Source organism: Anopheles arabiensis, chromosome 2 (genome assembly GCF_016920715.1).
Source record: "Anopheles arabiensis isolate DONGOLA chromosome 2, AaraD3, whole genome shotgun sequence".
In the NCBI taxonomy this organism is placed as follows: domain Eukaryota; kingdom Metazoa; phylum Arthropoda; class Insecta; order Diptera; family Culicidae; genus Anopheles; species Anopheles arabiensis.
Window position 1 is genome coordinate 68161574 of NC_053517.1, and position 144179 is coordinate 68305752.

The 144179-nt window shown below is 41.0% G+C and overlaps 2 protein-coding genes, 2 long non-coding RNA genes and 1 pseudogene across 4 annotated transcripts; 3 read left to right on the forward strand and 2 right to left on the reverse strand.

Annotated features, from left to right (window-relative positions):
• Positions 1-10427: 10427 nt before the first annotated feature.
• LOC120895519 lies at positions 10428-89478 on the reverse strand (annotated as a pseudogene).
• On the forward strand, positions 67847-69197 carry LOC120893764 (putative nuclease HARBI1). The gene is made up of 4 exons (XM_040295855.1): positions 67847-67968; positions 68040-68475; positions 68543-68687; positions 68750-69197. The coding sequence occupies exons 1-4, from the start codon at positions 67847-67849 to the stop codon at positions 69022-69024; spliced, it is 978 nt and encodes a 325-aa protein (XP_040151789.1). The 3' UTR covers positions 69025-69197.
• Positions 89479-92275: 2797 nt separating the features above from the next.
• LOC120895485 lies at positions 92276-92707 on the reverse strand. Its single transcript, XR_005738329.1, has 2 exons — positions 92591-92707; positions 92276-92530 (listed from the first exon to the last, which is right to left on the reverse strand). It is a non-coding gene; the product is annotated as an uncharacterized LOC120895485 (long non-coding RNA).
• A 4472-nt stretch (positions 92708-97179) lies between these two features.
• LOC120893785 (uncharacterized protein K02A2.6-like) lies at positions 97180-101150 on the forward strand. The gene has a single exon (XM_040295891.1). The coding sequence runs from the start codon at positions 97377-97379 to the stop codon at positions 101148-101150; it is 3774 nt and encodes a 1257-aa protein (XP_040151825.1). The 5' UTR covers positions 97180-97376.
• A 28574-nt stretch (positions 101151-129724) lies between these two features.
• Positions 129725-130156, forward strand: LOC120895603. Its single transcript, XR_005738343.1, has 2 exons — positions 129725-129841; positions 129902-130156. It is a non-coding gene; the product is annotated as an uncharacterized LOC120895603 (long non-coding RNA).
• Positions 130157-144179: the final 14023 nt, after the last annotated feature.

Sequence of the window (144179 nt, forward strand, 5' to 3'; positions counted from 1 at the left end):
AAACATTTACAAATCAAATTGGAAACTTGCTGCCGAAATGCTTGAGCAATATGTTCTAGACTTCGAGAAGATTTATGGTGTAAAGTATATGACCAGCAATGTTCACAATTTACAACATATTTACAAGGACGTAGATAAATTTGGAAAAATATGCTCAGATCAGGATACAAAAATTTGCAACAGATAGCTAATAGAAAAATTGAATTAATGAATTTTAAACCTTTAAATATGACTAGAGCACAATTTCCTTTCCTTGAAATTCAAAAAAATGGTAGCATGCAGTTACATTTACGAAGTGGTTGTCTACTGAGAAATTATTTTCCTGATTCTTGGTTTTTGACAACTGATAATTGTATTGTGAAGTACCATTCTGTTACTAAAGCACATGGATCAATTGTTATTCAGGGTTTCAAATTACTTGATTATTATGATGCATTTGATAGTCCATTTTCTTCACAAATATTGCATGCGTTTGAAGGTGATATAAAGAAAATTACTCGTTCAGCGTCCGAATACAGATGTGAAGATGTAAAATGTAAGCTGGGAGCAATTAATAGTGTCGAACCTGATGGATCCAATTTTTTTTTTTCATTCCGCTACTACACACTTTTATAGAATAGAAATTAGTTATGTAGTTAACAACTAAACAAACATGTCAAATTGAATCAAATTTAACTAATATATAGAGCGTATAGTAAGCCTTAGTTAAATGGTTTTACGAGAATTCATTTTTTTATGGCAATTCACGTTTCTGTTATTTTTAAACACATTCTGTAGAAACATAATGCGACCTAGTTTTTAATCTTTTTATTATTAATTAATAAACGTATTCAAAAACTTCTTAACATCAACATCTTTTGTTGTGAGAAGTAGGTTTTCGTAACCCTTGAATCATGCATCTTTCCTGGCTATGCTTTAATTTTTTATGAAAAAATCTTTCAAGCATTGATCTGTTACCAAAGTCAAATGGGTTGTACCTATCTCTCTAAAAACTTCTAAGAAATTAGGAAACATTTTTATCGGTATTTTCGAGTTTTCTTTGCCTTGTCCTGACCAACTAATTTGCGTACAAAATGAACGATTCAGTAACATATCCAAAGAATCTAACACTCTATTATTACTGTTTGTTTCACATATGTTATGGGTAAGCCAATCAATAACAGATGTTTTAAAATCGTCTTCCTCAAGACTTTTGTCAAAATCCTTTAAATCTTTATGGTTATCGATCGGATCCATTGAAAATGATGGTTTTTTTCTTTTTCTGTTTTCTTGCTCCAAACTGTTAATGAACAGATCCATTTGAACCGTATTAAAATTAACTTTTTTTTAACTCTTTAAATTCCTCTACAAGACCACCTAACGTTGGTACGATCTGCTGCTCTAGTACTTTTGTTAAATTATCAATTTTATCTAATCCTATCAGTTTGTTGGAATTTATGTCGCTGATTTGTTGAATTAAACCACCTACAACAGCGATCAAACTTGTGATTGCGTTTTCCATCTGATTTGTAGGAGAAAAGCTATTATTCTGCTCTAATTGAGAAGGAACTGAAGGAAAATCCTTTCTAGTGGTTTCTGGTGCAACACTCGGCTGTGCTGATTCCATGAATTCATTCGTAGTGTCTGTCTCTAACTGTGAACAACCTTTGGGTGAAGTATTTGTATCTAATTGTGCACAACCATAAGGTAAAATGTCTCTCTCTAACTGTGAACCACCTTTAGCTAAAGTGTCTGTCTTGAATTGTGAGCAACCTGTAGCTAAAGTACCTGTTTCTAACTGTATACAACTTTCAGACAAGGCGTTAACTTTGTTAGCATTTTTTAATGCTCTCTGGCCAAATCGCTGCCTATACATAGTTTTTACGGATTGTATGATACAAGAATCATCACTCGATTCTCCTGACATATCGCTAAGTATAGCTATACCTTGTTGTAAAGATAAAATATTTGATTTTTGAACTACACACGCTTGTCTCGTCCATCCAGATGAAGGAGTACTTGTTTCAACTTTGATCAGCTTAGCTATGTCTCCTTTGGGCCAATACACATAACTTTTCCCAGCACTGTTACTCTGGATCCAACCATCTGGCACTAGTGTAAGTTCAGAAAAGCCTTTTGGGCCATGCGTCGTTATAATCGAAAAAGGCATAATATCTGCAACAACAAAAAAAAAGTTTAATTTCATTTGGTTTCTTTGAATTTGATGATAAAAATACCTTCCAATGATTCAGGTAACCCCTTACAAAACACTATGCTGACAAAGCTGGATCATCAAAATATAAAAAGCTATATTGAACGCTGTTGAAGCACGCAATGTTGAAGTCTGAAAATACAAAAAAAAATAAAAAATTAAAAAAAACTTCGTTATCAATTTTACGACGTTTCTATTGACAACAAAACAGATGAAAATATATTTTAAAATACTCAATACGGAAATAATATAATTTTTATACGTTAGGTTGGTTCATTCACACCGATATAATGATAAAGTTTACATGTCCATCACATGAAGATAATTAATCACAACACAAAGCAAAGCCAATATAAATACAGCAATAGCATTGAGCTTTTAAATGCAGTTAGATGTAATAACTTTTAAACGATTATAAAAAAAAAAAAAACAAATTGTGACTGCCTGTTTCCCGACACAACAAAATGATCTTTGTGCACCGTTTTTTGTTTTTTTTTCGGAAGGAACGGCTTCGGCCTTATTGTTGTTTGTGCACCGTTGTTATTGGAGAGGTAAAAAAGTTTTCTAAATTATTAACACGCAAATAACATATGTTTCACACGTTAAGTTGGTTCTTTCTCACCGATATAATGGTAAAAACACAACACAAAGCAAAGCCAATATAAATACAACTAACATTGTTTCTGAATAAACACACATACATGTAACAACTTTTGCACGATTATGAAAAGAACACGGGCATTGAATCAAGATCTGGAACATGCATCTATTTATTTTACGCACGATATTAAATATATGGAAACACTTAAACGGTTTGTATCCCGCACGACAAAATCGAGCAGTTTTGTAGCTCGGATTTTCGATCGCTTTCCGCAAAAAGCGATCGAAAAAGCGAGCAGAAATGTCAGGGAAAACGCTTGGATTCTGATCGAAGGAATATTTCAATCCTAAAATTTCAGCACTGAAAATTTCGAAATATTTCATTTATAAATTTGCAACAACACTAGCAGCATATGAACAGCTGGTGTGATCGCCACAACCAACAAGCAAGGAGGGAGTAAGGGGGGGAGGGCAAGAATCATCTTTTTCTAGCCATCTATAAAATTTATTTTTTGTGGCTGCTATTCTATACAACAACCCAAAATCAGCAAAACCACCCATAATTTTGATGTTTTTCGCCGTGAAATCTATTTCAAAAATTCGCTTGGTCGAGTAAACTATTTAACTCGACGTAAACTCGACGTCCTGTCGACGTTCACTCGACGTCTACTCGACGTCGTAGATTTTATAGCAACGGCGGATTTTGCGGGTTGGGAAGTTTGAATGCGAAATATTTCACAGCCATACCCAACCCGCAAAATCCGCCGTTGCTATAAAATCTACGACGTCGAGTAGACGTCGAGTGAACGTCGACAGGACGTCGAGTTTACGTCGAGTTAAATAGTTCCACGCAAACAATGAGACCCCAAATTTTGAGTGATTTAGGCCGAGGGGTATGAGGAAGCTTGAGGAAGCATGGAGAAACGCGCTGCGATGAGAGTTCGCATTCTGTTTTACACGCGCGCTTCACTAACACCAATGCAAATACCGTGCTTTGACGAGCCGTCTGTGAATGTGTGTGTGTCTTCTTTCAGCAAGCTCAACTTGGAACTGCTCGTCACATCGTGTTGTCTCGCTTACACTACAGCATCGAACCATCGCTCCGTATGTCCCCCCCTCCTACGCGTACAAAACCACCAGTACAGCGCGACGCTTTGCCGGAGATGGTTGTGCGCGTTTCGTTCTAAGTCCCGCGCGCAGTGTTTGTGCGTTGATGCGCATTTCGTTATAAGTCTCGTGCGCCGGTGTGGTTTGGTGAAGTGTGCAGTGAATAAACAGTGTGCACAGACGCACATGCAGTGCGTGGATCGACAGGTAAGAATTTACTGAACAGAGTCAACGCAGATTTTCGACAAGTTTCCCGCAGCCTGGCTCGACCCGGTATGACGTCATTCGTGAGTATGAAGGATTCTAAATGTGTACTTTAGTGTGTAATTTATGTTTCAATAAAGTGTTTAATGTAATAAAAAATGACAGTGTTTGTGTTTAGTTTTAGAATAAGTGCATGAAAGAAAACGAAAAACGAAAGAAACAACTATCTTTACATGTGTTGGTAACATGGCTCGAAAGAACACAAACACATTGAGAACTGCAGAGCGCACCGTGCGTTACGGGTGGGGAGGGGGAGGGCTCGCGCGAGGGTGTAACTCATTCGTCGAAGAGACACTGTATTTCGACAGCGTCACTCAAATCACTCAAAAAATACACTCATTTTGCCGGACGGGTTTACTCGACCAAGCGAATTTTTGAAATAGATTTCACGGCGAAAAACATCAAAATTATGGGTGGTTTTGCTGATTTTGGGTTGTTGTATAGAATAGCAGCCACAAAAAATAAATTTTATAGATGGCTAGAAAAAGATGATTCTTGCCCTCCCCCCCTTACTCCCTCCTTGCTTGTTGGTTGTGGCGATCACACCAGCTGTTCATATGCTGCTAGTGGTGGGAGTGATAACGCTTGTCTGCTGTCTTCTTTATCCGTTCTACCAGATCACAGTCGCTTTGTGTGAGACGTCGCTTCCCATCACCTCCTTCATTCCCCTCATTCTCCCAGCGGCTATTGGCGAATGCTTGACCTTGTGTGAGCGCGCTTGGCTTGGGGTTATTGTTTTTTCCTTCCCGTTTTTTTTGGCTGCTGATGCATTGCGCGTTGGCTCGCGCCGTCGTTCGAATCTGGATTTGATCAACGCGCAAGTTGTCGTGTGGATGGAATCGATTTACCGATCGAGCTATTTGCCGGATCGATTGAATGCATGCTTCGTAGTGGTTTTATATTGTTTGTTAGTGTAGTTAGTTGCGCTTGTGCAAAAAAAAAGAAGAAGCAATCAAAGGACAATTATCAATGCACTAGTACGCACATGTGAAGCCAACCAATGCTTAGTTAAACTCAACGGAAAGTAAAATGTTCAAATGAGGAATGTTATCATTGAACACATGTTGTCTTTCCATTTATTACTTTTTTATCAATAATGCACAAACCCATCCAATCCTTCCCTACCCCTCTCCCTCCCTCCTTCCCTCCCAATGGGGATTACCAGTAAGGATGCATGTTGTACTGTCTTCTTCCTTATTACCGGGGTCTACTCTTCGGAAGAGAGAAAGGAACGTCTCCCCCGCCTCTCACTCGATGCTGTAAGCAAGGAAGACTCCGCCTCGACATGGCTGGCGCACGCATCGCTCGCTCGCGTTGCCTGGCTTGCTCCTTCTCTCGCCTTTTTTGGAGACGCATCATCGTTGCGGATGGCGCGGCGCGGTCATGTTGCTGCCTGGCGGGTGGCATAGAGAGTTGTGTTCTAGCCCGTCGCTGAACACGCCATTGACACAGCATGCGTAAGTAACGTTTATGCTGCATGTATTGTCGATAGCGCTGCGGCTGCGCTCGGGGATTGGCTGTGGCGACCGGCCCCCGGGAGCCTCAAATGCCGGCGATGCAGCCGGACCTTTCACGCACCAAGATGCTCCACGCGTCCCCACATTCTATGGATTGCTTGGTTGGTTTCGGCTTCCCCTCATTGTCGTGATACCCGAACACAATACCACAACATAACCGTCCTAGCTTCAAGCCCCGTATGGTCCAGCTCAGGACTGGCTATCCCGCTATGGGTAAATCAATTAGTAACGTCAACTCGTACAACTTAACAACATACTCGTCTTCGGTTCAATCCTCGTATGGGCTGACTATCCGGCTGCCGGCATGATCGCGCAGGGCGTTACGCCAAGATGAAGAAAAACTGGAGATCCGCTCTCAAGAGTGGTTGAGGCAGGAAGAAAAACAAAGATTGTTGTGTAAAATAAGAAAAAGATAAATAAACCTTCTACGATCCTCCGCTCATAAGATTGATGTAGACAATATTTTTGATTTCATTTTTAACAGAAATTTCTTTTCAAAGTGTGGCTGGAAGGAAGAACATTTACTTACAAAAAATGCATGTTGCTCCCTTCCTGTATGTCCTTCCCGCTCCCCCTCCAGCTCGCTTCGCTCTCGTCCCCCATTGTTTAGAGCCCATCGTCGCTCCGGAACAATGTGCGCTGCTGCACACAACCCACGCTTTCATCTTTTCATCTCACCTCTTCGACTATCACCCTTCCCGCTCCTCCTTCCCTTCTTGTTTGCCCACCATTTCCATACTCCCTTCCCTTTTTTTTTCCTTTTTGATTCATGTTGCTGTTCGATAAGGCTAGCATAGTTTAGTATACAAGGTACGGACAGGGCGGATTAACCAGTACGCAGTGGCGGATAAAGGGTATTGGGGTGGGGGGGGGGGCTCTAGGCGATAAGACGAGTTGAGGCCCCCTGTAAATGGTGTTCTAAGGGTGGGGGGGGGGTTTCGGCACTGCTTGCTGTAGGGATATTTAACAGTAAACGTGAAAAAAAAAATTGGCGGGGGGGGGGGTATATCTTTAATTAACCAACGGATCAGGAGGATGATGATCGTTCGCAGCCAATGCCACACATGGGAATAACAAGGAAAAAGAAAACTCCCTCACTTGCGAGAAAGAGCAGCAACAACCACAGCTTTGCGCCTATAACATGGTGAGAATGGGACGGGACACCATCGTCTGTGAGCAAGAGCGAAACAAAAGTCAGAACCATAATCTTCCCATCCATAATCAGCCACCATAATTTGTGTGTGTGTGTTCGCCCCATACAAATGGTGTAATTTTTATTTTCGCTCGGTCGAGAATCGCGGCGAAAACCGAATTTTGCGGTTAGGGTGGGCTGTGAATTATCTTTGCAGTTTGAATTTGAGAAGTTTTCGATCGCTTTGCGCAGCGGGCGTTGTAGACATTTACCCCAAGTTGCATTAAAGAGATCACGTGGTGGAATCTAGAATCAAAGTGTATGTAGTCCAGGTGGTCTCATAGCATTTTTTGTAACCAATTTTGAACATCACTTTTTGACAGAACGAGTGAAAACTTTTGCTCCAACGAGCTTTTTGGAGGCTTGACGAATACTCAAAGTACTGTTAAAACCTTCATTCAGAAGCAGAAGCGATAAAAATCAGCCTTCTAAATTCATACACCTTGAGATAAGCCCACCTATATTTTACACTCACTTAGATAGCTGCTCGAAAACTGCTATACAATGCAAACAGCTGACAGGCTGAAATTTCAGCCTGCGAACTTCAAACGGAAAGGGCTCCAATGATGGATTGCTATCGGATGGAATGGTGCTTAATGGATTGTCACAGATATCGGGAGTGAAAAATACTTTTGATCGCCAACTTGGAAAAACAAAACACCCCGAAAGAAATCATAAGGTGGATAGGTGCTTTTCTAAACAATCGAACAGTAGATATAAATACTGAAGGTAGTACGGTTAGAAAACTTGTATCAGATGGACTTCCTCAAGGAGATATATTATCTCTAAGTTTGTTTAATATCTATACTAATCATCATCATATCTATACTAATCATCGAGATCATCAAAAACTGAAACATAGCATGCAAAAGATGTTAAATAATTTTATCGAAATAACTGATCGACTACAACTACCGATAAACCCGTACAGATCAACGTACAGATCAGGATAAGAAACAGAAACATAGAAAAGGTAAACATACATAAGTATCTAGAGATTTGGCTTGACTCAAACTTAACATATAGGAAACACATAGAAGACATAAAAAAAAACCCAAAAAAGATGACAACTAATGAGAAGGATATGCCACTATCGAAATAAACTGAGTCCAAAAAAAACGGTACTAATACACAGAAGCTTTATGAGGAGCAAATTAGAACAAGGATGCACATTTATTAGAAATTCAAGAAAAGGACTACTGAAAGGACTAAATACTATTGAAAATCAGTCATTAAGAAAGTTGACTGTACAAAACTGTCATTAAGGACAGACTCTATAAAAACAACGCCAATACCAACGCTGATGGCAATAGCAGCAGAAGTACCGCTACATATTAGAGCAGATTATCTGGCAAGTAATGAAATTATCAAAGAAATAAAATTCATAAACATTTGTTAAAATACATAAAAAATCAAAAACAACTACAGTCTAACAATAAAAAAATAACTTACTGGGGAAATATATAAGAGAAAAATAAAGAAATCATAAAGGAAATGGACAAAATAGTTATAAAAGATCAAATAAACGAAACAAATATTCAGATGCAAGCAACTAGAAAACATATCCAAGAATTCACTGTCAGGAAGAGTTTTTTTTGCAACAATTATACCGACAGGAAATAGAAAAACTACAAGAAAAAAACACACTTCTATACACCGACGGAAGTCAAACTAAGGATAATTGTGGTATTGGAATTTATATACAATCTCATAATCATGATACTAGAAACTGCTCTATAAGTTTTAAACTGAAAAACAATACAGGTATAACTTCGGTTGAGCTAAAAGCAATAGAAAAGGCGCTAGAAATAGCAGAACAAAAACACATTTCAAGTCCAATCATATACACAGGCAGTCAAGCAGCCTGCAATATTATTAAAAGAGAACAATATAGCAACAAAATAGAAAAAAAAACAATATACAATATAATAAAAAGATGCCACACACTCAATGCAGCAATAAAATGGATACCGGGACATATAGATATAAACGGAAATGAAAGGTCAGATGAGTTAGCTAAGAGGGGAATATCATCGAACATCGTGACAAACAACAAATTACGCATAGCAGATATAAAAAACATACTAAAACAAAAAAATGATAACACAAACAAAGGAGTGGTACAGACTAGAAGAGAGGACAAAATTTTTTGAGTATCACAAGGAATTTGAGGAAAACCACACTAAAACTAACACTGGCACACTAACATAGCAATCACGGCCATTAAAACAAAAATCATAAACAGAATATTAGCCAAGCATGATCTATCCAAACATTGGTTGAGTGTTATGAGAATAGTGGAAGACGGCAACTGTGAAGAGTGTGGAGTGCCTGAAACCGAGAAACATCAATTATTCTACAGCAAAAAACTAACAAAAGAAAGAGAAGAACAATCAAAAATCACAGAAGAAATATTTAAAGCACAGTGGAAAGACAAAACGGGAAAAATGATCAAAGAAATAACAAAATTTATACAAAAGACAAAAATAATATTTTAATTTTGTAGCTGTGATATCAAAAAAGTAGGCATTGTAACAATTATAAGAGTCAAGTAAGAAAACGGGTATATGAATCTAGGAGTCGAAAACCCTCATAGAGTGGTATATCTTTGAATATGCGTTGGCCTCAACCATAGAAGATTGTAACCCACTCGCCAAAATATTGAAGAAGAATAAGAACCTCCAGATGCTTGCAGCGCACTTGTTAGTGCAAGTTGAACTTTCCGTTCAGCCGCTTGTCACAGTGAGGAGCCAAACTTCTCGATCGTATAGATATCGTGGTTCTGTTTGATGTGCCGTACCATGCTGCTGGAAAAGTTATTGCCACACAGATCGCAAATGTAGTATTTGCGTACTGTGTCGTGTATCTGTGCGAAATGGTGCTGCAGGAACCAGACGTTTACCGTCTTGCCACAAATCCTCGTTTCGTGTACGGGTCGTGTATAACGTCGTTTCCTGTACGGGCAGGTGCCGATTCGTGAACGAAAGGTGCTGCTGCTGTGTGTGAAACGTTCGGTCACAGTTCTGGCAGGATAATGTTGGCTCCTCATCAACGTGCTGATGGGCATTGCTGCGCATTATGGCGTTAATTGCAAATCTCGCACTAGATCGTCCTGCGTCTGTTTCCGTGTTCCTCCCCACTCCCGCCGCCACTGATGCGCTTTTCACCAACTTCCGCCCAAACGAACTGGAACGATTCTGGATAGGAACTGAATACGAGGGCCTAAATTATCACTCCGGATTCTAATCCATTGCAGAGATTGATCGATAAGACCTCGAAGTGCCTTCATTCTCACTGAAAATATTGATGTCATTAATCTCAGTGTTAACGAGTCCACGCCAATGCAACTAAGTTATCCAATCATCTTTCCCTACTTTTTCCACCCACGAAGCTTGTATAAGAAACGTTCTGACACGTGTTGTAAAAAAAAGATACACATCTCCATCTATTTTTGCAAATTCAAATATTTATTTGAAACTAAAGTAACAGAGTAATAGCACCGCGATGTACTTTATATTCTATGCGCATCGAAATATGTTTTGAAATATTCCCTGATCCCTATAGCTGCTTGTGACGTTGCATTATTATGTCGGCCAATAATTTGATGACAAGGGCACTAATTAGTTAAAGATGAATTAACTGGATCTTGGAAATGAATGCACATATTGTGGAGGATACAGGCGGCTCTTACTATACTTGAAATATGGTCTGGTGCAACTTGAAGTTCATTTTTCAAACACCGCCATTTGCTAACCAATATTCTAAACGCGCATTCCACACAACGCCTTGCCCTGCTTGATCTGTAGTTAAAGTATCCTTTTTCATTGTCAAGGTTGGTGGTAGGATATGGACTTAGTAAATATGGCTTAAGGAGATAGCCTTGATCTCCTAAAAACACATGTGGCATATTTTCTTCGGTACCGGGAAGAGGTTTTGGAGGTGGAATATTCAGTTTGATTGAATTAATTAACGGAAATAACGACGATGATTTGAAAACACCTGCATCACTGCATCTTCCGAATTCTCCTATATCAATTGCAATAAATTAGCAATCTACAACTGCCACAGCTTGTAAGAGTACGGAGAAAATGTTTGTAGTTGAAATATTGTGATCCTGTATTGGAAGGAGCTTTTATCTTTCTATGCTTCCCATCTATTGTACCAATACAGTTAGGAAAATTCCATTTTTCTTTGAATTGTGTTTCAATATTCTCCCATAATTTTGTTGTTGGGTACGGCATATACTCATCCTTGAGCTGCTCCCATATGGCGTTACACGTTTCATGAACTATCATTGCAACCGTATTGTGTGCCATGCGAAAATTGAATGTTAACGCTCCAAAGCTCATACCATTCGAAAGAAACCTGAAAAAAGAGTAATTTATTTTTTGTTATACACCAATTTATGTTCGTTCTTTTTTACAAGGTATCATAGCGAAGAACAAATGGCGCAATTTACGCGACACATTTGACAAAATTACAGCGCAATGAACCAGCCATCCGTATCCGGATATAAGTATATGGGTTGGAAGTATTTCAACCAAATGTCCTTCCTAAGAGTACAGAAATCTCGTCCAAGAATAGGAAATTTGCCAACATGTGAAGAATTATTGGTTATATATTTGGTGAGTCAATTTACCAAATTTGTTTCTTTTCCATTGTATTTCTACAGACACATTCGAAGCGGAGTATCTCGACGATGATAATGTCCAGGTAGACACAGATCATACTGACGGAGATGGACTTGTGTCGACCAACAACGATGTAGCTATTGCTCCTACAAGAAAGCGTTCCAAGGAAAAGCCTGTTGGTAATGCTTTGGAAGCATGATTAGAAATAGAACGCGAAAAACATCAGCTGTAATGGGTTAGGCGATAGCTACGGTCGCCATATGATGAGCGTACAGCTGTACCTCAAGTACCGTCGCGGTAGGTCAGTGTTTCGCTGACAAGTATCGAGGTTGAATAACACTTTGTTCGAAGCGGACTTTTCGACACTTGATCGTCCAGGCGATCATAGAAACCTTTATGAGGTTTCCCTTACTGGAAACGTTGGAGTTTAGAGGCCTTACCTTGGGTAGGGGGACATAACTAAACTCTTTAAATGAGAAGTCGATAGATGTTGAATGGGCATAGTCCTATCCTGACAGTCCGAACGATTCTGACTTGCCATGGTCGGAATTGGTTTTATTTATACTCAATGGGTTTCATACATTTTGGTTTAAAGGTTATTGATATGAGGTGCAATTCATACATTGTATTGGAGTGAGGTGTCTGTCAATTTGTGCCTATGCTGCGCTTTCAGTGTTTTTACAAAGGTTCTGGAAAGTTTCAACTGTTCTAGCCAAGGAACGGGTGCGTTCGTCGATCTTTGCCTACACTGCGCTTTTAGCAATAAGTTGCTATGCGTTCTATGTTTGTCCACTTTACCGCAGTAACGCTTGAATTGCTTATGTTGCGCGTTTCGGTTGTTTTCGATAAATGTGTCTCGATTGTTTTTTCTATGAACGGTATGGTCTGGGTGTGTTGCTATGGTGTGGATTGATTTGCTGATGTGTTATAATGAATGTGTTGCAATGGTGTGGTTTGGCTTTCCGAGGTGTGTTACAATGTGTCTATAGCTGATAGTGTGGTTTACAATAAGTTCTGTATAGCAAATATGCTACACAGCTATTGCGAGACATTGAAATGCGTAAAAGCGAAAAGAATAAATCTACTAACTATTATTTTCTGAACAGTTTGGTAGAACCGCTAAATTCACTTCCGCAATTCCGCATTGCGCAATTGAATATAAAAAAGCAGTTCTCTGCAATTTTGCACGCGGCATTGAGATAAAATGCACAAAACACTGAAAAGCAGATGTAAAATAAAGTTTTTTTCCTTTAAAAAAGTCCCGGAGTCGTTCGGGTCGACTCGAAAGGTACAAGTAGGTACAGTAGGTGCAACAACTCCGATAGGTGCAAGAAAGCATAAGTGACTCCGACCCGTTGGTGCAACGAGTTCGGGTTGGGTCGGGCCAAGGTGGGTTCATTCCGGATGTCTTCAATCCGGTTGGTGCGGGGGGTCGAGCAGGACATCACTACTTCACAAACCACACTATCAATCGTCGATATCGGTTGAGTGTGTTTAAATGTATTGTACTAACGAATGAGTAAAATCGGTTATGTGTGAAGTGTAGATCGCGCGGGAAAATATTGCTTCGTATGTAGTTGAATGTTTTGATGAACAAAGTGGTGTACAGATTAAAGATTCTCTCTTTTTGAAAGTTTTATTTTCAGGACAAACCATTTACCATGGATATATTTGCAGCAGTCAAAAATTCCAGTGACCTGAAGAAGCTAACCGCGGATGAGGAAGGGTTGGTTCGTCTTTTGCAGGAAACGGAACTCTTGCCGCCAACGCAACAATGCAGCAAGTGCAAGAGACAAATGAAGCTGAAGGTAACCAAGCGCTCCAATGCTTGCAAATGGATTTGCAAGCCTACATCGAGCTGCACCGGCTGGGACTGTACTGTCCGCACGGATAGTATTTTCAAAACTTCGAGGCTGTCTCTATCCCAGTTGATGGAGATAACCTTCGAGAGGTCTCGAAATACGACGCGGATGGTTGCGGAAGCTGAATGTGCAGCCGGTAATTTATTTTTAGTATTTTTTTTCTAATATTCGGTTTGATTAACTTTTTTGTTGTTTTTTTTATCTCATTGTAGGTAAGACAGCCATTCTAAAATGGTTCAAAATACTACGCGAAATAAGCGCTGAATATGTGGAAACCCACCGACAACAGATTGGAGGCGGAGGGCTCACTGTGGAGATCGACGAGTCCGTCATTACCAAACGGAAGTACCACAGAGGACGGATCGCGGATAGCAACCAGGTTTGGCTGGTCGGTGGTATTTGTCGGGAGACAAAGGAAATTTTTCTGGAGCTGGTTCGGAAACGCAACGCTGGAAACTTGCAGGGCATTATAATGAACAATGTGGCCCCCGGAACGACAATTGTGACGGATAGTTGGCGTGCCTACATCGGATTAGACGGAAAAGGGTATGAGCACGAGATAATAAACCATTCCGAAAATTTTGTCGACCCAAGCGATCCATTAGTACACACACAGACCATCGAGAATTTATGGCGCTGGGTCAAGCCCTTTTTAAGATCTAAAGGCACAAACCGGGGAGCATTGATTGAATATATGCGCGAGTACCAGCTTAAGCGAGCCCAGCCCAACAATTTCATTACCATCTTGCGTGCCATCCAATCAGTTCAGGAGTTTGAGTAAGTATTAACATATTGTTCTTCGTATTTTTAAACACTTTAAATTCATCGAGCTTTTTCCAGCTGGCTAGCTAATGCCAGGAAGCGGATGTATTATTATGCAACCGCTATCTTGGAACTCCGAATCCTACCTCCTTGTGGAACTAGCTGGAATGCGACGTCAATTGCTGACGATCTTATACTAACAGGATCGGGGGACTTTGTTTTATTTTTATTTATTTTTTTGTTTTCTCTGAACATACTTAGCCTTGATCTTTTATTATCATTGACAAACATACGTATTTTACTCCACCGTATTTTAAACAATAATTATTTGACTAAAGGAAAAAAAACTCTTCAAACTATCATCAGGACGATCACATGTTGGTACTAACCACTCCCCTTCGAACAGTCCTTTCCTATTCAGTTCAGGCTCTTGTTCGTAAAACACTGACCTTCCGCAACAGTGCTTAATGCCCGCTGTGGCCTGCGAGCGTTAAAATCTTCAATCGGTTTCTTTGGCTTCTCTGTTCTTCAATGAAGGAAAATAAGTTGATTGTTATGCACTAAACTAGTTTTCCAAACAACATGCTCGTCATCCAAACAACATGCTCAAGCCCCTCATACATAGGACTGACTATCCTGATCTGGGTAATCAATAGCTTAATTACACTGATAAATCCATTAGTGGTACAGGCATGCCATCAATGACAACAGTTATATCCAAAGACGAATAAGTGAAGTAAAAACACCTGACTACATTGATTGTTTTTCCATGAAGCAGACTGACCAAACCTTTTCGCAAGCTAGTTCCATTTCTCACACAACGGTTTGGTTTGGTTCTGTTAAGACGGAAGCACTTTTATCGTATCCATCTCGATAACGCAGCACATTCTTTCTATTTGGCTTAATGACATACGCGTCGACCTATACAGGATTTCGAAACTGATTTAGTACCACGCAGCCGGATAGTTAATCCTTGCTACGGGGGGACGGTCCGTATGAGGTTTGAACCCATGACAGGCATGTTATTAGGTCGTAAGAATTGATGACTGTATCACGGGACCGCACAGCGTTCCACTTTCTTCCTATTTATTGCGTAACAAATAAATAATTGTTATGCTTTATTTTCGCTATAACTGACATACGTGGTCATGCAGACGTTATTTTTAAATGCTTACAAGACTTATTCGTATCACCTAACCGGACAGTTAATCACTGGTTGGTGTGTGTTCCTGGAGAGAAAAGAACTACGTATAGCCTATGTAGAGACCAGCTTTCTGTCATTAGGGCATACGGAATGATTAAAATTTTATTCCTATTCCAAGTGACACCGTCATGAGGCTAGTTGAATAGGTCATCTAAAGAAATAGCCTAACAAATTATCCTACAATAACATATCATCAAAAACAAAACACAAGCTCTATCTTATCGTTGCAACGAAAGGTGCATGGCGGCGCCGAAATGAATGTAGCCACACCCTTCCACGCTCTCCTTAATATATAACTGAAGCACTAAAGGTACCACGAGAGGCTGGTCACGCTCTTGTTCATCAGAATGCAAAACCCATAAATTGCCATTCAAATACCACTACATGTTATAAGAGAAAGGGTTTAAAAAACAAAAGGGTACAGATACAGTATCGGACAATAAGATAGGGCCTCTTTTTATCATCGCACCGTGCACTTGTTTTTCGTGAGTGTGAGTGTGTGAGTGTGTGTGTGTGTGTGTGTGTGTGTGTGTGTGTGTGTGTGTGTGTGTGTGTGTGTGTGTGTGTGTGTGTGTGTGTGTGTGTGTGTGTGTGTTTGTGTGTGTGTGTGTGTGTGTGTGTGTGTGTGTGTGTGTGTGTGTGTGTGTGTGTGTGTGTGTGTGTGTGTGTGTGTGTCTGTGTGTCTGTGTGTGTAGTAGAAATAGAGTCTGCTTTTTTATATGTATTTGCGAGTGCGCGGGTTTGTGTCTGAAAAACGTAGCTTGCCATGATGTCATATTGCGTTGAAAGTATTCTGATGATGTGTGTTATCATGTGAAACAGCGTGCGTTCACACTTGGATAAAAGCTAAAGTTTGCATTGACAGCAGCGCTTGTTCCTCGGACGAAAACGCAGGTGTGCTGTTTCATGAATGTGAATACGACACCGGTGCGAAATGGACACGCGCTCAATTGCAATGAACTCGGCATTCCCTCACAGGTGTTTCTCCAGTGCACGCAATTCAAAGGCCTTCGTGCATCTCTGCGTTGAACGTTGTGTGCGCATGGAAAACTTGGTGCGTGCACAGAGCTGGCGCGCAGTTGTTCTTTTCAATGGGCGTTTTGTTTCATGAGCGCGGCAGTATTCTGTTCTCGATTTAAATGGGTAGACGCTCACTCGCTTACCCATTCGTTTAGTTAGTTCGCTTTAGTTCGTATCCTCCATCATTCACAATCCAACCAGTACGCAGTGCAGTTTAAGTAGTAGGAGATTCAGTTCCTTTTTTGAAGCTACAATGTCTTCAAGGGCCGGATTCAAGGAGCGAGCAACGGAAACCGGCAGTGATAGTGGTACCAATGCGTCAACTTGGTCAGCAACTGAGTTCGATATACCACTACAGCCAGGCATCCGCGGCTTACTCTCATCAATAGAACTGCCATCAACATCAGCAGTGCCAGCAAAAGCATCATGGGCACAACAGCATGCATCAGCATCAGCTGGAATGGTGTCGACGATGAATGAGGCAATGCTCTGAAAACCATCATCATCAGCTAGACTAGCTAGCTAGCTGCACTGCCAAAACCGCCATCATCATCAACAGGGCCGCCAAAACTTCCATCATCATCAGCTGGGTCGCTAAAGCTAGCACCTAGGCCGCTAAAGCTAGCATCATCATCAGTTGCACCGCCAAAACCACCATCATCATCAACAGAGCCGCTAATGCTATCATCATCAACAGGGCCGCCAAAACCGCCATCATCGTCAGCTGGGCCGCTAAAGCTATCAGCTAGGCCGCTTAAGCTAATATCATCATCAGTTGCACCGCCAAAACCACCATCATCATCAACAGAGCCGCTAATGCTATCATCATCAACAGGGCCGCCAAAACCGCCATCATTGTCAGCTGGGCCGTTGAAGCTTTCAGCTGGGCCGCTAAAGCTGTCATCATCATCAGTTGCACCGCCAAATCCACCGTCAGCATCAACAGGGCCGCCAAACACATCATCATCATCGACAGGGCCGCTAAAGCTATCAGCTAGACCGCCAAAACCATCATCATCATCAGCTGCACCGTCCCAACCATCATCATCTTCAGCTGGACCGTCAAAATCACCGTCGTCATCAGCTTCAGCCACGTGTCGAGCTGCACCTTCTACTGTTTCAGGATTTACCGTGGTTGGCCTTGAAGCAGCACCGACTTTGGAGCCAGCGTCACTATCAAATCATATTCTGGCCGAATTTTCCAAAACCGAACCAATGAATTGGACACCCAACCTCGTCACATTGCTGTTCCAGAAGGTCGATCAGCTACAGTCATCCGTGGACAAATTGGAAAAGCGGTTAACTCGGCAAGACAAAGATATCGCACTGCTCCAGGTGACTTTGGATGACGTCAAAAACAGCGTGTGCGGACGCCCGAGGACAACAGATGACGAAAATTTCCAATTCAACATGTTAGACACCGTAGAAGAGTTGGTGAAATTTGATACTAAGCTGGCAGATCGAGCATATTTCGAAAGTGTGTTGAGATGGGCGAACAATCGCATTACCACGGAGGAATTCAAACGCCAGACTCTTTGAAGCAAAGGATTTGATCTTCAGCAGACAGCTCCAAGCACAGTGTTCCTGGCAAGGGTAAGAAGCATAAACATCCACTACGAGAGCGAAGAAAGGTGGTGAAGTTTTTCCAAGCATTGTGTAGCAACCGGTATGTGTCCGTGAACGAGGCATTGGCGGCTAATTTTTTTAAAGACAAACTTCGATATGCTCATAGTCGTCTCAATCAGCAAGGCTTGCGCCGTAGTAGACCGCGCAACAGAGAATTTTTCGAACACGAATAACATAACTTTTAAATTTTGAACTTAATGAAATACAACATACTCTTACTCAAGTCATATAAATGAAACTTTTATTCAAAAAAAAACCATTAGCAAGTACAAAATTAAGGACAAAAACCCTATACTTTGCTGTGCGGTACTGGGACAAACTGAAACACATCAGCTTCATTTGTATGCACCGCGACTATTTTACACTTTATCTCCTCGACAGGTATTTTTTTTAAAGAGAAATCTAAATCCATCATGCTGGCAGACCGGATATTCATTATGAAGGACGAACATGGAACATTAAAACTTTCGAAGGTTTTCCTAAAAATATTACAATCGACAAACATGCTACCTTCCTCCTGGAATGTTGTTTTGTACATCGCAACATTATTATCTTTCAGCAAAAACCAACAATTTCTATCGTCCGCTTTCAAAGTACAATCTGGCATCGCATGAAGATTAACAGTTTGTCCATTGGCTTTAATATATGGGAATGATTTTGAGTTTCCTGCTTTGGCATATTGGATATGCTGTAATTCAAACATCCTATTAACAGCCTATTCCAAGCAGTTTTTTCCAGATATTAATAATTTTTTAATTTTTTGAAGGAACACTTCGAAAGGATATGCCGACAAAGTGTGCAGTGGACCAAACCTGTCTACATCGTCAAACACATGTATTAGGTTGTGAACGTTGGCTGACACTAGTGTGAGGTCATATACGCTCGGGAAATCTATGACCTATTGTCGCAATAATTCCCTTGCGTAAGGCCAATGTTCCACATACTCTTGGGAGTTAAACAGTGTCATGGCACAGAAGTAGTGTATTCCTTATCTGTTAACCTGCCCTTTAAAATGACCGAACTGGCATTATGTAGGAAGTAATTATACTCCATTCCTTTCCAGAATTTAATATGTTTTAAGCTTCGAACCTTTCGAGCGAATTCTAAAGGTAACTTTAGCTGCTCCAGGTCCTTGGAAATTGCCTTACGCACCTGTGGAGACCATTTCGTTGCGGCAGAAAACTTTCTCTCCGACCATCCCCTCATACACTTCCGAGATATCCCATAATCCCGGAAATGCAGAGGTTCGAAATAATATCTGCAATTGTATCGCAGCCATCAAGGTCTGTTAAAGGGGTTGCATTGTTGTAGTGACCCACGTATACACCCCTCTTGAAATCGTCGTGATTCCGTGGCTCATCATCAATCTGCCCATAATAGGTGCGGATGTGTTGGGGGATCTTTGGTTGTCACCGTTTGACACTTTTGGCACCCACTATGAGCGTTGAAGTTTTTAACACCTGAAAAAAATGCAATCATAAATTATTGATGAGCATGTTATATAAATTGTTGTGTTTTTTTCCTTTAATATATGCCCGAGTAGGCAAATCGGCAATAATGGCCTTTTGCTTAATTTTAAATTGGCGACCATTTATTGGGATGCCATATTTTTCAAAATAATTTAACTCCGTCACAAACGATCGCAAATAATCCTCAACCGATTCCGGTTTGCATTCGCCCGCAAAAATGGCCACTGTCATCAACGGCACCTCTGGCATCTCAGGGAGCCGCATTAGAATCGGCCAGAATTGGGTCAATTCACTTTTATGAAGAGGTAACCCGTTCATTAAAAAATCCAATTCTATTGTCCCTAAATTTGGAGTCACCAGCCTATAGTGCAACCGAAAATGTATTAATTCAAAACAATCTTTCCAACCCCCCCCCCAACCACGTTAAAAACAAGAAAACACGACATAAAAGCACAAATACAGCTGCCCCCCTCCTCCCACCCATGACACACACACACAGAATCACCCCACCCCTCTGCTCCTAACACAGACACACACATCCCCCCCCCTGCCCTAACAAACACACACAAGATACAGCATAAAACCATTCTTACCCCCCACCTCTCACACTCTCACACACTCTCACACTCACACACACACACACACACACACACACACACACACACACACACACACACACACACACACACACACACACACACACACACACACACACACACACACACACACACACACACACACACACACACACACACACACACACACACACACACACACACACACACACACACACACACACACACACACACACACACACACACACACACACACACACACACACACACACACACACACACACACACACACACACACACACACACACACACACACACACACACACACACACACACACACACACACACACACACACACACACACACACACACACACACACACACACACACACACACACACACACACACACACACACACACACACACACACACACACACACACACACACACACACACACACACACACACACACACACACACACACACACACACACACACACACACACACACACACACACACACACACACACACACACACACACACACACACACACACACACACACACACACACACACACACACACACACACACACACACACACACACACGTAGGCGTGGCGTGCAGATAGGTGAACGCACTTTTGAAGTCGTCCCACAATTCACCTATCTGGGGTCAAAGGTCAGCAACAACAAAAGTATGGAAGCTGAGTTGCGCGCAAGGATGCTGGCTGCCAACCGCTCATTCTACAGCCTGAAAAAGCAGTTCACCTCAAAGAACCTGTCGCGACGGACGAAGCTGGGACTATATAGTACCTATATAGTACCAGTACTCACATACGCCTCTGAGACATGGACACTGTCCAAATCTGACGAAACCCTCTTAGCCGCGTTCGAGAGAAAGATACTCAGAAGGATACTTGGCCCCTTATGTGTGGAAGGACAATGGAGGAGCCGCTATAATGACGAGCTATACGAGATGTACGGCGACCTCACTGTCGTACAGCGTATAAAGCTCGCCAGGCTCCGGTGGGCTGGCCATGTTATACGCATGGAAACGGACGACCCAGCCCGTAAAGTCTTTTTAGGCCGTCCACAAGGACAGAGAAGGCGTGGTAGGCCCAAATTGAGGTGGCAAGATGGCGTGGAGGCGTCCGCCATTAAGGCCGGGATAACGGACTGGCAGACGAAGGCGCGAGACCGTGAGCGGTTTCGGACACTTCTGAGGTAGGCCAAGACCGCAAAGCGGTTGTAGCGCCGGATAAGTAAGTAAGTAAGTTATACTCTACGTCTTGGAATCCTGCAAAAAAAAAAGCTAATGTTATATTATGTTATGAAAATTTTACTGTTAAGAACCAGACCTTTGGGGTCAGTAAAATTTCCTATTCTAGGCCTTGTTTCATCAGTTTCTTTCAAGAAACTTAGATGCTACTTATTATTCCTGTGTCCTATTCCTGATCTCTACACGGAGTACATCAACTATAAAAAAATCCCGGTTCATTTGCAAGGTGTGTGCGATGCGAATAGTGATGAGTCAAGTAGCACTGTGCCACCACGCACACACAGCACAGTAAAATGTGCGAGCACAATTGCACATTTTATAAAATTGTGGTGCCACACTTCGCACATTTGTTGTGTTCCGCACGATTTTTGTGCTCCGCACAGTTTGTGTGCTCCGCACAGTTATTGTGTGCTCCGCACAGTTTCTGTGCTCCGCACAGTTATTGTGTGCTCCGCACAGTTATTGTATGCAACTGTGCGGAGCACACAAACTGTGCAAACTGTGTGGTAGCTGTGCGGAGCACAAAAAGTGTGCAAAGCACACTAATTGTGCGATAACACAGTAACTGTGCGGTCGCACATTAGCTGTGTGCGTCCACAAAAACTGTGCAGGAACACAGCTACTGTGCGACCACACATTAAGTGTGCTACCACGCACACACAGCACAGTAGATTGTGCGTGGTACCACAGCACCACACAGTGAAAAGTGGTACTTGACTCATCACTCAGCGAATTAAAAATTCATAATAATTGTTGTTGGAGAATATGGAAGACGCAGTAACAGTGGAATTTTCAACAGCTCAGCAATGTTCAACATGCTGGAAACTGGGAAGTTGAAGCTGCCGCAAGCCAAACCATTGGCAGGGACAGATGAAAACATTTAACACGTTTTTCTAGGAGACCAAGGGTACCTGTTGCGAAGCAACCGATTCTTTCTACCCAGAGATCAATCAAAACGTTTTTTAGCCGAAATTAGAAACGTGTATAATTTATTTATATTTCGCAAGGTGGCGCTAAAAATCACGTGCGTATGCTCGGGTGCGCGAAGGAATCTGCTCGTCATCCTGCTGCGCCGGTCATTCCCCCTTAGGGCTTCGGTTCGTGCCGTCGCTGGTCGGTTTTAGATAAACCGATTGATTTCGAAGCGACCGGCAGCGCCCTCTATCGTGTGACCCGTGCAAGGAGGCTTTTGCATCCGAATTGACGGTTGACGGCGTCAACAGTACCCTTTGTTGTTTGTCAAACGTATTTGTTGCGTCCATATGCAGCACACAACATAACACAAGAGGAAATCTATTTTAACTATAGATTAAGCAGGACCAGACGATGCATCGCATGTGCTTTTGGCATTGCCACAAGCAAATGGCGATGCCTTAGCCTTAAGACAGAATTACAGTAAACAACGGATTACGTTGGTATTTTTTTTTTATAAAAGTTATTTGCTATTTTTTTGGCACGCTGGTATTTTTTTTATAAAAGTTTATATTTTATAAAATAATCGTAAACACATACCTTAACGTAATTATTAACCGTTCCTCTTGTATATATATACACGGGCTATATATACGGCTTATTGGTGGGAATCGTCGGGATCAACCCCTCCCCCCTATCGTCACTTTCGATTTCCTGCCGCTCAGTGCGCGCGTCAAATACATTGCGATCGAATTTATCAGCAGATCGGCCGCCGCTGAAGCGCAAACTGTTGGGTAAATATGAAATTCATACCATATCATGTTGGTGATTAAAGTGAAGTAAAGATCAATAAATTAATTGGTTGTACAAACTGTTGTTTTTTTACAGACACCTCTGCAGAACAGATTGAAGCTGCACCATCAATGAGCTGCCACATACCATATGGGACCGTACAAACGGTATCAAACGCGGAGATTATGTCTTTGTTAATTAAAATTAACAAAAGAATCGACGACGTGTTTGTAGCACTGGGTGAATTAAAACATGTACATAAGATTCACCAAGAGAAAAAACAGAAAAGAACAGAACTTACAGAAAAACAGGAAAAGAAGCTGGCCATAATCGACACAATTGTGTCAAGCATAAAAAAAATGATGTCCACCAATGCGTAACCCGCCACGAAAAAGATGACAACGATTTCGTCTTTGAAAAAAATTCATCGGCCGAGCAGCTAGCTGTCGTGGAACACAATTTAGAGAATAAGGATTATTTTCAAAATGTTTTAGATTTCATTCGCTCCTCGGTCCATAGGAATGATGTTCTCAATCGCCTACACGATACGCTCGATATAGTGTTCGACAGAAACTTTCTTCCCGAGTGTGCTAGGAAATGGTTGCGTCGACTAGTTATTCAGAAAATTGCCATGATATCACACAGACACATTTTGCGGATATTTAAAGCATTTGGTACCACCGAATTTGGTATGTGTACATATAAGAAGGTGGGAGATTTTTTTCCAAAAAAAAAAAACGCTAAAATCGGAAAAATCTGCAGAGCTACCGACAAACTAGTTGCCAATACAGACAGTCCATCACATTCCCCTTAATAGCCCGCACGACAAAATCGAGCAGTTTTGTAGCTCGCTTTTTCGATCACTTTCCGCCAAAAGCAAAAAAAATGGATTTGATGAATCTTCTGGTTGAACTTTTCCGCCGCCAATTCGACCATCTCGCCGCGGTGACTATGAGCTCGCATGATGCTAACATATTTGCATTTGTCAACCCTTTCAGATCATGAATCGAAATCTTACCATCGATAGTGATGAGATGGATATCATATACTTGGATCCAAGCATTTTAGATAATGAGCGGCCGCCCCTATAATCAATATTCGGGAGCACCAGCACGGCCACTGACACCGATGCGCCAACCGCCACATCGAAGCGATCTATCGTACCGCACAAGCGACACAGCATGCCAAACTCCATAGCACCCAAGCACATGAAGATGGAATCCGCGGGTCACATTTATAGGGCGGCAGAGCAAAACATGCATACCAAACGTTTTGATTCGCCGTCTACATCTGATGCCGCCGTGGATCCAGATTCCATCTTTCCACCTTTGCCGACGTGGATCCAGATTCCATCTGTTGCGCTGTCCACACAACGCCGCAACGTCCAGACGCTGACTGCCTCGTTGTCCTTAACGGTCGCCACTGTACCTGGGCCGACGCGGAGTCAAATACCAGCTGCAGCGCCGAACACACAGCGCCGCAACGCCCAACCGCTGACTGCCGCGTCGTCCTTAACGGCCGTCGCTGTACCTGGGCCGTCGCAGAGCCAGGTATTATCTGTTGCGCTGTCCACACAGCGCCGCAACGCCCCGCCACTGACTGTCGCGTCGTCTTTAACGGCCACCGCTGTACCTGGGCCGTCGCGGAGCCAAATTGCATCTGCAGCACTATCGTCGCCTGTCGGTCCAACGAACGTCGCACAGGATGTCTGGGGCACATTCACCACCTCTCCCTCCGTCGCTCCATCAGGGGTTCCTCCACTGAACGATGTGCCGCAGCTTACAGGGTTTTCAATGATATTATTGACGTGTTCAGCGAGTTGTTGATTCGATCGGGCATATAATTGACACTTTCAGCGAGATATTGAATTGTTCGGAAGCAGGCGTTCAGATTCAAAGGAGGGGCAAAGGAACAAACACATACTCTCCCGGATTTTCAGTTTCCACTGCAGCCAGCTTACACAGCAATGTGCTGCTGGGAAAATGCTGCAGTGTGACGGTGTCCAAATCGTCCATACTGGCTGCATAATTGTTCAGGTCTGCTGAGGAGCAGGGTTCGGTGAAAGCGGGCACTTGGTTTGAAAACGTATACTCATGCACGATCACGTTTGGTCCAGATTTTGTGGCCGTTTCGTACATGACCACATCACCCAAGTTAGTCATGCACCATTGGTCGCGGAAGTTTTTCCGCAGCATGAAACCATGCCGGACAGTAGCAACTGTATCGCTACCAACCGGGCGCACCGATTGCTCTTCTCGACCTGCCGAACTGCATCCTGGCCTGGCATATTCCACTTGCCACAGTTCTTGCAGGCAATTGGTCGCTTGAACCAAGCTGTTCCTCCCTGAATGCACCAGCTGCTTTATATCGTGCAACTTTGCTTCCTACTTTTCCGCAGATATTGTGCGCAGCTCGCCAAATCAGTGGACATCTTCGTACTCGTGAACCAAATTATGCGCGTTGCTGTTTAACAGCACTGGACTATACACTGTTCCATAGTCTTGAACAAAACGATGCAACAGTGAATTGGCCAGTTCCCATTTTGCACGATGGTAGGAGGTGTAAAGTAAGGTGTAATGAGTTCGGACGATAGTCACAGTCGCCATGTAATGTGTTCGGGATTGTCACGGTCGCCATGTAATGCGATGATCGTACAACTGTACTTCGAGTACCGTCGCGGTAGGTCAGTGTTTCGCTGACATGAGCCGAGGTGGAATAATACTTTGTCCGAAGCGGACTTTACAACACTTGATCGTCCAGACGATCATAGAAACCCAAAAGGGGTTTCCCTTACTGGAAACGTTGGAGTTTAGAAGCCTTACGTTGGGAAGGGGGACATAACTAAACTCTTGAAATAAGTTGTAAGGCGAAGGTTTGAGGCAGCGTAATGTCCTATCTTGGCAGTCTGCACGAATCTGACTTGCCATGATCGGAGTTAGTTTTATTTATACTCGAATGAAGTTAAGGGTTTCGCACATTTGGTTCCGGGTTTTATGTTGGAAAATTATTGTTTTCACTCAGCTAGTTACGTTTGTCTTATGTTGACAAGAACGATGGTTCTTGTCACTATGTTCCTGTTTTGGGTTCAATGCATATACAATGGTGTGGTTTGGCTTTCCAAAGTGCGTTAACAGGTTGCCTGATAAGTCCCCGGTCTGACACATAGATGGCGCCGCTAGTATAAAATAATATTATTTTTATGTAGTACCAACCTTCAAATGATTCGTGTCAAAATTTGACGTCTGTATGTCAATTAGTTTGTGAGACAGAGCGTCTTTTGTCAAGCAACTTTTGTGTTGTGTTGTTCCACCAAGACAACGCACCGTGCCACAAGTCATTGAGAACGATGGCAAAAATTCATGAATTGGGCTTCGAATTGCTTCCCCACCCACCGTATTCTCCAGATCTGGCCCCCAGCGACTTTTTCTTGTTCTCAGACCTCAAAAGGATGCTCGCAGGGAAAAAATTTGGCTGCAATGAAGAGGTGGTCGCCGAAACTGAGGCCTATTTTGAAGCAAAAGGAAGGAGTACTACCAAAATGGTATCAAAAAATTGGAAGGTCGTTATAATCGTTGTATCGCTCTTGAAGGGAACTATGTTGAATAATAAAAACGAATTTTGGCAAAAAAATGTGTTTTTCTTTGTTAGACCGGGGACTTATCAGCCAACCTGTTACAATGTTTTTATAGCTGATAGTGTGTATTACAATATATTCTGTATAGCAGATATGCTACAAAGGTAACGGCGACGAACAGCAACATGAAGTGTTGATACGCCGCATTATTAATTCTACCCTTCAGTACCATAAAACCGGCGACATGCAATAACATCTTAATCTCGAGAGCTTTCCAAAGTTTGACGTATTGCAGGTCGCGCAGTTTTCGTTGGAAATCTGAGGGCAGTTTTAATGAACGCAGGTGGCCACAATTCACGTTGCTGCCGTCGCGTCATCTTACAGCCCAGGTCATCGAACCATTCCGTCCACAATATCAGAAATTTGCACATGACACTCTTGTAAAAAAGATGCATGGCCTCAGCAACCACAATGTCACATATTATGTCACATTTGTCGAGCCTTACAAGGGGTGTTATGTGAATCTTATCGTCCGGATATTTGTCTTCACAAAACAGACCTTGTAAGCGCGATTCGCAAGGCGCCCCATACAGAGAGTATACGCGACTACCGTCCCTTTCCGTGATGTACTTCATACAAGCGTTGCATGCGTTGTGCGATTTAACACCTAAAAGAATATAATAAATATATATTTTCTTCTTCGTTTCTTCTGAAAGGTCTTCTAATCTAATGCTATAAATATTCAAAATGGCCGAGTTACACGGTTGCATAAATTATGACCTTTGTCGAAGAAAGTATTGACTCTCTACTGTCACATTTCTATTCGATTCTGCTGCGTTTTTAAATTTCATAATCATATTATTTTTCAACAAGTACCATTCATCACGCTGGCCTTGTCTTAACAAAAAAATCTTTCATACATGCAGCGTGGTTCGATTTTGCTTCATCGCTATTACTGGGTAATTGAGCAAATCCTGATCTGCTCTGCTGCCTGTGATGTTCGTATTATCAAACTCTCTTACACGGTTAGTAACTTGTGGCATGATGTTGTTCCCAGTTCGGATAAAATATGTAATGCTTTGCAGCATACTTTCAAATGGGTATGTGGAATAATCATCCAGCACCCCAAAGCGGCACGCGTTATCGTACAAATGCTTCAAGTTATGCACATTGCTGGTGATAGTACTTTCACCGTACAAAGTAGCGTAGTCTTGAACGAATTCACCTAGCATTTGGTGTGCCATAGTATTGCTCATGAGCTGGTGACAAAAAAAATCTTTATCGCACAAAAGAATTCAGTACTTATCCAAAAATTCAGGTGCTGAATTCCACGCAGCTTTCGAGGCACTTCCAATGGTAGTTTAACGCTTTCCATGACGCTGGTCATGAATTCAACATCCGCCATGTTCCACTTATACTGTTCTCCGAATGCTCCGCTTCTCCACTAGTGTTGGGAGATTCAGGATTCGGAAGATTCGAAGATTCAATCCCTACAAAGATTCGATTTCGTTTGTAGGATTTGAATCCCTAAAAGATTCCTTTGCGATTCGATTGAGATTGGGAATCGCTTGGGATTCTGATTGGAATTGGGATTGCGATTCTGATTGGGATTCGTTGAGGATTCGATTGGGATTCGGATTGCAATTGAGATTCTGATTGCGAATGGGATTCTGATTGCGATTGCGATTCGTTTGGGATAAGGATTTGATTGGGATTCTCATTAGGATTGGAATTGAGATATAGAGATAGGGATTCTGATTGGGATTGCGATTCGTTTAGGATTGGAATTTGTTTGGGATTGGGATTGCGTTTCTGATTGGGATTGCGATTAGGATTGCGATTGAAATTAGAGGCTTTCCCCGAGATACGCTATTCATGGGGGTCGAGAGAAACCACGTATCTCTAATTTCGGAAGTCGAATCACGCAGCTTTCAGTCAAAATATAGTAAATGTTCTTGTAATGAGAAGTTATAGTCACTAAATAAATAATTTGATTTGTTATTGAATAAAGAGCCGGTCTCGTAGTACAGTCGTCAACTCGTACGACTTAACAACATGCCCGTCATTTGTTCAATCCCCAAATAGACCGCGCCGCCATACGTAGGACTGACTATCCTGCTATGGGGGGAAATCTATTAGTCACTGAAAGCCAAGCCCACAAGTGGGTACAGGCAGGCCTTGACCGACATCGGTTGTTGAGCCAAAGAAGAAGAAGAAGATTGAATAAAGATTCGCGTATCTACTAATTATGATTGAATAAAGAATTGAATAAAGATTCGTGTTGACGCTTTGCTTGGATGTCAAATGATAACTTGACGAAAGTGAGTTTCGTCAAGTGAGAATGAGCACGGTAGGAAATGATGAGTAGCGGGTGAGTAGCCACTCGCGTGAGTGGCAATTTTAGAAAAAATATAAATAGGGCAACATAATGAATACACTTTCTCTTGCACTTTGGAAATTCAAACACATCGGTAAACATTCAGCCCACGCAAAATCATATCCGAAACGTTCGCGATTGTTCAATACGCGTATATACTAATTATGATGTAAATACTGCAAAGTGAAATAATTTGGAGTAAAATCGAATAACCTCTTATTCCACCTTTAACTATTTCCCCCCCCCTCCCAACCCCGCTGCAAATTAGAATAAAACGCTATACGAGATTGGGATTGGATTCGAAGATTCAAATCCCTTCCGATATTCATTTTTCCCACAACCTCATTAGGTGCCGCATTACGCCCAGGTCAACCAAGTGTAGTCGATCCGTTGTAGGCATGTCCATAATTATATCGAAATTGGCGAGGTCTACGAGAGGAGTGGAGTTTCTAATATGAGCCCGGCACGTTCCATCCTGGAACAGTGCATCTGTGCGGTTCGGTGCGTCAATGCCTACGAAATATATCCAGCGCGCCAAATGATCGTACCTGGTACGCTCTGCGCACTTGAGGCAAGATTCGTGCCCGGTATGTTCTATATTTCCTATGGATAAAAATAACAGCTTAAAAATAGCAAAACGCTATTTCGTGCTGCCGTAATATACATTTGACGAACGTTCGCGCAGGGATGTCTGCCAAGATGGTATTGATGCGAACTTTAAACACTCCATCCACTCAATTCTATGTCATCCGACTGCAGTTCGTTCAGCTCCGTGATCATCTGTCGAAGGAATTCTTCCACCGTGGATGGTTTGGTTTTTTCCGCAGAAGATGGCCACGACGAAGATAGGAGCTTGGGCAGATCACACACCCTCATCAAAATTGGCCACAATTGCCCGACACAATTGTGTCTGGTCGAAGGGCACACGCTTTCCTCGCGCAGCTGGTTTTCCTCGCGCCGTTCATTTTCCCACTCCGCATCCATCATGCGCATCCTTTTATTGCGGATGTGATACAATCCGCCAGTACTTCTCCATCGTTTGTTGCCATCGTCAACAATAAAATTGCCCTTGTAATTTGCACTCAATTATCACTCGGTACACTTTGAACTCCTTCTTGCTACTAAAGATTTTTCCAGTCAAATGAAGGGGCCATGAGGATAACGATCGTACACAGCCAATGCCAATAGAATTTCAATAAAAAATAATGGGTACAGTGTACGTGGGAAATCCTAAAATGCGTATTTCGCCTCTACCAAGCTTGCTCTGTTTTTAACATGTTCTTGTTTTTTATTCTCTACAGAAAACGGTAATAAAATGTGAGAGTATTTAAGTAAAAATCACGTAAAATCTGTTACACATTGCACAGAAGACGACGGGCAAATATGAATAAGGTGATTTTCGATCAGTTTTGGAGTATCGACACTGTACTGAGGGTTAACATTGAGTAACTACAACATTGAGTACAGTATAAAAAGGAAGTATACATACAGAATGAGACAATGCAAATATCCGTTGGCAAAACGGAAGAATGCGAAGAGGGAGAATTCGCATAACATACCCATACCCATATACGCATTCCGTATCGTTGAGCGGAGCGAGGGTTAGCAAACACATATAAATCTTGCTTTAGTCTGTATCCTCAATCTTTCTCAATACAACCAGTACGCAGTGCACTTCAAGTATTAAAAATAGTATTATTCAAATATTAGGTTCTGATCATTTGAAGCATTTGAACATGTCGTCAATGATCGGCTTCAAGGTACCAAAAGCGGAAACTGGCTGTGATAATGGTACCAATTCGTCCACTTGGTCAGCAACTGAGTTCGATATACCTCTATAGCCAGGCATCCGCGTTTTACTCCCACCCATAAAACGGCCATCAACGTCAGCAGTGCCAGCAAAACCGTTATTGGCACAACAGCACGCATCACCATCAGCTAGAATGGTGTCAACGATGAATGAGGCAATGCTCGGAAAAAGGTGGCTTAGCGGACATATTCTCATGTCGAATCCCATGTCCCAATCGAACAAATCCGTCTCGCCAAAACCGTCATCATCACCTAGATCACTAAAGCTATCATCAACAGTTTTTTTTTTTTTTTTTTTTTTTATAGAGACTTTGAGCCTTTCGGCTTCAATCGCCTCTTCGTAAACTACTTAAACCTAACAATCTTCTTACCCAGGGCATTTCCTCCCTGTGTAAACCTTAATCCGAGTTTGCTCGGTTACCTTAAAACTAAGCTTAAAACTAAAAGGAAGATCAATTTATTAAATTTTCAATTTAAGATCAATATTAATTTACGACACATATTATTCTGATAAACTAAATTTCTTCATAAAGGTTTGTCATACGGAGGAATTTGAGGAGTTTTCGCTGACATTTGGGGTCGGGTGATAGGATGATGTCTATGCTGGTATCAAGATGGCATAAGGCGCGTTCGGTGGTGTATCCATGGCAATCGGTGAGAATATGACGAACAGTAATGTTTACGCCACAAAAGCTGCATAACGGTGGACTGGACTTTTCTAGGAGATAGGAATGTGTAAGCCGGGTGTGTCCAATTCTGAGGCGTGATAGCACTCGTTGGTTCTGGCTGGAGTGTGTGTCTTTCCAGGCTGTTGTTGATGGTTTGATGGTTCGAAGAATAGAATTTTGTTTCCGGTGCCAGGTGAGGTTCCATTTTTCGTCAACTATTGTTTTGCTCCATTTGTTGAAGTCTCTGCGAGCTATGGTTGTGTAGTTTTCTGGAGGACGGAGCCGACCCTGGTTTGCAAGTTGGTCAGCTTTCTCGTTTCCGCTGATACTCGAGTGACCAGGTATCCAGCAGAATGTTATAACCGGGGAGTTATCTAGTTGATCTAATAGTTGGATGTGCGGATCTCGGATGTTACCATGTTCTAGGGCGGCTAAAACACTGGCACTGTCGGTGAAAATAATATTTGGTTTATTAAGGCAAATACCTTCTTGCGCGGCGACTATCATGGCTATTGCTTCAGCTGAGAATATAGAGGTATGGTCTGGTAGTTTGATGGCACAACTGTTGTTGGAGGAGAAAATACCGAAACCGGCGGATTCATTAAGGACAGAGCCGTCGGTAAAGATATGATGGTGATTCTGGCATTTGCTTTGGATGAGACTGGTAAAATGATGGCCGGCGATATGGCTGCAATTTCCTGCACGTAGTTTATCTTTTAAAGACCAGTCTATTGTAGGCGGTTGACGATACCAAGGGCGTCCTCCGCGTCCGGTAAGCTTGCTGATATGGGGAAGCTGGTTGTTGGTAAGGGCATGAAATTGTGCATTGACTCTGTTGATAAATGATTCGGCTTTGATGTCCTTCTCTAGGATGCGTCCTGCTGCTGCTGTTAATCTGTTGGTGATAATGTAATCAAAAGGAAGAAGTCCGCTCTCACAAAGTAAAGAGTGGATTGGACTGGTGCAGAAGGCTCCAGTTGAAAGGCGGATGGCTGTATGGTATATGGGAGCAATACGCTTCTCAAAGTTTTCTCGTTGGCGAGAGACAATCTCAATACCGTAGAGAATTTTGGGAAGCATCCAGCTATTGAGGATCTGCAGAAGTGTTAGACGTGATGCACGATGTTGTCCAGCTCCTAACATCCTAAAGAGGTTCAGTCTGGTTTTTGCTTCTTTTCTTATCCGGTTGGAGTGGGGAATTAAAGTAAGTTTTGTGTCAAATGTGTCAAAAATGTGTCATTTGGTATGATGTGGTTGTGAAGTTTGATTGGTAGTTTGCGATGAAAGCCCATTTTGCAGATATGGAGGATTTGAGATTTGGAATGGGATATTTCATGACCTGTCCACCGAGACCATTGCCTTATCTTGTCAACTCCTTTTTGGAGAAGCTGACGAGACGTGCTAACAGATCTCGATGAAGAGACCAGAATGATATCATCGGCATAGACAAAAGGTTTGATTTCATATGGAATGGAGCAAAACAGAGATTCTATACTGATAAGGAAAAGTGTAGGAGAAAGGATGGCGCCCTGAGGGACACCGTTTTCTAGAGGATATGGATAAGAAACACTATTACCGATTAGGACTCTAAATGATCTGTCTGTAAAAAAATTGTCTATGAAATTAGTGAGCCGGCCACCAAAGCCCCAAAAAGCTAGTTGAGAAAGAATGGAGTGGCGCCAAGTGCGATCAAAAGCTTTGGAAATATCTATGATGGCAAAGTCTATGTGATGATCCTGGTCTATTGATTTTTGAATAGTATCATCTAATTTGGCAAAATATGTTTTCCGTGCCCAACCCGCTCCGAAAAGCGTGTTGGTCAGAGCTAAGCAGGTTTCTGTCTTCTAATTCTTGCGAGAGGCGGCGATTAACCATGCGTTCTAAAACTTTACCCATGCAGCTAAGGAGGGAGATTGGACGGTAGCTATCAACGTTGTTGTTAGGTTTGTTAGGTTTAGGTATGGGGATAGTTAAACTACTTTTCCAATCATTAGGAATATTACCAGAAGACCAAATACTATTGTAAATGTTAAGAAGGGTGGATTTAGATTCTACAGGGAGGTTTTGCAGTAAGGGATATCCTATGTTATCGGGACCAGCAGATCTACCTTTACATTTCCTTAGTGCCCAATGGAGTTCAGTTAATGTGAAAAGACTATTGTATCTCTAACTAACAGATTCAGTGTTAAGTTTGTGGGTTTGAAAATTACTCGGATAATTGTGTGTGGCAGAAACATCAGAAAAGTGGATGGCAAAGGCTTCAGGTACTTCAGCAGGGGCAATGATAGTGTCCTGGGTTTTGAGAACTATTGTGGAGCTTTGTTGATTTTTACCATTCAAACAACCGACTCGCCTCCACACTTCCTTGCTAGATAACTGAGGATTAATTTCATTAATGAAATTATCCCAGTAATTCTTTGGCAAGACGAACTGCTTCCTTGGCAAGTCGATTGGCTGTACGAAATTCCTCAGCAAAAATTGGTGTGAAAAAATTATCCGGATTTTTGCTAGCTCGGCGGAATTTACGCAAAGCAGCTCTGCGAGCTTTAATAGCTGCAGCAACTGTTGCGTTCCACCATGGCTCACATCTTTTTCCAGGTTTTCCAGTTGTACGGGGAATACTCCGAGAAGCGGCGTATTCAATGCATGCAGTAAAGCGAGAGAGAGGGGGATTTTCATCAAGTGGAAGATTGAATATTATTTCTCTTTGATATGCTGCCCAATTGGCCTCCTCATATTTCCACCTGGGGCGGAGAAGAGGCCGCTGGGGATTTAAACTACTGTGGATTAAAAGTGGAAAATGATCACTACCATGAGTGTCATTAGAAACTGTAACTGTGAACTGCTGTGCCATAGAAGATGACACAGCGCAGTAGTCAAGTATGGAGCCTTTGCCGTTTATGGGAGAAATACGTGTAGCGGATTGGTTTGAAATTACTTCCAGACCAATTGTTTCAAAAACACAAGCAATGCTGTTCCCTCTGTTACATGAGGTTGAGCATCCCCAGGTGGTATGTTGGGCATTAAAATCCCCTAAAACAATTAAATTATTATTAATTTGCTGAAAGGTACTAGTGAGATCGGAAATTATTGTAAAAGGGTTGATTGAATGAGAAAGATATAAACATACTATGGAGCATTGTACGGGAGAAGAAATTTCTACAGCTACTGCGGGAAGATTAGAGGATATAGCTATTCTATTTGATGGAATGTGTTTTAAAATGCCTACAGCTACACTATGATGAGGTATGGTTGGGTGTATGTTAGTGTACCAATTGTATCTATTAAGAGGAGAGCTAAGGAGAGAGGGAACTGTCATTACTTCCTGAAGGGTGATTATTGTTGGATCGTGTCTATTGATTAGTAGTTTTAGTTCTTCTATATTTTGGTTCATGCTTCTGATATTCCAGGATAATGCAAATATGGATGAATAGTTATTCGATTGATATGATGAATTGAATTATGTAGTAAAGGAAAAATGGATAAAAGTTAATGCTTATAATCAGAAGGATATTGTTAATATTGAAATTATAAACTTATCTACAGATTTCGTGTTAGATCTAAGAGTTTTTTTAGAGGCGACAGAGGGAGAAGGATTGGATGTGGGAGGGTTGGGGGATTGGGATGAGGGAGAGATGGGGATGATTTTTCGGGGTTGGGATTCCTCTTCCGAGGAGGGGGTGTTCTTTTGGTGGGAACGTTTCCGTTTGTTAGTGGTGTTATTTTGTTCGTCTGCGTCATTTTGTTTTACATGTTTTACTTTTTCTACTTTTTCGTCTTCATTATCTTCTTCAGTTTCTTCTTCAGTGCTTTCTTCCGTGCTTTCTTCCGTGCTAAAATCGTCTAATTCTTCTTCACTTTCATCCTCTTCAATTTCCATTTGAGATTCTATTTTCTTTTTTTCTAAACTCTTTTCAAAATTCTTGCACATTCTTTTCATAGTTTTATCCTGATCTTCAATTTTTGTTGTTAGATTAGTTACTGTTTGTGTAAGCAAAATTATCATTTTTTCTAGAGATTCATTCTTTTTCTTGAGTTCTTCAATTTGGGTGTCTTTTTCATCTACTGTGTGTGTCTGTTGTGCGTATGTGATGCGGTTTTGAATGGGACTAGAATTAGTGGAATGGGTAGCATTAAGCAGAACTTTACGTGCCTCACCGTAAGAACAGTTGTTGTCGATCTTGTACTTGATGACCTGTTCTTCTTGAATGTAGCGGGGACAGGTACGTGACGTGGTGCTGTGGTTGTCCTTGCAGTTTATGCACACGGGATCTACGGTGCACTCTCCATGCGCAGGGGTACCACAGTTAGTGCAGGTAGGCGACAGTTTACAGTGAATCTGTGTATGTCCAAACTGTCCACACTTAAAACACTGCATTGGTTTCGGGTAATAGGCTCTTGTTTGCACTTGTAAAGCACCAAGGCGAATAAACTCCGGAATGGAGGTAGCATTGATTCGAAGCAGAAAAGTGTTTGTTGGCACAATTTCACCATTCACTTTACGCGTAAAACGCCGAACATTCATTACTTTTTGGTCACTCAAGTTCTCCAAAATATCTTCATCACTTAATCCTTTTAGATCCGGGGCAAAAATTACACACTGAACACTATTGAGGGTCACATGAGGAGCAACTTTCACAAGGGATCCATCGATTAACTTTGTAATTTTTTGAAGCTTCTCGAAGTGGCTTTGGTTCCTAGTTTTCAGCAAAAGCTTCTTTCCACTGTCGATTTTACGGCCAAACTCACTAAGATCACTGCCAACGGCATCCTTGATGGTTTTACCTACGATGAATGGGTTTACGGGCAAGACAGAGTCATTTGCCATTTGAAGCACCAAATACTTTAGTTCACCATTCTCATTGTCTTTGTCCATCCATGGGGGCATAGGTCTCACTCTACGAGTGGTCCCGGGAGGGGGAAAATTCCCCCCTAAAGGGGGGAGGGTCTGACATGGTGCCGGCCCAATGTAAAATTATTTCTTTTAAAACAATTATTTATTTCAATTTCAAATCACTGTTTAAATCACAGAATCACCACACCAACAAACACTTCACTGTGATACAGATATTATCCCTAACCACGTAAAACCAGTCCTGAAAAGGACTGCATTGAACGGCTAAAAGTAACACTTCACAGCAAGGTCGCACACGAAACAAAGAGGAAAAATGCCGGGTAACAAATCACAGACTACAGAGCAGGAGGTATAAGAAATACGTCCGCACACTTCAGCTGTCACAAGTCGAATGATCATCAACAGTTGCACCGCCAAAACCATCATCATTACAGTCGTTGCCACCTAATTTTGGCTCTAAGGCATCAATTTTTGACAGTGCGCATCAATTTTTGCCTGTAAGGCATCAATTTTTGACAGTGCGCATCAATTTTTGACTCTTATAGGAATCATGACAATTTTACAAGGTTTTTAAGCAGATTTTTAACAATTGTTATTCCACATCTCATTAAAAATACAAAAACTGTGTAAATTGATTGTTTCTTGGGAAAAAATGATGAAATTTTAGAAATTTTAAAGCTTTTGTTTACAGCTGAAAATACATGCCAAATATTTTTCACTCCATTAAATCTTCCAAAATTGGCAAAACTTTTGTTTTATTGTAAATTCTATCAATAAAATTATTCACTACTTAACTTTATTTCAACCATTTTAGAACACACAGTTTCAGAAATTGCGTAAAATTTTGTAAATAAAGCGATTGACTCACAGTCAAAAATTGATGCCTTCGAGTCAAAAATTGATGCGCACTGTCAAAAATTGATGCCTTCGAGGCAAAAATCGTGACACGCTGTCAAAAATAGGTGCCTTTGAGACAAAAATAGGTGAGTTACAGTCAAAATTTAGCGGCAACGACTGTATCAACAGGGCCGCTTAAATTATCATCATCATCAGCTGCACTGCCATAACTGCCATCATCATCAACAGGGCTGCCAAAACCACCATCATTATCAGCTGCGCCGCTAAAGCAATCAGCTGGGCCGCTAAAGCTATCAGCTGGGCCGCTATAGCTATCAGCTGGGCAGTTAAAGTTATCATCATTATCAGTTGAACCGCCAAAACCATCATCATCATCAGCTGCACCGCCCAAACCACCATTACCATTATCTGCACCGTCAAAATCGCATCGTCATCGCAGCATCGTCATCAGCTTCAGCCACATGTCAAGCAGCACCTTCCACTGTTTCTGGATTTACCGTTGTGGATCTAGAAACAGCACCTACTCCGGAGCCATTACCAGAGCCAATATCAAATTGTGTTCCGGCCGAATTTTCTACTTTGGATCGTCACATTGCTGTTCCAGAAGGTCGATCAGCTACAGTCATCCGTGGTAGACATGGGCAAAATGATTCTTTGCAACGATTCGAACGAGCTGGCTCTTTTGCTTACTGCGAATCATGAGCGAGCGGTGGATTTTGAACCAACTGGTCGCTCGCGAGCTACCCTGTTCTTCTCGCTTCGTATTCGTTTTTCTGCATGGATTTTGGATAGGCAGGCTGTTTTTCTCTGTGTGTTTTGCACATACGATACGCTCGCGCTCTACGATGTTTTATACGGGTGTTTTGAATAGGCAGTGTGGGTCGACGAAAGCAGCTTGCGATTTTTTTTTAATAAAACGGTAATTCGAGTTTTAATTTTAACCACGATAAAAATATTTGCTGTTTTTACATGCAGCTATTTACATTCTGTTTAAGCCCATCAGTATTAAAGATTATGATTTTTTTTCTCGGTGTTACGAACAGAGTTGAGCGGCACTTACAGTGTAGGATGGCTATAACTATACCATAGGTTTGAGATCGAAAGCGTGGAATATTAGCCAAGGTTAATCGGCCAAAACGATAGGAAAAGGTTAGATGGAAACGGAATGGCGGTAAACCGAAATATTATAAATAGGACCGAATGCGTTGCGAACCTTTTTTTCGGATCGAATCTCGCTTAATCGGCCAAAACGATAGGAAAAGGTCAAATGGAAACGGAATGGCGGTAAACCGAAATATTATAATAGGACCGAATGCGTTGCGAACCTTCTTTTCGGATCGAATCTCTGGGTAAATAGATTATAATTTTGGCGCTCGCCACAAGCTGCCTAAAATCGTCTACGGCTTGCAGAGAATTTGAACCACATGCGTTATAACACTCGGGGCAACTAGTTTCAAACAAGCTTTTTTATATTTTTTTATGCGAGCGGGCGAATCATATTTTTCTGGAATTAAAAGCGGCGAGTGCCCGCTCACTAATGGGAGCGAGCGAACCTTATGATTCCCGCTCTCCTTGCCCATGCGTGGACAAGCTGGAAAAGCGGTGTTGCTACGAATGTAGCTATCTATTTATTTCGAGTAGCTTGATAGACGTTTTTAGAACTGGCTTTGTATGTTTCTATTTATTGCGCAGTTTAAAAATTCGTCTGTCCTTTCTGGCTTAATATTTGCTACTAACTGCGTTTGGCGATGGCGCCCTGTTCCTCGATCAGCTGTGCTATTTGACCCTATTTGACCTGCTCGCGAATTGGCCCTTATTTCGGAGATCTGGTTGTCGCACAATCTAATCGTGTTATCTCTCTTTGTGAATCTTGTACGCCATCTGCCGGGTATTTTGGGTATTTGATCGAGTTGTCAAGTCAGCTTAATGATTGTAAATAATGCTGTTCCCTGTCCGATCACACGCGGTCGATATCGTGCCAACACCCCACCCCGTGAATCTTAAATTCTGCACGATATCTGTCCCCTATGTCTCGACACAATTGTGGAGACATAAAATATTATCAAAGGTCGCCTGATTAAGCGCTGGTTACACCGCTCACCATTGTTTGGCACATCGTGCGCTTGGTGTACCTTCCTCACAGCACCTTTGAGACGGTCGCGCCTGCGCTTCCCTACTATCAAACCTTCAATCAACTGTAGCTGATTTTCTGAAAATATTACGACTTTAGGCTTGTTTACTCTACCGCTATCTAGAGGGGCGTTAATACGCAAATATAGTTGATCCCTAGCACGCAATGCGTAGGGTGTAAACCTAACCTCATTTGTATCAGTATAGGTGAGTGTGTGTGTAGACTGGTTTCTAACTTGCTTATTGTTTTCTTTTAGACAAACCCTATCGACGAATGTAATGCGGTGCATGTTATGCTGCGATCTATCTTTGAACAAGGTAGTGAAAATAGTTTCGGTCCCGCTGAGGTTGCCGGTACCAAATATTGTCCCTCTCAATCGTCTTCGCTCAGCTACAGGGTCACCAATGTTGCCAGTTGGTGCCATCGAATCGGTGTGTTGTGTCCCGATCATTAACCTTGACTCCCCTTTCAGGAACGGCAGAATCGACAGTTCCTGAAAGTGAGTAAAATTAATGATTAGTGGATTGATGTACGGTTCTTCAAGCGGCAAACTTAGCTGTGTTGTGAAACGAGTGTTGGCAAACTCGTGTTGTGTGCCGTTGCCACTCGCCGAAATTGCCAAGCTCCGCCGTCTCCCAAACGAATCGTCCTTCGTTACGCCTACCGCGCAGCTGCTCTCCTGTGATCCTGGCCTTCTGGTTACACCGACGTTTCGTGCCAGTTCTGTTCGCACTTCGCAGTTCAGTACGGTCGCTGGTTCTTGGTCAAATGTGTTGGTATTTTGTTGTCCATGCTCGTAAATCGTGACGGACACTTCGCGGATTGGTACCCTCGGCACCGTGGATCTCGACGCACAAGTTTTTGTCAACGATTCTATTCCTCCAGATTGGACCGTCTCATGGAGAAATGTATTGTGTCGCACATGGCAGTTTAGTAGGGAGTGTACGTGATCTGACGGAAGGTTATGTGATTGCGTCGATCGCTGCGCCATCTCATGATACTTGGAAAAAATTGACGTGTCCACGACTGCTACTGTCGCAGGATTCGCATTTACCATTTCGACGTTAGCGGGCTCACCAATTTCACCATCACTCACTGCTATCGTACACTGTTTCTGCTTGTGCTGTTGCTGTTGCTGATGCTGCTGCTGCTGCTGCTGCTGCTGCTGCTGCTGCTGCTGATGCTTGATCCGTGCATCGGTCGCAGATCGAATTGATGCCTTTTTTTCCTCGAGCTGAAGCCGAATCTTTAAATGTTCGAGCTTGAGGTTAGCCATTTTGAGCTCGTACTCTTTTATGGCCATCTCCCGTTCTTGCTGTTGCACTTCCATAAGCTTTTCGAGTGCCGCTTGCCTAGACCTTTTGTGTTGCGCTGTTGTCGGTAAATTTGTGGTAGGAGGCCTTTTTGCAGCATGGAATGTTGTGGGCTCTTTTTCCTCTGTTGCCAGCTTATTCGCCGAGGCTTCGCCCTCGCTATGTGCTGCTCTTTTGGCTCTTTTGTCGCCTTCGCAGCTTTCAGCAGGCACCCCAGTCATCGCAATGGCTTCCTTAGAGGACTTTAGACGGCCCATCTCCTTAGCTTCGCATTTTGCCACCTTCATCACACACAAATTGCACCAAGATTTTAACATCACAGTGACGCCGACACACCCGTAATGGTACCACTTTCTGCACTTTTCGCAAGGCACCATATCTTCCACGGTGTTATGCCGCTCGCAGCCACCACAATCAAACCGCGCTTGGTCATCGCGAACACTTTTATAAGAAATAACTTGCGTTAGAAAGTTTCGCACGAATTTTTAAATGTTGCTACGGATGTAGCTATCTATTTATTTCGAGTAGCTTGATAGACGTTTTTAGAACTGGCTTTGTATGTTTCTATTTATTGCGCAGTTTAAAAATTCGTCTGTCCTTTCTGGCTTAATATTTGCTACTAACTGCGTTTGGCGATGGCGCCCTGTTCCTCGATCAGCTGTGCTATTTGACCCTATTTGACCTGCTCGCGAATTGGCCCTTATTTCGGAGATCTGGTTGTCGCACAATCTAATCGTGTTATCTCTCTTTGTGAATCTTGTACGCCATCTGCCGGGTATTTTGGGTATTTGATCGAGTTGTCAAGTCAGCTTAATGTTTGTAAATAATGCTGTTCCCTGTCCGATCACACGCGGTCGATATCGTGCCAACAAGCGGTTTACTCGATGAGACAAAGATATCGCACTGCTCCTGGTGACTTTGGATGACGTCAAAAACAGCGTGTGCGGACGCCCGAGGACAACTGATGACAAAAATTTCCATTTCAACATGTTAGACAGCGTAGAAGAGTTGGTGGCATTTGATGGTAAGCTGGTAGAGCGAGCATATTTTGAATGTGGCGTTACATTCCTCCGTGGTAATGCGATTGTTCGCCCATCTCAACACCGACTCTTTGAAGCAAAGGATTTGATCTTCCCCGCCATGCAATTGACAGCAATTTGCGAGGGCGCGCGAGGTCTCGCACGTCATTCAAGTTCCCGGCCCCAGACCCCTCGCATCAAAGAGCTTGCGAGCCTAGGCAGTTTTTTCGCCCCTACCCGCTGCGCAAATTCGAGCAGTTTCCAGCGCAGAAAATGCACCAAAATCTGCGCTGGCCAGCGCTTTCCGCCGCCCGCTGATTGGCTGTTGTGCTGTATGCGTTGATTCATGTATGTGCATTGCGGTTGTGTGTTGTTATTGGTGGGTGTTAGCATTTATTAATTTGTGTGTGACCTTGAGACGCTGTGGGAGAAGCTGGATTGGGAATCAAAGTGTGTTATCGGTGTAGTGATGGATTATTTTATTTCGTGCCGCTGCTGATGAGACCATTCGATGCGCCTGCCAGTTGAGGGTGAAGAAGCCTATTTAAAACAAGCGTAGGAGAACGTCTAACACTAATCTAATATTTTTTAATTTGAACATGTTTGATGCTTCAACGACCTTCTAAGCATCATGTAGCACAGTGTATAGTGGCAATAAAATCTTTTTTTTTAATGTGCCGAAATCTGTCTCGCGTTTTCGGGTCTCGTCACACACACGCACACAGCGCGGGGAAAGTGACCGTTCACTCTATCATGTCGCGATCCCCCACTCCGCCCGGCGCTAAGGATGAGGATGCTACAAGAAAGCTGAACCAACCGTTCTACCGATAAGGTAGCCGTAATCGATCATGCGTGGAGGGGGGGCTAGTGGGGGGGGAGGAGTGCGTGCTTGCGCGACTTCGGGGGTGCGTGCTCGCGAGCGCTCTTTCGTGGGTGCGTGCTGGCGTGCGCGCTTTCATGCTCGCGGGCGCGCGTACGTGCGTGTGTGTGTGTGTGTGTGCGTGCCTGCGTGCTGGCGTGCGCGCGTTCATGCATGTTTGCACGCGCGTGTGTGTGTGTGTATGTGTTTGCGCGTGCGTGTTTGTGTGTGAGTTTGCGCGCGCGTTTTTGTGTGTTTGTGTGTGTGCGTGCGTTTTAAAACCCCAAAACTATTTGATTCTGATGGGTACATTTTCATCCGCTGCGGCTACAAAGTCCATGCAATTTCGATCTCGCTACCTGAGAGACAACACAACCATTGGCATTGGCATCTTTGCGATCGGCTCTGCTGTTGGGGGTATTAAAAAGACACACGATCTAAGCAAACGTGCGTGTGATTTGTTGCACATTTATTTCTAATTCAGCTAGCGGACGCAAGTGGAAACAACATTTTGAATTGAATCCATACAAAAGAGGATTCTGGATTTGTTTATTACGGTGCGCGTATGGTGCTGCACCTGTCCGTCCAGAATCTGGTGGCTTGTTGGTTTGGAGTAGTTATCATGACGCCGATTGACCGGCAATGCTTTGGAATGGGTTCGGATCGGTAGGTTCATGTTTTGGTCGAGTGCATTCCGTGCATTTGTCGCGCCACAGCGGTAGACTCGGCAGCAACAAAGTCAAAACAAAAACCTTCCCCGAGTGTGGACTGCTATGCTAAGTTCTTCTTCTTATTATTATTCTTATTATTGGCGTAATGGCCTACGCGATCATGCCGGTCTTTTCAGGACTTGAGTACCACGTAACCGGATAGTCAGCTCTTGCTACGGCGGACGGTTCATACGCGATTAGAACCCACGACGGGCATGCAGATGTCCGGAATGATGGCGATGCCGCGGACCTGCTCCTATCCAGCGTGCAACTTGCCACACTGTCTCCTGCCCGGTGCATGCGTAGCAGGCAGGGGGAAGGATGCACCTCCACAGTAAAAAAAAAACACCGTCATGAACCAGCGGTGGATCTAACGGTAGGCGGACTAGGCGGTTACCGAAGATCTCTAGTCTGTACAGGGTGGCCACTCGAATCAGGATTTTAAATTCCCGGTTTTTTTCCCGGGTTTTCCCGGATTTTTTTGGAGTTTTCCCGGTTCACTATACTTCGTGTGCCGGTTTTATCGATACTTCAATTCCAAATTATTATATCATACATTTTCAAAAATCGTTATCTAGAGGATGGTAAGTAAACACGGGCATTACGGAAAAGATGGAAACTTGTCATAAAAACTGCATATAAGTTATTAGTAAATTATTCAACAATATAATATTCAATCTAGAAGTGTGACAACACATTTGAGAACCATTTTTGGCATGATTTCTATCAAATTTGTACAAACAAATTTTCAATCGTGAGCTCGTTTGTGGATCTAATTTGGCTACTATGGATCTTAAGCTATTTAAATATGTATTCTTTATATTTTTGGAAGTTTTATATGAGCAAAGAACTGATGAAAAAACGACAAAAAAAGCTTTACAAATATTGCTTTTTGGTGGTTTAGCATCTTAACACTAACGTGTAAAGACTTTACCCCGTGGCAAAGATATTTTTCATCTGCTATCAATTGTTGATTAACAGATGTCATCACACAACCTTAAAAAAGGGTAACCTGAAGTCATGGACCAACCAGCCACTGAAGATAGCACACAAATCTGCGAAGAACGGATTTCCTGTTAAACAGCAGCCATTCCTTAAGCTGTTACTCGCACGACGCTGAAGATAGACCTCACGAATAGATACAGGAGATTTCAGTGGGTTTTTCTTAATTTCGGGACACTTTCTTGAATATGTTTTACGGGAAGTGTACTTTATGTGATAATAAAACAAAGGAACAACGATCGGACTGCAGAAGCGATGCCACCTCAACTATCAGTGTCAGTGTGGGAACCCAGTCACCCGGGAGGAATGAAGGTAGAGGCCCGAAACCAAAATGCAAAATGCCAATGTACAGACGATGTGTGATTGGGTAACCTTTTAATTGCTAAAGGGGACAAAAATTACCAGTTATGTTCAAAAATTGGGATCGCCCACTAAATCCACCGTTAAATTCGACACGACCGCAACTTCACGAGAGCTGAATAACAAAAGACGAGTGCAAGGTAGATCGAATAGGCACACCACACCCTAAATATGCAAGAGCCAATATCGGTGAACGTAAGTATTGCACCAGTGCGAATGAGAAGTATAGTACATATATTGCACATATGGTATTATATAGTACCATATGTGAGAAACGGAAAATATTGTCCTGACACATTGGTGTGATGTTGCTGGCCTGTGGTAAGTTGGAAACAATGTACAAAACATATTTCAACGATAATTGAAAATGCACTTAGTACGATGGTAAACAGTGATAACAAAAGTTTGTGATAATTTCCCGGTTTTTTTGGAGAATTTCCCGGTTTTTCCCGGTTTTTCCCGGAAAAATAAAATTCCCGGCTAATTCCCGGTTTTCCCGGTTTTCCCGGTTGAGTGGCCACCCTGTCTGTAGTATGCCGTATGTCTACAATTGGACAGAGTATTAGCGATAAGGGCCCCCCCGGAAAGATGGTCGTTGGGGCTCCGTGGCTGGAGAACCATTTGCACCTCCCCTCCCCCCATGGCGACTACAATTTTAAGGCCTGTGACCGATGATCGTAGGCGTCCCATGGCCACCCCGCCCCCCCCCCCCCCATCCGCTGGCAATTTAAGTATACTGTTCAATCTTCCAACAGCTGTGTGTCAGTACCCACTCCTCAGGGGCCTCAATTCGTCTTTCCGCCTTTCATGAACACCTTCCTTTCTTTGACCGATGGATCATAACATTCCGGAAGAAATTACATTTGGCGACAGTTTTGCATACACACGCACACTCACAACCATGCGCAGGATGCTTAGCATATCTATTTAATCCACAACAGACGAAAGCAAAAGTTTAGTGTTAGAAACGTGTTAGAGCGAATTAGGGTTCTGCGCGTTGCACAGCAAACCCTCCAGCTTGAGCTGGCGTTTCCTTAGTCATTTTTACATTGCAGCGTTTGAACTCATTGCGCTTTTTTGGTTTGATTTGTGAAAATGCAACTTAATCGCCGCAATGTTTGTTAACGGCTTTTTGAAGCGCCACAACAGCTCGCAGGTATTCACCACACGCGAGAAAGAGATAGCGCTATGGAGGGAAAAAGCACGGACGACGGCTGACAGCGATTGGCCGTCTGACGCACCAACACATCAAAACCTTGGGCAGCGCGATCAGGCGAGGGGTATGAGGCGAAGCCAGGGACGGGTAGCTCGACGAGCTGCTCGACAAATTTGCCGTTGGAGAGAAAAGGAAGGCATGATAAAATTCTCAGAACGCCATAACGCCTTCCGTCGCTTTGCGCAGCGGGTAGTTTTAGTTAGTTATAATTATAGCACTCCGAGATCAGATACAACAGCGCAAATTGTAGCATACTAAACACCTGAATTTTAACATTTTATTTTGAAAAAATCTACAAACATTGAAATAGTGATCTTTTCGACTAATAACACCGCAAAAAGTTAGTTTATGAATAAAAAACAAATATTATTTAAACTACCATAAGATTTCGAGCAGATGATACTACTTGCAACCCTCGCAATGTTTGACGGGCTTGCCCGCGCTTGGTTCACCTTTTCCAAACATGTAAACTAGGAAAAGATGGATCAAGTACGGGCTGAGGTCAATATGCTGAACAGAATTTTAACCTCTCAATTGCTTTAATTCATCCACTTACATCACTGCACAACTTCGGCAATATTATTAATTTATAAACTATGAACTGACTAGCGAAATGAGAGAGTCCATTTGCAAGTAAATAAACACACGCATATACATCTTACACAATTATGTTTCACAATACAGTAGAACGTCGATTATCCGGGCAGCTCGGGACCGGGCGGATGCCGGTTAATCGATTTCCACGGATATTGGTTCAAGAAATGTCAAATTCATAAAAAATTGTAAAATTTACTGGTTTTACTAAAAATTCACCTTAAACCATTCAATTGATTACTGATAGAATAGTTTTTGAATCAATAATAATAGATTTAACAATTGTTTTTCATCAAAAAAGAAATTCAAAAATATCACTAGACTCTAGATAACTCCACAACACATGTTTTTACAAAGCTGATCATCGCAGAAAATGTTCGCCACGAATGGCTAACTGTCAAATTCATGCGCACGGTTAAGCCGCCCGCCGGTTTATCCGTCCCCGGATAATCGACGTTCTACTGTATGTTGTGACAACAGCGTTTGTTATGGTTCTGGGGAACACCACAAATGTAGAGAGGAAACTATTGTAGAGTTCCACTGCTCGACAGGAGAAATCTCCATGGCGGACGGTGGTGAGAGGATACAAGGGCCAGAGGACGGACTCCCAGGCTCTTTTCGCGCGAGTTACTCGAGAGAATAAAAACTAGTTTTGTGATTTTTGGCCACTTAGAAATATCTACATTATTTTCTTTTGAATACCTTTTCGCAAAACAATAAATTAACTTAAACACACAAGTTTCATTACTTCCTTTGCACAAATAAACACATTTTGGGGTGACATATGTCGAGCAAATGAATTACGCGTGCATAAAAAAAACTGACTTCAACAATCATTGATGTGGCCACTTCAGTAGATGTGTGGTGTAACCCACCAAACTGACAGTTTTTTGGCTTTGTTCGATGCAACTGAATTTTTAGTACAGGAAGTTGGTGGCATTTTCGGTATCTTGGTTATTTGGGATATGGCAATATTTCACTTGGCATTTCAATATGGCGAAGGTGGAGGAAAATGCCGTTACTGTTACCAAAAGCTGTCGAACAATCGAGGATCCACGTCGAACATGAAAAGGCATCTTGAACGTAAGCACCCAACAGTTCCATTGTATAGAGATATACCACCATCTACATCCAATACACAACCAGATACGCCAGTTGTTGAAGATAGTATACAAAACAAAAGTGAAGGTACAATAGAATCCTTTTTTCGTCAACTAAACCATTATCATCAGAAGCACAAAAACGAATCGACTGGTTATTGCTATTGATCATTTGCAAGGAATATCAGCCGTTCTCAATAGGCGAAAATGAATATTTTGTGCGTTTTGTAAAATCTTTAAATCCTAAATACGTATTACCTACTCCGAAAACTATAGCAAACGCATAATTGCCAGCATTATACAATGAAACATTTGAAATTTTGCATTCTAATTATAAAAATAAGTCAACAGTTTCGCTTACTGCAGGTTTCTAGACAAATAGTAAACAAATTAGTTTTTGTGCTGTTGCTACCCACTTTATAAACAATAGCAATGAATTATGCTCCAACTTATTAGAATGTTCAGAATGTTCCATCATCCATACAGGAAAAAAAAACCCGCAGAATGGTTAAACACTATCTGTGGTACGTTATTCGTTATTCGTATCTGTGATAAAATATTCGTTTTGGTCACTGATAATGCTTCTAACAGGATGGCAACTGCATCTAAGCATAAGATTATACATTTTTCTTATGGGGCACATATGTACATTGAATTTAATCGTAAAAAATGCTATACAACATTCTACCATCAGCACAGTCCAAAAGCAAATTCACAGTTCAAGTAAAGCTTTGTCCCTCAAGTTAGTGAGTTAATAGAACTACTCATTCAAAAACTTCAACAAAAGTTTGTAGCCAGTCGGTCACAAATAGTATCATGCGCAAATTATTTGGATCTTAGATTAAAATAGATGAGTTTTTAGGAAACATTGAGGAATTCAAAGGGGTTAATGGTGAAATGAAAAAGAATATTTTTCCACTCCAGCCACAGGTAAAAAGCACAGTTGTAGAAGATACAGATATAGGAATAGATAGTGACGATGATATTTGGGAACCTTTCTCGCGAATAGTACTAAGCGAGTAACAAAAATCTAGCCCTAGAATTATTGCTGCTCAGGAACTAGATAGATACACAGCCAATTTGAAATTGAAAGAAGATCGCCCTCATTGGTGGAGCGAGCGTAAATTATGTTATACGTCTTTGTACACTTGTGCTAAACGGTATTAAAGCATTCCAGCGTCGGTAGTTCCATGCGAACGAATGTTTTGAAAAACCGGTTATATATTAACTGAAAAACAGAATTACATCTAAGAAATTGAAAGAAATTCTGTTTGTACAGCATGTAGCTTGACCTTGGCCGCTACGATTCGAATTATACGTATAATTGCAACTAAAGGTGGTGATAATGAAGTGAGAGAGAGATCGGCGGAGATCGATTGGAGAGAGAGATCGTTGAACGGCGGAGAGAGATCGGAGAATCGAAGCAGAAGCGATGGCGGAGAGAAGCGGGACTTCGGTGACGGCTAGCGTGTAGTTTGGATGTGTTTAGAGTGTCGATTAAATAGCGGGAATTTAAATAATAAATTAAGTTAGTTATAATCGTAAAACATTAATTTATAGTCGTTTCAAGCATAACACAAAGTTACAGCCCTTTTAAAATTTATAACATTGTAGTAAATTCCTCTTAAATAAAACATGGATTTATGAGAAAGCAAAGTAATTATTATTTCAATAAAGTTCATTTTATTTTACCTAATCGAAAAAATGACAATTTCACATAAGTGTCAAATAGTATACTTTGCCATCAGTCCATCTATCAGAACTATTAGTTATACCAACTCGACGTTAAGAATTCGCGTTAAGCCTTAACTATTGCTAAACTAAACTAAACTGTTCGACGTCAAGGAGCAATAGAAAGCTATGACGGGAGGTGGGTTTGATAAAACACGAAAACACGATCGCACGGAATCGACTAGAATCGCACGCAATCGCCTGGAATCGCCCGGAATCGCCCGGAATCGCCCGGAATCGTCCAGAATCGTCGTAATTGACCTGAATCGTCTGTAATCGTCGGAATAGTCGGAATTTCATTTCATTTCATTTCATTTATTCATTGCTTAACCTACTACAAATAGATACAAACAGTAACACAAAAAGCTAGCGTGCATGTCGAACGCTATTAAGGAACTCAGTGCGCGACAATCCTGGCTCAAATGAACGACAGACAGCATTGACATATGTGTGGCGGCCGAAACGTGAAAGCGAATCATCTGGAATCGACCGGCTTCGGCTGGAATCGACCGAAATCATCCGGAATCGTCGGTATCGACTAAAATCGACCGGAATCGGGTGGAATCGTCCGGAATCGTGCGGAATCGTAGTCAACCGATAGTAGTGAATGTGAGAAGCCACATTTAATACATATTTCACTTTCTCCGTCATTGCTTTGCATACACCTCTGGCAAGTATGGCTTCCCCAAATTGTTTGAAGCGTTCATGAATCCTCTTAGTATACTGGAAACAAAAGAGCTTACCCGGAACCCGGAACAAAAGAGCTTAGGAATCGAACGTATAAAGGACATATTATTTAAGTACCCGCTTGGCAAAGAGTAACTCATTTTGATTCCTCTCGCTACCCCTGGCCCTAGCTTTGAAGGAATCATGCGACACACTCGCACTCCACTACCCCATCCCATGGAAAAACGCTCCCACCATCGAGGTGTTGACCAAAATTTCGCTGTGTGCATGAGACACACACTCGCACTCCTCCAGTCCTCTATAACCGATCGCTCCCACCGTTGCGAAGATGTGAGAAGTTTTGCTCTGAGCGTGAGACCCTGACGGCCAAGCTACACGTACCGGACGACATCGGACGATGCCATAAAACGTAGGACCGTAGACTAGAGATTCGCGTCGGGCCGGGCCGTATCGGATCACAGCGGGCCGATTTTGTATGGGATTTGACGGCCAAGCTACATGTACCGGACGACATCGGACGATGCCATAAATCCGTTAACGCCAACTGTCAAATCCCATACAAAATCGGCCCGCTGTGATCCGACACGGCCCGGCCCGACGCGAATCTCTTGTCTGCGGTCCTACGTTTTATGGCATCGTCCGATGTCGTCCGGTACGTGTAGCTTGGCCGTGACAGTTGGCGTTAACGGATTTATGGCATCGTCCGATGTCGTCCGGTACATGTAGCTTGGCCGTGAAGCGCACCCGCACGACAAAATCGAGCAGTTTAGTAGCTCGGATTTTCGATCGCTTTCCGCCAAAAGCGATCGAAAAAGCGAGCAGAAATGTCAGGGATTCGCATGGATTCCGATCAAAGAAATGTATCAAACCAAAAATTTCAGCGCTGAAAATTTTGAAATATTTCATTTGCCTTCCGTCGCTTTGCGCAGCGGGTAGTTTTAGTTAGTTATAATTATAGCACTCCGAGATCAGATACAACAGCGCAAATTGTAGCATACTAAACACCTGAATTTTAACATTTTATTTTGAAAAAATCTACAAACATTGAAATAGTGATCTTTTCGACTAATAACACCGCAAAAAGTTAGTTTATGAATAAAAAACAAATATTATTTAAACTACCATAAGATTTCGAGCAGATGATACTACTCGCAACCCTCGCAATGTTTGACGGGCTTGCCCGCGCTTGGTTCACCTTTTCCAAACATGTAAACTAGGAAAAGATGGATCAAGTACGGGCTGAGGTCAATATGCTGAACAGAATTTTAACCTCTCAATTGCTTTAATTCATCCACTTACATCACTGCACAACTTCGGCAATATTATTAATTTATAAACTATGAACTGACTAGCGAAATGAGAGAGTCCATTTGCAAGTAAATAAACACACGCATATACATCTTACACAATTATGTTTCACAATACAGTAGAACGTCGATTATCCGGGCAGCTCGGGACCGGGCGGATGCCGGTTAATCGATTTCCACGGATATTGGTTCAAGAAATGTCAAATTCATAAAAAATTGTAAAATTTACTGGTTTTACTAAAAATTCACCTTAAACCATTCAATTGATTACTGATAGAATAGTTTTTGAATCAATAATAATAGATTTAACAATTGTTTTTCATCAAAAAAGAAATTCAAAAATATCACTAGACTCTAGATAACTCCACAACACATGTTTTTACAAAGCTGATCATCGCAGAAAATGTTCGCCACGAATGGCTAACTGTCAAATTCATGCGCACGGTTAAGCCGCCCGCCGGTTTATCCGTCCCCGGATAATCGACGTTCTACTGTATGTTGTGACAACAGCGTTTGTTATGGTTCTGGGGAACACCACAAATGTAGAGAGGAAACTATTGTAGAGTTCCACTACTCGACAGGAGAAATCTCCATGGCGGACGGTGGTGAGAGGATACAAGGGCCAGAGGACGGACTCCCAGCCTCTTTTCGCGCGAGTTACTCGAGAGAATAAAAACTAGTTTTGTGATTTTTGGCCACTTAGAAATATCTACATTATTTTCTTTTGAATACCTTTTCGCAAAACAATAAATTAACTTAAACACACAAGTTTCATTACTTCCTTTGCACAAATAAACACATTTTGGGGTGACATATGTCGAGCAAATGAATTACGCGTGCATAAAAAAAACTGACTTCAACAATCATTGATGTGGCCACTTCAGTAGATGTGTGGTGTAACCCACCAAACTGACAGTTTTTTGGCTTTGTTCGATGCAACTGAATTTTTAGTACAGGAAGTTGGTGGCATTTTCGGTATCTTGGTTATTTGGGATATGGCAATATTTCACTTGGCATTTCAATATGGCGAAGGTGGAGGAAAATGCCGTTACTGTTACCAAAAGCTGTCGAACAATCGAGGATCCACGTCGAACATGAAAAGGCATCTTGAACGTAAGCACCCAACAGTTCCATTGTATAGAGATATACCACCATCTACATCCAATACTCAACCAGATACGCCAGTTGTTGAAGATAGTATACAAAACAAAAGTGAAGGTACAATAGAATCCTTTTTTCGTCAACTAAACCATTAATTTGTCAGAAGCACAAAAACGAATCGACTGGTTATTGCAATTGATCATTTGCAAGGAATATCAGCCGTTCTCAATAGGCGAAAATGAATATTTTGTGCGTTTTGTAAAATCTTTAAATCCTAAATACGTATTACCTACTCCGAAAACTATAGCAAACGCATAATTGCCAGCATTGTACAATGAAACATTTGAAATTTTGCATTCTAATTATAAAAATAAGTCAACAGTTTCGCTTACTGCAGGTTTCTAGACAAATAGTAAACAAATTAGTTTTTGTGCTGTTGCTACCCACTTTATAAACAATAGCAATGAATTATGCTCCAACTTATTAGAATGTTCAGAATGTTCCATCATCCATACAGGAAAAAAAAAACCCGCAGAATGGTTAAACACTATCTGTGGTACGTTATTCGTTATTCGTATCTGTGATAAAATATTCGTTTTGGTCACTGATAATGCTTCTAACAGGATGGCAACTGCATCTAAGCATAAGATTATACATTTTTCTTATGGGGCACATATGTACATTGAATTTAATCGTAAAAAATGCTATACAACATTCTACCATCAGCACAGTCCAAAAGCAAATTCACAGTTCAAGTAAAGCTTTGTCCCTCAAGTTAGTGAGTTAATAGAACTACTCATTCAAAAACTTCAACAAAAGTTTGTAGCCAGTCGGTCACAAATAGTATCATGCGCAAATTATTTGGATCTTAGATTAAAATAGATGAGTTTTTAGGAAACATTGAGGAATTCAAAGTGGTTAATGGTGAAATGAAAAAGAATATTTTTCCACTCCAGCCACAGGTAAAAAGCACAGTTGTAGAAGATACAGATATAGGAATAGATAGTGACGATGATATTTGGGAACCTTTCTCGCGAATAGTACTAAGCGAGTAACAAAAATCTAGCCCTAGAATTATTGCTGCTCAGGAACTAGATAGATACACAGCCAATTTGAAATTGAAAGAAGATCGCCCTCATTGGTGGAGCGAGCGTAAATTATGTTATACGTCTTTGTACACTTGTGCTAAACGGTATTAAAGCATTCCAGCGTCGGTAGTTCCATGCGAACGAATGTTTTGAAAAACCGGTTATATATTAACTGAAAAAACAGAATTACATCTAAGAAATTGAAAGAAATTCTGTTTGTACAGCATGTAGCTTGACCTTGGCCGCTACGATTCGAATTATACGTATAATTGCAACTAAAGGTGGTGATAATGAAGTGAGAGAGAGATCGGCGGAGATCGATTGGAGAGAGAGATCGTTGAACGGCGGAGAGAGATCGGAGAATCGAAGCAGAAGCGATGGCGGAGAGAAGCGGGACTTCGGTGACGGCTAGCGTGTAGTTTGGATGTGTTTAGAGTGTCGATTTAATAGCGGGAATTTAAATAATAAATTAAGTTAGTTATAATCGTAAAACATTAATTTATAGTCGTTTCAAGCATAACACAAAGTTACAGCCCTTTTAAAATTTATAACATTGTAGTAAATTCCTCTTAAATAAAACATGGATTTATGAGAAAGCAAAGTAATTATTATTTCAATAAAGTTCATTTTATTTTACCTAATCGAAAAAATGACAATTTCACATAAGTGTCAAATAGTATACTTTGCCATCAGTCCATCTATCAGAACTATTAGTTATACCAACTCGACGTTAAGAATTCGCGTTAAGCCTTAACTATTGCTAAACTAAACTAAACTGTTCGACGTCAAGGAGCAATAGAAAGCTATGACGGGAGGTGGGTTTGATAAAACACGAAAACACGATCGCACGGAATCGACTAGAATCGCACGCAATCGCCTGGAATCGCCCGGAATCGCCCGGAATCGCCCGGAATCGTCCAGAATCGTCGTAATTGACCTGAATCGTCTGTAATCGTCGGAATAGTCGGAATTTCATTTCATTTCATTTCATTTATTCATTGCTTAACCTACTACAAATAGATACAAACAGTAACACAAAAAGCTAGCGTGCATGTCGAACGCTATTAAGGAACTCAGTGCGCGACAATCCTGGCTCAAATGAACGACAGACAGCATTGACATATGTGTGGCGGCCGAAACGTGAAAGCGAATCATCTGGAATCGACCGGCTTCGGCTGGAATCGACCGAAATCATCCGGAATCGTCGGTATCGACTAAAATCGACCGGAATCGGGTGGAATCGTCCGGAATCGTGCGGAATCGTAGTCAACCGATAGTAGTGAATGTGAGAAGCCACATTTAATACATATTTCACTTTCTCCGTCATTGCTTTGCATACACCTCTGGCAAGTATGGCTTCCCCAAATTGTTTGAAGCGTTCATGAATCCTCTTAGTATACTGGAAACAAAAGAGCTTACCCGGAACCCGGAACAAAAGAGCTTAGGAATCGAACGTATAAAGGACATATTATTTAAGTACCCGCTTGGCAAAGAGTAACTCATTTTGATTCCTCTCGCTACCCCTGGCCCTAGCTTTGAAGGAATCATGCGACACACTCGCACTCCACTACCCCATCCCATGGAAAAACGCTCCCACCATCGAGGTGTTGACCAAAATTTCGCTGTGTGCATGAGACACACACTCGCACTCCTCCAGTCCTCTATAACCGATCGCTCCCACCGTTGCGAAGATGTGAGAAGTTTTGCTCTGAGCGTGAGACCCTGACGGCCAAGCTACACGTACCGGACGACATCGGACGATGCCATAAAACGTAGGACCGTAGACTAGAGATTCGCGTCGGGCCGGGCCGTATCGGATCACAGCGGGCCGATTTTGTATGGGATTTGACGGCCAAGCTACATGTACCGGACGACATCGGACGATGCCATAAATCCGTTAACGCCAACTGTCAAATCCCATACAAAATCGGCCCGCTGTGATCCGACACGGCCCGGCCCGACGCGAATCTCTTGTCTGCGGTCCTACGTTTTATGGCATCGTCCGATGTCGTCCGGTACGTGTAGCTTGGCCGTGACAGTTGGCGTTAACGGATTTATGGCATCGTCCGATGTCGTCCGGTACATGTAGCTTGGCCGTGAAGCGCACCCGCACGACAAAATCGAGCAGTTTAGTAGCTCGGATTTTCGATCGCTTTCCGCCAAAAGCGATCGAAAAAGCGAGCAGAAATGTCAGGGATTCGCATGGATTCCGATCAAAGAAATGTATCAAACCAAAAATTTCAGCGCTGAAAATTTTGAAATATTTCATTTGCCTTCCGTCGCTTTGCGCAGCGGGTAGTTTTAGTTAGTTATAATTATAGCACTCCGAGATCAGATACAACAGCGCAAATTGTAGCATACTAAACACCTGAATTTTAACATTTTATTTTGAAAAAATCTACAAACATTGAAATAGTGATCTTTTCGACTAATAACACCGCAAAAAGTTAGTTTATGAATAAAAAACAAATATTATTTAAACTACCATAAGATTTCGAGCAGATGATACTACTCGCAACCCTCGCAATGTTTGACGGGCTTGCCCGCGCTTGGTTCACCTTTTCCAAACATGTAAACTAGGAAAAGATGGATCAAGTACGGGCTGAGGTCAATATGCTGAACAGAATTTTAACCTCTCAATTGCTTTAATTCATCCACTTACATCACTGCACAACTTCGGCAATATTATTAATTTATAAACTATGAACTGACTAGCGAAATGAGAGAGTCCATTTGCAAGTAAATAAACACACGCATATACATCTTACACAATTATGTTTCACAATACAGTAGAACGTCGATTATCCGGGCAGCTCGGGACCGGGCGGATGCCGGTTAATCGATTTCCACGGATATTGGTTCAAGAAATGTCAAATTCATAAAAAATTGTAAAATTTACTGGTTTTACTAAAAATTCACCTTAAACCATTCAATTGATTACTGATAGAATAGTTTTTGAATCAATAATAATAGATTTAACAATTGTTTTTCATCAAAAAAGAAATTCAAAAATATCACTAGACTCTAGATAACTCCACAACACATGTTTTTACAAAGCTGATCATCGCAGAAAATGTTCGCCACGAATGGCTAACTGTCAAATTCATGCGCACGGTTAAGCCGCCCGCCGGTTTATCCGTCCCCGGATAATCGACGTTCTACTGTATGTTGTGACAACAGCGTTTGTTATGGTTCTGGGGAACACCACAAATGTAGAGAGGAAACTATTGTAGAGTTCCACTGCTCGACAGGAGAAATCTCCATGGCGGACGGTGGTGAGAGGATACAAGGGCCAGAGGACGGACTCCCAGCCTCTTTTCGCGCGAGTTACTCGAGAGAATAAAAACTAATTTTGTGATTTTTGGCCACTAAGAAATATCTACATTATTTTCTTTTGAATACCTTTTCGCAAAACAATAAATTAACTTAAACACACAAGTTTCATTACTTCCTTTGCACAAATATACACATTTTGGGGTGACATATGTCGAGCAAATTAATTACGCGTGCATAAAAAAACTGACTTCAACAATCATTGATGTGGCCACTTCAGTAGATGTGTGGTGTAACCCACCAAACTGACAGTTTTTTGGCTTTGTTCGATGCAACTGAATTTTTAGTACAGGAAATTGGTGGCATTTTCGGTATCTTGGTTATTTGGGATATGGCAATATTTCACTTGGCATTTCAATATGGCGAAGGTGGAGGAAAATGCCGTTACTGTTACCAAAAGCTGTCGAACAATCGAGGATCTACGTCGAATATGATAAGGTATCTTGAACGTAAGCACCCAACAGTTCCATTGTATAGAGATATACCACCATCTACATCCAATACTCAACCAGATACGCCAGTTGTTGAAGATAGTATACAAAACAAAAGTGAAGGTACAATAGAATCCTTTTTTCGTCAACTAAACCATTAATTTGTCAGAAGCACAAAAACGAATCGACTGGTTATTGCAATTGATCATTTGCAAGGAATATCAGTCGTTCTCAATAGGCGAAAATGAATATTTTGTGCGTTTTGTAAAATCTTTAAATCCTAAATACGTATTACCTACTCCGAAAACTATAGCAAACGCATAATTGCCAGCATTATACAATGAAACATTTGAAATTTTGCATTCTAATTATAAAAATAAGTCAACAGTTTCGCTTACTGCAGGTTTCTAGACAAATAGTAAACAAATTAGTTTTTGTGCTGTTGCTACCCACTTTATAAACAATAGCAATGAATTATGCTCCAACTTATTAGAATGTTCAGAATGTTCCATCATCCATACAGGAAAAAAAACCCGCAGAATGGTTAAACACTATCTGTGGTACGTTATTCGTTATTCGTATCTGTGATAAAATATTCGTTTTGGTCACTGATAATGCTTCTAACAGGATGGCAACTGCATCTAAGCATAAGATTATACATTTTTCTTATGGGGCACATATGTACATTGAATTTAATCGTAAAAAATGCTATACAACATTCTACCATCAGCACAGTCCAAAAGCAAATTCACAGTTCAAGTAAAGCTTTGTCCCTCAAGTTAGTGAGTTAATAGAACTACTCATTCAAAAACTTCAACAAAAGTTTGTAGCCAGTCGGTCACAAATAGTATCATGCGCAAATTATTTGGATCTTAGATTAAAATAGATGAGTTTTTAGGAAACATTGAGGAATTCAAAGGGGTTAATGGTGAAATGAAAAAGAATATTTTTCCACTCCAGCCACAGGTAAAAAGCACAGTTGTAGAAGATACAGATATAGGAATAGATAGTGACGATGATATTTGGGAACCTTTCTCGCGAATAGTACTAAGCGAGTAACAAAAATCTAGCCCTAGAATTATTGCTGCTCAGGAACTAGATAGATACACAGCCAATTTGAAATTGAAAGAAGATCGCCCTCATTGGTGGAGCGAGCGTAAATTATGTTATACGTCTTTGTACACTTGTGCTAAACGGTATTAAAGCATTCCAGCGTCGGTAGTTCCATGCGAACGAATGTTTTGAAAAACCGGTTATATATTAACTGAAAAAACAGAATTACATCTAAGAAATTGAAAGAAATTCTGTTTGTACAGCATGTAGCTTGACCTTGGCCGCTACGATTCGAATTATACGTATAATTGCAACTAAAGGTGGTGATAATGAAGTGAGAGAGAGATCGGCGGAGATCGATTGGAGAGAGAGATCGTTGAACGGCGGAGAGAGATCGGAGAATCGAAGCAGAAGCGATGGCGGAGAGAAGCGGGACTTCGGTGACGGCTAGCGTGTAGTTTGGATGTGTTTAGAGTGTCGATTAAATAGCGGGAATTTAAATAATAAATTAAGTTAGTTATAATCGTAAAACATTAATTTATAGTCGTTTCAAGCATAACACAAAGTTACAGCCCTTTTAAAATTTATAACATTGTAGTAAATTCCTCTTAAATAAAACATGGATTTATGAGAAAGCAAAGTAATTATTATTTCAATAAAGTTCATTTTATTTTACCTAATCGAAAAAATGACGATTTCACATAAGTGTAAAATAGTATACTTTGCCATCAGTCCATCTATCAGAACTATTAGTTATACCAACTCGACGTTAAGAATTCGCGTTAAGCCTTAACTATTGCTAAACTAAACTAAACTGTTCGACGTCAAGGAGCAATAGAAAGCTATGACGGGAGGTGGGTTTGATAAAACACGAAAACACGATCGCACGGAATCGACTAGAATCGCTCGCAATCGCCTGGAATCGCCCGGAATCGCCCGGAATCGCCCGGAATCGTCCGGAATCGTCGTAATTGACCTGAATCGTCTGGAATCGTCGGAATAGTCGGAATTTCATTTCATTTCATTTCATTTATTCATTGCTTAACCTATTACAAATAGATACAAACAGTAACACAAAAAGCTAGCGTGCATGTCGAACGCTATTAAGGAACTCAGTGCGCGACAATCCTGGCTCAAATGAACGACAGACAGCATTGACATATGTGTGGCGGCCGAAACGTGAAAGCGAATCATCTGGAATCGACCGGCTTCGGCTGGAATCGACCGAAATCATCCGGAATCGTCGGTATCGACTAAAATCGACCGGAATCGGGTGGAATCGTCCGGAATCGTGCGGAATCGTAGTCAACCGATAGTAGTGAATGTGAGAAGCCACATTTAATACATATTTCACTTTCTCCGTCATTGCTTTGCATACACCTCTGGCAAGTATGGCTTCCCCAAATTGTTTGAAGCGTTCATGAATCCTCTTAGTATACTGGAAACAAAAGAGCTTACCCGGAACCCGGAACAAAAGAGCTTAGGAATCGAACGTATAAAGGACATAATATTAAAGTACCCGCTTGGCAAAGAGTAACTCATTTTGATTCCTCTCGCTACCCCTGGCCCTAGCTTTGAAGGAATCATGCGACACACTCGCACTCCACTACCCCATCCCATGGAAAAACGCTCCCACCATCGCGGTGTTGACCAAAATTTCGCTGTGTGCATGAGACACACACTCGCACTCCTCCAGCCCTCTATAACCGATCGCTCCCACCGTTGCGAAGATGTGAGAAGTTTTACTCTGAGCGTGAGACCCTGACGGCCAAGCTACACGTACCGGACGACATCGGACGATGCCATGAAACGTAGGACCGTAGACAAGAGATTCGCGTCGGGCCGGGCCGTGTCGGATCACAGCGGGCCGATTTTGTATGGGATTTGACAGTTGGCGTTAACGGATTTATGGCATCGTCCGATGTCGTCCGGTACATGTAGCTTGGCCGTGAAGCGCACCCGCACGACAAAATCGAGCAGTTTTGTACCTCGGATTTTCGATCGCTTTCCGCCAAAAGCGATCGAAAAAGCGAGCAGAAATGTCAGGGATTCGCTTGGATTCCGATCGAAGAAATGTATCAAACCAAAAAAATATTTCATTTATAAATTTGCAACAATTTTGAATGGGAAATATTTCACAGCCATGAGCTGTGAAATATGTTTGCAGTTTGAGTTTGAGAAGTTTTCGATCGCTTTGCGCAGCGGGTAGGCAAACACGGGGGAAAAATTCGAGCAGTATAATTAAAAGACTGTTAATTTGTATCGCATACGCTCTTGACAGTCGTTTGTTTAACGGCGGCATAGGACCAGTCGTTAAAATTAACAAATGAACTCAATGCGTTCGCGATGCCAAATTCTAGCAATTTTTAACGACTCTGGTTAATTTTTAACGACTGTTAATTTTAAATCAATTCTTTCGCAATACCAGCTAGTGTGTATTACAATATATTCTGTATAGCAGATATGCTACACCCGCACTGCAGTCGTGATGCAACAAAAAACACACTTTTTTATCAAAATGTTATCAAAATCAATTCAGGAACCGTAGTTTCTCGTAAGATGGTACATAATGAATCAAAAAAGCTTTTTCGATGTCTACTAATAAGTTTACATTGGCAAAAGTATTGCAATCAGAGAAAAACCTTAAGGTGTCGAAACCACCCCCAGTTCCCCTACTTGTTAATATACTAAAGGCGGTGCTCGATCTAGAGCTAAAAAAAGGCTAAAGGCGACTTGATCTACTGCTATGTTCTGCAATTATGAAAATTGTTGTATATAATGTGTCGGGTATATGTAATAAAATTTATTTAGAGAGAAAATAGAGAGAAGACGGAACAAAAACCCACAAATGTTGTTTTCGGTTATATTGCATTACATTGAAGCTACCTCCTATTATAAAAAATATAAAAATATAAAAATATAAAAATATATAAAACTGACTTAAAACTATATTTACTATATTTTCGTATTCGTATAACTATATTGGACGTTTCAAGTCATTCACATTTTTACCGCTAATGCTATAATCACCTATAAATATATCTACATAAACTGGTTTAGACGTTATTCATATTTTCATATCTTTTAAAAAATTCTATACTTTAAGCTATACGGCCTGTACGGGCTGTTCCTTCTGAATAAAAACTAAAATTCATTTACATTATTGGAGCAACTTTTTTTTAAATACTGAATGCTGGTTCATTACAGTTGTAGGTTATTGAAATTATGTTGGACAAAAAACATTTATTTTATTTTGTTTGACGTCAACCTATTTCTTTTCTCCGTTAAAATGTAACCTGCTTTTGAAAATATGCGTTCACAAGAAACAGAAGACGCAGGATTACTGAGATATTTTTTAGCAAGCGTTTATAATATAGGGTATACTACTTTTCTTTCCTTCCACCAGATACATCGATCACATTTTATTTGTTGATTTGATGTTTACAAGAATTCTAGAAGGACTGATTGAATGTTCTTTATGGCGACCTCTTTTAATGGTTGCCAAATGTCCTCATCACTATCGCTACCGTTATCGCTTTCTTCGAGCGTCTGAGTGCTATTAGTGTTATAATGTGGATCACTTGAATTATTTATTGCGCATTTTTTCCTTAAAATCCTCCTTTTTTAAAACTTGAGTCTAGGAACATCCCGCATGACACTTTTTCTCTTTTTCTCTTCATTTTTGCAATAAGGACCAAGTTAAAAAACCCATTATTGAAATTGTCACTGTGTTTCTGCCATAAATTCGACTGTAACTGTGTTAAAAAGCTTCAAGATTTTGGTAGCCTGTTCTATGATGCACCAATCGTCTTCATCTAGCTTCGATTTGATTTTCAGTGTGGCAACACACGATGCTAGTGGGATCCTATTTTGTTTAATACGATCTAACATGTCGTACGTGGAATTCCATCGAGTGGGACAATCTTGTTTTAGTTTTAGTTCAGGGTGATTTAAACTCGTTTGCATTTCAGAAAGCTTATTGGCAGCTTTTGAGCTTTTTTTGAAGTGCATGACTACATTTTTAACTTTCTCTAATGTAGACGAAATCTTAGGAAGTGCATCTTTAACTACTAAATTTAAGGTATGGGCACCACACGGGAGATGAGAAATATTTAAAAGTGTTGCAGCTGATAGCATATTGCTAGCGTTATCTGTAACCAAAGTGACTAATTTGCTGGTAATATTAAAGGAGTCAGTTATATTCGTGATGAAATCAGCTACATTATTCCCGGTGTGGCTTTTGCGAAACTCAGAGCAATCTAATAACTGTGAACACAGTTCATATTTACAGTTAATATAATGTGCTGTAACTGCACAAAAACTATCATTATTGATACTTGTCCAACAATCAGCAGTTAAATAAATTCTTGATGTTGGTTTGCACGACTTTGAGCGTATCGTTATAAAGCGCTGGTAACGCACCGTTTGAAATACTTTTTCTTGTAGGTAGAACGTATTTAGCGTTTAAAGCCTTAACAAAACGCGCAAAATATTCGTTTTCTACTACAGAAAACTGTTGGTGGATACTCTTTACATATCATTAAATGCACTAACGTATCAATTTTTTCCTCGTTTCTGCGCTGATAACCTTATTGGAAGCGAAATAATTGGCCAGCGTGATGCTCACGTTTCTTTCTGCTGAAGTACATTCCAACGGTGAATCTAATTCAGAATCAGTTGTCGATGGAGGGTTATTTCTATGCAACGGAACAGTAGGATGTTTACGACTGAGATGCCGTTTCAAGTTAGATGTTGAGCCCTTAGTGTACGACACTACCTGTTGGCAGTAACGACATTTACCTCCACCTTCAGATTTCACGTAATGCAGCCATACATCGCTGGTTGGGAGTGCCATAGTGCGAAACTGGAAAACACACAATTCAAATGTATTTCTAGTTTACTAATATTTTTAAAACAGCGATAAATGTTTCCTTACGTATTATTCTATACCCTAGAAATGGTCAGAACGTCACCGCAAAAATTCAGCAATTACCGGTACGCTAAAGCATCGTTCTTACAAACTTCACAGAATTTGTGCTTGTACAGCTGAAACGCGATCACTTTCAGCAATTCAAATAGTGAGAACGTTACTGCAAAAGTTCTTACCCACGCTCTAGGCTTTTGTACTTGTAGTTTCACATTGGTTGTTTACTGATCGACGGTGCACCAAAAGATGTTTCTTACACAGCTTACAACACTGACATGCAATTATTTGTGAGAAAAAAAAACTTACTGGCACTGTATAACTAAGCGGTATTAACTGACCCTGTTCACGCTGTTGTGTGCTGGTGCGATCTCTTGTACTATTTTGGCCATTCTGACGTATTCAGCGATCTTCTGGCCCATCAAATATCAAAAATTCTTAACGTGCAAATCGATCGCACACTATGAAAGAAGTTGGCTCAGGACAGCAAAAGCTAGTCACACTCTGCGCGGATGCAACAGTGATCGGCTTTATCACGAAACCATAAACGAACGAAATCTGGTGAACGTAGGATCGGCGATCCCTTACGAGCTACTCGAGGAATACACGGCGCCAGTCTATAAATACCTTGAGTGGACAATCGACCCGCAGGATTCGAGATAATCTCTAATCTCAAATACGACCTCAAACTGGTAGCTTCTGTTAAGTCGTAGCAGCACGAGTTATATGTGTTTGTTGAAGCATTAGAGTCGCTCCTCAACTAAAACTAAAAGCAATGAGAAATGTGCTTGCCGAAACAACCAGAAAAGAAAGTAGAAGTTCTCACGGAAGAAGAACTTTTAATTGAAATCAGGCATCTAAACATAATTTTAAACAGCTGGCAAGACTAAACGAATGATACAAATAAATAAAAACAAATTCGATGTTTTAGAAAAAAAAGTTTTTCTCTATAACTTAAACGAGAGAAAATTATTTTTCTACTTCGAAAGTTTAAATTGAAACCAAAATTTAAAATATATATCATTCATTTTTACATGACTAAATGGAAAGAAATAGAATATTAGAATTAATTAACAAAACACTGTATCAAAATCAGGGAAAAGTAAGACACTAGCTAATGCACACTAGCAACATACAGAATGCAGGTAGACGAAATATACTTCGTATTTATAAAAGAAGTAGAGACAAACTACGACAAGTACGACAACAAAGAAATTAAATTTTATAACAATATCTTTCAAAACTTGATAACTTACATTATCAAAATAATCAACAATGAAACAATTAACACCAATAACAGCTCGGACAATTTTAACGACATTTAAAACAATAAGAAACTAACATTGAAGACCACAGCTCATGTAATCATATTTCATTATCTTTATCATATCATTATCTGCATATAAAAGACAACAACAAATCGTTTTCACTGCACACGGAACAATAAAATCAAAAGCTCATCATAACAGCAACAGGTGCCATACCAACATTCTGCAATAGAGATGACGAAGCCGGGGCGATTCTAGCTTTGTTATAAATGCTAAAGTAAACCGTCGATGAACAACATCGTCGCATAATGGTGCAAGTTGTTCAGTCGAAAATAAAGGGTAAGCGAATAAAAATCGTAGGTGCAACGGTTAATAGAGTCGACGAAATATTAAACAAAATCAAGGCTCATATTAGAAAAACCGAATCACCAGAAGATATAGCTACATCCATACACAATGTAATTGTAGGTACGGATGTAATTGTCCAGCAAATATTTCACATCATACCAGAACATATCAAAATACCAGTAGAAGGTATACTAGGTAGAGATTATTTCATAGACAATCGATGTTCAGCAATTATCCGCAGTACGCGATACTCGATATACACGAATTCAAAGTACGCGATTCCTCTAAATTTGATTTTTTTGAAATTATTTTAATTCTTTCAAATATTTTATGCTCTATTTTTATTTCCTTAATGTTCTTAAAGCATTTTGCATCTAATTTGTGCAAAAGATACCTTTTTTACAACAAAAAACCTTAATGCAAAATTCTGTGGCGCTATTTTTCAACCCTCGAACCGGGTTTTTAAACTATTTTTCCATAGGAATCTGCTATACGCGAAAACTCGAGATAAGCTATTGTGCTCGGTCCCGTATGATAGCGTATATCGGATAATGACTGTTGGAACCTTACAACAGCAAAATAGGATGGTTCCAACGACCTGTCGACATATGCGTTAGGAATTGGTGAGAGAGGAAAAGAGATGGGAAAAAGAGAGAATATTTTTAATGAAATAGGCTAAAAAGACTTGCAAGATTAGCCAGAGCGTTATTTACAAACGAACTGGCGGAATAAAAAGACATATTTTTTGGCAACAGCTAAAGTACAACCAAAAGGCTTTAACGTGTTCGGCATTGAATTATTTTCCGCTTCGTTTTTTAACAATGACTGTATAATAAATTACAGCACCTGTATTTTCTCTGTAAAGCATGATGGAGAGTTTCTGGAGACGCCAATTGAAGATACCATCAATGGCAAAACACTTATACCTCCCAGATGCGAAGTAATTAGAATCATATCACATGAATTAATTAGTACAAAAAAACCTATTTGTAGCATGCATATGCTATACTCAGTTTATATAACTCTCATTACACTCAAATAACACAAATTGTCAACACACAACACACAATAACAACCCTTAAGTCAGGAAATGTAAATCAGCAGAAAAACTCTTATCCCAAAACATTTACAAAACATGCAAGCCACACACTAACTTTTAAAGGCGAGAAAAACATTAATCAGCACAAAACCCGTTAGATCGCACTTGAAGCGTAAAACTATAACATAGCGTAATAGCAACCATCAAGTCATAAATAATGAAATAGGAGACACCGTACCCTCGTATGTACAAACAGAACCGTTAAACGTAAGCGTAGGAAACAAAACACCGCGTAAGCACAAGAACCCAGAACTGACCTTACAGAATAATTGCAACCATATGTAAACCCAAAACTTGACCTTCAGCATAACTGACATAAAACAGAAAGTGAAAGTAAAACCAAATCTAACTCGTATAAATAAAGATGTAAGATAAGACCGAGTACTGCTCAGTTACGCACAGTACGCACAGTGACACGGTTCAGTGGAGCCGTTTAGGTCTTATCGTAATTCGCACAAACAACACAAATGTGTTAAATTAATTCATTGTGTCCACTCGTTACCTGGAGCCTTGATGGCTCCCAATGATCATCCAAAACTCTGCCTTGTTTTTGACGAATTGACCCCGCGAGTGATGTTTAATCCTTCTGCACCGCAGCTCTAACAATTGCAACCTGATCCGAACATGGCATATTTATTAAGTGACTTTATAGTTATGGTACGACGCTAAATTCGTTTTTGGTAATAATCCGTGTAGTACTGGCTTTAAAAATTTAGAAAAAAAAAAGATGTGAATAAGTGTTTTGCACAATTCAAATATCCACTGTTTTTATGTATCTCTTCCGTCAAATACGGTACATCGAATTATATTTTCAATATGATGAAGTAAAACCTTGCAAACAAAATGATAGGGATGCTCTGCAAAATTTTATGATTGCGACAACTATTGGGGCCCTTTCCGTTGTAAGTTCGTAGGCTGTTTGCATTGTATAGCAGTTTTCGAGCAGCTATCTAAGTGAGGACAATGTACATGTGGGCTTATCCCAAGATGGATGAATTTAGAAGGCTGATTTTTATCGCTTCTGCTTCTGAATGAAGATTTTAAGAATGTTATGAGTATTCAAACGAGCCTCAAGAAAGCTTATTTGAACAAAAGTTTTCATCTATTCTGTTAAAAAGTGATTTTCAAAATTGGTTTTAAAAACCATACTATGAGACCACCTGAACTACATACACTTTGGTCCTAGATTCCACCACCTGATCTCTTTAATGCACCTTGGGGTAAATGTAAACAACACCGTGTTTTCGAGCATGTAGTCGAATCTAATTCTAGCTTTGAGGCTAGAATAATCTAGACTGAAAATTGCAGGCTTAGTTATGTGTGTGGTTTTGTATCGAATGTTTACATGGTTTAAGCCTCCAACTGTCAAACTCCATACAAAAGCTGACTAGAATCGTGAAGGGCTCCAAAGTTAGCTTTTTAGCAGCAAAAGCTCATTTTATTTATGAAACGGACGGCAAATTGACATCTTATTTATTAGATTGTAACAAGTCTGCAAAACGACATACTGCAGAAAATATAGATCAGTGGTTGAGAACTGATATGGATAACTATAATATTTCAAAACAAAGTTTGTTGTGTTGTCACAGATAATGCGGCTAACATGAAGAGTGCAGTGACTACCTTATGAATCCGCCACATTCCATGTTTTGCTCATACGCTTAATTTAATTGTAAAATAACGCAATCAGTAAAACAATATCAGATATGCTTACAAACATACGGAAGATTGTAACACATTAAAAAAAGTATAATTGCTCTGTTGAACCTCCAGGAGATGCAGAACAATAGGCCCGATTATTAAACACAAACGGAAATGACACAAGACAAGTGTGTCAAGACAAACGGAAAATAGGTATGCATTTTGAAACTGTTCTTGTGACAGACAAGTTTCGTTAAGTTTTTTCTTTCGTCAAAACTGTGTCAAAGCATTTGGCGATATGTCAAAAAGTTCAAAATCAAAATAAAAATCGTAAACAAGATACAAACGTTTCTCAAGCTAACAACAATCCGTGATTTAAAAATCGAAATGATTTTCTCCCACTTCGTGAGTGACGATAGCAGCAGTGAAGAAGAACCAATGGTGGATCTGGCAAAACAGCGCCGACTGCTTCGAAGTGTTTTCGACCCGTTACAGCTTTCTAACCAAGCGTAAGTTCATCATTCAGATCATTTGTGCAAACTGTGTTAAACATCTCTCATTTCGTGGTTGTTAATTTCAGATTTAAGAAAAATTTCCGTGTGTCGAAGGAAATTTTTGTTGACATTCTGGCGGAGATCGAGCCCAAGTTCCCACCGGTTAAGGGAAAGGGGCTCAAGCCAAACGAAATGTTGGCTGCTGCTCTGCGGTTTCTAGCTGAAGGCAGCTACCAAAATGGAACAGGAAACGATTATAAAATAGCTATTGCTCAGCCTACTTTCTCGGTAGCCTTTGCAAAGTGCTTAAATATAATCGAAGAAACTTTAGGGAACAAATGGATCTCTTTAGCGATGGAACCAGATGAGCAACAAGATGCACGACGATACTTCTACTCAAAAAGTGGCATCCCTGGTGTTGTGATGTGTGTTGATGGAACACACATAAAAATTATTGCCCCAGTGGACGATTACGATCAGCATTTTAACCGGAAGGGCTATTACAGCTTAAACGCGATGATTGTAAGTAAAGCTTTCAGTGTTTGTCGTATGTTTTGTACTTCAATATTATTTTTCTTCGTACCGGTAGATTTGCGACCATCTCATGAAAATTCGTTATGTGAATGCCAAATTCGGAGGAGCTAATCACGATTCACATATTTGGAATGTAAGTGGAATGGACAACTTTTTCGAAACAAAACATCGACGCGGAGAAACTGCATTCAACCTACTAGGTAATACATTAAACCATCCGATGGGTATTTGTTTATGTAAATAATCTTTTGAATTCTCACAGGTGATGCTGGATACCCGTCAAAACCGTGGTTAATAACACCAAAACGTAATCCTGCTCCAAACACACCAGAAGCTGCCTTTAATAAAAACCATTCTTTAGGTAGAGAAATAGTGGAGCGCACGATCGGGTTGCTCAAAAATAGATTCAGATGTTTGTTAGGTGCTCGACAGTTGCACTACACCCCGGTAAAAGCAACTCAAATAACGAACGTATGTTGTATCTTACACAACATGTGCATTGCGTATGGATTGGAAGAGCCAAGCTCAGATGAATAAAAGGCAACTAGAGGCAGGCTAGAGGTCAAGTTCATTTATTTTTTTAAGTTCATCACATAAGTTTGCATCACAAAAAGAGTTCATTTATCACAGTTCAGTTAATAGAAATTCAATTAATAAAAACATTAAACGCTAACTTACAACTAAAATCTTAAAAATTATGAAAAATAAGAATCACTAATTGGTTTTGCGTTCTACAGCCTCTTTTAACATACCTGTGATATTTTCTAATACCACAATTGCCCTATTCAATGCGGCTGTGGACTCTTTTTGAGCTTCAATGTTTTCTTTCATTAGATTAAGAAGCTGTTGGTTTTGCCGCAACACCGCTTCCGTGTTTTGTCGCTTACGACTCCTTTTTTGACGAGCTTTTGCCGTTATAGGATTTTGCTCTTCATTGTTCGGTGTCTCGCTGCCGTTGTTTGGCGCCCCGCTGCCGCTGTTTGGCTCCTCGTTGTTGCCGATTGGCAACAATTGGCTGCTGTTGTTGCTGCTGTTGTTGTTGTTGCTGTTGTTGTTGTTGTTGTTGTTGTTGTTGTTGTCATAGTTGTTGTTTAAATTGCCCCAAGAGCGGCCTGAATTCCCTTCTATGGTGGCCTTCAAGTTCGTCAAATTGGCCACTCTTTCTTCCACGTCGTTTAATGGCCTTTGCTGAAACGGGCCGCCACCAGTGGCCAACAAAGACGCTTTGTTCACACGGAGTTTTTTTTTTCACCGCACATTTATAATCAAACCAAACCTGTAAAACAAACAGCGAACATTAAAAGCAAAATATAAATATGTTGTGTCGCTCTTTTAATCTTACCCTCTTCCACGTTGCACCCGTTCTTATCGGCGGTCCCAGGGCGTTAAGGTGCTCAGCCATTTCCTCCCAGAAAGCGGTCTGGTCACCTTTATACATCCCTCTGGCGATGTCAGGGACCTTTTCCAACTCATCTACCATTTGTTGGTACTGTGTTCGCGATGTGCGGGCGTCTTTGTTATTCCTAAAAGTGTATGCAGTATTAGGTTAATAACATTTGCATATGCTGTTGGATCTTGAAGAAGTTGCTAACTGAAGAAGTAGCTGGGATCCATTGCTGTTGAACGCAAACCGTGTGCGCGTGCCCTTCATCTTTCGACTATCATCGAACAACAGCAGAGGAAGTAAATACCAGCAGCTTCTTAAGCCGTAACAACAGATTATCAGTATCTCCAGCATATCGCCATTTGTATGGATATGGCGGTAAACATATTTTTGTTTAAAATGATAAAATTTTATTATTAATGAAATAAAATACTTACATTTTGTCGTGAAACCAACAGCTACAACTCTGACCGAAACAACACAACAACAAACAATCTGAGATTGGCGCCTTTCCGTGGCAAAAAGCTGACGGAAAGCTGTTTGACAGTTTTGGATTTCCGTTTGTGTTTCTTATTACATATCTTGGCAGTGTGCTTGTGAGTTTGTGTTTCGTTAAATTTTATTTTCCAACACACAACACAAACGGATGTCATAATACAAATCTTCCGATTTTGACAACTTGTCTTTACAATTTGTGTTTAATAATCGGGCCTAATATGAAATATCCAAAGCTGAAACTTTTGTTAGACGTAGCCACACGGTGGAATTCTACGTACTATATGCTGGAGCGACTTTACCCAAATCAAGAACCTATAATTTCTATTCTTGCATTGCTCCGGTTTGAATATGAATTAAATGAAGCTGAATGGCTAATTATGAAGGAGGCGTCTGACATACTAAAAATATTCGACGTAGTAACCACAGAAATGTCAGTTGAAGAAAATGTAACCGTATCAAAGGTTCGTGTTTTGCATAAGCTACTGTTGTCAAAACTAAAATCGTTGTTGCAAACTAAGTCTTATTTGGTCTTCGGTCTTACCGGTTTAAGAAATGATGCTATTTTTGACCGATGGCTTAAATAACAAATTTAAATATGCATACACAACCTCTGTTCCCCGAGCAACCGTAGAAAAAGCAGAAAAAAAGCTTTATAATTACGTTGCAGAGCCTTTGGCACACCGTAACAATGATTCATTGGAATGGTGAAAGTTAAACAAATAAAAATATCCAACAGTCTACCAAGTAATCCTCCGTGAGTTGTGCATACCTGCTACTTCAGTTCCTTGTGAACAAGTGTTTTCTAAGGCAGGAGACATTGAACGAAGTAAACGGAATCTACTAAACCCAAACAAATTGAACAAAATATTGTTCATAAAACGAAATAAAAACTGTGTTTACGTTTTTTGTTATTGTTGCGTTTTGACAGCTAGGGCTACGTTCATCCAGCATATTGTGTGCGTATTTTCACTGGGTGAAGCGTTAGCGTTCGTTTGAATTGTCGATGTATTAGTGTTAGGTCCGTTAGGCTAAGAACAAAATTGTCAACCATTGTCTTACAAGGATTCGGAATATACTGACGCGTACGCCAAACGGTCACCTTTAAACCCTAAGCATTTTTCACTGCACTTTAACATAAAATATCACAACGTAGGGCCGATCACGAACAAACTGCAAGACCTGGTTTAGCAGCAGTGCTTAACAAAGCATTAAGTGAGCGGAAAATCAATTGAACTACTGTTTTTTTTTTCATTTTACTTACATTTAAACGCCATAAATATTTCATATTTTTACTACACTACCATTCCTGTACTGTGCTCCTAATAACCAGTATACTACTACTAATTTGGTTAAACACAACCTTTTTGATAAGTGTTGATGCTAAATACGCTGTCATGCTAGAATTTGTTTTTTTTTTTCTATAATTTTATATCAAAAATACTATCCTTAATTAGTTACAAAGGTTGCTTTCGCTGGTTTCAGAAATTTTTTTGAAATAAGGATCCAGGAAATTTGCACATGGATCCAGTGACGATCACAGGGTGGCCACTCGAATCAGGATTTTCAATTCCCGGTTTTTTCCCGGGTTTTCCCGGATTTTTTTGAAGTTTTCCCGGTACACTATGCTTCGCCTGCCGGTTTTATCGATACTTCAATTCCAAATTAATATGTCATAGGTATTCAAAAATCGTTGTCTAGAAGATGGTAAGTAAACACGGGCATTACGGGAAAGGTGGACACTTGTCATAAAAACTGGATAAAAGTTATTAGTGAATTATTCAACAATATAATACCCAAATCTGGATTATATCTAATGGATATCTAATGGATTAGTGGATCTAATTTGGCTACTATGGATCTTAAGCTATTTAAATATGAATTTCTGTATATTTTTGGAAGTTTTATATGAGCAAAATACTGATGAAACAATGAAAAACAGCTTTACAAATATTGCTTTTTGGTGGTTTACCATCATGAAAATAACGTGTAAAGACCCCGTGGCATAGATATTTTTCATCTGCTATCAATTGTTGATTAACAGATGTCATCAAACAACCTTAAAAAGGTAAACCGGAAGTCATGGACCAACCAGCCACTGGAGAAAGCATACCAATCTGGAAAGAACGGATTTCCTGTTAAACAGCAGCCATGCATTATGCTGTTACTCGCACGACGCTGATGATGCATCTCACGAATAGATGCAGGAGATTTCAGTGGGTTTTTCTTAATTTTGGGACACTTTCTTCAATATGTTTTACGAGAAGTGTACTTTATGTGAAAATAAAACAAAGTAGTAACGATCGAACTGCAGAAGCGACGCCACCTCAATCATCAGTGCCAGCCAGTGTGGGAACCCAGTCACCCGGGCGGAATGAAGCTACAGGCCCGGAATGAAAATGCAAAATGCCAATGTACAGGCGATGTGTGATTGGGTATCCTTAAAATTGCTAAAAAGGACAAAAATTATCAGTTATGTTCAAAAATTGGGATCGCCCACTAAATCCACCGTTAAATTCGACATGACCGCAACTTCACGAGAGATGAATAACAAAAGACGAGTGCAAGGTAGATCGAATAGGCACACCATACCCGAAATATGCAAGAACCGATATCGGTGAATGTAAGTATTGCACCAGTGCGAATGAGAAGTATAGTACATCTATTGAGTACCATATGTGAGAAACGGAAAATGTTGTCCTTACACATTGGTGTGATGTTGCTGGCCTGTGGTAAGGTAACGGTTAGAACCTCACCGCATGCGATTTTGCCGCATGGGGCAAGAAAACAGTTTTCTCAATTTTCTAGCTTTTCAAGGTATTATTATGATATTTTGTTGTTTCTTTATAAAGATAATCATTATTTTATATGATTTTAGACATTTGACATCTGAAATAAAGTCGCATGCGACGATGCGGCAATATCAAATGATTTTGATTTTGCCGCATCGCCACATGCGGCAGATTCGCAAGTGCTGTCATTGACGTCAAATCCCATACAAAAGCTTGCGGCAAAATCGCATGCGGCTAGGTTCTGACCGCTGCCTAAGTTGGGAACAATATACAAAACATCCCATTAATTGAAAATGCACTTAGTACGATGGTTAACAGTGATAGCCAAAGTTCGTGATAATTTCCTGGTGTTTTTGGAGAATTTCCCGGTTTTTCCCGGAAAAATAAAATTCCCGGCTAATTCCCGGTTTTCCCGGTTTTCCCGGTTGAGTGGCCACCCTGCGAATGGCTGGCCCCAATGCCGATATGCCCAGCTACGAATCTCGCTGCAATTTGCTAGGTCTAGAATCCTTAGAAGTAAGACGCTCCCAAGCGCGCGTCCAATTCATCGGACGCATGCTCAATGGTCACATCGATGCTCCCACTCTCCTTGAGTAGATTGGCTGGTACGCACCTTCTAGAAATTTAAGGGCACGTAGCGCACTAAACATGGTTTCTCGTCACACCACATTTGGTTCCAACGAGCCTCTTCTCCTGTGTGTTCGCGCTTTTAATATTAGCACAGATCATACCCACCCCTTTTATAATCCTTTATAATCCTTTTCCCTGATACTCTTCCCTATCCTCTTCATTTTCTCATCCTCTTTTCCGATTATCATATCGTATCTTATTTAATCTTCTTTTCTTATGTTTCTACTTTAATCTGATATCCGTTTTCAAGTGTTCAAAAGTTATCTTTAGTTTTGGGAATTAAGATAGGTTAAGTTAGGAATAAGTTAGATTTAGGAATTGAGAAACCATTAAGCTGACAATTTGAATAAACTTGAATTGAATTGAATTGAAACCAGAGCATTATAAATGTGCACAGTCCGCACCTTGAGAGAACCCATGACGAGAAGTAGGCTTTCTATACGCAGCTGGAGGGAGTACGACCGCTGCCAAAAACATGACGTGAAGGTCGTCATCGGAGACCTTAATGCTCAGGTCGGACAGGAGGAGGCATATAAACCAATGATTGGAAGCTTAAGCGTCCACCAGCTGACAAATGACAACGGCCTCAGTTGATAAACTTTGCCTCCTCCAAGCACATGAGCATCTGCACCACCTGCTTCCAGCATGCACACCGCCATAGTTACACCTATGGCACCCCGACCTATGGAGACACCCGAGGGGCTGATTGACGGAAGGCACTTCTCGGATATTCTTCTTCTTCTTCTTTGGCTCAACAACCGATGTCGGTCAAGGCCTGCCTGTACCCACTTGTGGGTTTAGCTTTCAGTGACTAATTGATTCCCCCCATAGCAGGATAGTCAGTCCTACGTATGGCGGCGCGGTCTATTTGGGGATTGAACCCATGACGGGCATGTTGTTAAGTCATACGAGTTGACGACTGTACTACGAGACCGGCTCGGATATTATCGACGTTAAAACGTATAAATGCGTAAACGTCGACTCCGACCATTTCCTGGTCATGGTAAAGCTGCGCCAGAAACTTTCCGTGGTTAACAACCAACAGAGTCAGCCCACTCCAAGGCTCAACCTGGACCGGTTGAAGTGTGCTGATGTGGCAGAGGGGTACGCGATAGCGCTCGGGGAAGCGCTACCGGCCGACAACAACTTCGCCGCGAGGCCCCTCGTAGACCACTGGCCTATGGTGGAACGAGCCATCAGCACTGCAGCCGAACATAAGATCGGACGCTTACCACGTAGAGAGAAAAAGGAATGGTTCGACGAAGAGTGCAGACGAGCACTATCCGAGAAGAATGCAGTGCGCACCCGCATGCTACGGCATGATACCCATCAGGACGTGGAGATCTACAGGATGTGGAGATCAGGACGTCTTGGTGGAACAACACAACACAAAAGTTTTCCATTGACTGAGGAAACAGGAAACTCTGCACTTCCAGTCCATGCTGCGCCGTTTTGAAGAGTTAGACGAACAGCTGCTGGAGCAGCTTTCTCAGTCGGGGTCACCCGCCGGGATGCGGTAGGAAATCTCCTGACGGACGAGCGGGAGAAGATCGAAAGGTGGAAGAGCTACTACGAAGGACATCTGAATGCAGCAGAATCAAGAGAGGCTGGCGCAAGTGGCAGAACAAGGCAACTAACAGGTTGGCTGATAAGTCCCCGGTCTGACACATAGATGGCGCCGCTAGTATTAAATGCATTTTTTATACATAGTACCAACCTTCAAATGATTCGTGTCAAAATTTGACGTCTGTATGTCAATTAGTTTGTGAGACAGAGCGTCTTTTGTCAAGCAACTTTTGTGTTGTGTTGTTCCACCAAGACAACGCACCGTGCCACAAGTCATTGAGAACGATGGCAAAAATTCATGAATTGGGCATCCTTTTGAGGTCTGAGAACAAGAAAAAGTCGTTGGGGGCTAGATCTGGAGAATACGGTGGGTGGGGAAGCAATTCGAAGCCCAATTCATGAATTTTTGGCATCGTTCTCAATGACTTGTGGCACGGTGCGTTGTCTTGGTGGAACAACACAACACAAAAGTTTTCCATTGAAATTGACGATTGCTTGTAACAGTGGATCATTGGGCCTGTTGTTACGTGTGTAACAGTAAATGAGTAGCTGGGTAGACTTTCTTAGAACTGGCTTTTGTAGGATTTATTGCACAGTTTAAAAATTCGTCTGTCCTTTCTGGCTTAATATTTGCTACTAACTGCGTTTAGCGATGGCGCCCTGTTCCTCGATCAGCTGTGCTATTTGACCCTATTTGACCTGCTCGCGAATTGGCCCTTATTTCGGAGATCTGGTTGTCGCACAATCTAATCGTGTTATCTCTCTTTGTGAATCTTGTACGCCATCTACCGGGTATTTTAGGTATTAAATCAAGTTGTCAAGTCAGCTTAATTGTTTGTAAACATTACTGTTCCCTGTCCGATCACACGCGGTCGATATCGTGCCAACACCCCACCCCGTGAATCCTTCGTGAAGCAGGATTTACTTAAATTCTGCACGATATCTGTCCCCTGTGTCTCGACACAATTGTGGAGACGTAAAATTTTATCAAAGGTCGCTTGATTTAAGCGCTGGTTGCACCGCTCACCATTGTTTGGCACATCGTGCGCTTGGTGTACTTTCCGTAAAGCACCTTTGAAGCGGTTACGCTTGCCCTTCGCTACTATCAACTCATCGCTCAACCTCAGCTGATCTAATGCCTTAATGATTTTAAGTTCGTACTCTCTGCTACTTGCTTGTGAGATGGTAAAATAGATTTTGCCTGCGTGTAAATGTGTAGCACCTAGCCTAAGTAGCATCACGGAAGGTGTAAACATAACCTCACTTATATTGGCATCGGTGAGTATATGTGTACATCGAACCCTAACTTGCACATTCTTCTGTTTTAGATTTGTTTCAACAACAAATTGTACTGTGCTGCTAATGGATTGTATTCGGCTTTTACGGTTTTCACTGCCGATACTGCAAGCTGTCCATCTCAATCTGTTTCTCTCCGTCGTGTGCTTGGCGATGCTGTCGATCTTGGGTGGTGCCGTCAATTCGGTAGGATGTGTTCGGGCCAACAACTTCAACTCCCCTTTCAGGGAAGGCAGAGTCAACATTCCCTGAAAGTGAGTAAAAGTTCGGGTTAATGATATATCGGAATGTTCTTGAGACGGCAAACTTAGCTTTGAAAGGCTACGAGCTTTGGTGAACTCGTACTGCCTGCCGTCGCCTCTCGCCGGAATCGCCAAGCTTAGTTGCTTCATACTCCAACTGCTTCTTGTTACACCCGTCGTGCAGTTTATCTCGGGCGGATCCATCCTACCGGTCACACCGGCGCTTCCTGGCGGCTCCGATCGACATAGGAATGTCGCCGATCCTTCGTTGGGGGTGGCTGGTCGATCGGTGCTTCGTTGTCCATGCTGGTAAATCGTGACGAACTCTATGCGGAATAGTAGCACGGATCTCGACGCATAAGTTTTCCTCATCGATTCTGCTCCTCCAGATTGCACCTTCGGACGAAGCAGCGTGTTGTCCTGCGCTTTGTAATCCAACTGCGCGTGAGCGTTGGTAGGAGGACTGCAACGTGGTTGGGAGAGTGGCTGCGCCGACGCATGTTGTTCGGTAAAAGCTTTCGCTTCCACGACTGCCACTGTTGCTGGGCTCACCGGTACCTCCTTACAACACCCATTTTCACCAACCTCACCACTATTCATTGCCTCGTTATACAGCGGCTGCATCCACTGTTTCTGCTGCCGTTGCTGCAGCTGCTCCTCTTGTGAATGCTGCTTTTGCTGTGGCGACTGTTGTTGAGGCTGCCGTTGTTGCGGCTGCTGTTGTTGCTGCTGCTGTTGTTGCGGCTGCTGCAGCTGCTTATGCTGCTGCTGATGCTGCTGCTGCTGATGCTGCTGCTGCTGATGCTGCTGCTGCTGATGCTGCTGCTGATGCTGCTGCTGATGCTGCTGCTGCTGATGCTTGATCCGTGCATAGGTCACAGATCGAATCGATGCCTTTTCCTCCTCGAGCTGAAGTTGAATCTTTAAATGTTCGAGCTTGAGGTTAGCCATTTTGAGCTCGTACTCTTTTATGGCCATCTCCCGTTCTTGCTGTTGCACTTCCATAAGCTTTTCGAGTGCCGCTTGCCTAGACCTTTTGAGTTGCGCTATTGTCGGTGAATTTGCGGTAGGAGGCCTTTTTGCAGCATGGAATGTAGTGAGCTCTTTTTCCTCTGTAGCCAGCTTATTCGCCGAGGCTTCGCCCTCGCTATGTGCTGCTCTTTTGGCTCTTTTGTCGCCTTCGCAGCTTTCAGCAGGCACCCCAGTCATCGCAATGGCTTCCTTAGAGGACTTTAGACGGCCCATCTCCTTAGCTTCGCATTTTGCCACCTTCATCACACACAAATTGCACCAAGATTTTAACATCACAGTGACGCCGACACACCCGTAATGGTACCACTTTCTGCACTTTTCGCAAGGCACCATATCTTCCACGGTGTTATGCCGCTCGCAGCCACCACAATCAAATCCGCGCTTGGTCATCGCGAACACTTTTATAACAAAAAACTTGCGTTAGAAAGTTTCGCACGAATTTTTAAATGTTGTTACGTGTGTAACAGTAAATGAGTAGCTGGGTAGACTTTCTTAGAACTGGCTTTTGTAGGATTTATTGCACAGTTTAAAAATTCGTCTGTCCTTTCTGGCTTAATATTTGCTACTAACTGCGTTTAGCGATGGCGCCCTGTTCCTCGATCAGCTGTGCTATTTGACCCTATTTGACCTGCTCGCGAATTGGCCCTTATTTCGGAGATCTGGTTGTCGCACAATCTAATCGTGTTATCTCTCTTTGTGAATCTTGTACGCCATCTACCGGGTATTTTAGGTATTAAATCAAGTTGTCAAGTCAGCTTAATTGTTTGTAAACATTACTGTTCCCTGTCCGATCACACGCGGTCGATATCGTGCCAACAGGGCCTGATCGCCAACAAAAGTCGATAAAAATTATCCGATCGGTTAATATGCTCGAATCCACCGGTGGAATTTATTTTCCACCGGTGGATAATTTCTCCACTGGTGGATAACTCTTTCCGATTCGAGTAGCCATTTGTTTTGCCTATCTGTTAATCACACTTTTGTTTACATTTAGAGGTGTTGTTTAACGGATTGAATAAAATAATAAATTTGGCTTATTTACGGACCATCTAGTGAAGAACCTTTTGTTATGGCCTTATGGCATGTTAGAATCGGTTCCGACACGTAAATGCAACGAGATTGAGAAGACCAGTAGGATCACTAGGTACAAGAAATTATAAGCAACACTTATCCGCTAGAGCGGCGAGTTCCAGACTGAATCGTTTGCGTTGGCTTGCACCTATCGAAGGTGTTGTGCCTACTTGTACCTTACGGACTATCCCCAAAAACTCGGGGTCGCTTATGGAAGGATACAGCCCGGGAATGTTCGGATTGACACACACATCGCTAAGTTCCACGCCTCGTGACAATATGTGCACTTGAATAGCATCTATACTGAATCACATCGATTGTCGTATCAAGCTCGCCAGGCTTCAGTGGAAAGTTAAATGTGAAAGTTAGATGTTAAGAGCATGGAAATGAACGATCCAGGTGCTCTGCGGGGGTGGGGGTTCGTCACTTGGCTTTGAATTAAATACACTTTAATTTTTTTTTTCTTGGGGGAGTGGGGGATATTGATCGGAATCCCTCATATATGGGCCCCCTGTAGTCTTTGAGTCCCTTGGTCCATGGAGCCTCTATCGTTCACGGAGGCTCGCGATGACCAGGCCAGATGATTAGGAGGCTTCAACTATTAAGGCCAGGATAATGGACTGTCGAGGGCGAGAGACCATGAACGGTTTCAGACACTCCTTATTGCACGGAATAAGTCTACCGCGTTGTTTCAATATATTTTTGCACGAGAGCGTATAATACGGACGTTCTAAGATCCAACAGTAGTACATGGCACAGGACAAGGGTCAGCGAAGGCGGCTAGTTCAGAAAGGATTCAAACCTTGCCCTCCAGTTCATACAATTTTGTTTCATCTAGACTTGTTTAGGCCCGTTTTACACTTTTCCCGGATTGTTTGATTAAGTCGGTACTGTCTAAGGCCACTTCTGGTGTAGATTTTTCACTAAATGGTCCGTAAATAAGCCAAATTTACTATTTGATTCATTCCACAAAAGAACATTTCTAAATGTAAACAAAAGTGTGATTTACAGATAGACAAAACCTATTACTAATCAAATTGAAAAGATTTATCTACCAGTGGAAAAATAATCCACCGGTGGATTCGACCATATTAACCGATCGCATAAATTTTACAGTAGAACGTCGATTATCCGGGGACGGATTAACCGGCGGGCGGCTTAACCGTGCGCATAAATCTGACAGCTGTTCATGCATACGGCGAAAGTTTGCAGCGATAATCAATTGGGAAACCAGTTTCTTGTGCAGCTCTGTAGTGTCTAGGGGTATTATCGAAATTCATTTTTGTTCATGAACAGTTGTGAAACCTACAGTTATTGATTAAAATAATATTCTACTAACGATTAATCGATTGATTCTAGGTGAATTAATAATAAAACTGGTGAATTTCAAATGTTTTATATGCGTTTGACATTTCTTGGACCATTATCCGTGTAAATCGATTAACCGGCAACCGTCCGGTCCCGAGCTGCCCGGATAATCGACGTTCTACTGTATTGACTTTCGTTGGCGATCAGGCCCAGTATAATGACCCTACTAGCAATGATAATGAAAAAGTGTGCAACTTTCAGGCGAGGGGCACGTAGATGCATGGGAAGACGGTTGGAAATACGCGGAATTACGCGGAGGCGCAAGCGTGTTTTGGTTTCTACACAGTTTTTGCACTCACACAATTACACATGTGTGAATGTGTGCGTTCACTTTCAGCCTGCGCGCTCAGTTTGGTTTTCTCGCAGCGGCATTCGGGTATCGGTGTCTCGCTCGCACTAGTGCAGCGAATGTTCCTCTGTGCGCTCCCTTTCTTGCCACCACACAAATTATTTCAAATGAAAATACGTTAAACACTAGCGCCATCTCTATAATGATTCGCTTACTACACTGATACAGAAAATAAACTGCTTAATCCCCTTTTTGTTTTTCTTCGCAAATTCCAATGCGTATTGTTTTATGTACTTCTCACATCTTTTGCATTGACTAGTTAAAATGGCCCGGTTACAGGGCTACGCAACGTTCATCGGAGGGCATATAAGAATTGCACTTCAATTAACCATTTTGTTTTTGGATCCTTTGAGAAAGATTTTTTCTGTGTGCTTATATTATTTATAATATGTATTGCAGTATGTTTATTTATTTATTAATTTTGTTTTATTTAATATTTTATAAATTAAATTGTTGATCGTGTACCCCTTGAAATAAATTATTTATGTATCAAAATTCACATTGTTTGGGATAAATTTACGTAACCTTTCGGATCAGATGTTAATATAAAGTCCCGTGGCATCTTGGCATATGCCTTACCAAACCCCGGGAATGTGGGAATGCCGTATGTCGTATAACTCTCGCCGATGCAGAGAAGAAATTCTCGAACTCTTTCCGCTCTTCAGCATATCGAACAGTCTAGGCTGTCTTCACACGCATGTTTTCCCGCAAATGCAATACCCTAAATTTGGCACAAATCATTCTCCGTCGAATACACTGCTACAGACCTTTACTGTACACGGATATTATAGGAACTGTGAGCGTCCAGGATGAGCGATAGCTTGAATGTAGAGTGTAGTATGCTTTCCATGGTCAGCAGCAGAGTAGCAATTCCACTCCAAGCCACTGCGATTGCAATTTTCGATTAACTGCAAGAATAGTTTCGAGCATTAACGGATTTCCGATGCCACCAGGTCAATCAAGGAAAAAACCTGTCCATTGTGTGTCTCCTCTCCGCTGGATTGTTCTGTCAAATCGTAGCTGTCCACTGCTGCGGTAATTTCATCGCACACCGTTCATTGTTCGTTGTGACACATAAAGGCCGGGCTACATTGATCGTACTCGCAAACGTAATTTTGATTATCACTAGCGCACCTGGCGGCGGCTGACCGAAGCATTTTTCCAAACAATTTGGAGCCGCTTCAGAAAATATGTTATTTTTCCATGTTTTTTACCTTAGCTGGACTGGAGAAGCTTTGTAATTGATAGATGAATATGTTGTGCAAGTATTTCAGCCGTTTTCGCATCAAAAAACGGTGAAAAAACAACTTAAATTTGAGATCCGGCAAGACCATTCCCTCGATGACCAAAAAAAGCTTCCACCAGCCGCCGCCAGGTGCGCTAGTGAAAATCGAAATTACACTCAGGAGTACGATCAATGTAGCCCGGCCTTAAGAGTGTTGCGCATCCACCAGGAAAAATATTGCGGATAAGACGCATTGTAGAAAGTCTGGCAGTATCTGCACAAAGTCGTCTAAATGCAGCATGGTCAGAAATATCGTTAGCGCCTTCCGCGGCGTCATTTCGCATGGATACTAATTAATGATTCGCAGCGCTTTGAGGTTCTCGAAAGCTCGCAGTATCTGATTCTGTTCGGAGTCTTCGACGGTGTAATGATCTTGATTTTGCGAGTGTAAATCTTCACAAAAGTGGTTCACGTTTGCGTTCTGCAATAAGAGAGGATAATGCGACATTTCCTCCACGAATATAAGGGCAAATAGGTGACGCAGATGATTGAACATTTGAAATGAGACTGCTGCAGCAATCCAGACATCAACAGTACACCATGCGGCCAATAATGATCAGCCAACCAGTCTGGCGATGGCCCGCGATCCACTGGTTACCCGTACCAACATACCACGGAAGCTGCTGCAATTAATTTTAAGCTTAACTGTACTTTTTGAATCTTTATGCTGTTTAGATCGCTTCAAAAATATTACACAATTTCACATACGTGAGGGCGATATTCGTCTGTTCGTTTGACGAAAACATCCTTGTCGTCTTTCGTCCAACGCCTGCATTGATGAATCGCTATGTCGGTGCAAAGTGTGCAAGAAAACCAACACGGTACAAAAATCATCCAAGCTATCCGCACCTAACATCAACTCACAAACCAACATCGTCTCACTATAGAGTGAAAAAGTAACGCTCTATAGTGAGAGATTGAAAATGAGAACCTTTTTGTAAAATTTGTTATAGGATTTGGAAACTTATAAAATGATTTTCCTGGGTGGTATTTCCTTTTGTCCAATAATTCTCACAAAATCGTGCCTCACACTTCCTTCGCAATTTGTATTTAGAAAAGTTGTTTACATCGAAGCAGCAGTGAACAGAACTTACTTTGACAGAAGTGATCGCCTCACTGGTAAATGACAGTACTTTCGTATGGGACACTTTTGTAACGCCAGTGTCACGTCGGTTTGTCGGTGATTAGACGGCTATGGGAAAAAGGACGATTTTTTTATCTAATGAATGTGTGTGGTTTGCAGCAAGATTGTGTGAAGCTATGTGTGAAAATGCCCCTTTATTTGCAATAAAAGTGATAAAATATAAACCAAGTTTGATGTGTTCAAGTTTTTGTTTTGATTCGGGTGCACCAAGTCCGTGTGAATCAAAGCGTACAGCGCGCTACGAAAGAAACGAGCGGAAGGGGGTGTCAGTCCAGCGCAGCGCAATTCGCTGGCATCAAGTGGGAGGGGGTACCAGTTTAGCGCTGCGCAAGCCGAAAGAAACGGGGAGGAAGGGGTATGATGAAACAGCGCGAGCGAGCGTTCTTTACAGCGAGAGCGCCTCGTGTATTTTAAAGGCAAACAAGAGAGCGCATTCTCTCCGTGGTAGCGCTCCATCCGCCATTTTTTATTCTCAGCCCAAAACAACGGACTTCAGATCCGAGACTGTATTTGGGACCGAAAAAACGCCCAAAAGCAAGGCGCATGTCGGAATCTGACAGTTGCTAATCGAAAGCGAATCGTGCCGAATCTGACAGTTGCTAATCCAAGGCAAAAATTGTGTTATTAAATTGGACAGAGTAGCTTACACCATCTGACGTGTGAGCAAGTGGTAGACAGCATTGTCTGTTCAAAATGACTATCGTTATAAACAAGTGGACAGTTGTTTATTGCACTGCTCAACCCTGTAATGTTCAATGATGTATATATTATACTCCAAAAGCCGTTTACACGATTTAGATATTCATGATCGGGTATTTGGGGAATCGTTGGAAATGTGTGTGTAACGGTTATCAGCAAGGAATTAAAAAAAAATACATTTATTTCTTCTCAATGACATCTTTTGACTGTCAAAATCAAAATCGTCGTATCTGCGAATCGTCGTAACCGCTTGTACTTTGTTTTTTTTAGGTGTTTAGTTTTTGTTATTTTTTTACGATAGCAGTTTGTATTAGCAGCAGTAAATTTTCTTTTCATACATGAATTTACGTTTTCGGAATATTAATCGAAGCAGATTCAAGGCATTTTCATGCATTTCCGGATCTTAATTATAAAATAATCGATGCAAAAACGAAGAAAATTGCTGCACTTTGAAATGAAAATTGATTGCAGGGCGTCTTTTTTTATCAATCACTGTAGAAAAAACAGTTACAAAAGTTGAAGCAGAATATGCGTGTATTTTTCTTTCATCCTGGGTGTTGCCCAATACAACGTGGCTAAAAGAGGCATTTACATTAACCGTAGTGACGTGGTTACGTGGTTGCCAAAGCATTAGGCTGGAAATAGACGAACCGAGATCATCGCGGTACCGCGAAAATCGCGTATGACTTGAGCTGTCAATTCTGTTATAACATCTGACAGATAGGCGAGATAATCGAGGTTCGTAGATGGAACCATCCGAGGTCTGGTGACGATTGAATGTACCAAGAAGAAATATTTTTCTATCAATTTGCGAATCAAATTATTTATTTCACATAGTTTATGCAACATAAAATACAAAACTCATTTCTCGACACGAGTTTTCACACAAATCCGCCAGAAAAAGTAAAAATAATCGGTTCGCGCTACCGCGATAATCTCAGCAATACCGAAGTTGGGTATCTCTGCGAAACAGCAGGCGCGATTGGAGGCGCGGAAGATTTGACAGCTCTACTGTTCTACAACTGTTATAAACAAGGCGCGAATTTCGCGGTACCGCGACGATCTCGGTTCGTCTATTTCCAGCCTTATGGATAAGTGGTGGGAGCTCGGAATCGAACCTATCCGATTTCGCGATCAGAATCGGCTTCGAAACCGGAATCGACCTGGGAATCGCAATTTGCCCCGATAACGGAATCATAATTGACTCAAGAATTAGAATTAGCTCCTGTAACGTCCGGACTAATATCGCCCACTGTGCACTCAACCCGAACCCCGAACGCAGCAGTATGAACGCATTATACTTTGACCGCTGGAGCACCCGGTGTGCAAGATGAACTGTCATGGAATAAAGCTCTTCTTGGCGCGACATTGAACTGAACAAACGTAAGCCACTGACTTCTGCGTCTAAGAGAGCGGTACTTGTTCCGACGCAATGCGTTGCGATTTTGCCAAAATGTATGGGATTTGACAGACGCATGCGTTAACGACGCACGACGCAGCGTCAAAGTAGAAAAATTTCTATTTCGGCGCACGTCGTGATGCGTCTGTCAAAATGGTTTTATTAACAAAACAAAATAAATGTAGAGAAAGTTATTTCGTAATTGCTGCAAAACAGGTGTGTGCGGGTCAGTATGCAATGTGCAATAATAAAGCGAAAACATGCTTTGCACTGTTTTGAGCAGAACTGGAAATAATTTTACAGTTGTAATTTAACATTATAATCACATCAGAACCTATAAATAAGAGGCATTATTGCTGTTTGTTGATGTTTTTCTTTGTAAAATGTGTTGACATATCCATGCAGAACGCAGCGAACAGATACCAGCGTGCGTCACGCAATGCGTTGCGATACGCTGCGTCGAAACAAGTACCAAGCCCTAATTATTTGTGTGCTCTTCCGAATCGTGCTAAATATTATTGAAACGGCCAATTAACCTTCTGCTACCCGTAGAACGCTTGGTCGTTACACTCCAGAATGTGAATTAGTTCTTGAATTAAAAATATAAGTTTTAAAAGCGAAATCAGGCCGGGAATATAGATCAGGCCGATTTCGCTCAAACCGGGTATAGGAATGATTTTTTTACAAGTAAATTTTGATTTTATGCGGTTATCCATACGTAGTATGGTTGAACCCAAATGCCTTTTTTATGGCGATGCCGAAACTGATTCTGTTTGGAAGCCGATTCTAATTTAGGAGCCAATTCCGATTCGAAAACCCATTCCGATTCCGGAGTCAATTCCGGAACAAATTCCGAATCCGGAGTCGATTCCGGCATCAATTCTGGAGCCGATTCCGGAACCAATTCCGGAGTCGATTCCGATTCCGAAGCCACAATCGATTCCTGAAACTGATTCCGGATCTACTATCCTGAATGGATTCCGAAAAACTGCGGAGCTAGCCGGAATCGATTCCGACAAAAATTTCATTTTCCCATCACTAGTATGGACCATACAACAGTTCAATTGGCATGAAGGAAAAGAATGTGCTCTTATCTTTTTGGTGAATTGTTTTTCTTCAAAAATAACCTAAATGCTGATATACGTTATAACCTAAAGAGTTATTAGATGTGAGCCACTCTTTTAAAAGAGTCACAAAGCACATCCGTAGATCAGTACAACAAACGACTTTTAATTTGCATCGCACACGCTTAATGCGTTCGTGATATCACTATCGATCAATTATTAACAACTATGAGGGTCCTTTCCATCTTAAGTGGATAGGCTGAAATTTCAGCCTGTCAGCTGTTAGCATTGTATATCAGTTTTCGAGCAGCTGTCAAAGTGGGTATAATATACAGGTGCGCTTATCCCAAGATGTATGAGTTTAGAAGGCTGATTTTTATTGCCTCTGCTTCTGAATGAGGATTTTAAGAGTGTTTTGTTTAGTCGTCAAGCCTCCAGAAAGTTGGTTTGCACAAAAATGTTCACCCATCGTCTCAAATAGTGATATCCAAATTTTGTTATATTAAACATGCTATGAGACCACCTGGACTACATACACTTTGATTCTGGATTCCATCACCAGATCTCTTTAATGCACCTTGGGATAAATGTAACCACCTTGTTTTGCCACTTTTTGAGCAGATACTCGGATCTAATTCTAGTTTTGAGGCTAGAATAATCTAGACTGAAAATTACAGACTAGTTTTGTGAGTGGTTTTATACAGAGTGTTTACATGATTTCAGCCTCCATCAGTCAAACTGAATACAAAAAACTTACTAGAATCGTGAAGGGCCCCATGGTTATGTTTCAACGACTGTTAATCTTTAACTATTTCTTTGGCAATGCCGACTAATATCAGTCGCTGGTTCCAGGCGTTCAGAAGGTTTAGTGGCAGTCAACGTATGCAACTTACTTAACACGATGTTACAATAAAAAATATGAATAATATATTTTTGGTGTAGGCTACCAATCAACGCAACAAATATACAAATTATTAATTAAAAAAATTGCACCAAAAATTTGATTTAAATATCACAAAACTAATAAATAATGCTATTATGACACTCTCAGTGTCACCTTCAACATGTTCAGCTCCAGGGCCTGCCATTGGTCAGTGATCCCCCATTGGTCAGTGACTGCCAGTGATCTTTCCCGTATGTCGATGGCAGGCCCTAAGATCTGCCATTGGTCTTGTGTTAGGGAAACAAACACTATTTAATAATAATTGCAGTTGATAAAAACGTCATCCCACACACAACAGTATTGATGAACAAAGTAGTCAAAATATAACATGAAACTCACCATAGGCTATGAATTTCCACAAATATAACCCACCGACTAAAACAAGCAAAAACCGTGGTACAATCCTATCATCAAGATAGACTGGTCGATGCAATACATCAGCAAGCATAACAACAATAGTTTGGTCATACTACAACTGTTAGGATAGCTCGAACGAACTCCGCCTGCGATTGTAAACGCGTGAAGTAGCAGGTCGTTAGCGGAAGAGAGGAACAGGAAGCACGATTATCCGGGCGGATTTGATCGGTCTCTTGATCGGTGAACGCCATACAAGTCGGACGTGTTTTTAAACCTAGCGCTAAAATAAAATACAGTTAAAGGTTCTAAAAAGTCCTAAAGTCGTTTACCGGGAGCCGCAACAACAACACTTTATCGAAATAGCCGATAAATACGAAAACCACTACAATATTTACACCGATGGTTCCGTTCTACCACCCAACGCCGGTTGTGCAATATACACACAAAATAGAAACCTAAAACTCAGACTACCCTGTCACCACTATCTTCTCAGCGGAAGCGATAGCTATCATCAAAGCAGCCGAAGAAGTAGCGCCTCAAAACACCGAGTGTGTTATTTTCACAGATAGCGCATCCGTCCTAAAAGCAATAGAACACGGACATTTCAACAATCCATACATCCAACATATAGAACAACTTCCCAACATCAAATATATCAGCTTCTGCTGGATCCCCAGCCACAAGAAGATTCCAGGAAACGAACAGCCGGATAGGCTGGCCAACGAAGCCCGATTGTTTTGTCGTTGGCTTTACAACCAGACTAACATGCACTGGACGATAGAATGGCAACAATCCAACAACAAACAGCTTAAATATATAAACACAACAATAGATCCATGGACAGACCACCCTTCACGAAACCATCAGAGAATCTTAACCAGGTTAAGAATAGGCACACCCGTCTCACACATCGCCACCTTTTAAACAACGAGAGCCCTTCAATCTGCCCATATAGCGCCGCAGACACAACAGTCAAGCACTAACTAACCGAATGCCCAGAATATGAGAACATAAGAGCCAAACTCAACCTAACAAAGAAAATCGAACAGCTTCTAAAAAACGACACAACTATAGAAATGAAACTAATTAATTACCTGAAAGAGACAATGCTACTGGATCAAATATAACCATCGAAAAGTGGCGAATGAGCTAGACCTCAAAGTTTCTATAAAAATAAGAAAAAGAAAGTAAGAAAATAAAGAACAAAGTACAGTTGAAATTATAGCGAAAAAACTCCTTTTTTGTACATGCATCTTTGGATCAAAATCCACTGCTTGCGCTGTAGATGCCGGCGGAACGGAAAGTTGATAAAAACAGCGCCGGATTGAACCGTAAAGTGGAAGCGTAAATATCGGTTTTGGCGTTTCGTGGTGTAATAAAAAACACACTTAACATTCCACTCTCGTTTTTTATTTACATTAATGGAACATAGAAAATTGAATCAATTTCTATTTAGTTGGCACTAAATAACTGGCGTGACACAAAGATACTTGATATAAAACTGATACAACTGGATATCAAACTGATGAAGTAATTGACAAACCAATTTGTTTATAGACTATTTACCTGTTCTGATTGCCTTGATGAACTTAAACAGCTTCACGGAAAAGCGTCGCTTCATCGTTCACACTCAAAAATGCACCGCACCAGCTATTTGGAAAATAGCTTTTGTGGCTTTCTTAATCCACAAAACGGGAAACGTTTACCAAATCCATCCTCTTGCTATACATTGTACCGAGCACTATTGTTACAACTTCTCGAATCAAGCAAATTGCAAACGGTGAATAAGTGCAAATCGTCACCCACACGACCGTGATGCCAGCTAAATCAACATATCTTTTCGCTGAGTAAGGCGGCGCTATCGCAGCAATCGAACACGACATCCGACACGAACAAACCCATATAATCATATGGTGGTGCACTGTCAGACACCAACAAACAAACAAGACAAACATGTCAAATCCCATACATTTTTCATGTTCGATGTCGTGTTCGATGCTAGAGCCAAAGTGTATGAAGATCAGGTGGTCTCATAGCCTGTTTTTTATAGCAAAAGTTGAACGTCACTTTTTGACAGCATGGGTGAAAACATTTCCCCAAACAAGCTTTCTGACGACTTGCCTAATACACAAACAATCTTAAGGCCGGGCTACATTGATCGTACTCTCTGGTGTAATTTTAATTTTCACTAGCGCACCTGGCGGCGGCTGACCGAAGCATTTTTCCAAACAATTTGGAGCCGCTTTAGAAAATATGTAATTTTTCCATGTTTTTAACCTAATTTGGACAAGAAAAGTGTTGTAAAAGGTAGATGCACATGTCCCATAAGCATTGCATCCATTTTTATGGCAAAAAACGATTGAAAAACAACTTAAATTTGAGATCCGGCACGACCATTCCCTCGACGACCAAAAAAAACTTCCACCAGCCGCCGCCAGATGCGCTAGTGAAAATCGAAATTACACTTGGGAGTACGATCAATGTAGCCCGGCCTTTAGAATCTTCGTTATTTGCACTGAAATACCTTAAAAAAGCACTCAAAATATTTCTTATTGTAAGCTAAACCAAATCTGAACTAATTAAAATCCATTTTTGGATCAAAATAATGCCATCGATGAGGACACCAATGTATACTACGTATGTGTTGCTAAGAACAAAGCGAACGGTTCCTATGGAAATTCATTTCACCTATTCTGTCAAAAGGAGCTTTTTTTGATTCCGAAATTAGTTGTCAATTTGTATGGGACGAGACCACCTGATATTCATACACTTTGCTAGAGCGCCGGGTAAACCGAACGAACTTGACAGTTTGCACGGCCGCACCAAAGTGGATAGAGGAGATCAGGTGAAAGCCCAATAAATAATCCCGCTAAACAAAATCAATCAGTCTGCGAACTCCCATAGTAAAAGCGGTAGCAACGCTTTTTCGCATGCGATTTTATCGGACGGCCTGTCAAATTTTTATATGGGATTTGACAGATAACGTCGGACGACCAAATCGCACATCCGACGTTATCTGTCAAATCCCATATAAATCTCGTCCGATAAAATCGCATCCCATGAGCGTTGCCACCGCCCTAAGGCCCGTGTCTGTGCTCCATCGCATGCGATTTTATCGCACGTGCTGTCAAACGCTTTTTCGTATAATATTGCGATTATTTGGATAATTTTAATAATATAACGATTATGAAAAATTAAGTTGAGATTGTTCCTACAAAACACCACACATTTAGTTTGACAGATAAAATCGGATGCGGCGTCCGACGAAATCAAAATTTTTTGATTCCGTCGTACGACGAAATCGCACGTCCGACGTTATCTGTCAAATCCCATATAAATCTCGTCCGATAAAATCGCATCCCATGAGCGTTGCCACCGCCCTAAGGCCCGTGGCTCATCAAATTTGATTACGTCGGATCGTCGCATCCGATTTTATCTGTCAATGTAAGGGCTTGGTACTTGTTTCGACGCAGCGTATCGCAACGCATTGCGTGACGCACGCTGGTATCTGTTCGCTGCGTTCTGCATGGATATGTCAACACATTTTACTAAGATAAACATCAACAAACAGCAATAATGCCTCTTATTTATAGGTTCTGATGTGATTATAATGTGAAATTCCAACTGTAAAATCATTTCCAGTTCTGCTCAAAACAGTGCAAAGCATGTTTTCGCTTTTTTATTGCATATTGCATACTGACCCACACACACCTGTTTTGCAGCAATTACGAAATTCCTTTCTGTACAGTTATTTTGTTTTTTTTAGTAAAATTATTTAGTAGTCCAATTACACACAAAACTGCGCTCGAAACAATTTAACGTGGAAAAATATCGATTTTCACCCGATATGGTTAAACCATTTTGACAGACGCATCACGACGTGCGTCGAAATAGAAATTTTTCTACTTTGACGCTGCGTCGTGCGTCGTTAACGCATGCGTCTGTCAAATCCCATACATTTTGGCAAAATCGCAATGCATTGCGTCGGAACAAGTACCGCTCTCTAATAATGCAGTTTATGTAGGAACAATATGAAATTATTTTTTTATAATGGTAAAACCATTCAAATCATTAAGATTTTCGCAATATGAGCCGAAATAGCGTTTGACAGAAGCGTCCGATAAAATCGCATCGGATGAGCGTTGCCACGGGCCTAACCGTTCACCACTCAAAAAGACATACAGTGGCAACGCCGAGCGCGACAAAAAGTAGCTCAATTTTGCAAACAGAGCTACTCGTCTCGCGCGACATTTTTGCTTCATTGGAAATAATCGAATTATCTAGTTTGTTAACAAGCCAGATTATTGCCAAACGCAAAAAAATAGATTTGAACACATTGTAACCTATTTTTGTGTGTTTTCAAATAAAAAGTTGGTTGATTGTGTCAAATGAGCTACTTTGATCTCCACAGAGTGAAATTTTGAACTATTTTCACCACGCGCGAGGTTGTCGCTCTATGTCAATTTGAACGGTGACATCCCAAGTAGCACAATCCTGTTAAGAAACCGTTAAAAGTATGCCTAAAAGTATTACTTTTAGCTTTCCATACAGCAGTAATTTCAGGGCTTAAAACACTGCGTAACGCTTTAATGGCTTCGTCAAAAATTAAAATTTTGCCGGTATTTTTAACGAAAAATGTCAAACTCAACGAACAAATCGACAGAGATGGCTGTATTGCTGTCTCATTCTATATGTATTTTCTAGATCTTCGTTAAGTTATAACAGGTGTTAATATTTCATGGAATAAATGCATAAATTCACCACAAATACTTTTATTCGACATTTCAGCGTTTTCTCACTGCATATTGTCACTGTATCACATAAGTTTCTTTCAATTCCAATGGTTTCTTCCATTATATCAGCTTGGTGGTCAGCTGCAGCCGTGGACGAAAAACATGATGTCCAAACGCTATCCCAATCAAAAATGCTGCGGAATATAAAACTTATGTAGCTCATGTAAAGATAATGGTAATATCGATACACTGACCTGTTATAAAATCATGATGACACACAAATTAAACAATAGCTGATAGAAATTGTCGCAGTCGCTTGGTTTTGTTGCCATCTACACACAAGCTACACACACGAAGCTTGACGAACATTTTGACATAAGAAATGGAGGCGCCATGTACGTGACCATGTACAGTATGTCTCAAAAATTATCGTCATCAAGAGCATATTATTTTGCCCAAGAAAATATACATTTTTTGAAAAATTTTCTAATTTGCAAATATTGCATACCCTTTATCAAACTCTTCACATGTATTATTTGAAAAAAATAAATATTATTATTTTTATTTTTAAACTCTTTTTTTATTATTACCGCAGATTCAAATAGAGGAATAGAAGAAAACACATAGTTTTCAAACAGTTAATAAAAAAAATAGTTTGGTGTAATAATAAATTCGCATTATTACATAAATAAGAATGAAAAATGATTTTCCGAATATTGAATAAATTGGAAATGGTGTAGATAAACTTTGAAAAACACTGTGTGTTATATTAACCTGAATCGAAAAAAAACGAGTGTAACGGAATACGTCGTTATGATGTAACGCTGGGAAATGTCATATTCTCTTAAGAAACTCTATTTGGTTATTAAAGGCTTTAAAAAACTGTTAATAATCAAATAGAGTTTCTTAAGGCTACTTGGGATGTTCGACTCTGTAAAGTTGCGGAATTTTCGGAACGGAAAAGACGAAGAATCGGAAGGTGTGCGCTGTTCTGATTCTCGATCACGAATAGGCGAAAGGCCATGAGAGTGACAAATTGCTGTCAAATTTTTCAAAACTAGAGCTTTTGTCTAAATTTTGTAACCTGGAGCAGCCAGGAAATAAAGTTGATAAAAGTTGACAAAAAATGACAAAATTTTACGTTCGCGAAAAAGCGTAAACAAACAGCTATTTGGCGCAGTTGTGGCCCATTGCTATGATAATAATGCTAAAATGCATGATTCTAATTGATTCGCGTATCTATTTCGCGCTTCTTAAAAGAAATATCGATGATATTCAGATGTTGGAGCTTTTTGTCGCTCTTGTGCATGTTTTTGGTGCGTCCACGAGAAAAGCTCTTTTTTGCAGTTGACAAGCAATTTTGACAAAGTTGAAAAATTTGTGGCGTACCTCGCACGCAAGCTGCACCACACTATAGTTGCGCTAATACACCACACCTGCGTTACACCACGCTTGCGTTACACCGCATGCAAGCAATTGGCTTAATTCGGTAATCGTACCGAACCGGATAACTGCACTACCGTGCATCGGAAATAAATATATAAACGCTCTCTTTCATTTTGACCGCTAAGCGAACCAGACGTGAGTAGAAATCATTCCGTACATCCGAAGTAGATAGTAGTTGACACGCATAACCCTATAAATTTTTCAACATTTTGTCACCTCCATGGCAACTTGCTAAATGCCGTTTTATTTTGACGTTTATGCGTTCGATACTTAAAAATTAACGTATGACCGCAAACAAGGTGTTTATGTTTTTGAGATGTATTCACATACAATTTTCGCTTGCTACAACTCGATGTTTGTTTTGTTTGTTTGTGTCTGAGAGCGTTTCTACATACACCGAGAATGCAGCTGAGAAAATAACTGACAGCATGCTTTGACAGCGACTGACAGCATTTTCGATGAGAGAATTCTCCTCGGCATGCACAGAACGATGGAGCTGAGAAAAAATTGAATTGGCAGTTTATAGCGATCGATCAATTATAGTTTGCATTTTTGCCGTCTAATAATCGTAGAAATATTATTAAAAGTAAAAGAAACTTTTTTGACTTCATTTTAGCGATTAAAATGGATTTTTTGAACATCATTTTAAAAGCCTCATCTCGGCGCTTTTCAGAGCTTCTACACACACCGGCGAGAGAAACCGGTTGTCAATTCTCTCACAGCCATCTCTCAGCTGCTTTCTCGGTGTATGTAGAAACGCTCTGACAGTGCACCTCCATATGATTACAGCAATTATCCGCAGTACGCGATACTTGATATACGCGAATTCGCAGTACAGGTGTCCCCCAAGATACGACTGTATTTGGGACTCAAAAAATGTCCCAAAGCAAGGCGTAAGTCGAAAAAAGTCGTATGTCGAATATCTATGAATGTAAAGTTTATAACCGAAGTTGAAGAGTTGGAATTCATGATATCATGTATTATATTTAAAATAATGTTCGATAATGTAATAATTATATTTTAAAAGCCGTACACAAAATAGATATTCAAGATAGGGTTGTTGTGGAATCTTTGGAAATGTGTGTATAACGGTTATCAGCCCAGAAATTCAAAAAAAGTACATCAATTTCTTGTCAATGACAACTTTTAACTATCAAAATCAAAATCGTCGTATATGCGAATCGTCGTAACTCGAGGGGGTTGTAATTCGGGGGACGCCTGTATATGCGAATCGTCGTAACTCGAGGGGGTTCCCAAGCGCCACAGATTAAGCTTAAACGACTGGAAAATTGAATATCCATAGAAAAAAATTAAAGCTCCACAGCTTCATTGGTTTGATCAATAGATGGCGTATTACAACTCATCATTATATTGCTATCCTTTTCTTGCAATGTGTTTCGACAAGTTTCTTCTTATCATGACCTATATAGCCTCCTAACTTTCTGAGCAAAAATCTATTTGAATGGTCGTGTGATCAGATACGTGGGTATCAACACCAACGACCATTACTCAAATCTCACTTGCTTCAGTGCTGGTGGTGTCTGCTTGCAGGGGTCTCCAAACTCTTCAGTTCGCGGGCCGCATTGCTTCATAATCAACTTTGTGGAGGACCATTTTGACGCTACCTTTAGAATGGGTGGAAGTTCAAATCTTGATTTAATAAGAAAATACTAGCAAAATACATAAAATTTCTGGAGCTTTCTTTTATTGAATCTTGATTTTCGTCTTCCAGAATTAAAAAAAAATAACTTTTTGATTGGTTTGTCAGAAAAGAAAGCTATTTAATTTAACCTTCACCCAGTCATTGCGGGCCGCATTAAAGGCTATTGATATGCTATTACACTCGGTCCTCGGATCACTCGGATGATAGCGTATATCGGATAATGACTGTATATGGGTTTCCCAGTCAGACAAATCGGACTTAATTTACCCCTATCATACCGGTAAATTACCGGTTATTTAAGAGTAATTGAATGCAATTTTAATAATCTACCCATACGAGCAGGTTTGATAGATCCTATTTCTTCCTTTATTTATTTTTATTTTTTTCAGCTAAATTATTAATAAATAAATTAATAAACTCAAACTTGTATTGAATAGCCGCTTCACCCGGAGAAGGTGATGCACAAATAGCACTAATAAACGCAATTTCTCGGCTATGTTTTTTTACATTTAACAGATTTAAACACACCGCCAACGTCTTCTTCCACTAAAAGATCAGTAAAACAATATTCTTTCTGTTCTTTTTCATCTTTTCACTGACATCAAACGACAACACTTCGTACCGCTAGTTTGCTCTTAAAATACTGTTACCGTCCCAAGCGCCACAGATTAAGCTTAAACGACTGGAAAATTGAATATCCATAGAAAAAAAAAATGAAAGCTCCACAACTTCATTGGTTTGATCAATAGATGGCGTATTACAACTCATCATTATATTGCTATCCTTTTCTTGCAATGTGTTTCGACAAGTTTCATCTTATCATGACCTATATAGCCTCCTAACTTTCTGAGCAAAAATCTATTTGAATGGTCGTGTGGTCAGATACGTGGGTATCAACACCAACGACCATTACTCAAATCTCACTTGCTTCAGTGCTGGTGGTGTCTGTTGGAGTTTAGTATTTAAACAATCGTATCGCCGTTCTAGTTCTAGCGATGCATAACTTCAATGCGAAACCATACAACAGTACAGAGGAAATGAGAAAGCTCTCCTCCAAACGCTGAAGCTCAACTAATTGGGGTATCCCATCAACAGAGAGCGCCACCAGCTTTTTTGCTATTTTTAGAATGCCGTCTGCTAAACGAAGTCTTTCTATATTCCGTTTAGGTAGAGAACTTGAGTCGTTTAGAAGCCGTTTAGTGGTCGTTTAGTGGATTTGTGGCACTTGGGATTCAATCTCGACAATACCTTTCCGCAATACAGCGTTTGGCATTAACGACCCGTGGCTAATTTGTTTGCGTCAATTCAATGAAAATTACTGGGATTTTAATTTCTAATTTCATGTTCCGGCTCCTTGTAATTTTTTTAATTGTTGGAGACGCTAACCCGTCGGCATAAACGCGTTGCGTTGTTTGACGTTTGCTGCTTGGGTCGGAACCGAAGCCAGGAAAGTGCGCGCTCTTTGTATGCGATCTCCACGGTGTACGGACGTGTGTGTGAACCAGAATAATTTGTAACCCTTTAGAACTATCTGAATTACCGAAATACAAGAACTTTTACTTCGTAAATACAACAACTGGCGACGAGAATACCACGATGTCGAAACCACCTGCAAAAGAAAGCTCAGAACAATGGATAATTGAAATGTTCAACCAGCAAAAGCAAATGCTTGATCAGCAGCAGCAGCTCTTGAACAGTGTATTGTCGGCGATGAAAACAAAAATGATGATGGATCGGAGAAAGCGATCGATGCCATTGCGGGGCAAATAAAAGAATTTCACCACACGGAGGATACAAACTTCGAGGCTTGGTATAGCAGATACGAAGGTTTGTTTCTTGACGATGCGAAGCGGTTGGATGACGGAGCAAAATTGCGTCTTCTTCTTCGTAAGATTGGCGTTACGGAGCACGAACGCTATATAAGTTCCATCATGCCGAAACAACCGAAAGACTTCGATTTCAAAAACACCGTGGAGAAACTGAAGAAACTGTTTGGAGACCGTGAGTCCATCGTGTGCAAACGGTTTAAATGCTTGCAGCTAGTGAAAGAGCCTCACGAAGAGTACGGAGCGTATGCGTGCCGCGTAAATAAAAAGGTTGTTGAGGCGAAGTTGGCGGGGATAGCAGAGGAGGAAATAAAATGTCTGTTGTTTGTCTGTGGTCTAAAACGGGATGCGGATGCTGATGTACGAGTTCGGCTGCTCTCAAAGATGGAAGACAACAGTGAAATCACGTTAGATCAGCTAACCGGTGAAGCTCAACGCCTGCTTAACCTGCGCCAAGATAGCAACCTTATCTCAAACACTGCGCATGAGGTAAACGCAGTGAGAAAGAATGAGACGAAACAACAAAACATCAAAGGAGGTGGCAAGGAAGCGAAAGCAGTAAGTTGCTGGTTGTGCGGAGGGCAACACTTTGCACGAGAATGTTCTTTTACGTCACACAAATGCGAGGACTGCAACGAGATAGGTCACAAGGAAGGATTTTGTGAAACGGCGTACCGTAATCGTTCTCGCTATCGCAATAACAAAGCGAAGGTAAGGGTGGTGACAGTGAACAAAATCCAGGCTGGCCGAAAGTATGTCACTGCTGCGCTAAACGGACGCGAGCTGAAACTGCAGTTGGATACCGGTGCAGATATCACCATTATATCGCAGGGAAAATGGCGTCAGATAGGAGGTCCCAAATTGAGTCCAGCATCCGTTTCAGCGAGGACAGCTAGTGGAACACCGCTTAAGCTACTAGGTGAGTTTTGTTGCAAAATGACGATTAACAAACAACAGAAAGAAGCGTTAGTTCGTGTTGTAGAAGAGGAACTGTTACTTTTCGGAGCAGACAGTATGGATGTTTTCGGGCTTTGGAAACAGCCACTTGATGCCTTTTGCAACATCGTTGGGTGTGTTAAAGATGCCGCAGCAGCTGTGATTCAGCAATTTCCATCGTTGTTCTCGAACGAACTTGGTCGTTGTGATAAGATGAAAATTAGTCTACAGTTGAAGGATGACGTGAATCCTGTATTTCGCCCGAAACGTCCAGTAGCGTATGCTATGCAGTCGATGGTTGAAGATGAATTGACCAGGTTAGAGGGTAATGGCATAATAACACCCACTGATTCTTCGGAGTGGGCAGCTCCGATTGTGGTAGTACGGAAGGCGAACGGAACAGTCCGAATATGTGGCGACTATTCGACAGGTCTGAATGACGCGCTTCAGCCGCATCAGTACCCGTTGCCTATACCACAAGACATATTTACAGCCATTGGAAAATCAGCTGTTTTTAGTCAGATTGACTTAGCAGAAGCTTTTCTCCAAGTGGAGGTATGTGAAAGGAGCCGTGAGTTGTTGACGATAAACACTCACAAGGGGCTTTACCGTTTCAATAGATTGCCACCGGGAGTAAAGACAGCACCTGGTGCATTTCAGCAAATCGTTGACTCAATGTTGAGCGGATTAGAAGGTGTCGCGGGTTATATGGATGACATCATTGTAGGCGGTGCTGATGAGGAAAGTCATTTGAAAAACTTACGCGCAGTTTTGATTCGTATCGAGGAGTTTGGTTTCAAGCTACGGGCAGAAAAATGTTCCTTTTTGAAGCCCCAAATCCGATACCTTGGACATTTGCTAGACCGGCAGGGTATACGACCAGACCCAGCAAAGATTGAAGCGATTTTGAAGATGCCAGCGCCAACGCAGCTCAGCGAAGTTCGTTCGTATTTGGGAGCGATAAATTACTACGGTAAATTTGTGTTTCAAATGAGAGATTTGCGTTACCCCTTAGACCTTCTTTTGAAAAAGGGCGGAGAATTCCAGTGGACAGCTGAATGCGAAAAAAGTTTTCGCCGCTTTAAGGAGATTTTAAGTTCAGACCTTCTCCTGACCCATTATGATCCTTCCAAGGAAATTATTGTGTCAGCGGATGCTTCATCAGTAGGTCTTGGAGCTACGATCAGTCATCGGTTTCCAGATGGTAGCATAAAGGTTGTTCAGCATGCTGCTCGTGCTCTAACGAAGGTGGAAATGAACTACAGCCAGCCGGATCGCGAGGGTCTTGCAATCGTGTTTGCAGTAACAAAGTTCCACCGCATGTTGTTCGGACGCCGCTTCATCCTCCAAACCGACCACCAGCCGCTCCTTAGAATCTTTGGCTCACGTAAAGGAATTCCCTTGTATACTGCAAATAGACTGCAGCGCTGGGCATTAGCACTACTTCTTTACGATTTCGCAATCGAATATGTTGCGACAGACAATTTCGGAAATGCCGACATACTGTCCAGGTTAATGGACCGACACGAGAAACCGGAGGAGGACTACGTCATTGCTAGTATCCAGCTAGAGGATGATATTAATCATCTAGTAACCAGTGCTACTCAAGCCCTACCGTTGAACTTTAAAGATTTGGAGCGTGGTATACAAGCAGATCCTTTGTTAAGGAAGGTGTTCCAGTTCGTCCAAAATGGTTGGCCAAAGGGTGAAGAGAAGACTGAAGACCTAAAGCAATTCTTCGCACGACGAGAGGCCTTATCTACGGTTGGAAAATGCCTCTTATTCGGAGAACGGGTAGTAGTTCCCGCGAATCTTCGGAATCGAGTGTTAAAACTGCTACACAAAGGTCATCCTGGAGTATGCCGCATGAAGGCGCTTGCAAGAGGGTATGTGTATTGGCCGAAATTGGACAGCGAAATCGAGAATGCAGTGAAGACGTGTCAGTCGTGTGCAAGTGCGGCGAAATCTCCAGAGCATTGCACACCAGTAGATTGGCCAAAAACTACAGGCCCCTGGCAGCGTATTCACGTTGACTACGCTGGACCTATGGAGGGAGAGTATTATTTTCTGGTTGTAGATTCCTACTCGAAATGGCCGGAAATAATACCAACGCGTCAAACCACAGCACAAGCGACAGTTCAAATGTTACGGGGATTGTGTGCACGGTTTGGTATACCAGAAACTGTCGTAAGCGATAATGGAACACAGTTTACAAGTTCGGAGTTCCGTGACTTTTGTATGGAAAATGGTATTCATCACGTGCGGACTGCGCCATACCACCCGCAGTCAAACGGCCAAGCCGAAAGGTTTGTTGACACGTTTAAGAGAGCGGTCAAGAAGATTCGGGAGGGTAGAGGTGAGATGCACGAGGCTTTGGATGAATTTCTTTTCACCTACAGGAACACGCCGAATAGAATCTTGGATCAAAAATCGCCGGGGGAGATGATGTTAAATCGCAAGGTTCGAACGTCTCTGGAGATGTTGCGTCCATCATTTCGCGATATTCGACCAGCGGATCCAGTGGTGGCCGACGAAGCTACTAGGAGGAGTTTCTCCATAAACGACCGTGTCTACGCAAAGCGATACCATCGAAACGGCTGGGAATGGGTATCTGGAGTAGTCGACAAGCGCGTGGGTAACGTAATGTACATGGTCAAAATCGATGGCAAGACCTTGCGCTATCATGTGAACCAGCTTCGGATGCGTAATGCAGAGACCAACGAAGGGCGAACTCAGCAACCAATGCCACTGAATGTGTTATTAGATGCCTGGGATATGTCTGGAACAACGGTGTCAGCATCCTCATCTGAAACATCGGCAGCGACTACAAAAAATCTTGCGGAACGTGAGATGACACCTGCGGATGGTACAGAAGCAAGCCTACGCCGCTCGACGAGAGTGAAGAAGCAGCCTGCGTGGTTGGAGGGGTATCATCGCAGTTAAAGCGGGGGAATGTTGGAGACGCTAACCCGTCGGCATAAACGCGTTGCGTTGTTTGACGTTTGCTGCTTGGGTCGGAACCGAAGCCAGGAAAGTGCGCGCTCTTTGTATGCGATCTCCACGGTGTACGGACGTGTGTGTGAACCAGAATAATTTGTAACCCTTTAGAACTATCTGAATTACCGAAATACAAGAACTTTTACTTCGTAAATACAACATTAATTATGTCTTTTTTATTCTTAATTTCTTTTTTGTTTTAAATATTTTCTTCTTATCCGCTGCTTATTTTCCTTTCACTATGGATTTCCATTCTGTTACATTCTTTTCTATTTCCCCTTAGTTTAATTAAGTTACAGTTAGTTTAGTACCATCAGGGCCAACTAGGTTTTAAGCAATTATATGTTCAACCCCAGAGGCAGACATATTGAAATTAATAAATGCAATGAAATGAAATAAATTTTTACCCTCCATTGTTTGCCTTAATGTTTGCTCGTTTTTAATGCGTTGAAACTGTCAGAAGTGGAATTACCAACCAGGACGTACAGAGCATCGTAATCGCATTCTTACACCGTTTGTAAGCATTTCAAGGGTGCTGCATGAAAACATTGCGAGTGTTAGAAATATCGCTGTTTGGGCCAAATTTTCATCCCAATCAGAATTCCAATCTCAATCGCAATTCTAATCCCAACCGAATCGCAATCCCAATACCAAGTAGATCCCCAATCGGAATCCCAAGCGAATGCCAATCCCAATCCCCCAAATAGCGTATAACGTGTATTAGTATTAGTAGTAAGCAAAACGGGCATCGATCATAATTAATACACTCGGTGTGCTGATGAGTGTTTGTAAACACTCGTCATGAGTTGCAAGAAATGTATAAGACCGGTGTTGATTAGTGACGACCCGGTTACTTGTATGGGTATATCCCATGGTCAATTTCATCGAGCTTGCACAAGGCTTACTAAGCCAGCGGCTAAGATGATTAACGACATAGTGAACGTGAAGTATTGGTGCGATGATTGCTTGGAACAAGAAGGCTCAGGTGCATCAAAATCCGACGAAATGCTAGAAATCAAAGTGATTTTAGAAAATATTAAATTGTCAATTGTTGCTATCGAGGAGAAAATTAAAAAAAGTGTGTGTGAAGTTGTTAGCATTGGTATTACCAATATGCAGAAAGCTTCGATTGATGCTATTGAAACGAAATTGGCCAGTGTTAGTGATGTGGTTAACACCGGAACCTCTAGCATTGAGAAAAAATTAAATGCAAAAGTTGCATGCAATATGCCACAAAAAAACTTGGTAGAAAAATCTGATGCAACTTCCCTTATTTTGCAGGATACTGAACACACTGATTCAATAGGTACAACAGAATGGACAACTCTAACTCGTAAAAGAAAAAGGACAAATAGTGGAAGGATGGAAACTCCTAGAAATACCAAACTTCCCAATGTCTCAAAAATAGATAATCAAGTAAAAAACAATACTGGGACTTTAATAATTATACCAAAGATAGATCAAACTTGTGACAAAACTAGAAGCGACATGAGAGCGAATTTGGATCCAAGAATACATAAAATAACAAATTTCCGTAATGGTAAGCCTGGTCAAATTATTGTTGAATGGGCTTCACAAGAAGGGATTGACCATATAAGAAAGGAAATACAGACATGTTTGGGTGAACAGTATCTAACTTCCTTGCCAACTAGAAAGTTCCGTATTATCGGTTTGTCGGAAAATTACAAAGAAAACGAAATGGTAGATCTCATCAAAACGCAAAATAATGGCTTTTCAGCAGCGTACATCAAAATTTTGGGAAAATTTGAAAAAGCTGACTATAAATAAAAAAGTATAATGTCATAATTGAGGTGGATCACGACACAGCAATTTACTTAGACAGAGAAAAAAAGATTAATATTGGATTTGATAGAGTCTACGTACACGAATCTTTTCAAATCATGAGATGTTTTAAGTGCGGACAATTTGGTCATAAAAGCACAACATGTGAAAATGAAGAAACTTGTTCTAAATGTAGTGGTAAACATAAAACATCAGATTGTAAGTCGTCATCTGAAAGCTGCATTAACTGTAAAGAGGATTAAAACTGAACACTGCTCATTCAGCCTTCAGTAAAGAATGTCCCACGTTTAAATGGTTGAAATCAAGAAAACAGCAATTGCAGAATAAACAAAGTAAGAACATACAGATGTTATACATGAATGTGGCTGGATTGTCGTCTAGTCACATAATGTTGAATCATATTGTACAAACAATTCAACCTTGGTTAGTGTTTATAACCGAAACACACATTGTGGAAGCTGAAGCTTTCGAACAGCATGGAATTCCTGGATTCACGGCAATTTCATGCTTATCCAATTCTCGACATACTGGAGGTGTGACTATATTTATAAAAGAGTCGATAATTTACAAAATTTTAATTAATGAAGCTCGCGATGGAAACTGGTTTTTATCAATTTCAGCGACAATAAGTAAGAAATCATTCATATTTAGTCTAGTATACACATTCACCAAGTTCTAGCAATGCCCATTTTGTTAATTTACTCGAATGGTGGTTTGATAAATTTCTTGATCTTGGACAAAACAACATTCTAATAGGAGATTTTAACATCAATTGGTTGAACTCCGCAGAATCTAAACCACTGAGATATCTAATGGAATCTTTGAACATGAATCAGATTATCACTGAGGAAACTCGAATAACTCAGCGAAGTAAATCTCTAATAGATCATGTATACTGCAATCATAACTCATTCATAGCGAAGACTGACCCTACATTGAAAATAGCAGACCATGAAACAATTGTTCTAACTTTACAAAAATGCAACGTTTCATTAAACAATAAAAAAACATTTAAAGTTGGAAAAGATACAGTAAAGACAAAATATGTTCATCTGTGAATGTTAATCTACCAATCACAAATTTATGTTTGCATGATAAAGCACACCGGGTAGAACAAGTAATAAAAAATAGTTTAACTCAACTCATTGATGTTGCTGTAGTAAATAATAACAATTATCAAAAGTGGTACACCGGGGATTTACAATGTAAAAAGCAGCGCTTGGACAAACGCTACTTCCCATTTTTAAAAAACCAATTCAGAGTTAGACTGGTTATCTTATAAAACCAGTAGAAATTGCTACCTACGTGAGCTCAGAATGACGAAAAGAAATTATTTTGAGCGAAAAATAAATGAATCAAAAAATGATAGCAAACAATTGTGGAAGTTGTTAAAAAGTTGGTTGCAAACAGGTTCCAATGAAACAGGTAGGGTGCAATTTAATGACAAGATAATCGAAGATGAATCAGAAATTGCCCGGTTGTTTAATGAACACTTTGTCAATAATGTTATGGACATACATAAAAGCATTCCTCAATGCAATGAACCAGAGCAAATTAAAAATATGGAGCAAACAAGAAAAAGATTTCACTTTCAGCCGATTGATATTCAAACACTCCAAAGAATCTGTTTCAAATTGAAAGGAGCTTCTGGACTTGATGATATAAATGGTAAAGTGATACGAGATTGTCTCAGTGTCACAGGGGACACGTTACTTAACATTATTAACGATTCTTTGATTACGGGACAATTTCCAAATACTTGGAAAGAATCAATAGTGATTCCCATCCCTAAGATTAATGGCACAATCATTGCAGAAGAGTTCAGACCGATAAATATGCTAAACACCCTAGAAAAAATTTTAGAACTCGTGGTGAAGGAGCAATTGATTCAATACTTAAAGGAAAATATATTATTAGTTCCAGAACAATCAGGATATAGAGAATCTCATTCCTGTGAAACAGCTCTGAACCTTGTACTTGAGAAGTGGAAAGCCAATTTAAACAAAAAACATATAACATTAGCTGTCTTTTTAGATTTGAAAAGAGCCTTTGAAACAATATCGAGACCTTTGTTAATCAATGCCTTAAAAAACTTCGGTATTGTGGGACAAGAACTTGATTGGTATAAAAATTATTTAAAAGGGAGAACTCAGAGAACTCGTTTTAAAACCACAACATCGGAATCTCTTGAAAACTCATTGGGAGTCCCCCAAGGAAGTGTGCTTGGTCCTATTTTGTTTATTATGTATATAAATGACATGAAAAATGTATTAAAATTTTGTGATATTAATCTCTTTGCTGACGACACGGTGGTCTTTCTCTCTTGTAGCTCTATAAAAGAAGCAACAACGAAGCTGAATGAGGATCTGGCCTCGCTAGATGAATGGTTGAAGAACAAAAAATTGAAATTAAATGCAAAAAAAACTAAAATGCTAGTGCTGTCCTGTACCAAGACCCTCTTTGACTTACAGATCAATATTGATGACGAGGCCATAGAGAGAGTTAAAGAAATAAAATATCTTGGAGTTGTCGTAATCGTCACACATTTTAATTATTTATTCGGCTTTTTTTATTCAATTTCTTTTTTTTTATTGTATCACGCTCAACCGATCTCTTTGCGATCAACCACAAGACTGACCCGAGGCTCCTTTATTTCTCCCTGTCGCCTGACTTGTCTTCTCTCCCTGATCTCACGATCTGTCCCTCTCTCACACTCTCTCTCTCGATTCACTCTCGGAGTTCACTCTCTCTTGATCCCAGCTACCGCTAGCTACCGGTAGACGTCCGTCTCCTTTTCCGCGCGCCTTCTCCATCTCTATCTCTGCTTTCGTCCAATCTCTCCTCTCTCATCCTCATTTTTGCATGTTTCAATTTTTCGCTCTCTCTGATTTCACTAAACTTCTCTCTCTCTCTCACTCTTGATCCCTACATCTTCCATCACCCCTACTCTTGGTAGCAAATATGATACATAATTGAGTCTTTGTATTTGTTAGGGACTTGTATGATTCTTTTGGGTCTTTTTAAATGATCACTCTCGCTATAATCGATTTCTGTAGTTTCAATTGGATCTACTAATTCCTCCTCAATTGATTGTTCTGTTGCGCCATTGGGGACCCTTTTTACATCTTGTATGTTTCTAGTTAACTTCTCACCGTTCCCATTAATTAAAACGATTTTTGCTCCCTCCCTTGCTAACACTGTGAACCTCTCCTTCGAAAAAGTAGGATCTGTCTTAGATCTTTGTAAAACAGTAGTCAATACGATATCGCCTACCATTATGTTACTTTCCTTCGCTCCTCGACAACTATCAGCAAACTGCTTGCTAACCAGTTTTGAAAACGCATCATTTTCTCGGACCGTATTTCTGTCTAATTTGTTTTTCCAGTTCCATAAACACGGAAATGTTCCTCTATATCGCCAACCGACTAACAGCTCGAACGGCGTCACTCCTAATCGTGAATGGTGCTTCCGTGTGTTGTGAGCGTGGATGTACTCGTCTAACGCCATTCTCTAGGGCCTACCTTCTTGTTTTGCCGCTGCCAAGGCTTTAATAACTCCTTGGTTTTGCCTTTCGATGGCTCCGTTGGATTGCGCGCTTAAAGGGATCGATTTCCGGACTTTCACTCCTTTACTTTCCCAATATTCGATGAATTCTGATCCCTGGAAAGGAGGTCCGTTGTCGCTCTGTATGATGAGAGGTAGCCCCCAAACTGAAAATACTCTACAAAGGGCAGCATTAGTACTTCTGGCATCAGTTTGTTTCATTTCAGAAACATGTAAGTAACGGGAGTAGGTGTCTACGGTTAAGAGAAATTCACCGGATCCATGGCCATGTAAGGACAAAAGTCAATTTGTAAAATTTCCCATGGTCCATCTGGAAATTGTCTACTGGAAAGAGGTATAGGAGAATTCCTTTTAGATATAACCAGGCATATTTCGCAATTAGATACGAACAGAGCTGCTTGTTTTGCCATATTCGGCCACCAGAAAAACTCCCGTAAAATTCGTTTGGTAGCTTCGCGACCAACGTGACCCCGATGAGCTGCTTTAATTGCTCTGGAACGAAGAGATGTAGGTAGAATTATTAGATCGTCTTTATAAACAATGTGACCTAGCGTTCTTAGATGTTTTGATTCGGATTCATAACGTTTAAGAGCATTGGACCATTTTCCGGTTTGAACTCCTAACCTTACTGCTTCCAGTTCTTCGTCTGTCTCCAAGGCTGTCTGTATTTCCGTCCACGAAATAGACATGTCTCCCGCATCCAAGGAATACAATATGTGCTTTTCGTTGTCCTCGTCGAAAGCATCGTCAACCTGTGACTTGCAAATTAGACGGGATAAAACATCGGCGACATTCATATTACTAGGAACTCTTTCGATGCCGAAGTGATACGGTAGTAAACGTAAAGCCCATGCTTCTGCCCTTGTCATAGCTCGTCTACCAGTGCGCCGCCAAAAATAAATTCGTTGGCTTCTGAATCAGTCCTTACTTTGAAATATTTGTTTATCAGGTAATATGAAAATCGCTCAACACTCCAAACGATCGCTAGTGCTTCTTTTTGTGTTTGAGGATACTTTTGTTCCGATTGGGTAAGGGACTTAGACGCACACGATATTACACGCGGACTACCTTCCTCGTTGTATTGTACAAGAACTGCACCTAACCCGGTCGGAGACGCATCGACGTATAGTTCCGTACGATCTTTATGGTCAAAATATCCGAGCCTGACAATAGAGTTTAATGCTCTTGTCTTTAAGTGTTCGAATTCTTGTTCCTCCTGCGTTGTCCAGTAGAAGGTGTCTGACTTTGCGAGTGCTCTAAGGTTTGCAGTCTTTTCGGCACGTTTGTGAATAAAGCGCTCGGTGAAGTTAACCAAGCCCAAAAAACTTTTTACCTCGGACAACGACTCCGGTCTTCGAAAATTTTCCACTGCTTTCCTTTTATTGTCTTCAACTCGCCATCCGTCTCCAGATAAATTAAACCCTAAAAATTTTACCGATTGCGATCCGAACACGCATTTGGTGAAGTTTAACCGGACGTTATGCTCTCGCAGTCTTTGGAGGGTAATTTTTAAATTACAATCGTGCTCTTCCTTCGAGCTACCAAAAACTAAAATATCGTCTAAATAATTCACGACACCTGGACATCCTGCTAATATTTTCGTTTGTAGAATTTCTTGAAAAATGTCGGGGCGTTGCACAGACCGAATGGCAGTCTCTTGAATCTGAATGTACCATTTCCAGCGAAAAAATTCGTCAGGTGTCTACAGTCTTGGTGTAATTCCACGTGGAAAAAAGCACTCGACAAGTCGATCGTGGAAAACCATGAGGCACCATTTAATTCTGATAAAATCGCCTCCAATGTTGGCATTCGAAATGGTGTTCTGATGATTCTTTTATTAGGACCTCTTAGGTCTACGACCAAACGGATGTCGTTTTTACCTTTTGGAACTACCAACAAAGATGAGTAGAATGAATTTTCCATTTCGTCCGTAACGCGTTCTATGATGCCCGTAGTTAGAAGGGCGTCCAATCTTTTCAACGTTTCGTTTTTAAACGCTGGTGGAATACTGGTGAACACGTTTCGGGATGGTGGCATTTCTTTATCGTATGATAACATTACAGGAGCAACATTAAATTTAGGGAATTCGGTCAAATTTGTCAATACGAAAATCTCTCCGGGTAATAATCGGATTGTGTTATATCCCGAATATGATTTAACTGGAACGTTCAAGCCCAGCTGTAAAACGCTGTATCGCAATGCTGTGTTTCTACTTAATAATGCTTTTTCGTTTGGTACGACGTAGAATTTTTCCATCGTTCGAGGGCGGTCGTTAGATATAAATAATTCAGCTACGAAGGAAGCTATTACCGGAATATCTTCTTCCATTCCGTATGCTTTTAAATGGTGATCAGACCCTTTCTTTAAATTGAAAATATGAGACAACTTAGGGTCTTTCTTTGATAGACAATCGAAACTATCTTTCCCTATAGTGTTAACATCCGCACCCGAATCAATCATAAATTTAATAGCGAAGCCCGCTACGTAACCTGTAATTAACACGAGATCGATTTTTTCTTGGCAAATGCTATGCAAAGATTTGTTTTCCATCACGAAATTATTGATCTCGATGGGATTATTTTGAAGCACTTGTTGCGATACATCCTAAAACGTAAACATATAAATTTTATTATATTGAATTTGTAAAACAAATGATGGTAAATTATGATCGAATCGAAGCTATCTATGTCTAAGAACATTTATTCCTGCATACGTTTTATTTTATGTTTGTATTCCTGATCATAGCCTTGTATTCCTGATCATAGCCCAATAAATACATGCATTTTTAATTTTTTATTTTTTTTTTTATTTTTTTTTTAACGCCACAACTTGCAAATTGTATTTGAATTCAAGGAATTTGTTTATCTATTCATTAAATCAAGTAGGTTTATTGAAATTCATTCTAAATTTCATCGCCAATTTAGGAAAGTGTATATTGTTGTATTACATATAAAAAATTAAAAAATGGAGTAAAAGAGTAAACAAAAATAAGTTGATTTCTACTCAGATTCGGTTGGAAAAGCCTCACTTACGGCTGTTTGCTCGTGATCCGACTTTCCAGGAATACCGCTTTCCGTGATAGCAGCAATTTTCCGAATTTTATTAGGTACAGCAGGTTCGCCAACATCTGTCGGATAGCGCTTGCTATTGTTTAAGAGATCAGGATGGCACGCACGTTCTATATGCCCTATGACATTGCAGCGGCGGCATCTTTTATCTATTGCGTAGCAGTTTTCTGGCTGGTGTGTATTGCTGCTACATCTCCAACACAGGATGCGACGAATACCGAATGAACGATTTGTGGAGAATTTTGAAAATTCGCCTTTGCTAAAGCCTCTATTCTCCTGCATACCCCAATGTTTTTGTTTGTATGAGGGATAATCACGTTGAAACTCCCTAGTACGTGACATTTTTGCGTTGGTGTTATGCGACACAGCGGAAACCTCTAATGTAGTTTCATTTTGTCTGTGGTCTCTAGCGAAAGCGTTTTCGTTAAATTTTTCTATTTCGCATGTTCGAACTTTTTCCAGTAGGTCTGTTATTGTTCCGCGTTTTTTGAGAATTTTCCATCCTGCCATACGTACTTTGGGGTTAATAGCATGCACCTGTATCACGTCGACAATTGTTTCGATTAATTGTTCCTCCTTGTAATTACATAATTTCCCAGATTCGATCACTCGTTTTACGAATTAGTAGTCCGATTCACCTTTGATTTGGTTCGTCGTGCGTAATTTTTGACGCTGACGAAACACGTAATAATGGGAATTAAAACAGTGATCTAATCGATCCATTGTGTTAGTGTATGGAAATAGTTTCGGATCCTTGGCTGAATCATTTGTCGACGTACTTTCTAGAATGCCCAACAGTGAAGGGCCTGCCTTCATTTTAAAGGCATTCATTTTTAGAGTTTCACTGGTAATTCCCGCAAACTCCATTGCCGCTTCAAATAACTCTCTCCATCTATCGAATGTCGTCTTGTCCACTTCTTCTTTTCCGTCTTTCGGTTGGCAAACGGCTATTTGCAATGTGGCGAAACATGGACGCTGACATGGAAACCTCGTTGGTGGATTGTGTTCCAGAATCAAGAAATGTAGAACATCCACGAGGAGTAGCTTCGAACAATTGGTTGTCAGAAGGTTCCTCGATCCAGTCATTTCGTAGTTTCGTTGAACTCACGCAACCATCCTTTAACAGTGATTCTAAAAAGGAGTTCTTCTGCTTTTCTTTCTCCAAAGCCCGAATCAAAGCGTCAACGTTCGCTTTTGTTATTTCGCTCTCGCTAACGAAAAGACAACAATAGAATAGTTCATGTCAGTTTCCTGTACCCCTTTTTGTTTTAATAGCGTTCACTGTGTGTGTAGCACGATCGCACGCGTGCGGTAAGGTTTCCTCGAATACGTATTGAGTCGCCCCCCCCCCCCCACTCGAATCACTTTTTTTTTTGCATACCAGCTAGTTTTTTTTTGTTATGTTACTATGTTAAATTCGTTTGGACCGCTTAAGGTTCCCCTTTTTTTTAATATATATATACACGTGAGAACCGCTCGAGGTTCTCGCTTTTTTTTATACATTTATACTCGCTATTGGTTATTTGTATTTCAATATAAACTGAGCCGCTCGAGGCTCTCCTTTTTATTTCATACACACGTTCAAACCGCTCGAGGTTCTCGTTCTTTTTTTTTATAATATGTATATATACGTGCGAACCGCTCGAGGTTCTCGCTTTTTTTTTAAATGTACACGCAATTGGTTTTTTGTATTACAATATAAACTGAACCGCTCGAGGCTCTCATTTTATCATACACATGCGTAAACCTCTCGAGGTTCTCGCTTTTTTTTGTATCAAAATTGGTTATTTGTATCATGATACAAACCGAACCGCTAGAGGCTCTCCCCTTTTTTTATTATTCCGACCACACATTATTCACACACACACACACATCATCACGTCAAAAGAACAAGGCTGGTGTATGAGCGCCAATTTTGTCCACACTTTTTTTTATGCACGGTCTTTTGTTAAGAGAACAATGGTAGTGCTAAAGCGTCAATTCCGTCGTTACATTGTTCACGCACACCACGCACGCAAAACACGCGAAACAAACACCGAGTACCTTATTTTGCCTTTTTATATATGAAATCGGATATCTCGAACTAATCAAACCACCAAACTTACCGACATGCGCTATTGTCGTAATCGTCACACATTTTAATTATTTATTCGGCTTTTTTATTCAATTTCTTTTTTTTTTATTGTATCACGCTCAACCGATCTCTTTGCGATCAACCACAAGACTGACCCGAGGCTCCTTTATTTCTCCCTGTCGCCTGACTTGTCTTCTCTCCCTGATCTCACGATCTGTCCCTCTCTCACACTCTCTCTCTCGATTCACTCTCGGAGTTCACTCTCTCTTGATCCCAGCTACCGCTAGCTACCGGTAGACGTCCGTCTCCTTTTCCGCGCGCCTTCTCCATCTCTATCTCTGCTTTCGTCCAATCTCTCCTCTCTCATCCTCATTTTTGCATGTTTCAATTTTTCGCTCTCTCTGATTTCACTAAACTTCTCTCTCTCTCTCACTCTTGATCCCTACAGGAGTCACAATAGATGAAGAACTGAAATTTAAAAGCCACATTGATAATATCATTTAGAAAATGGCGAAAAAATGCGGGGTTATTTGTCGACTAAAAAAAGACTTAAGTGTTTTTGCAAAGATACAGCTTTACAAGTCTCTTATGACTCCACATCTGGATTTTTGTCCGTCAATTCTTTTTATGGCTAATGCAGGACAAATGACAAGAATGCAAAAACTGCAAAACAGAGCAATGCGAGCTATTCTAGGATGCGGATGGTATACGTGGTCATTGATTATGCTGGATACCCTAAAATGGATGTCGGTGAAACAGCGGGTAATGTACCAAACAATGATTTTTGTTTATAAACTCCTGAACAGTCACTTGCCTCAATATCTTTGTGATCGGGTTGTTCGAGGATTAAATGTGCACGACTACAACACAAGAAGAGCAGCAGATCCGAGAGTTCCTAAGGTTGAGACAGCATCAGCTGAACTCTTTGTTTTTCAAAGGCATACAAACTTTTAATATGATGCCCAGAGTGGTTTGTAATGCAGAGACTATACCCCAATTTAAGAGACTGTGTGCAACTCACATCAAGGCTACTATTGTATGAAGTATGACTGTTGTGACAAAAGTAAGGAAGTAGATTAATTTTGAAAAGACGAAATCCGCGAAAGCGTGAATGAAATATGTGGTATGGCAAACAAGCATGCCCATCACTAAGCCATGATGACAAACAGGGATGACAAGTCCGGATGGGATGGCGACACGGAATGATAATCCGGTGCGAGGTGCACCATCCCTATTGCACGGCAAACAGGATACGACAGGAAAAGTTGGTACGGTGACATCAAGCGAAGCGGAGCAAAGCAGAATACCACAACTGGCGACGAGGTTAAAACGGTGAACAAAAGAAAGTGATTGAGTGAAATTGTGAAAATAAAGGAAAAAAACCAAAGGTTAATAATAAATGTAGTAGTTGTGAATATCCAAAGTGTAACTGTGTCCTAGTTTATGTGTTATGATCATCTGCAGGAGAGCGAATGATCTGAAAGAAAGGGTCGCCGGAGGGCATGCTTAGAAACACACACACATGCAAATGCGTGGATCGCAAGACATGAAATGAAAGCCGAAGTGCACGAGTTAGAAGCATACACATGCAAATGCGTGGATCGCAAGCAAACAATGAATGCCGGGGAGCATGAGAGAAAAAAAAACACACTTGAAACTGCGTGGATCGCTAGCTAACAAGGAATGCCGGAGAGCATTTATTAGAAATATGATTTCTTGCCGGAGCGCAAACAAAAAAAAAAGGAATATGTCGGAGAACAGAAAATAAAAATGGAGAAAGAGTCAGATGGGTTTAGAAAAAAAACAAAATGGGTGGACAAACAAAAGAATGAGCACATGTGCTAATAATGTATAATGGTTTCAAGGAATGGACACTTGGAACATTTCTCATTTCCTGTTTAGGTCGATGGATCGGAATTCTATCAGAAGCGAATGGGTTAAGTACAAAAGAAATTTTGACTTCATCATTGCGGCAACCGAAGAGAAGAACAGAACTAAGATACGAAACATTTTCTTGGCAAGGGCCGGACCAGATGTGCAGGAAATCTTTGCCACTATACCAGGCGCGGATGTAAAGGAAGACGCGAGCCAAGGTATCGATCCTTATAATGTGGCTATTCAAAAGTTGGACGAATACTTTAGTCCCAAGCAGCACGAGGTTTTTGAACGGAATCAATTCTGGACACTAAAGCCGGAGCAGGGTGAAACGATTGAACAGTTCACGTTCAGGTGTCAAAGTTTGGCCCAAAAGTGTTGTTTCGGCAAGACTGAAGAGGAAGCTAGAGCGAATAGTGTCATCGATAAAGTAATGCAAGCGAACAGGTTAACCGTGTGGTTCCGGCCAAGAGAGAGTGTTTCAGATGCGGGAAAAAGGATCATTTGGCGGCTGATCCAAAATGTCCTGCACGTAATAAGGAGTGCTATAAATGTAAGAAGGTCGGACATTTTGGTTCGCAGTGCCGCACACCTGGATCCACCAAAAGGCAAGGAGGAAATGACAATAATGGGGCGAAACGTTACCGACAGGAAAGAGTTAGGGCTATCGAAAACCGGACTGAAGAAGAAGAAGGAAAATCAAGCACAGAAAATTTCATCTACAACATCAGCGATGGGGGAGAGATGCTGTGGATTAAAGTGGGAGGTGTGATGCTGCATGTTTTAGTTGATTCGGGATGCAACAAAAACATAATAAGCGAGAAAGCATGGGAATATCTCAGAAGAAATATTATAGAAAGAGGGGTAAATCTAACAGAGTGCAAGGAGATATTTTTACCATATGGAGAAAAGGCTAAGCCGTTAACGGTATTAGGCAAATTTGAGGCGTCGGTTGAAATTGAGGATGAGGGGAGACGGATATGCAAGCCAGCTTCATTTTATGTTATAAAAGGAAGCCAACAGTCGCTACTAGTTCGAATTACGGCTAAGGAGTTAGGAGTGTTATTTATAGGGTTGCCGAGCACACACGGGGTTAAGGCTATAGAGCATAGTGAACGGAACGTTTTCCCGAAGATAAAAGGGCTAAAGGTAAAAATACCTATTGACTGCGATGTACAACCCGTATGCCAACATCCGCGACGCCCACCAATAGCACTGTTAGATAAGATAGAGGAGAAGATTAAGTATCTGCTTGAAAGAGATATTATAGAACCGGTGGAGGGAGGCTGTGAATGGGTTTCACCACTAGTACCGATCGTAAAAGATAACGGAGATCTAAGACGATGTGTTGACATGCGGAGAGCAAACGCGGAGATTGTAAGAGAAAGGCATTTTATGTCTACAATAGAAGATTTTTTGCCTAGATTTACATCGGCTAAAATCTTTAGTAGATTAGACATAAAGGATGCATTTCACCAGGTGGAACTGGATGAGAAATGTAGGTACATAACAACATTCATAACCCATATGGGCCTATTCAGGTACAAACGACTCATGTTTGGTATTGTGATAGCACCGGAGGTTTTTCAGAAAATTATGGAGCAGGTGTTAGCAAAATGCGGTTCAAATGCAGTCAATTACATTGACGATATTTTGGTTTTCGGAAAATCGGAGATGGAACATGATGAGGCCTTACGAGCGGTTCTGGACGAGATACGGAAACAGGGCATATTATTAAATCAGGAAAAATGTGTATTTAAAGTACCGGTGATCGAATTTCTAGGGCATAGAATTTCGAGTCACGGCATCGAACCCACAGAAGGAAAAATTGAGGCGTTACGAAAATTTCGGGCACCTTCTTCCGCAGAAGAAGTTCGAAGTTTTTTAGGCCTAATAACATATTTAGGAAGATTTCTGCCAAACCTGGCAACAATAACGGCACCATTACGCGAGTTAACACATAAAGGAATCAAGTTCGAATGGGGGAATAGTCAAAAAGGAGCATTCGATAAATTGAAAACAATGGTGGCGGACGTAAAACTCTTACATTTTTTTGACAATTCCATGAGAACGAGAGTTATCGCTGACGCTTCGCCGGTTGCATTAGGTGCAGTACTAGTTCAATTCGAGGGCTCACAAGACGATCTACCTAGACCAATAGCGTATGCTAGTAAGAGTTTGACAGATACTGAACAGCGTTACTGCCAGACAGAGAAAGAAGCTTTGGCATTGGTTTGGGCGGTAGAGAGGTTTGCTCCGTACTTGCTAGGGCGTATCTTTGAATTGGAAACAGACCATAAACCGTTAGAAATCATTTTTAAGCCCTCATCACGTCCATGCGCCCGTATTGAAAGATGGCTGTTGAGATTGCAGTCTTTCAATTACGTGGTAAAATACAGGAAAGGCTCAAATAATATAGCGGATCCATTATCGCGATTAGTGGATAATAAAGAGGGAATTCCATTCGAGCAGGAAAATAAACATATGATATGGGCCATAATGGAATCGGCAGCCATAGACGTACAGGAGTTAGAAGACGCTGCCAAGATAGATGAAGAATTATTGAAGGTTAGAGATAGCCTCCAATCTGGTAGCTGGAACGAGGTAGAAACCAAACCATATGCCCCTTTCAAAGAAGAGCTAGGTATGGCGGGGGATATGATTATTAGGGGTAACAAACTAGTTGTACCGAAAGCGCTACGGCCAAGGATGTTAGAGCTAGCCCACGAGGGACACCCGGGGGAGTCCGTCATGAAACGCCGATTAAGGAACAGAGTTTGGTGGCCCGGAATGGATCGAGAGGTTGCAAAACACGTTGTTGGATGCGAGGGATGTCGTCTGGTAGAAAACCCGGGAAAGCCTGAACCAATGACACGACGCTCGTTACCCTTAAGACCGTGGGTCGACGTTGCACTTGATTTCCTAGGGCCATTACCGTGTGGTTCATATTTATTGGTACTCGTAGATTATTTTAGTAGGTACAAAGAAGTGGAAATAATGACCAGAATAACAGCCAAAGATACGGTAGGGAAGTTGGCAAAAATATTTACGCGACTAGGGTTCCCGAGAACTATAACATTAGATAACGCGAAACAACTGGTCGGAACGGAATTAGAATCGTACAGCCGGGAGCAAGGCATACATCTAAATCATTCCACCCCGTACTGGCCTCAAGAAAACGGTCTAGTTGAACGCCAAAATCGATCGTTGTTAAAAAGATTAAAGATAAGTGCAGGTTTAGGAAGGGATTGGAAAAAGGACTTAGAAGAATATCTTATGATGTACTACACAACACCGCACTCCACAACAGGGAAAACACCTACCGAGCTATTATACGGAAAAACCATTCGTTCAAAAATACCGGCATTGGAAGATATAGAGACCGCCGTAATAAGAGAGGAAATAAGGGATCAAGACCAAACGCGGAAATGGAAAGGAAAAACAAACGAAGATGAAAGGAGACGAGCACGCAAGTCGTCCATCTCAGAAGGAGATAAAGTGCTAGCGCAAAATATGCTCCCTGGTAACAAACTGCAAACAAACTTCAACCCAAAGGAGTTTGTGGTGATAGGAAAAGAAGGATCAAGGGTAACGATTGAGGACCAAGAAACGAGCAGATGCTATAAGAGAAATGTAGCACACTTAAAGAAAATTGAGAAATTGGTTGATAAGGAATCGGGAACACAGGAAGCGCAAACATCGGGGGAAACATTGAGTAAGGACATAACGCATTGTCAGAGAAAGAGAAATCCACCAGCTAGGTTGACAGATTATGTAAGAGAATAGGAAGTTATTTAGAAATTAAATTGCACTCATAGGTAATGGTATATGGGAATCCAATGGGAATAAAAACAAACAAAAAAAGGAGTGATGTGGTATGGCAAACAAGCATGCCCATCACTAAGCCATGATGACAAACAGGGATGACAAGTCCGGATGGGATGGCGACACGGAATGATAATCCGGTACGAGGTGTACCATCCCTATTGCACGGCAAACAGGATACGACAGGATAAGTTGGTACGGTGACATCAAGCGAAGCGGAGCAAAGCAGAATACCACAAAATATAAATTGATAAATAAATGTTTTAGTCACTTGTTGTGTAAACCTCACCTGTCATCACCAGCTTTGATGATGATGATGAAGATTTTAGCTTTTTTTTTGCTTTTATCTCTTTCTATATACCCTTTTAAAATAAAATTTAAAAAAGTTAAAATAAATAAACAAGTTAACACAAAAACAAAAATAAAAGAAAAGAATGAGTCGATATAGCATTGAGACACGCGCGCGAAAAAATCTATATATATAAAAATCTCGTGTCACGGTGTTTGTCGCGAGCAAACTCCGAAACGGCTGGATCATTTTCAACGAAACTTTGCACACACCTTATGGTGGTATGAGAATAGGTTTTAAGACTTAAAAATCGTTCAGATGTTACACTAAACTTAATTTAAAAAAGATTTTCTAACTTCCATACAAAGAGAAGGATTGTTGTTGTGTTGTATACAGCACTTTGACACTTGGTGTTAGGTTTCCTGGCGGTTTACACTCGATGATCGGATCCTGAGGGGATACGGGCACGATACAACAATCCCAAGTAACAAAGCAATAATGGAATATTTGTTTTTTTTTGTTGAATAACTAAGTTTGTCGGGCCAGCTAGAAGTATATATAATTTGATAACTTTCCTGGGGGTAGTGGTCTGGTCCAATGCAACCCGAAACGTGAATCGTCATAAATTGTACAGTAACGGAATAAGGAAAAAGTACGCTGTGAGATAGTTTTGAAAGTGGTTCTCTATCGCCATTAGTTGGTTGTAGGTTGAATCGGCTAAACAAGAGAAACGAAAGCAGGTACCATGTATTGAGACCGACCATGACTGCTTCATAAAGAGGAGAAGAAAGAAGTTTTGTAGCCACCACGTTCTTGAAATACTTACTTGCCTTATGATTTGATTATTTGCTTAATTACTAATTTACAACAACACAATTATCGATAAGATACAATCGTTCCTCTCAATACTATATCGGGGTAAGAGGTGGGACTCATCATCATCATCATCATCATCCCAAGCGAATGCCAATCCCAATCGATTCAGAATCTCAATCTCAATCAGAATTACAATCGAAATCAGGACCCCAATCTCAATCGAATCCCAATAGAATCGCAATCCTTATCCCAATCAAAATCCCAATCGAATCCCAATCTCAATCCCTTATGAATCCCAATCCTAATCCCAATCGAATCCCAATCGAATAGCAAACAAATCCCAATCTCAATCGAATCGCAATCCTTATCCCAATCAGAATCCCAAACAAATTTCAATCCCAATCGAATTGCAATCCTTATCCTAATCAGAATCGCAACGGAATACCAATCCCAATCGAATCGCAATCCCAATCCTTATTCCAATCAGAATCCCAATCGAATCGCAATGGAATCATTCAGGGATTCAAATCCTACAAACAGGATCCGATCCGATTCAATCTTTCTAGGGATTGAATCATCGAATTTTCCGAATCCCGAATCTCCTAACATTAATGTGTTGGTAAATAAATAAATAAATAAATAGATAAAACAATACTCGTTATGTTAATATGCCTAACTTTTCATAGACAACAAAACTTTTTTAACTTTTCGTACCTCTAAATTGCTCTCAAATCAACAAAAAACTGTTCGAATGGGTAAATTAAAAGAAGGCTGTCTGGATGGGTAACTGTTGAAACTATGGGTGAAAAAAATGCTTAGGGTGGTAGCTGATCCGGTGCGATTCTATCGGATGAATTTTAATGGAATTTGACAGATAACCGTTCAAATAGACATAAAGCGAAAACGTCGTGCGCGACAAAAAGTAGCTCAAAATTTAACTCCGCGTAGATCAAAGTAGCTCATTTGGCCCTGTCAACCTGCATGTTAACCCGGATGACAATTTCAGCACGGAAAATCGGGTTGACATTTGATGCAAGTCGCTTTCCGTTCCGCTTTTCAGACGAAAGCGATCTCACTATGAGCAGCGTACTGTGAGAAAAAAAGGAAGGGGAAAATCAGTGCAATCATCGTCATGGTAGTCATGGCGAAAAAAAAGGTATTCCCCTCTTTCACTTTTTCCACCGTTACCATCCCTAGTACACTCTGACTCTTCCTTTCTATTCAGTTCATCTGTTGACTTGTTGTACTGCCGTGGCTGGATTTGATCCGCAGTACATCAAGTCAGAACAACTCAATTAAACTTGTAAACCATTGAAGGCTTCGAAATTTAGGTCGTTTAAAAGGCACTAGTAGACGCATCGAACCTTGGAGCAGAAATAGATCCACGCACCAGTGAAAATATTGACGATGATATCGTGTTGCCTTTGATGATTGCATGGTGTTCAAGAAACAACAAGGAATGATGAAGAGCAAACGATGGAGAGTGCAAGTAATGAATTTTGTTTTCGTGAATTGTGGAAACTAAATTTGATTCTTTTTGAATGGAAGCTGCTGATTTAGGATCCAAGCAAGACAAAGAAAAAGGATTTGAAGAAAAGAATTGAAAACAGAATGTATAAATCCTCCAAGTGCAAATTATGACTAAAGCAATTTCAATATGACTAGCAGTGGAAAAGCAGTGTACGCTCTCTAAGCATGGATGAATTTGAAAATAACGGAGGATGTAAGAACACTGCAAAACAGCACATGTTATGTACATGTGGCCAGCCGGCTCTGTCAATCAATTTACACTACAAACCATTAAAAGCACGTGATTTTATTCAGCTTTTTTAGGGTTCATTGCCACGTGTAATTTTCAAGCTTATAAGGCAGGCTTTTAGGCTTTAGGCCTTTCTGTGATTCATAGGAATATTTTAGAATTGTGCATGCAGGTCAAAACTACGAAATACATCACGAATCAATACAATTATCTTCTTCTTCTTTGGCTCAACAACCGTTGTCGGTCAAGGCCTGCCTGTACCACTTGTGGGCTTGGCTTTCAGTGACTAATTGATTTCCCCCCATAGCAGGATAGTCAATCCTACGTATGGCGGCACGGTCTATTTGGAGATTGAACCCATGACGGGCATGTTGTTAAGTCGTACGAGTTGACGACTGTACTACGAGACCGGCTCATACAATTATATTATTTTTTAAAGTAATTGATCAGATGTGTATTTCCTTCAGTTTTAATGTATATTTAGTTGTTTAAGTGTCGAACATCTGGGTCGGCCAGGGGCCCCAAAAATGGCACCTACCATCCGCTCACAAGCATAATTGCTACTCAATCCTTCTCTGGTTAGGACATTTGATACAATCCCCTGCTAGACGCTTCAACCAAGCCTCTACTTTTGTGTGACCGCTTAGGGCCTCCATTCGTCTTAATCCGCCATTGCTAACAATCATGACAATCCAAATCATGGCCTTTCATGAAATATTGGATGGTATTGCGGCCCCACCGCACTCGTTTCTTTCGTCATTATTTTCGCTTTTTGTAGACCATTATTTTCCGTTTTAAATTCGACTCGATGCGTATTCTCTTTAAGTATTTTCAATCCATGTATTCCTCTTGATTTTCAACGTTAATGGTTATCGCACAACTGGGTATCTTCTTCATCGTTAAACGCTGCTTCATGTTTTGTTGATGCCTGTGACGGAGAAAGAATCACCCTCTGCAATTTAAAAACGTTTTCTAACATGGACAACAGCACTCTGTTGGGTGTTTTACACTTACCAAGAGGCTGTAAATCTACTATTAGTAAGGGACAATGTTCATCATATTCTCATGTTTGCCCTCACGTTTTCTTCAAAGCATCGTGTGTCCGGTACAACATTTCACTATATTTCAACTGATTTGGGATATTTGATATGCTCTTTCAACAAAAGAATCGAGAAATGTAGCCCGCGGTCAATTATTGCACGTTTTACAAATGTAAACAATTCGTAGATGATCCAATGTTCTCCTCAAACCACAACACAATGGCGGCTCGATGTGGGGAAGAAATTTTTACTCACTCCAAAATCCGACCTCATCATGATTTCATCATGTGAACGGCTGTTGCTTGATCATCTCATTAGAGCAATCATCGGCGATAGATTTGCTCACCATACAAACAAAATCATCTCGCCTCAGCGAGGGGAAAAAACAAGCTTGCTCAGTACGCAGGAGGAAACAATGATAGCCTCTCAGTATGAGTTGAAGCAGCTGTCATTGAGCTTGCCATAGTGAGAGCAGGCTGGATTGTCATTTGGGAATTTACACATTAGAGCAGTTTTGTGTCTGTCATAACCAAAGTGGGTTTATTATACAAGTGGGCTTATCCCGAACAACGGCTGTCAACGTGCTTTAGAAAAATGAAAACCAAATGACAGAAGGGGATTCGATCATTTGTTGATGTATGCTTGTGAATTCCAATGGCTGTTTTGGTCGATATGTCGTAGTGTGGGTGAAAAACTACGTATCACAATCGAATCCCCTCCTGTCATTCGTTCGTCCAATATGGCCTTGCCGCCAAACTTATAAGCCCAGCTAGTTCTGATACCCACTTTGGTCATAACCGTAGCAATAGACGATGCGCAATCTCAGATTGCGCATATATTTATCTGTCAAACGGATCGGTTTGATATATTTATCTGTCAAAAAAAAATTCATATCTCGGACATATAATCTTGAAAATGTATGCGCAATCTTGGCGCAATCTGAAATTGTATCGAAATGATGTTTATAGCTCAGGGATGGCTACGCGAAATGACATATGTTTTGATAAAACGAATAAATGCGCAATCTGAGACTGCGCATCGTGTATTAATACCCCAAGTGCCACAAATCCACTAAACGACCACTAAACGGCTTCTAAACGACTCAAGTTCTCTACCTAAACGGAATATAGAAAGACTTCGTTTAGCAGACGGCAAACGACTCATGCATTCTAAAAATAGCAAAAAAGCTGGTGGCGCTCTCTGTTGGTGGGATACCCTAACCAGTTGAGCTTCATCGCTTGGAGGAGAGCTTTCTCATTTCCTCTGTACTGTTGTATGGTTTCGCATTGAAGTTATGCATCGCTAGAACTAGAACGGCGATACGATTGTTTAAATACTAAACTCCAATGGAAACCACCAGCGCTGTAGCAAGTGAGATTTGAGTAATGGTCGTTGGTGTTGATACCCACGTATCTGACCACACGACCATTCAAATAGATTTTTGCTCAGAAAGTTAGAAGGCTATATAGATCATGATAAGACGAAACTTGTCGAAACACATTGCAAGAAAAGGATAGCAATATAATGATGAGTTGTAATACGCCATCTATTGATCAAACCAATGAAGCTGTGGAGCTTTAATTTTTTTCTATGGATATTCAATTTTCCAGTCGTTTAAGCTTAATCTGTGGCGCTTGGGAACCCCCTCGAGTTACGACGATTCGCATATACAGGCGTCCCCCGAGTTACAACCCCCTCGAGTTACGACGATTCGCATATACGACGATTTTGATTTTGATAGTTAAAAGTTGTCATTGACAAGAAATTGATGTACTTTTTTTGAATTTCTGGGCTGATAACCGTTATACACACATTTCCAAAGATTCCACAACAACCCTATCTTGAATATCTATTTTGTGTACGGCTTTTAAAATATAATTATTACATTATCGAACATTATTTTAAATATAATACATGATATCATGAATTCCAACTCTTCAACTTCGGTTATAAACTTTACATTCATAGATATTCGACAAACGACTTTTTCGACTTACGCCTTGCTTTGGGACATTTTTTGAGTCCCAAATACAGTCGTATCTTGGGGGACACCTGTACTGCGAATTCGCGTATATCAAGTATCGCGTACTGCGGATAATTGCTGTAATCATATGGAGGTGCACTGTCAGAGCGTTTCTACATACACCGAGAAAGCAGCTGAGAGATGGCTGTGAGAGAATTGACAACCGGTTTCTCTCGCCGGTGTGTGTAGAAGCTCTGAAAAGCGCCGAGATGAGACTTTTAAAATGATGTTCAAAAAATCCATTTTAATCGCTTAAATGAAGTCAAAAAAGTTTCTTCTACTTTTAATAATATATCTACGATTATTAGACGGCAAAAATGCAAACTATAATTGATCGATCGCTATAAACTGCCAATTCAATTTTTTCTCAGCTCCATCGTTCTTTGCATGCCGAGGAGAATTCTCTCACCGAAAATGGTGTCAGTCGCTGTCAAAGCATGCTGTCAGTTATTTTCTCAGCTGCATTCTCGGTGTATGTAGAAACGCTCTCAGACACAAACAAACCAAACAAACATCGAGTTGTAGCAAGCGAAAATTGTATGTGAATACATCTCGAAAACATAAACACCTTGTTTGCGGTCATACGTTAATTTTTAAGTATCGAACGCATAAACGTCAAAATAAAACGGCATTTAGCAAGTTGCCATGGAGGTGACAAAATGTTGAAAAATTTATAGGGTTATGCGTGTCAACTACTATCTACTTCGGATGTACGGAATGATTTCTACTCACGTCTGGTTCGCTTAGCGGTCAAAATGAAAGAGAGCGTTTATATATTTATTTCCGATGCACGGTAGTGCAGTTATCCGGTTCGGTACGATTACCGAATTAAGCCGATTGCTTGCATGCGGTGTAACGCAAGCGTGGTGTAACGCAGGTGTGGTGTATTAGCGCAACTATAGTGTGGTGCAGCTTGCGTGCGAGGTACGCCACAAATTTTTCAACTTTGTTAAAATTGCTTGTCAACTGCAAAAAAGAGCTTTTCTCGTGGACGCACCAAAAACATGCACAAGAGCGACAAAAAGCTCCAACATCTGAATATCATCGATATTTCTTTTAAGAAGCGCGAAATAGATACGCGAATCAATTAGAATCATGCAATTAAGCATTATTATCATAGCAATGGGCCACAACTGCGCCAAAAAGCTGTTTGTTTACGCTTTTTCGCGAACGTAAAATTTTGTCATTTTTTGTCAACTTTTATCAACTTTATTTCCTGGCTGCTCCAGGTTACAAAATTTTGACAAAAGCTCTAGTTTTGAAAAATTTGACAGCAATTTGTCACTCTCATGGCCTTTCGCCTATTCGTGATCGAGAATCAGAACAGCGCACACCTTCCGATTCTTCGTCTTTTCCGTTCCGAAAATTCCGCAACTTTACAGAGTCGAACATCCCAAGTAGCCTTAAGAAACTCTATTTGATTATTAACAGTTTTTTAAAGCCTTTAATAACCAAATAGAGTTTCTTAAGAGAATATGACATTTCCCAGCGTTACATCATAACGACGTATTCCGTTACACTCGTTTTTTTTCGATTCAGGTTAATATAACACACAGTGTTTTTTCAAATTTTATCTACACTGTTGTATTTACGAAGTAAAAGTTCTTGTATTTCGGTAATTTAGATAGTTCTAAAGGGTTACAAATTATTCTGGTTCACACACACGTCCGTACACCGTGGAGATCGCCTACAAAGAGCGCGCACTTTCCTGGCTTCGGTTCCGACCCAAGCAGCAAACGTCAAACAACGCAACGCGTTTATGCCGACGGGTTAGCGTCTCCAACATTCCCCCGCTTTAACTGCGATGATACCCCTCCAACCACGGAGGCTGCTTCCTCACTCTCGTCGAGCGACGAAGGCTTGCTTCTGTACCATCCGCAGGTGTCATCTCACGTTCCGCAAGATTTGTTGTAGTCGCTGCCGCTGTTTCAGATGAGGATGCTGACACCGTTGTTCCAGACATATCCCAGGCATCTAATAACACATGCAGTGGCATTGGTTGCTGAGTTCGCCCTTCGTTGGTCTCTGCATTACGCATCCGAAGCTGGTTCACATGATAGCGCAAGGTCCTGCCATCGATTTTGACCATGTACATTACGTTACCCACGCGCTTGTCGACTACTCCAGATACCCATTCCCAGCCGTTTCGATGGTATCGCTTTGCGTAGACACGGTCGTTTATGGAGAAACTCCTCCTAGTAGCTTCGTCGGCCACCACTGGATCCGCTGGTCGAATATCGCGAAATGATGGACGCAACATCTCCAGAGACGTTCGAACCTTGCGATTTAACATCATCTCCCCCGGCGATTTTTGATCCAAGATTCTATTCGGCGTGTTCCTTTCGGCTTGGCCGTTTGACTGCGGGTGGTATGGCGCAGTCCGCACGTGATGAATACCATTCTCCATACAAAAGTCACGGAACTCCGAAATTGTAAACTGTGTTCCATTATCGCTTACGACAGTTTCTGGTATACCAAACCGTGCACACAATCCCCGTAACATTTGAACTGTCGCTTGTGCTGTGGTTTGACGCGTTGGTATTATTTCCGGCCATTTCGAGTAGGAATCTACAACCAGAAAATAATACTCTCCCTCCATAGGTCCAGCGTAGTCAACGTGAATACGCTGCCAGGGGCCTGTAGTTTTTGGCCAATCTACTGGTGTGCAATGCTCTGGAGATTTCGCCGCACTTGCACACGACTGACACGTCTTCACTGCATTCTCGATTTCGCTGTCCAATTTCGGCCAATACACATACCCTCTTGCAAGCGCCTTCATGCGGCATACTCCAGGATGACCCTTGTGTAGCAGTTTTAACACTCGATTCCGAAGATTCGCGGGAATTACAACCCGTTCTCCAAATAAGAGGCATTTTCCAACCGTAGATAAGGCCTCTCGTCGTGCGAAGAATTGCTTTAGGTCTTCAGTCTTCTCTTCACCCTTTGGCCAACCATTTTGGACGAACTGGAACACCTTCCTTAACAAAGGATCTGCTTGTGTACCACGCTCCAAATCTTTAAAGTTCAACGGTAGGGCTTGAGTAGCACTGGTTACTAGATGATTAATATCATCCTCTAGCTGGATACTAGCAATGACGTAGTCTTCCTCCGGTTTCTCGTGTCGGTCCATTAACCTGGACAGTATGTCGGCATTTCCGAAATTGTCTGTCGCAACATATTCGATTGCGAAATCGTAAAGAAGTAGTGCTAATGCCCAGCGCTGCAGTCTATTTGCAGTATACAAGGGAATTCCTTTACGTGAGCCAAAGATTCTAAGGAGCGGCTGGTGGTCGGTTTGGAGGATGAAGCGGCGTCCGAACAACATGCGGTGGAACTTTGTTACTGCAAACACGATTGCAAGACCCTCGCGATCCGGCTGGCTGTAGTTCATTTCCACCTTCGTTAGAGCACGAGCAGCATGCTGAACAACCTTTATGCTACCATCTGGAAACCGATGACTGATCGTAGCTCCAAGACCTACTGATGAAGCATCCGCTGACACAATAATTTCCTTGGAAGGATCATAATGGGTCAGGAGAAGGTCTGAACTTAAAATCTCCTTAAAGCGGCGAAAACTTTTTCGCATTCAGCTGTCCACTGGAATTCTCCGCCCTTTTTCAAAAGAAGGTCTAAGGGATAACGCAAATCTCTCATTTGAAACACAAATTTACCGTAGTAATTTATCGCTCCCAAATACGAACGAACTTCGCTGAGCTGCGTTGGCGCTGGCATCTTCAAAATCGCTTCAATCTTTGCTGGGTCTGGTCGTATACCCTGCCGGTCTAGCAAATGTCCAAGGTATCGGATTTGGGGCTTCAAAAAGGAACATTTTTCTGCCCGTAGCTTGAAACCAAACTCCTCGATACGAATCAAAACTGCGCGTAAGTTTTTCAAATGACTTTCCTCATCAGCACCGCCTACAATGATGTCATCCATATAACCCGCGACACCTTCTAATCCGCTCAACATTGAGTCAACGATTTGCTGGAATGCACCAGGTGCTGTCTTTACTCCCGGTGGCAATCTATTGAAACGGTAAAGCCCCTTGTGAGTGTTTATCGTCAACAACTCACGGATCCTTTCACATACCTCCACTTGGAGAAAAGCTTCTGCTAAGTCAATCTGACTAAAAACAGCTGATTTTCCAATGGCTGTAAATATGTCTTGTGGTATCGGCAACGGGTACTGATGCGGCTGAAGCGCGTCATTCAGACCTGTCGAATAGTCGCCACATATTCGGACTGTTCCGTTCGCCTTCCGTACTACCACAATCGGAGCTGCCCACTCCGAAGAATCAGTGGGTGTTATTATGCCATTACGCTCTAACCTGGTCAATTCATCTTCAACCATCGACTGCATAGCATACGCTACTGGACGTTTCGGGCGAAATACAGGATTCACGTCATCCTTCAACTGTAGACTAATTTTCATCTTATCACAACGACCAAGTTCGTTCGAGAACAACGATGGAAATTGCTGAATCACAGCTGCTGCGGCATCTTTAACACACCCAACGATGTTGCAAAAGGCATCAAGTGGCTGTTTCCAAAGCCCGAAGACATCCATACTGTCTGCTCCGAAAAGTAACAGTTCCTCTTCTACAACACGAACTAACGCTTCTTTCTGTTGTTTGTTAATTGTCATTTTGCAACAAAACTCACCTAGTAGCTTAAGCGGTGTTCCACTAGCTGTCCTCGCTGAAACGGATGCTGGACTCAATTTGGGACCTCCTATCTGACGCCATTTTCCTGCGATATAATGGTGATATCTGCACCGGTATCCAACTGCAGTTTCAGCTCGCATCCGTTTAGCGCAGCAGTGACATACTTTCGGCCAGCCTGGATTTTGTTCACTGTCACCACCCTTACCTTCGCTTTGTTATTGCGATAGCGAGAACGATTACGGTACGCCGTTTCACAAAATCCTTCCTTGTGACCTATCTCGTTGCAGTCCTCGCATTTGTGTGACGTAAAAGAACATTCTCGTGCAAAGTGTTGCCCTCCGCACAACCAGCAACTTACTGCTTTCGCTTCCTTGCCACCTCCTTTGATGTTTTGTTGTTTCGTCTCATTCTTTCTCACTGCGTTTACCTCATGCGCAGTGTTTGAGATAAGGTTGCTATCTTGGCGCAGGTTAAGCAGGCGTTGAGCTTCACCGGTTAGCTGATCTAACGTGATTTCACTGTTGTCCTCCATCTTTGAGAGCAGCCGAACTCGTACATCAGCATCCGCATCCCGTTTTAGACCACAGACAAACAACAGACATTTTATTTCCTCCTCTGCTATCCCCGCCAACTTCGCCTCAACAACCTTTTTATTTACGCGGCACGCATACGCTCCGTACTCTTCGTGAGGCTCTTTCACTAGCTGCAAGCATTTAAACCGTTTGCACACGATGGACTCACGGTCTCCAAACAGTTTCTTCAGTTTCTCCACGGTGTTTTTGAAATCGAAGTCTTTCGGTTGTTTCGGCATGATGGAACTTATATAGCGTTCGTGCTCCGTAACGCCAATCTTACGAAGAAGAAGACGCAATTTTGCTCCGTCATCCAACCGCTTCGCATCGTCAAGAAACAAACCTTCGTATCTGCTATACCAAGCCTCGAAGTTTGTATCCTCCGTGTGGTGAAATTCTTTTATTTGCCCCGCAATGGCATCGATCGCTTTCTCCGATCCATCATCATTTTTGTTTTCATCACCGACAATACACTGTTCAAGAGCTGCTGCTGCTGATCAAGCATTTGCTTTTGCTGGTTGAACATTTCAATTATCCATTGTTCTGAGCTTTCTTTTGCAGGTGGTTTCGACATCGTGGAATTCTCGTCGCCAGTTGTTGTATTTACGAAGTAAAAGTTCTTGTATTTCGGTAATTCAGATAGTTCTAAAGGGTTACAAATTATTCTGGTTCACACACACGTCCGTACACCGTGGAGATCGCCTACAAAGAGCGCGCACTTTCCTGGCTTCGGTTCCGACCCAAGCAGCAAACGTCAAACAACGCAACGCGTTTATGCCGACGGGTTAGCGTCTCCAACATACACCATTTCCAATTTATTCAATATTCGGAAAATCATTTTTCATTCTTATTTATGTAATAATGCGAATTTATTATTACACCAAACTATTTTTTTTATTAACTGTTTGAAAACTATGTGTTTTCTTCTATTCCTCTATTTGAATCTGCGGTAATAATAAAAAAAATAATATTTAATTTTTTCAAATAATACATGTGAAGAGTTTGATAAAGGGTATGCAATATTTGCAAATTAGAAAATTTTTCAAAAAATGTATATTTTCTTGGGCAAAATAATATGCTCTTGATGACGATAATTTTTGAGACATACTGTACATGGTCACGTACATGGCGCCTCCATTTCTTATGTCAAAATGTTCGTCAAGCTTCGTGTGTGTAGCTTGTGTGTAGATGGCAACAAAACCAAGCGACTGCGACAATTTCTATCAGCTATTGTTTAATTTGTGTGTCATCATGATTTTATAACAGGTCAGTGTATCGATATTACCATTATCTTTACATGAGCTACATAAGTTTTATATTCCGCAGCATTTTTGATTGGGATAGCGTTTGGACATCATGTTTTTCGTCCACGGCTGCAGCTGACCACCAAGCTGATATAATGGAAGAAACCATTGGAATTGAAAGAAACTTATGTGATACAGTGACAATATGCAGTGAGAAAACGCTGAAATGTCGAATAAAAGTATTTGTGGTGAATTTATGCATTTATTCCATGAAATATTAACACCTGTTATAACTTAACGAAGATCTAGAAAATACATATAGAATGAGACAGCAATACAGCCATCTCTGTCGATTTGTTCGTTGAGTTTGACATTTTCGTTAAAAATACCGGCAAAATTTTAATTTTTGACGAAGCCATTAAAGCGTTACGCAGTGTTTTAAGCCCTGAAATTACTGCTGTATGGAAAGCTAAAAGTAATACTTTTAGGCATACTTTTAACGGTTTCTTAACAGGATTGTGCTACTTGGGATGTCACCGTTCAAATTGACATAGAGCGACAACCTCGCGCGTGGCGAAAATAGTTCAAAATTTCACTCTGTGGAGATCAAAGTAGCTCATTTGACACAATCAACCAACCTTTTATTTGAAAACACACAAAAATAGGTTACAATGTGTTCCAATCTATTTTTTTGCGTTTGGCAATAATCTGGCTTGTTAACAAACTAGATAATTCGATTATTCTAAATGAAGCAAAAATGTCGCGCGAGACGAGTAGCTCTGTTTGCAAAATTGAGCTACTTTTTGTCGCGCTCGGCGTTGCCACTGTATGTCTTTTTGAGTGGTGAACGGTTAGGCCCGTGGCAACGCTCATCCGATGCGATTTTATCGGACGCTTCTGTCAAACGCTATTTCGGCTCATATTGCGAAAATCTTAATGATTTGAATGGTTTTACCATTATAAAAAAATAATTTCATATTGTTCCTACATAAACTGCATTATTAGAGAGCGGTACTTGTTCCGACGCAATGCATTGCGATTTTGCCAAAATGTATGGGATTTGACAGACGCATGCGTTAACGACGCACGACGCAGCGTCAAAGTAGAAAAATTTCTATTTCGACGCACGTCGTGCTGCGTCTGTCAAAATGGTTTAACCATATCGGGTGAAAATCGATATTTTTCCACGTTAAATTGTTTCGAGCGCAGTTTTGTGTGTAATTGGACTACTAAATAATTTTATTAACAAAACAAAATAAATGTAGAGAAAGGAATTTCGTAATTGCTGCTAAACAGGTGTGTGTGGGTCAGTATGCAATGTGCAATAATAAAGCGAAAACATGCTTTGCACTGTTTTGAGCAGAACTGGAAATAATTTTACAGTTGTAATTTAACATTATAATCACATCAGAACCTATAAATAAGAGGCATTATTGCTGTTTGTTGATGTTTATCTTAGTAAAATGTGTTGACATATCCATGCAGAACGCAGCGAACAGATACCAGCGTGCGTCACGCAATGCGTTGCGATACGCTGCGTCGAAACAAGTACCAAGCCCTTACATTGACAGATAAAATCGGATGCGACGATCCGACGTAATCAAAATTTGATGAGCCACGGGCCTTAGGGCGGTGGCAACGCTCATGGGATGCGATTTTATCGGACGAGATTTATATGGGATTTGACAGATAACGTCGGACGTGCGATTTCGTCGTACGACGGAATCAAAAAATTTTGATTTCGTCGGACGCCGCATCCGATTTTATCTGTCAAACTAAATGTGTGGTGTTTTGTAGGAACAATCTCAACTTAATTTTTCATAATCGTTATATTATTAAAATTATCCAAATAATCGCAATATTATACGAAAAAGCGTTTGACAGCACGTGCGATAAAATCGCATGCGATGGAGCACAGACACGGGCCTTAGGGCGGTGGCAACGCTCATGGGATGCGATTTTATCGGACGAGATTTATATGGGATTTGACAGATAACGTCGGATGTGCGATTTGGTCGTCCGACGTTATCTGTCAAATCCCATATAAAAATTTGACAGGCCGTCCGATAAAATCGCATGCGAAAAAGCGTTGCTACCGCTTTTACTATGGGAGTTCGCAGACTGATTGATTTTGTTTAGCGGGATTATTTATTGGGCTTTCACCTGATCTCCTCTATCCACTTTGGTGCGGCCGTGCAAACTGTCAAGTTCGTTCGGTTTACCCGGCGCTCTAGCAAAGTGTATGAATATCAGGTGGTCTCGTCCCATACAAATTGACAACTAATTTCGGAATCAAAAAAAGCTCCTTTTGACAGAATAGGTGAAATGAATTTCCATAGGAACCGTTCGCTTTGTTCTTAGCAACACATACGTAGTATACATTGGTGTCCTCATCGATGGCATTATTTTGATCCAAAAATGGATTTTAATTAGTTCAGATTTGGTTTAGCTTACAATAAGAAATATTTTGAGTGCTTTTTAAGGTATTTCAGTGCAAATAACGAAGATTCTAAAGGCCGGGCTACATTGATCGTACTCCCAAGTGTAATTTCGATTTTCACTAGCGCATCTGGCGGCGGCTGGTGGAAGTTTTTTGGTCGTCGAGGGAATGGTCGTGCCGGATCTCAAATTTAAGTTGTTTTTCAATCGTTTTTTGCCATAAAAATGGATGCAATGCTTATGGGACATGTGCATCTACCTTTTACAACACTTTTCTTGTCCAAATTAGGTTAAAAACATGGAAAAATTACATATTTTCTAAAGCGGCTCCAAATTGTTTGGAAAAATGCTTCGGTCAGCCGCCGCCAGGTGCGCTAGTGAAAATTAAAATTACACCAGAGAGTACGATCAATGTAGCCCGGCCTTAAGATTGTTTGTGTATTAGGCAAGTCGTCAGAAAGCTTGTTTGGGGAAATGTTTTCACCCATGCTGTCAAAAAGTGACGTTCAACTTTTGCTATAAAAAACAGGCTATGAGACCACCTGATCTTCATACACTTTGGCTCTAGCATCGAACACGACATCGAACATGAAAAATGTATGGGATTTGACATGTTTGTCTTGTTTGTTTGTTGGTGTCTGACAGTGCACCACCATATGATTATATGGGTTTGTTCGTGTCGGATGTCGTGTTCGATTGCTGCGATAGCGCCGCCTTACTCAGCGAAAAGATATGTTGATTTAGCTGGCATCACGGTCGTGTGGGTGACGATTTGCACTTATTCACCGTTTGCAATTTGCTTGATTCGAGAAGTTGTAACAATAGTGCTCGGTACAATGTATAGCAAGAGGATGGATTTGGTAAACGTTTCCCGTTTTGTGGATTAAGAAAGCCACAAAAGCTATTTTCCAAATAGCTGGTGCGGTGCATTTTTGAGTGTGAACGATGAAGCGACGCTTTTCCGTGAAGCTGTTTAAGTTCATCAAGGCAATCAGAACAGGTAAATAGTCTATAAACAAATTGGTTTGTCAATTACTTCATCAGTTTGATATCCAGTTGTATCAGTTTTATATCAAGTATCTTTGTGTCACGCCAGTTATTTAGTGCCAACTAAATAGAAATTGATTCAATTTTCTATGTTCCTTTAATGTAAATAAAAAACGAGAGTGGAATGTTAAGTGTGTTTTTTTATTACACCACGAAACGCCAAAACCGATATTTACGCTTCCACTTTACGGTTCAATCCGGCGCTGTTTTTATCAACTTTCCGTTCCGCCGGCATCTACAGCGCAAGCAGTGGATTTTGATCCAAAGATGCATGTACAAAAAAGGAGTTTTTTCGCTATAATTTCAACTGTACTTTGTTCTTTATTTTCTTACTTTCTTTTTCTTATTTTTATAGAAACTTTGAGGTCTAGCTCATTCGCCACTTTTCGATGGTTATATTTGATCCAGTAGCATTGTCTCTTTCAGGTAATTAATTAGTTTCATTTCTATAGTTGTGTCGTTTTTAGAAGCTGTTCGATTTTCTTTGGTAGGTTGAGTTTGGCTCTTATGTTCTCATATTCTGGGCATTCGGTTAGTTAGTGCTTGACTGTTGTGTCTGCGGCGCTATATGGGCAGATTGAAGGGCTCTCGTTGTTTAAAAGGTGGCGATGTGTGAGACGGGTGTGCCTATTCTTAACCTGGTTAAGATTCTCTGATGGTTTCGTGAAGGGTGGTCTGTCCATGGATCTATTGTTGTTTTTATATATTTAAGCTGTTTGTTGTTGGATTGTTGCCATTCTATCGTCCAGTGCATTTTAGTCTGGTTGTGAAGCCAACGACAAAAGTCGGCTCTGGACAATCTGTTGCTTTGTACTGCGAGTAACAATCGGGCTTCGTTGGCCAGCCTATCCGGCTGTTCGTTTCCTGGAATCTTCTTGTGGCTGGGGATCCAGCAGAAGCTGATATATTTGATGTTGGGAAGTTGTTCTATATGTTGGATGTATGGATTGTTGAAATGTCCGTGTTCTATTGCTTTTAGGACGGATGCGCTATCTGTGAAAATAACACACTCGGTGTTTTGAGGCGCTACTTCTTCGGCTGCTTTGATGATAGCTATCGCTTCCGCTGAGAAGATAGTGGTGACAGGGTAGTCTGAGTTTTAGGTTTCTATTTTGTGTGTTTATTGCACAACCGGCGTTGGGTGGTAGAACGGAACCATCGGTGTAAATATTGTAGTGGTTTTCGTATTTATCGGCTATTTCGATAAAGTGTTGTTGTTGCGGCTCCCGGTAAACGACTTTAGGACTTTTTTAGAACCTTTAACTGTATTTTATTTTAGCGCTAGGTTTAAAAACACGTCCGACTGGTATGGCGTTCACCGATCAAGAGACCGATCAAATCCGCCCGGATAATCGTGCTTCCTGTTCCTCTCTTCCGCTAACGACCTGCTACTTCACGCGTTTACAATCGCAGGCGGAGTTCGTTCGAGCTATCCTAACAGTTGTAGTATGACCAAACTATTGTTGTTATGCTTGCTGATGTATTGCATCGACCAGTCTATCTTGATGATAGGATTGTACCACGGTTTTTGGTTGTTTTAGTCGGTGGGTTTGACTACTTTGTTCATCAATACTGTTGTGTGTGGAATGACGATTTTATCAACTGCAATTATTATTAAATAGTGTTTGTTTCCCTAACACAAGACCAATGGCAGATCTTAGGGCCTGCCATCGACATACGGGAAAGATCACTGGCAGTCACTGACCAATGGGGGATCACTGACCAATGGCAGGCCCTGGAGCTGAACATGTTGAAGGTGACACTGAGAGTGTCATAATAGCATTATTTATTAGTTTTGTGATATTTAAATCAAATTTTTGGTGCAATTTTTTAAATTAATAATTTGCATATTTGTTGCGTTGATTGGTAGCCTACACCAAAAATATATTATTCATATTTTTTTATTGTAACATCGTGTTAAGTAAGTTGCATACGTTGACTGCCACTAAACCTTCTGAACGCCTGGAACCAGCGACTGATATTAGTCGGCATTGCCAAAGAAATAGTTAAAGATTAACAGTCGTTGAAACATAACCATGGGGCCCTTCACGATTCTAGTAAGTTTTTTGTATTCAGTTTGACTGATGGAGGCTGAAATCATGTAAACACTCTGTATAAAACCACTCACAAAACTAGTCTGTAATTTTCAGTCTAGATTATTCTAGCCTCAAAACTAGATTTAGATCCGAGTATCTGCTCAAAAAGTGGCAAAACAAGGTGGTTACATTTATCCCAAGGTGCATTAAAGAGATCTGGTGATCCAGAATCAAAGTGTATGTAGTCCAGGTGGTCTCATAGCATGTTTAATATAACAAAATTTGGATATCACTATTTGAGACGATGGGTGAACATTTTTGTGCAAACCAACTTTCTGGAGGCTTGACGACTAAACAAAACACTCTTAAAATCCTCATTCAGAAGCAGAGGCAATAAAAATCAGCCTTCTAAACTCATACATCTTGGGATAAGCGCACCTGTATATTATACCCACTTTGACAGCTGCTCGAAAACTGATATACAATGCTAACAGCTGACAGGCTGAAATTTCAGCCTATCCACTTAAGATGGAAAGGACCCTCATAGTTGTTAATAATTGATCGATAGTGATATCACGAACGCATTAAGCGTGTGCGATGCAAATTAAAAGTCGTTTGTTGTACTGATCTACGGATGTGCTTTGTGACTCTTTTAAAAGAGTGGCTCACATCTAATAACTCTTTTGGTTATAACGTATATCAACATTTAGGTTATTTTTGAAGAAAAACAATTCACCAAAAAGATAAGAGCACATTCTTTTCCTTCATGCCAATTGAACTGTTGTATGGTCCATACTAGTGATGGGAAAATGAAATTTTTGTCGGAATCGATTCCGGCTAGCTCCGCAGTTTTTCGGAATCCATTCAGGATAGTAGATCCGGAATCAGTTTCAGGAATCGATTGTGGCTTCGGAATCGGAATCGACTCCGGAATTGGTTCCGGAATCGGCTCCAGAATTGATGCCGGAATCGACTCCGGATTCGGAATTTGTTCCGGAATTGACTCCGGAATCGGAATGGGTTTTCGAATCGGAATTGGCTCCTAAATAAGAATCGGCTTCCAAACAGTATCAGTTTCGGCATCGCCATAAAAAAGGCATTTGGGTTTAATCATACTACGTATTGATAACCGCATAAAATCAAAATTTACTTGTAAAAAAATTATTCTTATACCCGGTTTGAGCGAAATCGTCACAGGAGCTAATTCTAATTTTTGAGTCAATTACAGGGTTTTCCATTCCAATTAACAACTGTCAACAGTCAACTAGCAATCCTTGATTTGAAAAACACAATTGTCTACCACTTACAATCAAGTCAAGCCGTTTTTGGTACACTGTCCATTTCAATTTCACAATTGTCGTCTTCAAAAACACACGTCAGATGCGGCATTGAAATGCGGAATTGAACCATGCTGTAAAAGGGTCGTAATCAATACGGGAATATGGGAATATGGAGCTATATAGACATATTACGCAGTTTTATCGATACTTATTTTTTTTAATTTTCTTATTTTGTCTGTTTTTTACATTACTCGGTGGATATTGAGTGAATTGATCAATGAAAATTAATAAATGGTCCAAAAATAAATCACTTGATTACTGTTCCCCTATTTTAATCTTATTTTGTAGATGATTAAAATGGTGTCTTTTGTTGTATAATGTTGTTGACAAATTTATTTTTCTAGTTCCACAACGAATAATAAAACATGCATGCTATTTATACATCACTTTAAAGAATGCATTTGAGTCCGTAAATTTTCATGCGTGTGTAATAATTCTTATTTTAGTAAAGAATGCCCTTTGTGCCACGCATGTCCATTTTGCCCAGTGATCCTTTACACTTTACTTTAAAATAGATCATCCGATTAAATTCAACTAAAGTATCGAGTACTGAAGAAATAAAACTATTTTAATAGGTACACTGGTGGACATAAAAATAGGAACTTTTTTCTGTGACCGAAAGACATAGTTCTTGTCAGAAATATTTGGTAGCCCTGAAAAGGACTGTTTAAGTGGTTGTTGGGAGGAGGTGTTGCGGTGTTCCACTGAGCGAAAACACATTCTAACGGTCAATCTGGTGACCGTTATTCGCTATCACTTCCTGACAGCGTTTGGCCATATCGCCGATGAGATTACGGCATTCGCTTCTGTCTATGCGTTCCCACATAAACTTGCAGCGTGTCCATAGATCATCGGCTGAACGTGCAGGCTGGTTCTTAAGCTGACGCTTGAGAGTTGACCACAGATTTTCAATCGGGTTGAGGTCTGGACTCAACGCAGGCCACGGTAGAACTTGCACATCCTCGTTTGCCAAAAAACATTTAACTAATCGCGATGTATGCTTTGAGTCGTTATCGTGCTGAAAGATGTAATGCTCTTCGTCTCCGAATTTTTGTCGGGCGTGTGGCAACATCTTAGGACGTAGTATGTTTCTATACCCTTCCGAGTTCAGTGTCCCTTTGATACGGAACAAAGGACCCGGGCCGTGCCAGGAGAAGCAACCCCACACCATTACGTGGCCGCCTCCGTGCTTTAGAGTTTTTATAGTATTTTTTGGATGATACGCCTGTTTAGGAAGGCGCCAGACGTATTTAGTGCCGTCTGAACCATCCAGATTGATTCTGGACTCATCCGAAAAAATGATTTTGCTCCATCAAAAGATGGATGCAGCTAAATGTTCTTCGGCAAACCGAATGCGCGCTTCTACGTGGTGCGGCTGCAGCTTACGAACCTTCCTCGGTCTCCGTGCACAGAACCCAGCGGCGTGTAAACGGCGAGACACCGTTTTCGTCGAAACTTGCAAACCAAGCTCCTGCTTGATACGAGCGCAGGTTTTGAAAGGATCCGCCCTGATGATCTCAACAATCTGCGCGTCAACGTCGGCCGTTGTTTTTCCCGGACGACCTGTCGATTTACCCGTAGCCTCGCTACGAATGGCGTTGTCCACAAACGTCCGCGAACGGCCGAACGCCTTGCAGATTGTCTTGATTGGCACGTTCTCACGATATATAGCCCCTGAATATGTTTCCGCTCCTCTGGTGTGCAGTGTTTTCCGCGACCCATGATGATTTTGTGGAATTTTTAAATATCAACCTTTCACCTTGACCACTGATGGAAGAATGAAGCGCAACACGGTTTGGCTCTCCTTTTATACTGCCGCAAAACGCTGCCGGCACTCAAAACTCAGATAAGTAGCGCACCAAAAATGAGAGTATAAAAGGCAAAATTCGGCTATTGCAAATTCAGTACGCCTCGAACTGTTGGCGATGACACACCTAGTGCACGCAAAAAAAAAACACACACAAAATTTTTTTTCCTATTTTAATGTCCACCAGTGTAATAATCTACTTTTATGAGCTGGATCTTGTGTGTTGGACAATAACCTTAGGATATGTGTTTCAGTCATGTCTGATTCTGAGATGGATATCGATAATAGTGAGCAGGTAGAATCGGTGCAGACTCCAAAACGTAACAATCGTACAACAACAATAGAAGATCGCAAACGAATTATAACAGCATATGAAAAAGGAGTAAGCATTGCAAACATTTGTACATCATTCGACATGAATCGTAACACTGTGTACACAATTTTGCAAAAAGTTAAATTGACTGGTGATATAGAGCCTGGGAAGCGAGGAGGAAAGAAACAAAAAAAAACTGTCCGATGAAGCTATCTGCAGTATAAAACAATGGATAGACGAAGACTGCACTTTGTCGCTACGTAAAATACGACAAAAATTAGAGGCTGAGCATAACATAGTCGTTAGCATTAACTCAATAGGAAGAGCCATTGAATGATTTAATTATTCCTTCAAGCGTGTGCATCGACAGCCGGAGAAAAGGAACGCACTTTCAAACATTCAAATAGGCAATTCAAATTATGGCATTGCCTCGCCAAATGAGCGAGTTAAGCATAATATACATAGATGAAGTAGGAATGAATGTCAGCATGAGAGCATCCATGGGACGTTCAGCAGTTGGAAAACCGGAAAAGCAGTTGGAAAATTTTAACAGAGCTGCCAGAGAAAATGGTAGAAAAAGGCATACATGCAGCTGTAATGGTTATGGACAACGTAGCATTTCACAAATGTCAAGAAATTAAAGAATTGGTAACACAGCAGAACAATAAATTGCTGTATCTTCCTCCGTACTCGCCATTTCTCAATCCCATTGAGAACATGTTCAGCAAGTGGAAGAATACCGTGAAACGTGCAAATCCTCAGAATGAAACGCAGCTTATGACAGCTATAGAAAACGGTGCATCGTTGATCACACAAGAAGATTGGGTTGGCTATGTAAGAAATATGTGGTCTTACGTAGAACGATGCATTAGGGAAGAAGAAATAACAGACTAATTTTTTTTTTCGTTACTTACATATTATGCATAGCATATTAACTAAACCATAAATGTGAGAGATGGCTGTGAATTTTAAGGTGTAATGAATTACTTAGATTTTAGTATGAATTATTAATCAATTTGTTCCTGGAAATTAAACACTCTGAACTTTTTCAACTATGACTTTTGTGTTTGAATGTTTTTTCCATACTCTAAAGAATTACAACTGCTCGAGGTTCGTTATCGGGAATTATTTCTAGCTACTACATACAGCAAATCGAAACATTATTAGCGGAGGCGCTGTAACAATCCGATAAAGAAGGGTATTATTTTTCACGCTCACGATCTTTTTAAGTCCAAAAACATGTTAAAATTTTGTTAATAACTTCTGTTTTGTTTTGATTTTTGAATCAGCCTCCGTTAACAGCATGGTTCAATTCTTACAGCCCAGTGATACACGTTCCAGTAAAAACCAAAACAACCCGTGCCGCATCTGACGTGTGTTTTTGAAGACGACAATTGTGAAATTGAAATGGACAGTGTACCAAAAACGGCTTGACTTGATTGTAAGTGGTAGACAATTGTGTTTTTCAAATCGAGGATTGCTAGTTGACTGTTGACAGTTGTTAATTGGAATGGAAAACCCTGTATGATTCCGTTATCGGGGCAAATTGCGATTCCCAGTTCGATTCCGATTCCGAAGCCGATTCTGATCGCGAAATCTGGTAGGTTCGATTCCGAGCTCCCACCACTAATCGATTATGCTTTGGCAACCACGATCACTTCGGTTAATGTTACCCGCCTCTTTTAGCCACGTTGTTTTGGGCAATACCCTGGATGAAAGAAAAAGACACACATGTTCTGTTTCAACTTAAGGCAGCGGTAATCGCTGATGCGTGCGTGTGAAAAAATCTAAATTGTTTGATTCTGACGCATGCGATTGCAAACTGTCACCCGCTGCGGGTGTCAAATTCCATATATTTTCAGAAAATGCACGCACGCCCGCATCAGCGATTACCGCTGCCTAAGTAAATGTTTCTTATACAGTGGGCCTGATCGCCAACGAAAGTCGATAAAATTTATCCGATCGGTTAATATGCTCGAATCCACCGGTGGAATTTATTTTCCACCGGTGGATAATTTCTCCACTGGTGGATAACTCTTTCTGATTCGAGTAGCCATTGATTTTGCCTATCTGTCTATCACACTTTTGTTTACATTTAGAGGTGTTGTTTTGCGGAATGAATAAAATAGAAAATTTTGCTTATTTACGGACCATCAAGTGAAGAATCCACACCAGAAGTGGCCTTAGACAGTACCGACTGTAGGCCTGTTCAAACGATCCGGGTAAAGTGTAAAACAAAATCGTATGAACTGGAGGACGAGGTTTGAATCCTTTCTGAACTAGCCGCCTTCGCTGACCCTTGTCCTGTGCCATGTACCATGTGCGCCGATCAACTGCAGCCACTGCAAACGTTGATTTCGTGAAAGTCCGTATTTTACGCTCTCGTGCAAAAATGTTTTGAAACAACGCGGTACAATTATTACGTGCCGCTCACTCCTGGCCTTAATGACTGATGCCTAAGTCATCTGGCCACTTAAATTAAAACCTACTACGCCCCCTCCGCAATGGCGGATTTAACGGTAAGCGAACTGAGTGGCCGCGGGAGGACCCGTGGATATTAAGTCCAGCATATAGGGTGTGTACAGTACTCCCATCGCGGGCCTCCGTGAGCGATAGAGGCTACATGGACGAAGGGACTCCAAAGACTACAGGGCGCTCATATATGAGGGATCCTGACCAACATCCTCACTCCCTCAAGAAAAAAATTAAAGTGTATTTGATTCAAAGCCAAGTGAAGAAATCCACCCCCCACCCCTCACTCTGCTCAACACCTGGGTCGTTTGTTTAAAGCGTTTAACATGGCTTGTTCACTGAAGCCTGGCGAGCTTGGTACGACAATGAGTGTTCTTCCACACATACGATGATGATTTCGTCAGATTTGATAAAAATTAAATAACTGCGTTAAAATTGTAATCTATGTGATTCAGTATATATGCTATTCAAGTTTACATTTTCGTTTAAATGGATGAACAAAAAAATCATTGGATGACGCGTTTGTCACGAGGGGTGGAACTTAGCGATGTGAGAGTCAATCCGAACATTCCCGGGCTGTATCCATCCATAAGCGACCCCGAGTTTTTGGGGATAGTCCGGAAGGTACAAGTAGGCACAACACCTTCGATAGGTGCAAGACAACGCAAACGATTCCGACCGGAACTCGCCGCTCCAACGGATACTTTCTTGTACCTAGTGATCCTACTGGTCTTCTCAATCTCGTTGCATTTACGTTTCGGAACCGATTCTAACATGCCATAACAACCATAACCATACCATAACAAAAGGTTGGATAAAAGAGAACGATTAGCAGAAAAGGATTTCTTTTGTTGGTTTCTTATTTCTTAGCTTGAACCATAAAAACTAAATATCTGTTATAAACCTAAATTTATGTGTTTTGATTGTTTATAAAAAACAGGAAAATTTATATTTTCTAAAAAAGAATATTTTAGCTAAATCGAGTGATAAAACATCTCTAATAACTCAAATAGCGATAAAACATCCTGTTTTGCGAGCTGTTAAACATGGGTTTTGAATATTATTTAGTTTTCCACTGTTATATCAACTGGGGTGGAGCAGTAGATATGATAATCCGACTGAAATGTTTTTTTTTTTTTTTTTATATGAAGTTTTCAACTGCATATCCCACTGCTCGACTTTTTAACCACGTTGCTATGGCGGCAAACACCATTCCACTCCACTGGCAAACCGATCGGTTAGCGAAGATTCTGATTGAGAAAACGCAATTGGATAACATTGCAATTTTACTAACTGATCGACTAAATTATCCACTCCGTTATCGACTTTCGTTCCCGATCAGGCCCAGTGATCGACAAAATAAGACGACCTGCAATCAATTTTAATTTCAAAGCATAGCAGTTTTATTCGTTTTTGCATCGATTATTTTATAACTTAGATCCGGAAATACATGAAAATGTCTGTAATCTACTGGGATTAATATTCCGAAAACGTAAGATCATGAATGAAAAGAAAATTAACAGTTGCTAATACAAACTGCTATCGTAAAAAATATCACACAAAAAAAAAAACAACAACGTAAAAGCGTCCCCCGAGTTACGACGATTCGCAGATACGACGATTCCCAGATATGATGATTTTGATTTTGACAGTTAAAAGTTGTCATTGAGAAGAAACTAATGTACAGTAGAACGTCGATTATCCGGCATGCTCGGGACCGAACGGATTCCGGTTAATCGATTTGCACGGATAATAGTCCCAGAAATTTCGGAAACTCAAATATGTTTGTAATTGTTGTTAGTTCTGCTAGAATGTAAACAAAAACACCGGAGATTTTTTTTATATAGGCATTCCATTTTAATTTATTTTCAATTCATTACTGCATTGTCAGAATGCACGTTGCTTATATTCATGTTAAGTAGAATTTTTATTATGATCAAAGAAATCCGTAATCTTTGATTGGTTTTGGGAAGACTGTATCATCTGATTGATATCAGGTATTATCTTACATACGGCTATTTTGTCGCAATATTCAAAGCCTTTCTGATTCATAAAAGTTAGAAGGCCGTCTACATGAATTTTCGCTGTCTTGAAGTCAATTTTTTCATAGGCAATATCTTCCAATTCTTCCTCAGATCCACTCGTATCTTCCTCCTCATTTGCCATTGCTACAATGTCACAATCGTTTTTAGTTTCAAAGCCATGGGCATCTACACCAACAAGTAGCCATTCTTCTACAGTTCAATGAGAAGAGATTCGCTAAAACATGATAACGTTTTGAGTCCTGCATACATTTTGTGTACATGATTCTCATTTTCTTCTTCATCATCTACTACCGAAATCATTGCTGGCAGAATGTATTTCCTGGATCGTATCAGAGTGATGGGTTCTACTTTATTCCATGTACTCGATAAAGCGTAACCAGCGTTAAAAATCGTAAGCTTTTTCCGAAACTCTAGCACCTGATCATCTTGGTCTAGAAACATATTTAATATTGTTGATCGGTTGAATCGTTTTAATAAACTAATCATACCTTGATCCATTGGTTGAATTAGGCTGGTCACATTTGACGCAAGAAATTTTATCGAAAATATATCATCCGTGTTGAGAAGCGACTCTTGTGAGTGTGATGGAGCATTATCCAATAGTAAAATGGCTCTTTGAGGTATCCCTTTTGATGCCAAAAACGAATTGACTTCTGGAGCCCATTTGTTTTCAGTAAATACGTCTTTATTCATCCAAGCACTCTTCTGGCTGTAGTAGACAACGGGTAAATCATCTGTGTTTATGTTTTTAAACGCTCTTGGCTTCTTTGATTTCCCTATCACAACAAATTTTATCTTATACGTTCCTGACGCATTTGCACAACACAATACAGTTAGCCTTTCTTTTGCTTCTTTGAATCT

Coding starts and splice junctions, on each gene's coding strand:
- LOC120893764 (XM_040295855.1), top strand. CDS start 67,847: ATGATTTTCTCCCACTTCGTGAGTGACGATAGCAGCAGTGAAGAAGAA. Junction 67,969..68,039: donor TTACAGCTTTCTAACCAAGC/GTAAGTTCATCA, acceptor TGTTAATTTCAG/ATTTAAGAAAAATTTCCGTG. Junction 68,476..68,542: donor ACAGCTTAAACGCGATGATT/GTAAGTAAAGCT, acceptor TCGTACCGGTAG/ATTTGCGACCATCTCATGAA.
- LOC120893785 (XM_040295891.1), top strand. CDS start 97,377: ATGCCGAAACAACCGAAAGACTTCGATTTCAAAAACACCGTGGAGAAA.